The 139,292-nt window shown below is 49.4% G+C and overlaps 1 protein-coding gene across 11 annotated transcripts; it reads right to left on the reverse strand.

Moving 5' to 3' along the window:
* Positions 1-43,773: 43,773 nt before the first annotated feature.
* CPZ (carboxypeptidase Z) lies at positions 43,774-120,097 on the reverse strand. 11 transcript variants are annotated; one of them, XM_077300462.1, is made up of 11 exons: positions 119,865-120,097; positions 110,549-110,578; positions 90,925-91,299; positions 80,978-81,187; positions 79,420-79,616; positions 71,790-71,951; positions 71,181-71,339; positions 59,503-59,638; positions 49,848-49,987; positions 46,507-46,606; positions 43,774-44,298 (listed from the first exon to the last, which is right to left on the reverse strand). In XM_077300462.1, the coding sequence occupies exons 1-11, from the start codon at positions 119,947-119,949 to the stop codon at positions 43,955-43,957; spliced, it is 1,938 nt and encodes a 645-aa protein (XP_077156577.1). In that variant the 5' UTR covers positions 119,950-120,097; the 3' UTR covers positions 43,774-43,954. The 11 variants fall into 11 exon arrangements, 10 of the variants coding, with proteins under 10 accessions (XP_077156577.1, XP_077156574.1, XP_077156579.1 ...); XM_077300459.1 differs by lacking the exon at positions 119,865-120,097 and adding an exon at positions 118,455-118,794; XM_077300461.1 differs by lacking the exons at positions 43,774-44,298; positions 119,865-120,097 and adding exons at positions 44,329-44,925; positions 118,455-118,802.
* Positions 120,098-139,292: the final 19,195 nt, after the last annotated feature.

Raw genomic sequence — 139,292 nt, forward strand, 5'->3', positions numbered from 1 at the left:
ACATGGGTTTAATGTCCCCGGGAGATTTCCTCCGAAAATCGGGGGGCCAGGAGCAGCTGTCCGGGACCCCGAGACCCTCGGCAGCGGCGGCCAAGGGAAGGCGCCGGGCCATGGGGTTCCCAAGCACGGCGGGGAGCGCGCCGAGGTCTGGGGGGTTGGCCCCAACCTGGGACACCCAGCTGAGGCAGGCGCTTCGCCCGATAAGACCTGAGGAATCCCTAGAGGACCTGCGGCGGGCCATGGCGGACTTGGCCAGGCGCTTGCAGGCAGCTGAAGCCCGCGAGCAAGCTCGGGCCGGGCCCGGAGGGACTGGTAATACAACGGCGGAGGGGATCGCGTCGAGTGAGGACGCCTCCAGCGACGAGGACGAGCCCGGCACTGGTGAGCGGGCCCCGGACCCCGACCCGGAGCAGTTTTCAGTCCCGAGTAGGCGAGACGGCCAGCGGAGAGGCGAGACAGCAGAGGATCTCGGGGGAGCGGGCGAGCCGACGGGGCGGCGAGAGCCGGACCAACGCAGGAGCGACGTGCAAGGCAGGGAACGGCACGGCGTCGTTGGGCAAGTTGGTAGCCGGTGGAGCGGAGCAGGACGAGACGGCGGACGCCGAGAATCCCGGATCCGGAGGGGGTCGGACTACTCTCCAAAACGTTCCCCCCCAGAGCTTAAGGCGCGTTTCGACGGGACGCCGGACGATCTCCCGCAGTTCCTCCTCCACGCGCTGACGCATGCCCGGAGATATGGAGACCGGTATGAGGACTCCGAGGACTTGGTCTGGGGGGTGGCCTCGTGTCTCCAGGGCAAGGCGGGTCAGTGGTACCTGGGGTTGGCCGAGCGCGGCGACCCGGCAACTCAGGACCTGCAGGACTTCGTGGTCGCGCTCCGCCGACGATTCCAGGACCCCCAGGCTGAGGACAAGGCAAAGAGTCGGATCAAGGGACTTCGACAGGGTACTAGGGGGGTTATGGACTATATAGACATTTTCCGGAGGGAAGCAGGCAAGGTGTTCTCCTGGAACGAGGAGACCCAAATCGAGTACTTCCGGGAGGGCCTTAACCCGAAGCTCAGGGAATGGGCCGTGATCAAGGGGACGGAAGAAGATCTGTCTACACTGGAGGGGTGGTGTTTTGTGGTCGCCAAGCTGGAAGCCAGCCTGGGTTGGGCCGCCGCACCCCCCCGGGAGGCCAAAGGCGGGTCAGCCGAGGCGCCAAGACCGGGCCCCGACAACTCTCGCCCCAAACGACCCCCGAACCCCGAGCAGGAAAGGAGACGCCGGGAAGGACTGTGCCTGAAATGCGGGGGGTCAGGACATTTCGCAGCAGCGTGCCAACGGCAAGGGGGGGAGGACCGCGGGCTCTCCCAGGGGGGAGGTGCGACACGCCCCCAGCAGGCACGCCGGGCGGAGGACCTCCGCAACGAACCGGGAAGCGTCCAGGCGACGGGAAACGGCCAGGACCTGCTGTAGACGGCGCCGGGCAGCAGGTCCCGCGGTGCGAGGGAAAACCCCTACAGCATGAGGCGCGACCTCCGAACGTGGTAATTTTAGAGCTCCGGAACCCGGAGAACGGACTAAGTTGGGTGGGGGAGGCTCTTTTGGACTCTGGATGCGACCACAGCATGGTCCACCCCCAGATAGCCCGGGCTTTGGGGCTACCGAAGCGCATTCGGAAGGTTCCCCTGGTTTTCGTCCAGATGGACGGCAGCCCGATTCAGGGGGGACCTTTCGGGGAGGAGGTGGGTCCTATCGCCATCCACATAGGGGACCACCAAGAGCTGCGGTGGCTGATCCAGGTCCCCGTAGCGGGATATCGGGCGGTGTTGGGCCTGGATTGGCTGAAGGAACACAACCCCGTGGTGGACTGGCGGGCGGGGACCCTGAAGTTCGACTTGACGGTGGGTGCACGGCATCGGGTCCCCCGCGAGAATTCCAGCCACAAGAGGACGGCGGCGCGTCCCAGGGGAGCGGCGGCGGCGCAGCAGGAGAAACCAGAGCCCGAGGTCCCGCCAGAGTACCGAGACCTCGCAGCCGTTTTCAGCGAGCGGGAAGCGGACGAGCTACCCCCACACCGCCGCACGGACTGCGCTATCAACATCCCAGAGGGGGCGGTACTGCCCAAAGGGCGCATCTACAAAATGAGTGAGGGTGAGCTCAAGGACCTCCGGGAGTTTTTGGAAAAAAATCTGGCCCGAGGTTTCATCCGGCCCGCTTCCAGTCCCATGGGAGCTCCAGTCTTGTTCGTCCGGAAAAAGGATGGGTCCAGACGGCTGTGCCAGGACTACCGGGGCCTCAACGCCATCGCAGCGGGGAACGCTTACCCCCTCCCGCTGATCCCGGATTTGCTGGCCCGGCTGGGCAAAGGGACTCTGTTCACTAAGCTGGACCTAAGGGAGGCGTACTACCGGGTACGCATCCGGGAGGGGGATGAGTGGAAAACGGCGTTTAACTGTCAATTGGGACAATTCGAATTTAAAGTGATGCCGTTCGGTTTAAGCGGGGCACCTGGGGTTTTCATGAGTCTAATTAATGAGGTGTTGCAGGACCTTCTGTTTCAGGGGGTGGTTGTTTATTTAGATGACGTCCTGATCTACAGCCAAGATCCCCAAGAGCACGTGACCCTGGTGAGGGAGGTGTTAAAGCGCCTGCTGGCAAACCACCTATACGTGAAGCTGGCTAAGTGCGAATTCCACCGTCCCTCCCTGGACTATTTGGGCTACCGCATCTCAGCCCAGGGCATAGCTATGGACCCCGAGAAGGTGCAGGCGGTGCTGGACTGGGAAAGGCCCCGCACCCGGAAACAGCTACAAAGCTTCCTGGGGTTTGCTAACTTTTTTAGAGGCTTCATCCCCAGATACTCCTCCGTAGTGGCTCCCCTCACGGACTTGCTAGGTACCAAGGGGAGAGGTCCTCGCGCCACGCGGCCCAGCGCAGCGCTCGGCTGGAATGAGAAATCGGAGGCAGCGTTCCTGGCCCTCAAGCAAGCTTTCGCGTCTGAGCCCACGCTACTGCACGTCGACCCAACCCAGCCGATGGTGGTACAAGTCGACGCCAGCGACGCAGCAGCCGGGGCGGTTCTCCTGCAGCGAGACCAGGCGGGGCAGCTGAGGCCGGCGGCCTACCTCTCACGAAAATTCGCCGAAACGGAGCGGAACTGGTCTACCTGGGAGAAGGAGGCGTTTGCGATTAAGTTCGCCCTCACCGAATGGCGGCATTGGCTGGAGGAAACAGAGGAGCCGTTCGAGGTCTGGACAGATCACAAGAATCTGGAGGCGCTCCGGCAACCGCGATCCCTGAACGCCAAGCAGATGAGGTGGGCGGAGTTCTTTTCGCGGTACAATTTCAAGCTGGGTCACATCCCCGGCAAAGAGAATTTCCTCGCGGACGCCCTCTCCCGGCTGCCGCATCATGGGGAGGGGTACGCTCCCTGCACCAGGTCTGTGTTCGGTGAGGAGCAGCTGGGACGGGGGGTCGTCACTAGGCGTCGGGCCAGGGGGGAATGGGAGCCCGACCCGGCGACCGCCCCGCTCCGAGACCGCCTAGTGGCAGCCTACGGGACAGACGAGGAGCTGGCTGAGCTCCGGGACTCTTTGATTTTAGACTCCGGTCTCTGGCGCAGGGGGGAGGCTGTCTACGTCCCGGAAGGGCTACGACGGGAAGCCCTCAGCCTCTGCCACGATGCTAAGACCGCCGGGCACTTCGGTTTCGTAAAATCCTGGAAGTTGGCCCGGCGGCGGTTTTGGTGGCCCAGTCTGCGGCGGGACACAAAAGCTTACGTCAGTGGTTGTCCTGTCTGCCTGACCTGCAAGCCGGGGGTTGGCAAGCCGAAAGGGCTGCTGCACCCGCTCGAGGTCCCGACCCGGCCGTGGTCAGTGATCTCCATGGACTTTATAACAGACTTGCCTCCCAGCAAGGGGAAAACGGTGATCTGGGTGGTGGTAGATCTATTTTCCAAACAGGCCCACTTCATTCCTTGCGCCAGTGTCCCCAGTGCTTCACAGCTGGCTCGGTTGTTCCTGGATCACGTGTTCCGACTGCACGGGCTGCCGGACAAGGTGATTTCCGATCGGGGCTCACAATTCGTGTCCCGGTTTTGGCAAGCTTTCCTGCGCCTGTTAGACATCGAGCAAGGGCTGAGCTCCGCTTACCACCCCCAGACGGACGGGCAGACCGAGCGGGTTAATCAAGTACTGGAGCAGTACTTGCGGTGTTTCGGTTCCTATCATCAAGACACCTGGGTGCCCCTGCTCCCCCTGGCCGAGTTCGCGTACAACAACGCAGACCACAGCAGCACGGAGATGTCGCCTTTTGCCGTCGTCTACGGGACAGACCTGAGACACTTCCCGGAGCTTGGAGAGGTCCCCGCCCGGGAATCGGCCGACCTTCGCGAGTGGGGGAAGCGTGCCGGGAGCTGCTGGAAGTCGCTGCAGGAGCAGCTCCACAAAGTCAAGGCAGCGCAGAAAGAGGACGCCGACCGGAAGAGACGACCAGCTGAGGAGATCCGACCGGGGGATCGAGTTTACCTTTCCACCCGGAACCTCCGGTTGAATTTGCCCAGCAAGAAGCTAGGCCCTCGGTTTTTGGGGCCTTTCGAGGTCTTGGCCCCGATCAACGAAGTTTCGGTCAAGCTCAAGCTCCCCAAGAACCTCCGGCACATCCATCCCGTCTTTCACGTGAGCCTTCTAAAAAAAACTCCGGACGGTGACGTTTGGCACCCCGTGTTTTCCCCGCCAGCGCCCGAGGTCCTGCCGGGGGGGGAGCACCACGAGGTGGCGGATATCCTGGACTCTAGACTCCACAGGGGGAAGTTGCAGTACCTCGTGGAATGGAAGGACTTCGCTTTGGGGGACCGGGAATGGGTCTGGGCAGCGGACGTCCTTGCGCCCCGACTCACTGAACGTTTCCACAAGCGGTATCCTGGCCGTCCCGGGGGGTTGGAGAATGGACCTTTGGGGGGGCAGAATGTCGTGGTTAGGTCCTTGGTGGCTTGGGAACCAGACCGAACCCCGCCATCAGAGGCGCCCGCGATCACGGAGGTAGGGCATGGTGATCACAGGCAAGCCGGCAGCTGGGCGCCCCACCCGATCGTTGAGGTGGCAATGGCCGCTAAAGAACCTCAATGTCCCCCTCCACCTTTTGACAAGGGCCCGGAGATGGCCCTTTGTTCCAGGAAAATGGGCCATCGGGAACCCCGGAAAACCTCGCATATGTGCATGAGTCATGATTGTATCAGCATGTTCCCTCCGGAAGTACTGGGTGGGGCAATACAGCCAAAGGAGGTGGGTTTTGTATAAAAGAGAGCTTCCACCTGGAGTTCGGTGGAAGCTCTTACTCCATACCAGCGGACTCCACGTTGCTGAAATAAAGCTTGTTCCTGTTGTATCGTTCACCAGGCCTGGCGTGACGTTTTCTTCAAGGGGCACCCTGTTTTTTCAGTTAGCAAGCGGGTTCCCGACAGCTTGGTCCCTTGGCCCCAGATCATCTTCGTCGCTCTCCTCTATACCCTTTCAATTTTATCTACGTCCTTCTTGAAGGTGGTCTATGGGGCTGATTTGACGGTGGTGCCCACTTGGATGATCTCCTCACCAGAAGTGGGCTAGTGGGATTCCGCGGGCCTGGCCGGCCATTGTAAAATGCCTAGGGGAGGCTAAACGCGTGTACAAGGTTCAGGCGGACAAAAAGCGGGCGGAAGCCCCGGCCTGGCCGGTTGGGGATCTGGCTTATCTGTCTACAAAGAACCTATGATGACAGCAGCCTTCATGAAAAATTTGGAGGAAAAGATTAGGGCACTAGAAAACAGAATTATTACTCTGACACAAAGTAAGAAAAGGGAGGAGTTCGTAGTCCAGAGCTCTGCAACATGGAATAAAGAGAATAAAGAGAATACAACCAGTCCTGAAGAGGACAAGGAGATTGACCACAATAGGGAGCCTCTGCAGGCAGTTCGGAAAAAAACTGAACGGCGAAGGGCGAGACAGTTCTCGGGGCCTTTGGAGCTCCAGAATAGATTTCAGGCCCTTGCAGAGGAGGTGCAAGGGTCAACAAGGGAAGAGGTCCCAAAACAACCTCTAAGACAAAGGGAAGAGGCCACGGGGACAGAAGGAAATGGAGTTGAGAAGAAAAAAAAAAGGAGAGTACTGGTAATTGGAGACTCCCTGCTAAGAGGAATGGATCGCCATGTGGCTGGGCCCGACCCCCTAACCCGAGAGCTGTGTTGCTTGCCAGGGGCGAAAATTAAAGATGTTTCAGAACGGCTGCCCAAACTCCTCAAATCTACGGATTGCTACCCATTTGTGATGGTCCATGTGGGAACGAATGACCTGTCCCTGAATACCATCGCTCCTATTAAAAAAGACTATCAAGATCTGGGGAGGAAGCTCAAGCAAATGGGGGCACAAGTGGTATTCTCTTCAATCTTGCCTGTCAAGGGAAGAGGAATGCGTCGGGAGAGGAAGATAATGGAGGTGAATCACTGGCTGTGTAGTTGGTGCCGGCAGGAGAGATTTGGTTTCTGGGACCATGGGATAGGCTTTCTTGAGGAAGGCCTACTAGCACCTGATGGACTGCACTTATCGAAACTGGGGAAGAATGTGTTTGGCAGGAACCTGGGGAGATTCATCAGGAGAGCTTTAAACTAAAGCCACTAGGGGAAGGAGACGATCAACATAGGGAGTGTAAGGAAGGAGACCGATCAGGGGCAGCCCAACCGGCAAGGCCAGCTCAAAGGGAACCAAAAGTAAAAGGATTCAGATGTCTTTATACTAACGCCCGAAGCATGGGCAATAAAAAGGAAGAGCTGGAACTTCTCATGCTAATGGAAAGGTATGATCTAGTAGGCATCACAGAAACTTGGTGGAATGATTCTCATGACTGGAATGTAATGGTGGATGGATATGAACTGTTCAGAAAAAACAGAATAGATCGAAGAGGTGGAGGAGTGGCACTGTATGTGAAGAAAGGGCTTACCTGTCAGGAAATTCTAGTGAAGGAGAGCATATCTACAGTGGAAAGCATCTGGGTGAAAATAAGCGAGGGGAAAACAAACAGTGTGGTGGTTAGTGTCTGCTACCGACCGCCTGAACAACGAGAGGATGTGGATGCTGCACTTTGTGAGCAGCTTGAGAAAATATCCAAATGGCAGGACCTTGTCATCATGGGTGACTTCAATTTCCCAGATGTGTGCTGGGAAACAAACTCTGCGAAGCGTCCTCAGTCATGCAAGTTTTTGACTTGCCTGGCTGACAATTTCATTTATCAAATGGTAGATGAACCCACAAGAGGTTCAGCCATACTGGACTTAATACTGACCAACAGGCAAGAGTTGGTGGATGAGGTGAAGGAGGTGGGGACCCTAGGGGGAAGTGACCATGTCCTCATAGAATTCCTTTTGAGATGGGGAGCCAAGGAAGCTTGTAGCCAGACGCGGATGTTGGATTTTCGTAGGGCAAACTTTAATAAACTCAGAGACATGATGAGTGTCATACCATGGACGAGAATGCTGGAAGGGAAGGGAGCATGTGAAGGGTGGGCGCTACTCAAACAAGAGCTATTGCATGCTCAATCAATGACTATTCCAGAAATACGAAAACACTGCAGGAGCTCTAAGAAGCCTATTTGGATGAACAGAGAACTTCAAGAGGAACTAAGAAAGAAAAGGAAAATGTTCAGGAAATGGAGGGAAGGACAGAGCTCTAAAGAAGAGTACCTACAGGTTACTAGGCACTGTAGATCAATCATCAGAAAGGCCAAAGCTGAGAGTGAGCTAAGATTGGCCAGGGAAGCCCATTGTAACAAGAAAAGATTTTTCAGTTATGTGAGGAGCAAACTTCAGCCCCAGTTTTCATAGAATCATAGAATCATAGAATCATAGAATCATAGAATCATAGAATCATAGAATCATAGAATCATAGAATCATAGAATCATAGAATCATAGAGTTGGAAGGGGCCATACAGGCCATCTAGTCCAACCCCCTGCTCAACGCAGGATTAGCCCTAAGCATCCTAAAGCATCCAAGAATAGTGTGTATCCAACCTTTGCTTGAAGACTTCCAGTGAGGGGGCGCTCACCACCTCCTTAGGCAGCCTATTCCACTGCTGAACTACTCTGACTGTGAAAAACTTTTTCCTGATATCTAGCCTATATCGTTGTACTTGAAGTTTAAACCCATTACTGCGTGTCCTCTCCTCTGCAGCCAGCAGAAACAGCATCCTGCCCTCCTCCAAGTGACAACCTTTCATATACTTAAAGAGGGCTATCATGTCCCCTCTCAACCTCCTTTTCTCCAGGCTGAACATTCCCAAGTCCCTCAACCTATCTTCATAGGGCTTGGTCCCTTGGCCCCAGATCATCTTCGTCGCTCTCCTCTGTACCCTTTCAATTTTATCGATGTCCTTCTTGAAGTGAGGCCTCCAGAACTGCACACAGTACTCCAGGTGTGGTCTGACCAGCGCCGTATACAATGGGACTATGACATCTTGTGATTTTGATGTGATGCCTCTGTTGATACAGCCCAAAATGGCATTTGCCTTTTTTACCGCTGCATCACACTGCCTGCTCATGTTTAGTTTACAATCCACAAGTACCCCAAGGTCTCGTTCACACACAGTGCTACCTAGAAGCGTATCCCCCATCCAGTAGGCATGCTTTTCATTTTTCTGACCCAGATGCAGAACTTTACACTTATCTTTATTAAATTGCATCTTGTTCTCATTTGCCCATTTTTCCATTGTGTTCAGATCTCGTTGAACTCTGTCTCTATCTTCCGGAGTATTTGCCAGTCCTCCCAATTTGGTGTCATCTGCAAACTTGATGAGTAGTCCCTCCACCCCTGCATCTAGATCATTAATAAATATGTTAAAAAGTACCGGGCCGAGCACTGAACCCTGAGGTACCCCGCTACTCACCTCTCTCTAGTCTGATGAAACACCATTGACAACAACTCTTTGAGTGCGGTTCTCTAACCAATTCCCTATCCACCTAACGATCTGAAAATCCAGATTGCAGTCCTTCAATTTATCCATCAGAACATCATGGGGAACCTTGTCAAAAGCTTTACTAAAATCCAAGTAAATGACATCAACCAAATTTCCCCAATCTAGCAAACCTGTTACTTGGTCAAAAAAGGAAACTAGGTTGGTCTGGCAGGACCTGTTGGAGACAAATCCATGCTGACTTCCTTGGATCACCAAATTGTCCTCCAGATGTTTGCAGATCGCTCCCTTTAATATCTGCTCCATTATCTTCCCCACAACAGAGGTCAGACTCACTGGTCTGTAGTTTCCCGGGTCATCCTTCCTCCCTTTTTTGAAGATCGGAATAACGTTTGCTCTTTTCCAGTCCTCCGGGACATCTCCAGTCCTTAAAGAGGTTCCGAAGATGATGGACAAGGGCTGTGCAAGTTCTCTGGAAAGTTCTTTGAGTACTCTCGGGTGCATTTCATCTGGACCAGGGGATTTGAACTCATCCAGTGCAGCTAAATGCCTCTCGACAACCTCTCTATCCATGTTAACCTGCCACCCAGACACTATCCTTTGGCTACAGCCATCTCTAGATGTGCCTAAACACTTTGACCTGTGGGAAAAAACAGATGTAAAATAGGCACTAAGCCTTTCTGCTTTCTCTGCATCTTTCGTTAGAGTTTGTCCATCCGCACCCAACAGCGGGCCTATTGCCTCCTTTTCTTTACATTTGCTCCTCACGTAACTGAAAAATCTTTTCTTGTTACAATGGGCTTCCCTGGCCAATCTTAGCTCACTCTCAGCTTTGGCCTTTCTGATGATTGATCTACAGTGCCTAGTAACCTGTAGGTACTCTTCTTTAGAGCTCTGTCCTTCCCTCCATTTCCTGAACATTTTCCTTTTCTTTCTTAGTTCCTCTTGAAGTTCTCTGTTCATCCAAATAGGCTTCTTAGAGCTCCTGCAGTGTTTTCGTATTTCTGGAATAGTCATTGATTGAGCATGCAATAGCCCTTGTTTGAGTAGCGCCCACCCTTCACATGCTCCCTTCCCTTCCAGCATTCTCGTCCAGTAACTGGTAGTCCAGTAACTGGAAGTAACTGGTGGCGAAAAGACAGTCCGATGCTGTAAAGATTTTTATTCCATAGGAACCTGGAACGTCAGATCCATGAATCAAGGCAAGCTGGACGTGGTTAAACAAGAAATGAGAAGACTGAACATCGACATTTTAGGAATCAGTGAACTAAAATGGACAGGAATGGGTGAATTTAATTCAGATGACCATCAGGTATACTACTGTGGACAAGAATCTCGAAGAAGAAATGGAGTAGCCTTCATAATCAATAAGAGAGTAGGAAAAGCAGTCTTGGGATACAATCCCCAAAATGACAGAATGATCTCAGTTCGAATCCAAGGCAAACCATTCAACATCACAGTGATCCAGGTCTACGCCCCAACCACTGCTGCTGAAGAGGATGAAGTTGATCAGTTCTATGAAGCCCTACAACACCTTCTAGAAGCAACGCCAAAAAATGATGTGCTTATCATCATGGGGGATTGGAATGCTAAAGTAGGAAGCCAAAAGATAACCGGGATAACAGGCAAGTTTGGCCTTGGAGTACAAAATGAAGCAGGGCACAGGCTGGTAGAATTTTGTCAAGAGAATACAATGGTCATAGCAAACACTCTTTTCCAGCAACCCAAGAGACAACTCTACACATGGACATCACCAAACGGTCAACACAGAAATCAGATTGACTATGTGCTCTGCAGCCAAAGATGGAAAAGTTCTATCCAGTCAATAAAAACAAGACCAGGAGCTGATTGTGGTTCAGATCATGAGCTTCTTGTTGCAAAATTTAGGCTTAAATTGAAGAAAGTAGGGAAAAGCACTAGGCCACTCAGGTATGAACTAAATCATATCCCCGACGAATACACAGTGGAGGTGACAAATAGATTTAAGGAATTAGATCTGATAGACAGAGTGCCTGAAGAACTATGGACGGAGGTTCGCAACATTGTACAAGAAGTAGCAACTAAAACCATCCCAAAGAAAAAGAAATGCAAGAAATCAAAATGGCTGTCTGAGGAAGCTTTACAAGTAGCTAAGGAGAGAAGGGAAGTGAAAGGCAAGGGAGAAAGAGAAAGATACACCCAATTGAATGCAGAATTCCAGAGAAAAGCTAGAAGAGATAAGAATGCCTTCTTAAATGAACAGTGCAAACAAATAGAAGAAAACAATAGAATGGGGAGGACCAGAGATCTTTTCAAGAAAATTGGAGATATGAAGAGAACATTTCATGCAAAGATGGGTATGATAAGGGACCAAAATGGTAGGGACCTCACAGAAGCAGAAGAGATCAAACAAAGGTGGCAAAATTATACAGAAGAACTATACAAGAGCGAGCTTAACATCCCTGATGACCACAATGGGGTAGTTACTGACCTGGAACCAGACATCCTGGAATGTGAAGTCAAATGGGCCTTAGGAAGTCTGAGCAACAATAAAGCTAGTGGTAGTGACAGCATTCCAGTTGAACTATTCAAAATCTTAAAGGACGATGCAGTAAAAGTGCTACACTCAATATGCCAGCAAATTTGGAAAACTCAACAATGGCCACATGATTGGAAAAGGTCAGTTTACATTCCAATCCCAAAGAAGGGCAATGCCAAAGAATGTTCAAACTACCGCACCATCGCACTAATTTCTCATGCTAGCAAAGTTATGCTCAAAATCCTACAAGCTAGGCTCCAGCAATATGTGGACCGAGAACTTCCAGAAGTACAGGCAGGATTTCGAAGAGGCAGAGGAACTAGAGATCAAATTGCCAACATATGCTGGATCATGGAGAAAGCTAGGGAGTACCAGAAGAACGTCTACTTCTGCTTCATTGACTATGCTAAAGCCTTTGATTGTGTGGAGCACAACAAATTGTGGCAAGTTCTTAAAGAGATGGGAATACCAGAGCATCTTATTTGTCTCTTGAGAAATTTATATGCAGGTCAAGAAGCAACAGTGAGAACTGAACATGGAATCACTGACTGGTTCAAAATTGAGAAAGGAGTTCGGCAAGGCTGTATACTGTCGCCTTGCCTATTTAACTTGTATGCAGAGCACATCATGAGAAATGCGGGATTAGAGGAGTCACAAATTGGGATCAAGATTGCAGGGAGAAATATCAACAACCTCAGATATGCAGATGATACCACTCTAATGGCAGAAAGTGAAGAGGAACTAAAGAGCCTGTTGATGCGGGTGAAGGAGGAGAGTGCAAAAGTTGGCTTGAAACTCAACATCAAGAAAACAAAGATCATGGCATCCGGCCCTCTCAATTCCTGGCAAATAGAAGGGGAAGAAATGGAGATAGTGACAGATTTTATTTTCCTGGGCTCCAAGATCACTGCAGATGGGGACTGCAGCAAAGAAATTAAAAGACGCTTGCTCCTGGGGAGGAAAGCTATGGCAAATCTAGACAGCATCCTAAAAAGCAGAGACATCACCCTGCCAACAAAAGTGCGTTTAGTCAAGGCTATGGTCTTCCCAGTTGCAATGTATGGCTGCGAAAGTTGGACCATAAGGAATGCTGAGCGTCAAAGAATTGAGGCTTTTGAACTCTGGTGCTGGAGAAGACCCATGCGAGTCCCTTGGACTGCAAGGCGAACAAACCAGTCAGTCCTAGAGGAGATCAGCCCTGACTGCTCTTTAGAAGGCCAGATCCTGAAGATGAAACTCAAATATTTTGGCCACCTCATGAGAAGGAAGGACTCCCTGGAGAAGAGCCTAATGCTGGGAGATATCGAGGGCAAAAGAAGAAGGGGACGACAGAGAATGAGGTGGATGGATGGAGTCACTGAAGCAGTAGGTGCAAACTTAAATGGACTCCGGGGAATGGTAGAGGACAGGAAGGCCTGGAGGATCATTGTCCATGGGGTCGCGATGGGTCGGACACGACTTCGCACATAACAACAACAAAAAACACCGTGTCGACCAACCGGTCGCATTTGCAGTCATACTGGGGGAGGCGCGAGAGCACATAAGCCAATTAATTAATTTTGCCTGGCAGATGCTTTAGGGTGAAGATGAAACGGAGAGAAAAATTCTGCCCAGCGCATCTGTTTCGCCGAAAGTGACCGGGGCTGTTTTAGGGCTTGCAGGTATTTGTGGTCAGTCCAGGCAACGAACGGGTGGGCCGCCCCCACCAGCCAGTGCAGCCAGGTTGCCAGCACGAGCTTCATGGCAGCTGCCTCTTTTTCCCAAATCGCCCAATTCTTTTTGGGACCTGAAAACGTTTTAGAAATGTATGCAAGTGGGAGCAGTTTTCCCTCTCGCCCCTCTTCGAGGATCACTGCCCCCATTGCCACGTCAGATGAGTCTACCTGCACCGTAAAGGGCTTGTGGGGGTCCGCATGGGCCAACACTGGCTCGGTCGTAAACAGGGCTTTGAGACGGTCAAACGGCGACTGGCACTGGCCTGTCCATGCCAAAGGCGCGCTCGGTTTGGCCGCCTGCTTCCCACCTCCCTTGGTCTTCAACAAGTCAATTAAGGGAAGGGTCACATTGGCAAAATTGGGGATGAACGAACGGTAAAAATTGGCGAACCCCAAGAAACTTTGCAACTGTTTACACGTGAGCGGGGGTTCCCAAGCCAACAAGTCCTGGACCTTCCCAGGGTCCATCTCAATCCCTACACAGGAGACACGATAGCCCAAGAATTCCACCGAGTCTCGGTGGAACTCACACTTAGAAAGCTTGGCGTAGAGGTGGTGAGCCTTCAAGCCGCACAAAACTTTGCGCACCAAAGACACGTGTTCTGCAGGGTCCTTAGAATACAGCAAAATATCATCCAATTAATTCAGGGCTCCTTTGTATAATAGGTCATGCATGACTTCGATAATTACATTCTGTCAAGCGCTAAAAGAACTCACAACAAAAACTTTTATAATAAGAAAGCTTTAATGGAAGTACTCTAGTCACTATAACTCAAGAAGTCAAATCTACCCCTGATAGAAGTGCAAGCCCTTTTCAATACAATTCTCCCGCCCAAAACTTGAATGTTCCTAAGGGGAGCGTGCCCGTATCCCCAGGTGTCAGCTCAGGCATCCTGCCAGAGGTGCTACAATTCGCACGTCCTTGGACTGGCCGGCGCCTATTGACAAGATACAATGATGTTGTTACAAAAAGCAGTGCTAGCGAACAGGGATCAAAGGACAAACAGTTCAGAGCGGACACTACAAATCATGATAACATGAAAACAGAAAGTAAGCTTCAGTTACATAGAGAGCAGGCTTTGGTTACATAGAAAGCCTGGAAAAGAATAATGGAATACAGACAAAATGCGGTAACCCCTGTTCATGGACAAATCATGGTACAGAGCAGGCACTGATCCTGACATTCCTCCAACCCAAAAACAACTTTCCTCTCATCCATTATCCTGAGGCCTAGGGCACATGGGGAATTCCTGGTGGAACGCCCTAAGTAGTCTGAGAGCCTTGATATTATTATTATATTTATATTTATATTTATATTTATATTTATATTTATATTTATATTTATATTTATATTTATATTTATATCTATATTTATATTTATATTTATATTTATATTTATATTTATATTTATATTTTATATTTATATTTATATTTATATTTATATTTATATTTATATTTATATTTATATTTATATTTATATTTATATTTATATTTATATTTATATTTATATTTATATTTATACCCCGCCTCCCCCCGAAGGCTCGAGGTGCCTTACATAACCCCGTCCCCTAAAACCATAAAATAACAATAAGATCCGATAATTTACAGTAATGGCAACAGCGATGGCTTAATCTGCTCATTTGCGTCTCCGCATCCTCAACTACAGGAGGGGGGTGACACACTCTACCGCCAGTTTGTGAGGGAGGGGGCTGATCTTCTTTCCGCCCGGCCTCAGTTATAAGCCTGGCGGAAGAGCTCCGTCTTACAGGCCCTGCGGAATGCTGGTAATTCCCGCAGGGCCCTCAGCTCTTCCGGGAGCTCATTCCACCAGGTTGGGGCCAGGACCGAAAAGGCCCTGGCCCTGGTCGAGGCCAGGCGGGCTTCCTTGGGGCCGGGAACGACCAATAGGTTAGCCCCTGCAGAGCATAAAGCCGAGGCCCCCACCCACACCCTATCCCCCATGGGGAAGTCTTTCCATTCAATCAGATAGTGCAGTTTGCCTTTATGGCAGCGAGAGTCCAAAATCTTGTCGACCTCTTTGTCGATGAAAACAGGTACAGGTGTGGACAAGGGAGGGTGCCAATCATCCAGAGTCAGGGCACATTCCAGCAAGCTGGAATGAAAAATGGGGTGTGCATTTCTATGAGTTTTAGGTAAGGCAAGTTCCACTGTAACTGCATTTATCAGTCTGGTCACCCAGAACGGACCCACGAACTTAGCCCCCAATTTGCGTGAGGGTTGCTGGCACCTCAGGTTTTTCGTAGATAAATAAGCTAGGTCCCCCACCGCCCAGGACGGGTTCGCCACCCGTTTCTTATCGGCCTGAGCCTTATAGGCCAAATTGGCTTCCTCCAAGCACTTCACAATCTCTGGCCAGGCTTTGGAGATTTCACCAGCCCACTTCTGCACATCCGGGGCTTTGGGGGAAGAGATTTCCCAGGTGGGCACAGCTAAGAGGTCTGCCCCATAGACCGCCTTGAAAGGGGACACACCCATCGAAGCATGCACCCCGTTGTTATAGGCAAATTCAGCCAACGGTAGTAGAGACACCCAGTCCGTTTGTTGATGGTTGATAAAGCAACGGAGGTACTGTTCAAGTATCTGGTTCACCCTTTCAGTTTGACCATTTGTTTCGGGATGATAAACAGAAGTGAGGGCTTGCTCCACCCCCAGGAGTCTCAAAAGCTCCCACCAGAACTTGGCAACGAACTGTGGGTCCCGATCCATGAGCATTCTACTAGGGATTCCATGTAGTCAATATACGTGGTTGATAAACAGGGAGGCCAGCTTCACAGCCGAGGGCATCCTCACGCACGGAACAAAATGCACTTGCTTGGAAAAAGCGTCCACTACCACCCAGATTACACTTTTACCGTTGCTGAGGGGCAAGTCTGTGATAAAGTCCATGGTGACATCCGACCAGGGCCGAGATGGGGTGGGCAGTGGTTGCAACAAGCCCTTCTTTTTACCCCCATTGGCTTACAAGTCAAACAGATGGGGCACCCCTGAATGTAAGTTTCCACATCCCTCCTCAGGGAAGGCCACCAATAATGCCGCCAAGCTAGGTGGAGTGTTTTCACGAAACCAAAATGACCAGTGGGTTTCAAGTCATGGCACAATTTCAAAACCTCCTTTCTGGCGCTCAAGGGAACGTACAAATGGTTGTCTTTTAGAAACATGCCCCCCTTCTCCTCAAGAGAGGGGCGTAGCATCAGGAACTCAGTGTCAGTCAGAACATTCTTCTAGACCCAACCCCCTGGGAAGGATCCGCCCCCTTTTGCTTTGCTGCAAGTCATGACCATTAGCCCGAGTTGGGAGGGCATGAACACCGTGTCCACCAATGGATCCCTCTTACTGTCATATTGGGGGAGGCGCAACAGTGCGTCGGCCAGAAAATTCATTTTCCCCGGCAGATGCTTGAGAGTAAAGTTGAACCGGGAGAAAAACTCCACCCACTGCATTTGTTTGGTGGAAAGCGAGAGGGGCTGCTTGAGAACTTGCAAATTCTTATGGTCCATCCAGACAACAAAAGGAAGAGCTGCCCCTTCTAGCCAATGTCTCCAGGTGGCCAGTGCCAGCTTGACTGCAGCGGCCTCTTTTTCCCAAATCGCCCAGTTCCATTCCGGGCCAGAGAATTTTTTAGACAAATAGGCGATTGGGTGCAGCTTGCCATCCCCCCCTTCTGGTAGAATCACCACCCCCATTGCTACGTCCGAAGAGTCTACTTGCACCGTGAATTGCTTCAATGGGTCCGCATGCATGAGCACCGGTTCTGAAGTGAACAGAGCCTTCAGGTGGTCAAATGCTGTTTGGCATGCCGGTGTCCACCTTAGGGACGCACCCAGCCGCGCGGCAGCTTTACCACTCTCCTTGGTTTTTAAAAGGTCAGTGAGGGGCAGGGCGACCATGGCAAAATTGGGGATGAAGGTTCTGTAAAAATTGGCGAGGCCTAGGAAACTTTGGAGCTGTTTGCGCGTCTTGGGGGGGTTCCCACACCAACAAGTCTCTGAGCCAGTTTGGTGTAGTGGTTAGGAGCGCGGACTTCTAATCTGGCATGCCGGGTTCGATTCTGCACTCCCCCACATGCAACCAGCTGGGTGACCTTGGGCTCGCCACGGCACTGATAAAGCTGTTCTGACCGAGCAGTGATATCAGGGCTCTCTCAGCCTCACCCACCCCACAGGGTGTCTGTTGTGGGGAGAGGAATGGGAAGGCGACTGTAAGCCGCTTTGAGCCTCCTTCGGGTAGGGAAAAGCGGCATATAAGAACCAACTCTTCTTCTTCTTCTTCTTCTTGCCAGGGTCCATTTCGATCCCCCTGCCTGACACCTTGAACCCCAGGAACTCCACAGCGTCCCGGTGGAATTCACATTTAGACAGTTTGGCAAACAATTGGTGCTTTCGGAGTCTCCGAAGCACCTCCCGTACCAATGACATGTGTTCAGACGGTTTGTCTGAATACACCAAAATATCATCAATGTACACCAGGACCCCCCGGTACAATAAATCGAGCGTAATTTCATTAATCATATTCATGAACATGCCCGGAGCACCAGCGAGGCCGAACAGCATGCTAGTGTATTCAAACTGTCCAAGGGGCGTGTTAAAAGGAGTCAAATACTCGTGTCCTTTCTTTATGTGCACCCTATAATAGGCTTCTTGTAAGTCCAGCTTGGTAAACACCCTTGCCTTCCCCAAGTGCCCCAGCAGGTCTATGAATCAACGGCAACGGGTAGGCATTACAGGTGGAGAGTGCATTCAGCCCCCGATAGTCTGTGCAGAGACGTAACATGCCGTCCTTCTTTTTCACAAAAAGAACGGGTGCCGCCAAAGGGGAGGTAGCCGGACGGATAAATCCACGAGCCAAATTCTTGTCTAAAAAGGCTCACACCTCCTGCATCTCACTGGGGCTCATGGAGTAAAATTTGGCCCTAGGGAGCAGCTCCCCAGGCTTGAGTTCAATCGCATAATCTGTTTTGCGGTGGGGGGGCATTTGATCACATTCAGTTTCTGCGAAAACGTCCTGAAATTCCTGGTACTCAGGTGGCAAGCCATCCCCCCCCCCCGCCTCTGCTAACGCCGCTGTGATGGGTGCGCCGCAGTCCTCTGTCTCTGGAGGCTCGGCCCGTCGGTGTGACTCGCACTCAGGGTCTAAAAATTGGACCGAGCCCTCCTTCCAATTCATGGTGGGGTCGTGTTTGTGCAACCAGTCCAGACTCAGGACACATGGGAACGCAGATCTCGGGGCGACCACCGGCTGTATCTGTTCCCAGTGCTCCTTAATGTCCATCTCTAAGGGGAACATCTTGCTTGTCGCCTCCCCCCCCCCGGGGCGCACTTCCCATCCAGCTGCGCAATGCGGAGGGGCTTTGCTAAGGGCACTCTCACAACTCCCAAAGTCTTGGCTAGGGGGGGATTAATCAGAGTCTTAGTGCACCCAGAGTCTAAAATGCATTGCACCCCCAACTGCTTCCCTGATTTTGGTTTGGTAAAAGTCACGGGGAGGAACACCAAAGGGGGAGCACCTGCCCGGGACCTGCTGGCAGGGCGTTCTCACAGCAGGTCGCCTTCGTTTCCCAAACGCTCGCTGGAGCTTGGTTCCTCGCCCGTGCCGGTGCCACTGGTGCTTGGGATTGTGGCACCGCCACTCACTGGTGCCAGTAGAGAACGCACTCTTGGGCGCACTCTTCTTCTGTGCTGCTCCGCCGGATGCCGCTCGTGCAGGGGCGGCCACTCCACTGGCCGGGCGATTCTCCATAGCAGTTGCTTGCTTCTTGCTCGGGCATTGAGCGAGGAAATGCCCTGCTTGGCCACATCCAAGGCACAACCCTTTCTCTCAGCGACGGGCCCGCTCTGTGGCGTCTGCTCTTGCCGGCTGGGCTGGTTTCTTTGGGGTGGAGGTTTTTGGAGTTGGCTTGCCTTTTCCAACCCCCAGTCCGGCCGCTACCAAAATATGTTGCTTCACTTCCCCGGCCAATCGCACCCAACCCATTACGGTCTTCAGGTTGTCGAACAACTTGAATGTTCCCAAGGGGAGGGTGCCCGTATCCCCAGGTGTCAGCTCAGGCATCCTGCCAGGGGTGCTACAATACACACGTCCTTGGACTGGCCGGCGCCTATTGACAAGATACAATGTTGTTGTTACAAAAAGCAGAGCTAGCAAGCAGGGATCAAAGGACAAACAGTTCAGTGCGGGCACTACAAATCATGATAACATGAAAACAGAAAGTAAGCTTTGGTTACATAGAGAGCAGGTTTTGATTACATAGAAAGCCTGGAAAAGAATAATGGAATACAGACAAAATGGGGTAACCCCTGTTCATGGACAAATCATGGCAGGGATCAGGCACTGATCCTGACACATTCATGAACATACCCGGAGCGCCGGCGAGGCCGAACGGCATATCAGTGTACTCAAATTGCTGCAGCGCGGTATTAAAAACAGTCAAATACTCATGCCCTGCCTTTCTCAGCAAACACATCCTTAAAGTCCCAATACTCTTTGGACAGGCCCTCAGAACCTGATCTAGCCAGGGTGGTGGTCTCGCGTTTGGCAGCTTGGGGGCACCCAACTTTACTGATCGGCGGTGTTTCCCACACCCCGGGTCCAGGAACTTCATGGCCCCCATGCTCCATTTGACGCTGGGGTCATGCATTCGCAGCCAGTCCAACCCCAGGACACACGGGAAAGCTGAGCTGGGCACCACCATAGAATCATAGAATCATAGAGTTGGAAGGGGCCATACAGGCCATCTAGTCCAACCCCCTGCTCAACACAGGATCAGCCCTAACCATCCTAAAGCATCCAAGAAAAGTGTGTATCCAGCCTTTGCTTGAAGACTGCCAGTGTCCACCAATTGGTGGACATGGTGTTCACCCCCTCCCAGCTGGGGTTGGCTGTAATGACACGAGGTCTATCCCTGGGGGTTGGGTCGAGAAAGGCATCTTGGAGGACGTGGAGTTTGCCCGCCTGTGAATGGACCTCCTGGAAAAGGAGGGGCTGTTTTTCAAAGAGGACAGGTTGTTTGTGCCCACGGTGGTATGAAAGGACGTTTTAAAACTGTGCCACGATTCCAAAGTGGCTGGGCACTTTGGGTTCGTAAAAACTCTACACCTATTGAGGTGGCACTACTGGTAGCCCTCCTTGCGCAAAGATGTGGAACTGTATGTGAAAGGGTGCCCCGTGTGTCTGACATCAAAACCCGTGGGGGGAAAACACAAGGGGTTGCTGCAACTTCTACCCACGCCCTCGGCCCCATGGAAGGAGATCACAATGGACTTTATTATGGATCTACTGCCTAGTCATGGGAAGACTGTGATCTGGGTGGTGGTGGATGCTTTCTCGAAGCAAGCCCATTTCATCCCTTGCACAGAGTTGCCATCTGCCCCCAAACTGGCATCCTTGTTTGTGGAACACGTGTATCGTCTACACAGGATCCCGGGGAGGGTCCTGACAGATAGGGGCTTCCAGTTCATTGCCAAGTTCTAGCGGGAGCTCCTGAGACTGCTGGGGGTGGAACAGGCTCTCACCTCAGGCTACCACCCAGAGACTAATGGAGAGACTGAACATGTGAATCAAATTCTTGAGTAGTACCTGCGTTGTTTCATCAATCACCAACACTCAGGCTGGGTTGTTCTTTTGCCTCTAGCTGAGTTCGCCTACAACAACGGGGTTCATGCCTCTACAGGAGTATCCCCGTTCAAAGTGGTCTATGGGACTGACCTAACGGCGGTGCCCACATGGGAGCTCGCCTCAGCAAGCTCCTCGGACATACAAAAATGGGCTAGCGCGATTTCAGTGGCATGGCCAGAAATTGTGAAATGCCTAGAGGAGGCTACGCAAACGTACAAAGCCCAGGCTGACAAGAAGCGAGTGGCAGCCCCAACTTGGTCAGGCGGTCGGTAGCAGACACCATACTGTTTGTTTTCCCCTCGCTTATTTTCACCCAGATGCTTTCCACTGTAGATATGCCCTCCTTCACTAGAATTTCCTGACAGGTAAGCCCTTTCCTCATATACAGTGTCACTCTTCCACCTCTTCGGTGTATTCTGTTTTTTCTGAACAGTTCATATCCATCCACCATTACATTCCCATCATGAGAATCATTCCACCAAGTTTCTGTGATGCCCACTAGATCATACCTTTCCATCAGCATGAGAAGTTCCAGCTTTTTCTTCTTTCTGCCCATGCTTCGGGCGTTAGTATAAAGGCATCTGAATCCTTTTACTTTTGGTTCCCTATGACCATTTATGCACTAGGAACTTCAGTGCCCCAAATCCTGTGCACAAATTGGGGGCGGATGAGACACACAGGGCCAAATGCTCCCCCATGTGGGTGCAGGAAGAGGTGTGACAACCTGGCACGAGTAAAACTCCAGCCTGCAACCCAGCATGAAACCTCCAGTGCGTAAATGGTTTATGAGCTGGCCTCAAAGGAGGCTCAAAGTGGCTTACAGTCGCCTTCCCTTTCCTCTCCCCACAACAAAGACTCTGTTAGGTGGGTGAATCTGAGAGAGCCCTGATATTCCTGCTCGGTCAGAACAGATTTATCAGTGCTGTGACTAGCCCTAGGTCACCCAGCTGGCTGCATGTGTTGGAGTGCAGAATCGAACCCAGCATGCCAGATTAGAAGTCTGCGCACCTAACCTCTACACCAAACTGACTAATGGGGTTAAGAGCACCCTGGCTGACTTACAAGGAGCCTTTGATCCTCTGGGGCAGACTGGATTCTTAGTAGAAGTAGTGGTAACCACAACGGGTGATTTCACTCCCTTCTAGGAGTGGCAATTGGCCAGGCAGTGCTTAGTGCCTCTGGATCCCAAACACAGCCCCTTCTTCCCCCCATCAGGAACCCTGGTTTCCTCAGGGGTTGCAGCATGCTGGGGCTCAGTTTTCTGACTTGCAGCTGGACAGGGGAGGGGAGATGGGGAGTTAACTCCCATGAATTGACATCTTTTAATATATTGGGAGTTTTATGGGTTGGGTTTTTATTCTTTTATTGTAAATCGCCTTGAGAGCAGCAGTATATAAGTAGAATAAACTACAGCCTCATAGAGGGAGGTGACACCTTGATTGCTCATTGTTGTGAATAGAACCCCAATAACCTGGCAAAAGCGCTCTGACCATCTTGCCTACCTTCCGGCAGCTCCGTGCTAATTGGGAATGGCAGCTGTGACCAACTGCTGATAAGTTTCTTACCCTTTCCAACTAATTGGTGCCCTTTGACCCTCCTCCCCTCTTGGTCGCAGGGGTGAAGTACCCCTCCTGGCAAAGTCAGCAAGTCAGGCCAAAGTCCAATTGTCTGCAGCTTCTCCCTCCCCTTTTCTCCCCCCCACAACAACAGCAAGCCAGTCGGCCTCAGAGCGGCTCTTTGATCAGGGCTTGGAATGATTTGTTTGCCTAAGATATTAGTCCAGCCAAAGGCCTTATAATTTCCCTCCATCCAGACCTGTATATTTGCATCAAGAAATGCAAAGAAGTCTCTGAGTTATTTAACTCTGGGGGTTTTGTACATGCAAATCTGACAGCATTTCTGATGCAATGAACCGCCACAGAGGCCATTTAGCAGCATGCCCCAACCGTCTTCTATCCAGGGGACGGCTGCCAATTCTGGGAAATTCTTGGGTGGAAACTAGGAGGGTGGAGTTTGAAGCGGGGGGGGGGGGAGGGGACACCTCATCAGGGTCTATCACCATAGTGGCCACCCTCCAAAGCAGCCCTTTTCTCTGGGGGAACTGATCCTTGTCAGATAAGGATGTTTAAATGTTTATGTATTTCAGTCAGCGACCAGGACAAAATACAAAACAGTAAAACACAGTATTAGATTGGTTAAAAGTTCCAAAATATTTCATGTGTTCAGTAGATCCATCCTAACCCTTGTACATATTTAGCCAGTTGCTATTCTTGCATATTTGGCAATAATAGAGGATAAATTCTTTATTTTTATCCAAAAGGAGTTCCTTTAATTTGGCTTGTCTTGAAGTAGCCCTTAAGTCAGTAAAGACAGAATACAGCAATTTTTGACGCAATTGGTTGTCAATACAGCAATCAAAAATTGCACGTTTGGTGTTCTCAGTGTTACCATCCTGGCATATGCAAGTTCGTTCCCGGGGTTGGACGCTGATTATCTCAGGACAAGATAACTGGCCAGCCCAGCTTGTCACTTGCTGGGATGGCTTCCATTCTTGGGGGGCAATGGATGGGGCCAGCAACTAGTCTCTTTTAATTATTTCTTTTCACAAGGGGGGAAAGTGTCTGCCATTAATTACTAACATGGACAGTTTTATTTCTCCAATGTTTTTGTGAACTACAAGTGAACTCAAAAGGACCGATCAGCTGTTTTAGCAAAGAATTACCATACAGCATCCTATAGCTTAATTTGGATAGTATGACACAGTTTACTAATTTGCCACTGATATACTTTTTCTACATGTCTGTACTCTCGTTATTCTTGTTCCATTTTGTCTGAGGAAGAGTGCTTGCACACGAAAGCTCACACCTTGAATAAATCTTTGTTGGTCTTTAGGGTGGACCCAATTTTTGTAATAGTAAACATTGTTTTGGATATAACTAAATATTTCAATCCTGCCCCCAGAATTTTTTATTTTGCAATCTGAGGGAAAAATGGAAACATTTTCTTTAACCCTAAAAGTCCATCTTCCTCCTTCTGGGTTTAAAAGAAATTAAAAGAGTTTTGTGGGCCTAAAGGCTAAGTCAGTCCTGAGCGGGGACAAATGTGAGAACACCTTTCTGGTGCCCCCCCCACCCCCCTCCTTGATCCAATTCATTCCAATCTTTAGACAGCTAAACTGGAGCAGAGATCCTGACAGAATGTGCCCAAATCCTGCCAGTCTCTCTGGAAGGGGAAGAATTTGTCCTTTTTGCATAAATGCACATTCCCGAGCCCTTATCTGCAACAAGCCATGTTATCTTTCAATTTCAGCCATCATTTGTGTTGCAGTTCCCATCAATTATGTTGCACAAATCAATTTGTCTCCACTGATGGAAGATAATTGCAAAGCAAACAAATTATCTCCGCTCCACTGAAGTCCATTCCTTCTGGGCGCCTGAGCTTACAGCTTTAGAAGATTTCCCTTCCGATCTTGAAAATGATGATGGATGGAAAAGAGCTGCAAAGTTTCTTCAGGTCAGAGCTTCACCTTGCACATTTACGCCCTGACTAAGGATGCAGCACAGTTTGATTCCAGCAGCACTTTAAAACCAACAAAGCTGAATTCTGGGTATAAGCTTTTGGGTGTATGCACAGCAAAGCTTGTACCCAGAATTAAACTTGGTCTTAGCCATGTTCCTAGACTCAAAGTTTGTCCTGTTGCTTCCGACCAACACAGCAACCCACTGGAGAGTAAGGCTACTAAGCTTTATCTGTTTTCAGACGCAGTCCATGTGCTGGGTTTCAGGGACTGACATGCTTGGCTAGAAAGAGGAGAGCTGTAGTCTGAATTGCAAAGAGGCACCTCCCACTGGCCAGCTGTGAGCATGCCTGAGATTTCAGCAGAGCAGCAGTCTAGTCAAGTGCCTCTGGGATCTCGGCCTTTATGCTAACTTTGCACATGTCTTTTCATGAGGAAACCCCTTCTGAGGCGACTTCTGCCTTGGTGTGCTGTTGGCATTAATATGTTTGATGCCTCGTGATTTTACTCCTGCTCCTTTATCCATGTTTGCATCCAAGAAAAGTCTCCTCCTAATCTATTCAAGATGGGCCACTTGCTCTGCCTGGGAGTGCTGGAGGCAAACAGAGCGACCCCCTATTTCTCATGGCCTTTGGCTTTCCTGGGGTGCTTCCTTCTGGCACCTTTCAACCACATCTTGGGGCCACATGGACCTGCTATCGACCTTGCAGTTGACATCTCTGCTTCCAGGCCTGAGAAAACCCCATCCAGATGCGTTCTCTTCCGTGTGCTGAAATCTGAAGAGGCTCAAACGGTTTGTGTGAGTTTCTTACTGAAGGAGCTCCAGTGGGAGGCTATGACCTTCTACACAAGCTTGCAAAGTCCCCTGCTTTTTATATGCAGTTGGTTGGGTTCCTTTCCTAACTATTTGTACTTCAGAACTTTTGCATTTCAACAAGATTCAAACACTGATTCCCTCTCCCCCCTGCCCAGACCTTGTGGCGATTCTGGGTTCCGTTATGTATGTGGGCGTTCCATGTCACAAGGCATCATGCCAGGGCAGGCTTGAAGGAGAGACAAGGGCCAACCAATCAACTAACTGTTTAGAGACTCTGAAAATGGACCAATCAACTGCTCCTGTTAAGTAACAATCCAGTTCTTTGGTGGGCAAGTCAAAATGGAGCTGGGCCATGTTGTTTCTGTATTCCCTGTTTGGTGTTTGGAGCTGGCGTTGGATTCAATGAAGAGCTGTTTGTTTTCAAAGAAGTTTGCAGCCTGTGTCTACCGAACCTGCAGAGTTAACCCTGGTAACGAGGGTGGGATCGCTCTGCTAGGCAGCCTGCCCTGGCAAGCAACAGATCAGCTGAAGCCACAGGGAGCCTCCCTCTGTGCTTGGTGCACTGCCTGCCCAGGACTACCTCTCATGCCACCTCGCAATGAGGGGAGTCTTCCGGTGCCCCACAGCCACAGCGAACACTCGTGTTCTGCTGTCCAGGGAATGAACTGAGGGGCTGGGCACCAATCCGGGGAGACTGGGCACAGCCTCTGCTGAAATCAGCATAGTACCTTAAGCTGGAGAGCTTCCATTGCCAAAGTTCCACAGAGATGGTGTCCATGCCAAGACTGAGCCGTTCAAAGCCAATGACTCCAAAGACTGGGGCGTAAACTGCACGGAGATTTTATTCCAATCCCAGGTCGATGCAGTCCCTGCTGTCAACACAGAATGCAATTTCCATTTGGATTTTGGGCAATTTAAATTTTCCTTCTGCAGCAAGGATTGATCTGGAGTGACCCTACCTTTATTGTGCGATATCTCAGACTGCTTTTAACCCTCAATATTTTTCAAATCTGGATTGGGAAAGCAAACTCCGTGGTAGAGAACCTCTGATAGACCACACCTGGTCATGTGACAAGCTTGCCTTAAAGGAGAAGCCCATAATTTCTCTCAACTTCTGTCGGTCCTGGATTTTTTCTCCCTCCTCTGCCTTTTTCGATCCTCTCCCCCCCCCCCCTCCAAGAAAAGAAAGGGGTTCCCTGCTTGGCTCTTCTCCCCCCCTCCTTCAAGAAAAGAAAGAAAGAGGCTTGGCTCCCCCTCCCACCCACCCTAACCACATGCAGAACACTTTCCTGTTTCAATGGGGGGGGGGGAGAGGAAGACTAGAGTTCAAATCGATCTGGATTCAACAGGATTGACAATGGAATAAACAAAGTAAGTGCAGAATCTTCCTGGGAGTCGTACGTTGCCAGCTGGAGTGCCATTTTGAGGCAAACAACGTCAGGGACCTAGCTAAGAAGCTCAGCACCCTGCGGCGGCCATTTGACATTCACCCTCACCAGAAACCTGCTTGCAGATGTAATTTCTGAGCCTCTGTCCATTATTTTTGACAATTCTTGAAGAACAGGTGAAAGGCCAGAGGATTAAAGCTAAAGGTAAAGGTATCCCCTGTGCAAGCACCAGGTCATGTCTGACCCTTGGGGTGATGCCCTTCAGTGTTTCATGGCTGACTCAATACGGGGTGGTTTGCCAGTGCCTTCCCCAGTCATTACCGTTTACCCCTCAGCTGTCAGGATCATTCCCCTGCTCTCTGCCATTTTTGTTTCAACTGAACCTAAGGGACTCCATCTTTGTGTGTGTGTACTTTTTCTACCTTTCCCATGTAACCAAAATTCTTATGGCTTTTGTAGCGTTCCTTTGATCCCCCTTTCCTTTGATCCCCCCTCCACTTTCACACTGCATGTTCTCCCTGCTGTGATACTTTGTTACCAGTGTCCCTGTAAACATCTTATCTACAGCCTGAAGCACCAAGCTGACCAAGGCCGCACCAACAGAGACACTTTGGCAGGAAGCCCAGGATGGCACCTGGGTGGAGGATGACACCCTCCCCTTGGGAACAGGTCTAGTTTCGGCGGGAGAATTGTATTGATAACTGCTTGCTTCCCTGATATTGAACAGTCTAGACTTCAGATGTTAAAGTGTTCAGATCTACTTCCAATTAAAGCTTTCTTTCTATAGAAGCCTGGTTGTGAGTTTTGTCTGCCCTTGACAGTAAGTCAAGACTCACAACGCCCTTCCTCCGCACCAATGGCCGAGTTCGGAGGGGGCACCTCTCTTACCGACCTCCTGGATGAGGAGGCGGAAGCCACTGGCACCCAAGAAGGGGGAACCCAGCCAGTCGAGCCTGTCAATCTGATCGGTCCTCTGGACCGAGGAGAACTCATGCTCATCCCCCTTGGAGCACGAGCCCAGACTGCCACTCAGGCTCTGTGAATTGAGTGGGGGCCGGCCTTTCCGAGAGGGGTGCCCGACCAAGAGGCCGCCACCATGATAGAGGTTTTGGACCTCCACAATCGTGTGGGCCGGCTGGGAGAATGGCTCACGATAATCACTGGTGAATTGGATGAGGAATCGCAGCGAGCGGCCCATTTCTTCTTGGCCGAACTGCGTCAGCTGGCACTGATTCCCGAAGAAGGGGCTACCCTCGCCCTCCTGCCGCCCGGGTCCAGGGATGGCGAAGGTGTGGAAGGAGCCCCACGCCCCGATGGGTGCCCGCCACGAGGGCTGCCACCACCCGGAGATGGCGCAGGGCTCCAAGAGCCGCGTCTGCCACCGCCTCAGGGAGATGGAGTCAAACCCCAAGAGCCACGCCAGCTGCCACCATGAGATGGAGCCGGACCCAGGGAGCCACGGCCGCAGCTGCCCCCAGGGGACAGAGCCAGGCCCAGGGAGCCGAGAGGGCTCAACGCCCCGGTTACCCCCGTGCCGCCAGGCAGGGCGGTGGGGGTTGGATGGCCAGCCGATCAAGCCGCCAGACCCCAGCTGCCACCGCAGCTCAAAGGCGACGAGGTCCGCCGCTTGTACAGGTTCAAAACCCGTTTCACTGTGGACCCTGATACGTTACCCGGGTTCCTCGTCCACCTCCAAGCCTACATGATGGAGGTGGGGTTTACGTTCCAGGACGCCGCCAAGCGCATCCAATTCATCGCCGATTGCATGGACAGGGAGGCCGCCAAGTGTTTCATTGGCCTGTACCACTACGCACCGACGGAGGTTCACAACTATGATAATTTTATGCGCTGCATGCGAGAGCGGTTCAAGGACCCATTCGAAGTCGAAACGGCTGAAGCCGGCCTGCGAACCCTGAAGCAAGGAGCTATGATGGTGAGCCAGTACACCCGGGAGTTCCAAAAGTTGGCAGCGGGGGTACTGCAGTGGGGGGAAGCCCAGCGCGTCCACGCCTACCGAGAGGGACTGCGCAAGGATCTGACACAGAAATGTCTGCACTTGGACGACCCCGAGACAGTGATGGGCTGCATGCGCCTGGCCGGGGAAGTGGAAAGGCACCTGCGTGTGGAAGCCAAGCTGAGGGGCAAGAGACCCAAGATTCCACCCAAGACTTCCACTCCAAAGAAAGTGGCGGCCCCGAAGACCCCCAGAGTGGAAGCGGCCGAGCGCAACAGACGCCGGGAGAAGGGTCTGTGCCTGGGATGGGACGGGCAAGGCCATTTCCCCGCTCAGTGCCCCTCCAAGAAGCAGTCGCTCGCCTCTGGAGAGAAGTCGGACAGCAAATCCGTGGCCGCCAAGCCTGCCCCAGAAGCGGCCAAGCGAAAGGGGCCTGCCAAGAAAACAGCCCACACTTTGGTCACTCCTCTAGATGAACCAGCGCCGTTCAAAGCTGCCTCCAACAGCGGGACAGAGAAGGAAAGCGCCTCGGGCGAGCCGTCGGGAAACGAGGAAGACCTGCTGTGAAGAAGCCCCGTCAGCAGGTCCCGGGCAGGGGCAAGTGTTCAGTGAGTGCCCCCCCCCCCCAGCCTTCCTTCCAGTGATATTGACTGTGCCCAAAACGGGGAAGAAGGTAGGGGTCCAGAGTATCGTGGACTCGGGGTGTACAAAGACTTTGATAAATCCCCTGTTGGCTAAGACGTTGTGGGTGGGGAAAGTGCCCCTGGCCAGGCCACTCCGCTTCACCCAGATGGATGGCAAGAGTGTCCCTGGGGGGGGGGGAGCGGTGAGCAAGACACTCCCACTGGAGATGGATGTGGCTGAGCATTGGGAAAAGATTCAACTAGTGGTGGCACCAAGATCAGCTTTCCCATGTGTCCTGGGGTTGGACTGGCTGCGAAAGCACGACCCCAGTGTCAAATGGAGCATGGGGGCTATACGGTTCCTGGACTGGGGTGTGGGAAACACCGCCGACCAGTAAAAAAAGGCGCCTCAAAGCTGCCAAAGTGCGAGACCGCCGCCCTGGTTAGATTGGGTTCCGAGGGCTTGCCCAAAGAGTACTGGGACTTTCAGGATGTGTTTGCTGAGAAGGAATGCAATCAGCTGCCCCCCATCATAAGAGAGATTGCGCAATCAAGCTGAAGCCAGGGGAGCCCCTCCCATGGGCCAAACTGTACTCCATGAGCCCGAGGGAGATGCAAGAGCTGTGTGCATTTCTTGACAAGAATTTGGCTCGTGGTATCATTCGCCCGGCCACCTCCCCGATGGCCACCCCCGTCTTGTTCGTAAAAAAGAAAGACAGATCCCTGCGACTGTGCATGGACTACAGGGGCTTGAAGGCGGTTTCCACGTACAACACCTACCCCTTGTCTTTAATAAAAACTTGCTGAGTCACCTGGAGCAAGCCCGCATTTTTACAAAATTGGATTTGCGGGAAGCGTACTACCGTGTCCAGATTAAGGCAGGACATTGAGTATCTGATGGCTTTTAACACCCCGCTTTTAACACCTCACCAGCACTCCAGGCGTGTTCATGAATGTAATTAATGAGGTGTTGCATGACCTGTAGTACAAAGGAGCCCTGTTTCTTTTGGATGATATTTTGCTGTATTCTGAGGACACTGCTGCACACGTCTTTACTGCACGAGGTTTTGCGCCGCTTAAGGGCTCCCCACGTCTACGCCAAACTTTCTAAGTGTGAGTTCCACCGAGACGTGGTGGAATTCTTGGCCTATCGTGTCTCCTGTGCTGGGATTGAAATGGACCCTGGAAAGTTCCGGGATTTATTGGCATGGGAACCCCCGCGCACGTGGAAACAGCTGCAAAGTTTCTTGGGGTTTGACAATTTCTATCGTTCGTTCATCCCCAATTTTGCCAAGGTGGCCCTTCCCTTAACTGACTTCTTGAAAACCCAAGGGGGGTGGGAAGCAGGCAGCCAAGCCGAGTGGGCTTTTGACATGGACTGGCCAAAGCCAGGCGGCGTTTGACCATCTCAAAGCCCTGTTTATGACCGAGCCAGTGTTGGCCCATGCGGACCCCCACAAGCCCCTCACGGTATAAGTAGATTCCTCTGACGTAGCGATGGGGGCAGTGATCCTCCAAGAGGGGCGAGAGGGAAAGTTGCATACATTTCCAAAAAGGTTTCAGGTCCCAAAAAGAATTGGGCGATTTGGGAAAAAGAGGCGGCTGCAGGAAAACTCGTGCTGGCAACCTAGCGGCACTGGTTGGAGGGGGCGGCCCACCCGTTCGTTGTCTGCACAAGAACCTGCAAGCCCTAAAACAGCCCAGGTCGCTCTCAGCGAAACAGATGCGCTGGGCGGAGTTTTTCTCTCGCTTCAACTTCACCCTAAGGTATCTGCCCGGCAAAATGAACTTTGTGGCTGATGCGCTCTCACTCCTCCCCCAGTATGACTGTAAACACGACCAGTTGGTCAACACGGTGTTCACCCCCTCCCAACTGGGCCTGGCCATGATGATGCGTAGCAAGGCAAAGAAGGGAGGGCCCTTCCCTGTAGGTTGGGTCCAGAAGGACGTGTTGCTGGACCCTAAATTTGCCAGCCTCCGGCCCACCCTCATAGAGAAAGAGGGTTTGTTTTTTTAAGAAGAGTCTGCGGGGCACTTTGGCTTTGTGGAAACCCTGCACCTGGTTGTTGTTGTTATGTGCGAAGTCGTGTCCGACCCATCGTGACCCCATGGACAATGATCCTCCAGGCCTTCCTGTCCTCTACCATTCCCCGGAGTCCATTTAAGTTTGCACCTACTGCTTCAGTGACTCCATCCAGCCACCTCATTCTCTGTCGTCCCCTTCTTCTTTTGCCCTCGATCGCTCCCAGCATTAGGCTCTTCTCCAGGGAATCCTTCCTTCTCATGAGGTGGCCAAAGTATTTGAGTTTCAACTTCAGGATCTGGCCTTCTAAAGAGCAGTCAGGGTTGATCTCCTCTAGGACTGACCGGTTTGTTCACCTTGCAGTCCAAGGGACTCGCAAGAGTCTTCTCCAGCACCAGTGTTCAAAAGCCTCAATTCTTTGACGCTCGGCCTTCCTTATGGTCCAACTTTCGCAGCCATACATTGCAACTGGGAAGACCATAGCCTTGACTAGACACACTTTTGTTGGCAGGGTGATGTCTCTGCTTTTTAGGATGCTGTCTAGATTTGCCATAGCTTTCCTCCCCAGGAGCAAGCGTCTTTTAATTTCTTTGCTGCAGTCCCCATCTGCAGTGATCTTAGAGCCCAGGAAAATAAAATCTGTCACTATCTCCATTTCTTCCCCATCTATTTGCCAGGAATTGAGAGGGCCGGATGCCATGATCTTTGTTTTCTTGATGTTGAGTTTCAAGCCAACCTTTGCACTCTCCTCCTTCACCCGCATCAACAGGCTCTTTAGTTCCTCTTCACTTTCTGCCATTAGAGTGGTATCATCTGCATATCTGAGGTTGTTGATATTTCTCCCTGCAATCTTGATCCCAATTTGTGACTCCTCTAATCCCGCATTTCTCATGATGTGCTCTGCATACAAGTTAAATAGGCAAGGCGACAGTATACAGCCTTGCCGAACTCCTTTCTCAATTTTGAACCAATCAGTGATTCCATGTTCAGTTCTCACTGTTGCTTCTTGACCTGCATATAAATTTCTCAAGAGACAAATAAGATGCTCTGGTATTCCCATCTCTTTATGAATTTGCCACAATTTGTTGTGCTCCACACAATCAAAGGCTTTAGCATAGTCAATGAAGCAGAAGTAGATGTTCTTCTGGTACTCCCTAGCTTTCTCCATGATCCAGCGTATGTTGGCAATTTGATCTCTAGTTCCTCTGCCTCTTCGAAATCCTGCCTGTACTTCTGGAAGTTCTCGGTCCACATATTGCTGGAGCCTAGCTTGTAGGATTTTGAGCATAACTTTGCTAGCATGAGAAATTAGTGCAATGGTGCGGTAGTTTGAACATTCTTTGGCATTGCCCTTCTTTGGGATTGGAATGTAAACTGACCTTTTCCAATCCTGTGGCCATTGTTGAGTTTTCCAAATTTGCTGGCATATTGAGTGTAGCACTTTTACTGCATCGTCCTTTAAGATTTTGAATAGTTCAACTGGAATGCTGTCACCACCACTAGCTTTATTGTTGCTCAGACTTCCTAAGGCCCATTTGACTTCACATTCCAGGATCTGGCTCCAGGTCAGTAACTACCCCACTGTGGTCATCAGGGATGTTAAGCTCGCTCTTGTATAGTTGTTCTGTATAATTTTGCCACCTTTGTTTAATCTCTTCTGCTTCTGTGAGGTCCCTACCATTTTGGTCCTTTATCATACCCAACTTTGCATGAAATGTTCTCTTCATATCTCCAATTTTCTTGAAAAGATCTCTGGTCCTCCCCATTCTATTGTTTTGTTCTATTTGTTTGCACTGTTCATTTAAGAAGGCATTCTTATCTCTTCTAGCTTTTCTCTGGAATTCTGCATTCAATTGGGTGTATCTTTCTCTTTCTCCCTTGCCTTTCACTTCCCTTCTCTCCTTAGCTATTTGTAAAGCTTCCTCAGACCGCCATTTTGATTTCTTGCATTTCTTTTTCTTTGGGATGGTTTTAGTTGCTACCTCTTGTACAATGTTGCGAACCTCCATCCATAGTTCTTCAGGCACTCTGTCTATCAGATCTAATTCCTTAAATCTATTTGTCACCTCTACTGTGTATTCGTCGGGGATATGATTTAGTTCATACCTGAGTGGCCGAGTGATTTTCCCTACTTTCTTCAATTTAAGCCTAAATTTTGCAACTGGTACGCAGACACTATTGGTGGCCCACGTTAAAGAGAGATGTGGAACTTTATGTTCAGGGTTGCCCGGTGTGCCTCACCTCTAAGCCCATGGGGGGCAAACGAAGGGGCTGTTGCAACCATTGCCCACACCCTCAGGCCCCTGGAAGGAGATTACAATGGACTTTTTTACTGACCTCCCGCCCAGCCATGGGAAAACAGTCGTTTGGGTGCTGTTGGATGCTTTTTCCAAACAAGCCTGCTTCGTCCCGTGTCCGAGATTGCCGTCTGCACCAAAGTTGGCCTCCTTGTTCATTGAACACGTGTACCACCTGCATGGGATTCCGGGGAGGGTCCTGACGGATAGGGTCCCCCAGTTCGTTGCCAAGTTCTGGCGGGAGCTCTTTAGACTTTTGGGGGCGGAGCAAGCCCTTACTTCTGGCTATCATCCAGAGACAAATGGCCAGACTGAATGGGTAAACCAGATTTTGGAGCAGTACTTGCGATGCTTTATTAATCACCAGCAGACAGATTGGGTCTCCCTCCTCCCTCTAGAAGAGTTTGCCTACAATAATGGAGTTCATTCCTCCACGGGAGTGTCCCTGTTTAAGGTGGTCTACGGGGCCGATTTGACGGCGGTGCCTACCTGGGAGATCTCCTCCCCAGACGCCCCAGACATTCAGAAATGGGCTAGTGGGATTTCGAGGGCCTGGCCAGGCATTGTGAAATGCCTAGAAGAAGCCAAATGTGTGTAAAAGGTTCAGGCAGACAAAAAGCGGGCAGAAGCCCCGGCCTGGGTGGTTGGGGATCTGACTTATCTGTCTACAAAGAACCTACGGTGCCAGCAGCCTTCGCGGAAACTTGGGCTGAAATTTGTGGGGCCTTTCACTGTGAAAAGACTGATTAATGCTGTGACCGTTGAGCTGTCCCTGCCTAAGACTTATAGACATGTGCAACCCATTTTTCATTCCAGCTTGCTGAAGCGTGCCCCGCCCCCAGACAACTGGCACGCAGCTACCGCTGCCCCGATCCCTGTCTAAGTAGACAAAGACACGCACTATGAAGTTAACAAGATTCTGGACTCTCGGTGGCACAAAGGGAAACTTCAGTACTTGGCGGACTGGAATGAATTTCCCATGGGGGACAGGGAGTGGGTGGAGGCGTGTGATGTCCGGGCTCCAAAGTTGTTACGGGAATTCCATCAGGAGTTCCCCCACTGTCCACGACCCATTGATGGGGGGTGAGGGGGGGAAGGAACTCTTAGACCGGCGGGATGTCAGGATCAGTCCCCTGCTCTCTGCCATGTTTGATTCAACTGAACCTGAGGGACTCCATCTTTGTGTGCTGTGCTCTTGCTGTCTTTCCCATGTAACCAGAATGCTTATGGCTTTGTAGCATTCCTCTGATCACCCTTTCCTTTGATCCCCCCTCCACTTTCACACTGCATGTTCTCCCTGCTGTGATACTTTGTTACCAGTGTCCCTGTAAACATCTTATCTACAGCCTGGGGAGCCGGGCTGACCAAGGCCGTGCTAACTGAGACACTTTGGCAGGAAGGCTGGGACGGCACCTGGGTGAAGGATGACACCCCTCCCCTTGGGAACAGGACTGGTTTCGGTGGGAGAATTGTATTGATAACTGCTTGCCTCCCCGATATCCAACAGTCTTGACTTCAGATGTTTAAGTGTTCAGATCTACTTCCAATTAAAGCTTTCTTTCTATATAAGCCTGGTTGTGAGTTTTGTGTGCCCTTGACACCAGAAGCAAGCTGGGTACTCACTTTACCGACCTCGGAAGGATGGAAGGCTGAGTCAATCTTGAGCTGGCTGCTGGGATTGAACTCCCTGATTCATGGGCAGAGCTTTCAGCCTGCATGTCTGCTGCCTTACCACTCTGCACCACAAGAGGCTCTAGGCCAGAGGATTAGAGGTGGCCAAATATTGTCCCCATCTTCCAGAAGGGGGAAAAGGAGGATCTGGATGTTAGAACCAGTTTGTCAAATTACTGTGGTTCCAATGTGTATCTTTCCTCCGCCACCTTACTTTATCCTGTGTTTAGTTACCACTATTTGGCTCTGAGGAGTGACCAACTGATGTGTTAATTGCCTTGCCTTTCTGTAGAAAGCTGCTTTTGTGTTGCAAATCTTGTTGGGGTTCATTGATGCATTGGACTGCAAGAGCTTCAAAATCTCCAGTTCTCACCTGGAGATTCCTGAGACTGGACACTATCACAAATCCATCTGAATGTTTGTTCTTTTTTCATCAGCATGCCTATGTTATTTGATTTATTGTTGTTAGATGTATAGACCACTCTAGATGCATTTCAGTGTTTGATTTTGTGGATCAAAGAGACAAAAGAAGCTGCCTATTGGTGTAGGGGAGGCTGCCGTTCCCCTTAGTCTGAATCCCTGCTCAGCATATTCCTTCTCACAGCAGGTACATGGCTGCACGCCCCCACTCATATGCTGCTGACTGTGATTACATCTTATCTCTGAATGAATCTTCCATTATGCGCCAAATTAAACAAAGGCTCCTTGATCAGGAATTTCAGAAAATCCATCCTACTGTTCTGGCAATTTGCTCTCCCCGTGCTCTTGGTCTCCAAGTGAAGCATGGGATAATGCCGGCTTATTTCTATAACTTAGTAAATCCCCTCTATCGCAGAGCGTTTTCGCTTGCTCGGCTCAACGCCTTTCCATCCAAAGTATTACAAGAGAGATTTGCCAAGATTCCTTTCGAAAATAGACTATGTCCCTGTGAGTTAAACACTCCTGACACCATGCAACATATCTTATTGGACTGTCCCTTGTTCATTGTCCAGTGAAGCTATATTAGACCTTTTATACCGAAATGGAGAAACCATTCAAGATTTGCCAATTTTTATTGAGTGATAAGGATGTTGGTCACTTTTATTATGGCTGAATTTCTGTCTTCCGTCTTTAAATTTAAACTGTATGATGTATCTTGACTATCTTGCTAATCTATGCCAATGAAGGTATTGTGTGTGTGTGTGTGTGTTTCCCAGAGAACAATGCTAGGAAGTTCGTGAATGGCACGCACATAATGCAGGACAGAATTCTGGGGAGAAAACTGCAGGATCACTGAGTGGTTTCCTAACAAGCTTTGAAATACCAAGCCGACGGACAATGGAGAAGCAGCAGTGATTTGCACTTTTGACCGACTGTCTGAGGAGGCTGTAAGGGACATGGCCCTCCCACTCTGTAGTGGGCAGCAGGGACACTTGTGCAGGGGGTTCATCTTCGGAACCTCTTTAAGGACTGGAGATCTCCCGGAGGACTGGAGGAGAGCAAACATTATTCCGATCGTTATTCCGATCTTCAATAAAGGGAGGAAGGATGACCCGGGAAACTACAGACCAGTGAGTCTGACCTCTGTTGTGGGGAAGATAATGGAGCAGATATTAAAGGGAGTGATCTGCAAACATCTGGGGGACAATTTGGTGATCCAAGGAAGTCAGCATGGATTTGTCTCCAACAGGTCCTGTCAAACCAACCTGGTTTCCTTTTTTGAGCAAGTAACAGGTTTGCTGGATCGGGGAAATTCGGTTGATGTCGTTTACTTGGATTTTAGTAAAGCTATTGACAAGGTTCCCCATGATGTTCTGATGGATAAGTTGAAGGACTGCAATCTGGATTTTCAGATAGTTAAGTGGATAGGGAATTGGTTAGAGAACCGCACTCAAAGGGTTGTTGTCAATGGTGTTTCATCAGACTGGAGGGAGGTGAGTAGCGGGGTACCTCAGGGCTCGGTGCTCGGCCCGGTACTTTTTAACATATTTATTAATGATCTAGATGAAGGGGTGGAGGGACTACTCATCAAGTTTGCAGATGACACCAAATTGGGAGGACTGGCAAATACTCCGGAAGATAGAGACAGAGTTCAACGAGATCTGAACACAATGGAAAAATGGGCAAATGAGAACAAGATGCAATTTAATAAAGATAAGTGTAAAGTTCTGCATCTGGGTCAGAAAAATGAAAAGCATGTCTACTGGATGGGGGATACGCTTCTAGGTAGCACTGTGTGTGAACGAGACCTTGGGGTACTTGTGGATTGTAAACTAAACATGAGCAGGCAGTGTGATGCAGCGGTAAAAAAGGCAAATGCCATTTTGGGCTGTATCAACAGAGGCATCACATCAAAATCACAAGATGTCATAGTCCCATTGTATACGGCACGGGTCAGACCACACCTGGAGTACTGTGTGCAGTTCTGGAGGCCTCACTTCAAGAAGGACGTAGATAAAATTGAAAGGGTACAGAGGAGAGTGACGAAGATGATCTGGGGCCAAGGGACCAAGCCCTATGAAGATAGGTTGAGGGACTTGGGAATGTTCAGCCTGGAGAAAAGGAGGTTGAGAGGGGACATGATAGCCCTCTTTAATTATTTGAAAGGTTGTCACTTGGAGGAGGGCAGGATGCTGTTTCTGCTGGCTGCAGAAGAGAGGACATGCAGTAATGGGTTTAAACTTCAAGTACAACGATATAGGCTAGATATCAGGAAAAAGTTTTTCACAGTCAGAGTAGTTCAGCAGTGGAATAGGCTGCCTAAGGAGGTGGTGAGCTCCCCCTCACTGGAAGTCTTCAAGCAAAGGTTGGATGCACACTTTTCTTGGATGCTTTAGGATGCTTAGGGCTGATCCTGCGTTGAGCAGGGGGGTTGGACTAGATGGCCTGTATGGCCCCTTCCAACTCTATGATTCTATGGGGTGCCTCAAGGTCCCTTTAAAGGGCATCTGGAATGAAACGTCATCGGCCTGTGACTGGCACTCAGTTCTAGTACAAGTGAGCGTGCTTCTCATTTCCCACTGACAGAGTGTGTTCACACCTTGGAGGTGACATCAGATCTGGATTTACAGATGGTCATCCCAAAGGTATGAGCCAGGGCTGTAATAAGGGTGAGGCAAGCAAAGTACATAAAACTGAAGAGCACAGAAAAATATATAAAATACTAGCGAAATAGCCCATTGTAATTTAAAATACGAGTGTCCCTGTGGGCCTTGTCCCAAAGTCTGGCCAGTGTAGTTCACTGACGCCAGGCAGACTGATGTTGAGTCGGGTCATTTCTGATTTCACATATCCAATTTTCCTTGCTACATTCAACGTACATTCCATGTTGCAATCCTTCTGGTTTTCTTTTGGCTCAGGCCTCTGTTCTTTCATAAATGCCCAGGTTACTGGTAGAGAGCTGTCGCCCTTCCCCAGCGGCTTGTTCGGTACTTCGTGGTCTGGGGGGCCTACCACTCCATACCATAGTTGATGTACTTTTCATGGAATTTTCTTGGCAAAAAAGACCAGGTCCTTCCTCGTGCCTCCATAATTGGCCTGCGGGCTGTCACCTCCGCAGTTCACCGCCTTACCACATTGAGGTATACAGTAGGACCTTAAGAATAGTGACCAGATATCCTGCTTTTGGCAGGACTGTCCTTTGTGTCCCACGGCATTTCTAAAAAGTCCTGCCTGCCCTGGCTTCTTCTCCCCCGCTGGAGGTGATGGTCGGCTGGCCAGCTGAGTGAGGCGGGCGTGTGGGCCAGCAGCCGCCGCCACCACCTTGTGTGCGTGCCTCCGCCCAGACTCGCGGCCATCTCTCGGCTCTTCCCGGGGCCGGGAGAAGGCCGATCCCCCCCCCACCCGGCCGAGACTCGCGGCCTTCTCCCGGCCACGGAAAGAGCCTCTCATGGAGTGGGGGAGGCGGGGAGACGGGCCCACTGGTATTGCAGAGGGGACATAGCATGCATACAGGAGGAGGAGGAGGAGGAGGAGGAGGAACAGCTGTTTCTTGAATTCCTCCAGTGAAAGAAGTTTACAGCTAGGAGGGCCAGGACCCTCCAGGCTCCCAGGCACTGCCAAGCAACATCTTCCGACAGGGGACATCTCGCTAGGGACCTGCCACATGATGATATGGATTCTGTCCACACTGCCTTGGATTTCTCCAAGAAGGAGGATCCCAGGCTCACGCAGGTCCGGGAGGGGGGGGCTTCCACTCCTAGGGAAAGCTTCCCTCCCAGTCCCATTACTGCGTGTCCTTTCCTCTGCAGCCAGCAGAAACAGCATCCTGCCCTCCTCCAAGTGACAACCTTTCAAATACTTAAAGAGGGCTATCATGTCCCCTCTCAACCTCCTTTTCTCCAGGCTGAACATTCCCAAGTCCCTCAACTTATCTTCATAGGGCTTGGTCCCTTGGCCCCAGATCATCCTTGTCGCTCTCCTCTGTACCCTTTCAATTTTATCTACGTCTTTCTTGAAGTGAGGCCTCCAGAACTGCACATGGTATGCCAGGTGTGGTCTGACTAGTGCCATACACAATGGGATTATGACATATTGTGATTTTGATGTGATATACCTGTTGATACAGCACAAAATGTTATTTGCCTTTTTTACCGCTGCATCTAGAATGCCAGATCCTGAAGATGAAACTCAAATACTTTGGACACCTCATGAGAAGGAAAGACTCCCTGGAGAAGAGCTTAATGCTGGGAGCAATTGAGGGCAAAAGAAGAAAGGGACGACAGAGAATGAGGTGGCTGGATGGAGTCACTGAAGCAGTAGGTGCAAACTTAAATGGACTCCGGGGAATAGTAGAGGACAGGAAGGCCTGGAGGATCATTGTCCATGGGGACGTGATGGGATGGACACGACTTCGCACCTAACAACAACAACCACTGCATCACGCTGCCTGCTCATGTTTAGCTTACAATCCACAAGTACCCCAAGGTCTCGTTCACACACAGTGTTACCTAGAAGCGTATCCCCCATCCAGTAGGCATGCTTTTCATTTTTCTGACCCAGATGCAAAACTTTACACTTATCTTTATTAAATTGCATCTTGTTCTCATTTGCCCATTTTTCCATTGTGTTCAGATCTCGTTGAACTCTGTCTCTATCTTCTGGAGTATTTGCCAGTCCTCCCAATTTGGTGTCATCTGCAAACTTGATGAGTAGTCCCTCCACCCCCTCATCTAGATCATTAATAAATATGTTAAAAAGTACCGGGCCGAGCACCGAGCCCTGAGGTACCCCGCTACTCACCTCTCTCCAGTCTGATGAAACACCATTGACAACAACTCTTTGAGTGCGGTTCTCTAACCAATTCCCTATCCACCTAACTATCTGAAAATCCAGATTGCAGTCCTTCAACTTATCCATCAGAACATCAGGAGGAACCTTGTCAAAAGCTTTACTAAAATCCAAGTAAATGACATCAACCGAATTTCCCCGATCCAGCAAACCTGTTACTTGGTCAAAAAAAGAAACTAGGTTTGTCTGGCAGGACCTGTTGGAGACAAATCCATGCTGACTTCCTTGGATCACCAAATTGTCCTCCAGATGTTTGCAGATCGCTCCCTTTAATATCTGCTCCATTATCTTCCCCACAACAGAGGTCAGACTCACTGGTCTGTAGTTTCCCGGGTCATCCTTCCTCCCTTTTTTGAAGATCGAATAACATTTGCTCTCTTCCAGTCCTCCGGGACATCTCCAGTCCTTAAAGAGGTTCTGAAGAAGATGGACAAGGGCTGTGCAAGTTCTCTGGAAAGTTCTTTGAGTACTCTCGGGTGCATTTCATCTGGACCAGGGGATTTGAACTCATCCAGTGCAGCTAAATGCCTCTCGACAACCTCTCTATCCATGTTAACCTGCCACCCAGACACTATCCTTTGGCTACAGCCATCTCTAGATGTGCCTAAACACTTTGACCTGTGGGAAAAAACTGATGTAAAATAGGCACTAAGCCTTTCTGCTTTCTCTGCATCTTTCGTTAGAGTTTGTCCATCTGCACCCAACAGTGGGCCTATTGCCTCCTTGACTTTATGTTTGCTCTTTTCTTGTTTTCTTTTCTTGTTACAATGGGCTTCCCTGGCCAATCTTAGCTCACTCTCAGCTTTGGCCTTTCTGATAATTGATCTACTGTGCCTAGTAACCTGTAGTTACTCTTCTTTAGAGCTCTGTCGTTCCCTCCATTTCCTGAACATTTCCCTTTTCTTTCTTAGTTCTTACAATCCTGGTAACAATCCTATTAAAGTTTCCGTGGATAAGAGGAATGAATGTGCACTCAAGAAAAACTACAAGGCATCCTCCATGGCAATTCGGGCTTCATCGGCCCTGTCCAATTTTACCAGGGCTATGGTCACTTGGACTGATGACATGCCCAAATCCCCAGATTTCACTACCTCCTCAGCAAAGCAGTCTGTTCTGAAGATTAAACAGGTGGTGGAGTTTGCCGCAGATGCATCACAAGATGCTATACAATTCTGCACCAGAGCACAGGCTGACAACATTGCGATCTGCTGCAACATTTGACTAAGAACCCGGAAGGTCAACCATGCCGCCAAACACACTCTGTCCACTTCCAGATTCTCTGGCCACCTACTGTTTGGTGAATCAAACTTGGACATAGTTTTAGTGGAGATGAAAGAGAAAAAGATAGCTATGCCAGCTACTTCCTGTTCCAACCGTGACAGGGATGTGAAATATAGGCAGCAGTCCCTTCACCCCACCATCAGTCTGGAAGATCCAGGGACTTCAGGGACTTCCGGTCATCCAAATAGAGACCTAGGTTCACACCATGCCAATCACAACCCTTCAGACAAGACAAAGGACAGCAAGCCAGGAAACACACTGCCTGACTCCCTGATCGGGGGCAGGCGCCGTTTCTTTTGGGAGGCGTGGAGCTGCTCCACTACAAACAAGTGGGTACTGGACATTGTATCTACGGGGTAGCGCATAGAACTCACAACCAGACCCCCAAATCACTTTGTCCGATCCCCTATTTCCAAGACCTCACCCAGAAAGAGACTATTATCACAAGCCATAAAAACATCTGGCTGACATCGGGGCCATTGGGGCCATCCCACAGAACCAGTGCTTCTCCAGAGTCTACTCAGTCCTCTTTGTGGTTAAAAAAATCCGGAGACTGGCATGCAATTCTGAATCAATGAGGCCTCAACCAATAGTTAAAAAAGAGGGGCTTCCGGATGGAGTCCCTACAACATATCCTTCAGTTTTTACAGAAGGGGGGGGGTCCTACTGTAGAACTCTAGATCTCTGAGAGGCCTACCTTCATGTCCCAACACAGCCGGATTCATAGAATCATAGAAGCACAGAATCATAGAGTTGGAAGGGGCCATACAGGCCATCTAGTCCAACCCCCTGCTCAACGCAGGATCAGCCCTAAGCATCCTAAAGCATCCAAGAAAAGTGTGTATCCAGCCTTTGCTTGAAGACTGCCAGTGAGGGGGAGCTCACCACCTCCTTAGGCAGCCTATTCCTCTGCTGAACTACTCTGACTGTGAAAAATTTTTTCAGAAGATATCTCAGTTTCTGTCATCAGGGGAGACACTAGTAATACACGGTGCTGCCTTTTGGCCTCTCATCGACGCCCAGAGTTTTCACCAAGGTCATGGTGGCCTTGGCCACAAAACTACCCTAAGGCGGTACTCACTTCTAACTGTACTCAGACAACTTATTGCTGAGAGCCAAGGACCGGGGGACAGCGGAGGCACGCACACAACGTACAGGAACACGGTTTTCTGATAAACATGCCAAAAAGCCACCTGACACCCACCACAGATGTTATACATCTGGGTGCGAGACTGCGCAACTTGACACACGTTTTCCTCGCAGTGGACAAACAGAACAAACTCCGTTATTTAGTTACAGAAATTCTGGACAGCAGGACAGTCGGTCTCATGCGCCTTGCAGCACTCCATGGGCTCATGATCTCCACCACAGACATGGTGCCTTGGGCCCACTGTAGACTCCAGGCCATGACAGTGGATGCTTCTCCCTTTCCAAAGGCATCTTGCGTGGCAACGGAACAAGACTCTATTCATACCCGCCTCTGTGTGGAGGAAACTCCTCTGGTGGACTCATCAGACAAACCTCCAAAGGGGCACACTTTTCACCCTACCAAAGCAGATTGTCAAAGAGGAGAAAGTCAATTTCTTAGGAGTCCCATGCAAATTAAATAACAAGAAAGGAAGAGGAGGAGGAGATACCACCAGAAACTATGTTAAATGGAGATCCATTGGATCCTAGGGAGGAGGTGAGCCAACAACTATCCCCTGTCCCTTTCTTGCCCTGAAAATCTGGCTCCTCACTTGGTTCTTGGGACTTGGAGAACATTCTAGGAGATGGCAGACCACCAAGAAGGCATCCCTTCAAGTTCTAGCAGACGCATCTTGCATCTTGAAGGCCTTTGGACAATGTAAGGCATTGGCTTATATTTGATTTTTTCTTATTTTCTAGCTCTAGCAAAGCTACCTGAAAATCAGCACTGATATTAAGAAATGGTTTTTCAGATGGAGAAACTAATGAAGCAAGTTATACAGAAGTAAATTGGCATAGAGGGAGGCTTTCCCAGGTTTTCCTAAAGGGCGTTTCAGCTCACAGCAATGAACCCGCTTAGACATTTATGAAAACACATTACAGGATCAGGAAGATTTCATAAAATCTGGTGATGAAATGCACTAGCATGAGGAAAGCACAGAACAAGGAAACAATATCTGTATCTTTAAGAAAATGCTGGTTTTAATATGCATCCTTTATGAATGCAAATAAGTACAGAAAAATGAAGGAAACTGAGACGACATCATATTCACAGTGGAATCAGCTTCTATTAACATCCAGGGTATTGCAGGGTATTGCTGGACATGCAACTGACTGAGGGGTCTTTTTCCTTAGAGGAGTCTAGTGATATTTAAGCAGCCACAGAGGTTTATGGTTATCCAAAGAACTGAAGTAAGACCACCACCAGGGTCTTTCTCCATTTTCTCTTGGCTCTGGTTGGACATGCTGAGCATGAGGATCAAAGTGTTCTAAGGGATCAAATTGTTCTCGTGCTCTTCTCAGGAAATCATGGGCCGTTCTGGGGGGTTTCCCATTCAGGGGGCGTAAGACAAAGTCCACCCGTCCAGCCTTGGTCATCTTCTTAGGCAAAGTCACCCTCTTGAGGACTTTGCTATAGCCGCGAGCCTGAGCGCTGACCACATAGGTCCCAGGAGGCAGGAGTCGCCAGTAGTCCCCATCAGCAGCTGAAGGAAACAGAAGAAAAGGGGCTCCACACAGGCCCATCCGCAGGAAGTTGGGCAATCCTAAATTTCAGGAACCCAGGTCCCAAAAATGTCCCATTTCATAGAAACACAGAATAATAGAGTTGGACCTCATGGGTCATCTAGTCCAACCCCCTGCACTATGCAGGACACTCACATCCCAATTGCTCATCTACTGTCACCTGCCCCCCCTTGAGCCTTCACAGAATCAGCCTCTCCGTCAGATGGCCATCCAGCCTCTGTTTAAAAATCTCCAAAGATGGAGAACCCACCACCTCCCGAGGAAGCCTGTTCCACTGAGAAACCACTCTAACTGTCAGGAACTTCATCCGGATGTTTAGATGGAATTTCTTTTGAATTAATTTCATCCCATTCATTCAGGTCTGTCCCTCTCAGGCAAGAGAGAACAACTCTGCTCCATCCTCTATATGGCACCCTTTTAAATACTTGGGGGCTTTATGCACCGGGATCTTTGTAGCAAATTGGTCACTGAATGAAAAATTGCCATTTAAAATAGTGGAATTCGTCGTTATGCATACCTGCCTTTGTAGTGGAATCCAGTTGCGTTTTGTAGCGTTTCCCACAGGCTTCCGGTCTCGGCAGAAATCGCTAGAAAGGAAGCGCTATTGCCGAGCTCGTCCCGCCCCTGGCCGTCAAACAGCCAATGGGCAGCCGTTAGCATGCTCCCAAACAGCCCCTTTCCCTTTAAGAAAGGTTTAAAAAAAAAAAAAACAGACCCATTGCAACGAATCTGTGTTAATTGGTTGCGACCCATCCAGCTGCCTGGTGTGTTTGAGCTGTCGTTTGATCGTTGCCACGCTCCCTCCGAGTGAAAAAAAAAATCCCCCCCCCTCTCACGGGCCCGATTTTCGGCTGAATTAATGTGTAAAAAATAAAGGGAAAATACATCAGCAAACGGGCTTCTCTGTTCTTTGTGCTTAGTGACTGAAGGGGAGGGACTGAAGCCGGGGAAGCCTCTAAACTGAAAGAGGCTTGCTGGTGCGTTTATCCCCGCTCGCTCGGAGAAAAAAAAATGGCGATCGCTTCGCTGGAAGATCAGAGAAGAGAGCCAGGGGGAGGGACTTTGTAGAAACCGCAACAATGTTAACGCACAGGTCTTTTTCGCTAGTGTTGCAGATTGGTTGCAGGAGTGTATCGCTTTCCGGAGGGTGAATCCACTTTGGGGGATTTCCCTGAAAGCGCTACAAGGAAGCGCTTTTTGCAGATTGGTTTCAGGTGTGTGGCAGATTGTCGACGACGTTGTGCAAAACAGCAAATCAGTAGCGTTTTCAATTGGCAACCATTGTGCTATTTTGAAGGCGTGCAAAAAGCCCCTTGAAAATGCTTATCAGATCCCCTCTCAGTCATCTCCTCTCTAGGCTAAACAGACCAAGCTCCCCCAACCTTTCTTCATATGTATTGGTCTCCAAACCCCTCACCATCTTTGCTGCCCTCCTCTGGACATGCTCCAGTTTGCCTACCTCCCTCTTCAACTGGGGTGCCCAAAACTGAACACAGGACTCCAAGTGAGGCCGAACCAGAGCAGAGTAAAGCGGTACCATCACCTCCCGTGATCTGGACACGATACAGATTTGATGCAGCCCCAAATCCGATTGGCCCTCTTAGCCACTGAGTCATGCTGCTGACTCATGTTGAACAATTCTTCAACAATGCTGGCAATTTTTATGTTTTCTGTATTTTTAACTGTTTGAACTTTGTATAGGTTTTAGATGAGGTAAGGTATCTGTTCTGCTATATATTTCTGGTAAGGCCTTGGAGGAGGAATGTGTCTCATGACTTAAGTGCCACTCAGCGCTTAACACCCAGGGTGGCTGTCCCACCCCTGAATGCCTCCTCCTCCAACCAGCTTGCCTGGCAGTCCAGCAGTCAGCCAATCGCCTCCCACACCCCACCCCTGACCACCCCCTCCTCCTTCCACTTCCCTCTGAGGCTCAGAGGCTGTAGATCGCTGCCACATGAGAGCTGCCCCTGCTGGTGAGTTCCCTAACAGCTGCCTGCAGCCTTTCCAGGTCCTGGGGAGGGGGAGGCGGTGCACAGAGTTCTTCCACACACTCCACACACCCAATCTAGCTCCTGCTGTATTTCTGCATGAAATGGGCTTGGTCCCTAGTTTTTACATAAAATAAACTCCCACGTCCAGTATGCACTCTGCTCTTTCAATGCAATTACCTGTAAGAATGTCATGACGAATTCCTTTGACTGAAATACGGGCATTCTTGATTGGGTTTCCAAATTTGTCAGATACCCTTCCTTTTATTCCACTATGGACCTATCAAAAAGGAAAGCAATTTTAGCCACTGATGAAGGCACTGGACGCTCTTGCCTCCGGCCATCTCTTCCATTGCCCACAAGGAGATCTGCCCCTTCCGAGGACCGGGAGGGGACCAGTTCCTCACCTCTGCGTTCCCACGGTCCTCTCTGCTGCTCCTTCCTCCTCCCCACTATCACATTCCTACCATTTCATTTCTCAAAAGGGTTTTTTTTATTTCTAACTATTGTCCTCCATCATCCAGAACCTAACAAATTCTATGATTCTAAGTCCAACCAATACCATAAAACAGTGTCAAAACCACGATTTAATGTTTTTGCCATGTAACCTTTGCCAGTTATCTATGCATGCATCTTTTGTAGCCCTTGATTTGTAGCCTAATCACCTGGCCTTGGATTCTGGCTATTGCCCAGGGCGGGTGTGAATGTGGGAAGCCTGGAGCCTACCCATTCCACCTCTTGCTGTACTGCACCTGGGAACTATTGGCTCTCCCAGGGGCCTTGGGCACTGGCAGAGATGCCAGGAAAATTACTGCCCATTTTGTCCACAAGGAGTTCTTGTGCCCAAACCTTTTGGCCCTGGGAGAGCGGTAGATAAGGGCCAATTTCATTAAAATCTTTAGTCTTAGCAAGCGCCCCATTAATCGCTCAATAAAGGTATTTTCCCCCAAATGAAGCCTGCTCACCGGGAGTACAAAAGTACATCCAGCCACTGCTCACAAACATCTGGCAAATGTCTCTGGGGGAGCGGAGTGTCCAGACGGCTGTCGATCAGGAGATAGAGCTGGGTGACATCCGCCTATTGGTGACACCCCAGCCCATAACTCTGGACCAGCTGGGCCAGGGGGTGCGTATAGATGTTAAATAAAATAGGGGAGAGAACCGCCCCCTGCAGAAACCCACTGGGGAGAGGGGAGGAGTATGATAACTCATCCCCCCACTGACACCCTCTGTGTCCGGTTCCGGAGGAAGAAACACATCCACTGAACGGCTGTCTCACGTATTGTGGTCTGAAAACGTGTGATGGACCACATCAATGTGGCTGACAGATCTAACATCCCCAAGATAGCCGAACCACACCTACCCAGCTGGTGCCATCAGGGCGACCAGCACAACCTCCACCTTGTAGCCAGGGCAGAAGCCCAACTGGTATGGATCGAGTGCCGAAGTCTCCTCCGTGAATGCCAGGGGCTGATTCAACCACCTTTCCCAGGAACGTGAGATGCCAACCCAGGCGGGAGCTGGCTGGGTCCCACAGGTCCAGTGTTGGGGACAAACTACTGCCTCCTTCAGTGCCTCTGGGCAGACAGGGAGAGGTTAACAATATCCCTCAGAGGGCCTCCTATCTGCTGCCTGCTTGTCTTGGGCAGCCAAGGCGGACAGAGATCAAGGGGGCAAGCGGCCGCCCCCAGCAACTTGTCCACTTCAGCTTCCCAGGTCCGCCTGAAGCCATCCAACGTGTCCCCTGGAGATGGCCAAGGGGCCTCCCCTTCCCTTTCTGTATCAATTGTGGCTGGATCTTTAAGATCAATGATGTTTATTTCTGGTTATGAGCTATCGAAACTGCTCTGGAACAGCTGGAATGGAAGCTCAGCTTGTAAAACCCTTCTAGGCCAGAATGATCCTCCTCCCACCCCCTGCCTGTCCCTTAAGACGGGTTGCCACGTTCATCTGCAGCAGCGGAACAAAGCTTGAGTCCGTTGGCTCGCTTAAGCCCGCCCGGGCTAAGGAAGGTCCAGGGCCTCCGGCCCTCCCCCGCATGACCTCTTCCCGGGCACCACGCTGATGGTGCCGCTGGGGATGGTGCTTATAGGTCGGCTCTATGATTTTATCGACATTGTGTGGGGAGCTGCCGTGGGCCAGGTGGCCTGGGGGCAGCAGCCTATAAGAAGAAATGAAACGGAACAGAATAGTAAATTCCGACCTGGGAGGGTCCCACGAACTGAGCTTCCACGCAGGTGGGCCCAGAGGCCTAACAGGATGCTGCGTTCTCAGCTGAGTTCATTTTACCTCAGCGGGGCGGGTGTGATCCAGATTTCCGATTCATACCATACTTACCGGCACTGCTCAGTTCTGTGCAACACAAAGATGGCCAGAAAATAATATTATATCTGCAAAATGAACTCAATTATAATAGGCAGATAAAGAAGGGCCCCTATTTTGCTCATGGTACAAACTTATAAAAGTAATCTGGTCCTTGTCAGGAGGAGGGAAATAGCTGCATCTGCTCTGGCAGGCTGGCCTCTTATCAGCAGCCCCTGCATTAGGGGCTCCTTGACTTCGAGCGTGAGGCACGGGGATGTAATCCAGCCCCATTTGGCTTCACTAAAACAGATCAGCTTTAAAACAAAATTAACCGCATGGGTCTGGATTGCATTTTGTACGGAAGGATTGTATCACCAATAACAAGAGGTTGTCCGGTAAAGAATCACCCATGAATGCGATGCAGAGAAAGTGGCTTGCTCCTCGCCACATGAGGCCACGGTGCCCACTGGGCTCCGTGGGACGAGGCACAGACCTTGGCGAGGGCCTTAGATGCTTCCGCTGGGCCCACTCAGCAGCCGCTGCTTGGTCACGAGGGCAGAGAGGTGGTTGTGGTGGGGCTGTGCAGGGGCAGCATCAAGATCTCCGGACTGCTTATGAGGAACAGCCGACAGCATGGAAGCAAAAGCGTGCCAGAAAAGCGTGCCATATAAACCTGAAGCCAAGACCCCGCGAAACTTTGATTTTGCCTAGTTGGCCAATAGTTTTGGTGTTCTGAATCCAAACAGCACCATATTTGTAGGCACGTGGATACCTTGCCCAGGGCAAACTGCACAGCCTCCCAACCTCTGCTGGTTGCTTCTCCATGGCGAGGAAATACTGTGACAGCCTTGATCTGGGATGCCAACACAAGGAGCCATTGGGGCAGCAGCAGAGATTTGGGCCTTGCTTTCCCAAATCTCCCACCAGGAGCTTCAACAAGAGGGGATACTGCGAGATCAAAAACGACCCCTTTCCAGCACAGCGGGACTTGGGGCAGGGCCCTGGGGTGTGGGGAGGAGCAGGTTTGGGTCTTCCCCACGATGCTGTTTGCCAAATGAAACATGAAATTTTTTTTTGGGGGGGGGGGTTGGAGCACCTCACAACTCTGAAACTCCTGTGAGCTGCCCTGTAGGAGAAAGGCGAGCTGGGTCCCTTGTGCAGAACCAGCCCAGTGAGGGGATGAGGAGGAAGACAGGAGCTCAAGAGAGGCACTCTACCATTTCGATGAACTTCACCAGGGCTTCTTGGTTCTGATGCCAGAGTGAAGGGAGCTCATCTTCCATAGGAAACTTCTCACAACCAAGCTCAATCGTAATTTCAAAGCAGTTTGTGTGAAGGTAATTGAAATCCGCCATCCCTAGAAAGAAGAATTGTGGGGAATCATTAGACAGCTAACACAAAGCTAATAGTAATTAGGAAATTCTGATATAACCTTAAGCACCCATTTGAACCTTAGGTGGTTTGTTTGCGGGCTTGTGTGAAAATGGCACAGAAAGCAGCAGATGTGAGCAGAATGATTCCCGAATCAGCAGTGTGGAATGGGAAAGGTGGGATCAGTAGGGACATGTGGACAATTCAGCAAGGCCATTTTGCTCTGCCAGGACTCCTGAAGCGATGGGACTGCTCCTTTTGAGTGAGGCCAGGCTCCTAGGAAGGAGGCGACGGGGCCTCCTTACACCTGCTCCAGGGGCCTCCAGGCTCCAGCACAATAAATGCCTTCCCCACAAGGAAGGCCAGTGCAGTGTGGCCAGGGGTAGCCCAAGGGACACTGAACTCTTCTCATACAGTTCTGGTAGGAAAGTTGAATCAGCCACTCAGCAGTCCTTCCCACATCCACTCTGGGACTGCTCTGTAGCCAGGGCTGCAGCCATGTTTGGTTGAGAATAGGGCTGCCGGCTCTGGAGATTGAAGGGGAGGGACTTCCATGGGATCCAGTCCACACTCTGAAGCAGCCAGTTTGCAGTCTGGTGATCAGCTGCCATTCTGGGAGATCTCTGTTCTCACCCGGGGGCTGGCAGCCCTCGGCAGGAGCACCTGGGCAGCACAAGGTTGCTTGCATGCACCTGGATGTCACCTCCTGAGTGACACTTAGAGGAAAGCAGGGACAATTTGGAAGGTTGCCAAAAGTCAGAAGCTACTTTATGATTCCCCCTTCAAGGATGGCTATGAGCTATGAGCTATGAGCTATGCCGTGCAGGGCCACCCAAGACGGACAGATCATAGCTGAGAGCTCTGACAAAAGGTGATCCACTGGTGAAGGAAATGGCAAACCACTCCAGCATCTTTGCCATGAAAACCCAATGGACAAGTTCAAAAGACAAAATGATATGATGCCGGAAGATGGGCCCTTCAGGTCGGAAGGTGTCCACTATGCTAATGGGGATGAGCAGACGGCCAGTACGAGTAGCACCAGAATGAATGAAGCGACTGGGCCAAAGCCGAAAGGACGCTCAGTTGTGGAAGTAACTGGTGGCGAAAAGACAGTCCGATGCTGTAAAGATTTTTATTCCATAGGAACCTGGAACGTCAGATCCATGAATCAAGGCAAGCTGGACGTGGTTAAACAAGAAATGACAAGACTGAACATCGACATTTTAGGAATCAGTGAACTAAAATGGACAGGAATGGGTGAATTTAATTCAGATGACCATCAGGTATACTACTGTGGACAAGAATCTCTCAGAAGAAATGGAGTAGCCTTCATAATCAATGAGTAGGAAAAGCAGTCTTGGGATACAATCCCCAAAATGACACAATGATCTCAGTTCGAATCCAAGACAAACCATTCAACATCACAGTGATCCAGGTCTATGCCCCAACCACTGCTGCTGAAGAGGACGAAGTTGACCAGTTCTATGAAGCCCTACAACACCTTCTAGAAGCAATGCCAAAAAATGATGTGCTTATCATCATGGGGGATTGGAATGCTAAAGTAGGAAACCTAAAGATAACCAGGATAACAGGCAAGTTTGGCCTTGGAGTACAAAATGAAGCAGGGCACAGGCTGGTAGAATTTTGTCAAGAGAATACAATGGTCATAGCAAACACTCTTTTCCAACAACCCAAGAGACGACTCTACACATGGACATCACCAGACGGTCAACACAGAAATCAGATGATACCACTCTAATGGCAGAAAGTGAAGAGGAACTAAAGAGCTTGTTGATGCGGGTGAAGGAGGAGAGTGCAAAAGTTGGCTTGAAACTCAACATCAAGAAAACAAAGATCATGGCATCCGGCCCTCTCAATTCCTGGCAAATAGATGGGGAAGAAATGGAGATAGTGACAGATTTTATTTTCCTGGGCTCCAATATCACTGCAGATGGGGACTGCAGCAAAGAAATTAAAAGACGCTTGCTCCTGGGGAGGAAAGCCATGGCAAATCTAGACAGCATCCTAAAAAAGCAGAGACATCAGCCTGCCAACAAAAGTGCGTTTAGTCAAGGCTATGGTCTTCCCTGTTGCAACGTATGGCTGTGAAAGTTGGACCATAAGGAAGGCCGAGCGTCAAAGAATTGAGGCTTTTGAACTCTGGTGCTGGAGATGACTCTTGCGAGTCCCTTGGACTGCAAGGCAAACAAACCGGTCAGTCCTAGAGGAGATCAGCACTGACTGCACTTTAGTAGGCCAGATCCTGAAGATGAAATTCAAATACTTTGGCCACCTCATGAGAAGGAAGGACTCCCTGGAGAAGAGCCTAATGCTGGGAGTGATTGAGGGCAAAAGAAGAAGGGGACAACAGAGAATGAGGTGGCTGGATGGAGTCACTGAAGCAGTAGGTGCAAACTTAAATGGACTCCAGGGAATGGTAGAGGACAAGAAGGCCTGGAGGATCATTGTCCATGGGGTCGTGATGGGTCGGACACGACTTCGCACCTAACAATAACAACTTTATGACACGTAGTTCAGCTCCTTTTGTTTGCAGAAAATAATTCATCCAGGGTAACAGAACTATCAGATCCCAGAAGACTAGCCTGGGTCCATCTCCATCCTATGCCAGGAAGAACGGTTCAGTTAGCGTCCCAAACAGGGATGGACTTTTCCATCCACATTTCCAGAGAGATCTGTCACATTAGTCAAACCCAGATGAGTCCTGTGAGACAGATGTGCCATGACAGAGTGCATCCAGCAAGTGAGAAACTCACTGCCACATACAGATCTCCCATCTTAGAATCATAGAGTTGAAAGGGACCTCCTGGGTCATCTAGTCCAACCCCCTACACTATAGAATCATAGAATCATAGAGTTGGAAGGGGCCATACAGGCCATCTAGTCCAACCCCCTGCTCAACACAGGATCAGCCCTAAGCATCCTAAAGCATCCAAGAAAAGTGTGTATCCAACCTTTGCTTGAAGACTGCCAGTGCAGTCTATGCAGGACACTCACAACCCTATTGCTTATCCACTGTCACCTGTCACCCCCTTGAACCTTCACAGAATCAGCCTCTCCATCAGATGGCTATCTAGCCTCTATTTAAAAATTCCCAAAGATGGAAAATCCACTACCTCCTGAGGAAGCCTGTTCAACTGAGAAACCGCTCTAACTGTCAGGAACTTCTTCTGGATGTTTAGATGGAATTTCTTTTGAATTAATTTCATCCTACTGGTTCTGGTCCATCTCTGGGGCAAGAGAGAACAATTGTGCTCCATCCTCCATATGGCACCCTTTTAAATACTTGGTTATCAGATCCCCTCTCAGTCGTCTCCTCTCTAGGCTAAACAGACCAAGCTCCCCCAACCTTTCTTCATATGTCTTGGTCTCCAAACCCCTCACCATCTTTGTTGCCCTCCTCTGGACACGCTCCAATTTGTCAACATCCCTCTTCAACTGGGGTGCCCAAATCTGAACACAGGACTCCAAGTGAGGCCGAACCAGAGAAGAGGAAAGCGGTACCATCACCTCCCGTGATCTGGACATGATACTCCGTTTGATATAGCCCAAAATCCCCTTTGCCTTTCTAGCCACTACGCCACATTGCTGACTCATGTTCAATGTATGGTCTACTAAGACTCCCAGATCCTTTTCGCACATGCTGCCGCCAAGACAAGTCTCCCCCATCTTATATTGGTGTATTTGGGTTTTCCTACCTAAATGCAGAACTTTACATTTGTCCCTATTTGACAGTGTTGCTCATTTATGGCAGCCTTTCCAGGTGAGGTCCCAGAGAGTGGGGAGAGTCCCACCAGTCTGCAGACCAACACCCTCACTAGGGGTGCCCCTGCTTGAAACTGCCACTACTCCGTTTAAACACCATTGGACCGTTTCAACCAAAAAATGTCCAAAGCAGTGCTGCTTTGGACTCAGACTGGCCAAATACGGTACAAAGCACCAAATGCCATAGATATGTGTGGCCGAATTATAGCCATCCAAATCATGAAGCGATTCGGCCATTAACATCAATGGTGTCATTAAATTCAATGGGAATTTTCCCACTTCCATTTTCTCAGAGGCCTGGGAGGTTGGGGTTTCAGTTAGAGACTCCAAACTTTCAGTGTAGCTTGAAGGCCCTCTTCCCTAAAGAACCCCCAAATTTCAAGAAGATTGGCCCAGAGGATCCAATTCTAGGGCCCCCCAAAGTAGAGGTCCTTTTCCAGCTCCGTTGCATCCTATGGTGGGAATTTAGCCTCTCTAGTCTACTCTCACTCCACTGGATACAAGGAAGGCCAGGTGGGGCAAACACCTTGGGTGCCCCTAGAATTGGACCCCCTGGACCAATGTTCTTAACTTATACATAAACAACATTGTAGAAAGACTCTCTGGTCCACAATTTGTTTCTCCTACACTTGGAGGTCAAAAATTATCCATTTTATACTTTATGCGGATGACGTGGCCCTGATTTCCCTCACAAAGATCGGGATGCAAAGACTATTACAACAACTTGGTGCTTATTGTAAAGAAGACGGTCTTAAAATAAATTACGATAAGACAAAAGTAATGGTCTTTTTAAAAGGGGGCAAAATATTTTCTTGGAGCATATCTGGAAATTCCAATCCAATCAAACTTTATTAGAGTCATTCAGACCAAATTATATGAAGTTGATACATAAGAGACCAAAAGAACATGTTCATTTAATGTAATACAATTTAAAACAGATCATAGAATAGAATTTAAAACTATGCTACTTTGGAGCATCGGATTTTTATGGCGGCGGCACAAAACGTAGCCAGCTGAGTTGTCACCTGGGGGGACTCATCACTTAGCAGCCTCTTTGCTCGATCTACATCATGATGTTCTGGCAACTTTTTAAGGAGTGGTTCAATCAAGTTGCTACGAATGTCTACGTAAGCTAATGTCTCCAAGGAAGTCAGCATGGATTTGTCTGCAACAGGTCCTCGGTCTAAGTGACCATCTACACAAACCTGATTTCCTTTTTTGACCAAGTAACAGGTTTGATGGATCGTGGAAATTCAATTGATGTCGTTTACTTGGATTTTAGTAAAGCTTTTGGATAAAATTGAAAGGGTCCCGAGGAGAGTGACGAGGATGATCTGGGGCCAAGGGACCAAGCCCTATGAAGATAGGTTGAGGGACTTGGGAATGCTCAGCCTGGAGAAAAGGAGGTTGAGAGGGGACATGATAGCCCTCTTTAAGTATTTGAAAGTTTGTCACTTGGAGGAGGGCAGGATGCTGTTTCCGTTGGCTGCAGAGGAGAGGACACGCAGTAAAACTACAAGTACAACGATATAGGCTAGATATCAGGAAAAAAAATTTCACAGCCAGAGTAGTTCAGCAGTGGAATAGGCTGCCTAAGGAGGTGGTGAGCTCCCCCTCACTGGCAGTCTTCAAGCAAAGGTCGGATACACACTTTTCTTGGATGCTTTAGGATGCTTAGGGCTGATCCTGCGTTGAGCAGGGGGTTGGACTAGATGGCCTGTATAGCCCCTTCCAACTCTATGATTCTGTGATTCTCTGATAAGCAGGGCAGTGGAACAATATATGCTTTCTTGAATCAATTTTGCCGCTCCCACAAAAGCATTGTCTCAGTCTAAGGGGAATGTTCTTATAGTGACCATCTACAAGAGCTGAAGGCAGGACGGAGCATCTTGCAAGGGTAAATGCCCATCTTTGCTTACTTATTACCACCCGAGACAGATAAGTGGCAGGGGCCAGAACATATCTTGCTGGGGCCAAAAAAGTTGGAACTTTATTCAGGTCCAGTTGACATCTATTGTCTTGAATCCGCTGCTTAACTAATGATGCAGCTTGAACATGAGCTAATTTGGATAATAAGTGTATGGAGAAGCCCAGACTTTGGATTTCTCTGTGGACAGCTTTAGTCCAAGATGATTGGGAGTTGTCATTCAAGGTTAAAGAAACTATACCCTGTGGGTTATATATGAATTTCAGCCACATTCCTATTACTGACAGGCAGATTTTGTCTTGGACCATTAACATTCCTGTTTCCAGACGCACTATGGAGTTGGTTACACAGCATGGACGTTGGAGGAGAGCCCAAAGGAATTTAGACTGGACCCTTTCAAGCTTGATCGTATCTGATCGGAACACCCAAAAATGCACCATAGGTGAGTTAGAAATTCTGTTAGCCAGTGCAATTCATTCAAATATCTGAGTATCAAATGTAATGAGAACCTGAATTGGATACTTAATCTGGACATCATTAGAACCTCTGCAACAAGCTTAGTGGGCACTATTTTGAAGTTTTATTATACAAAAGGAGGCTTCCTCATTGATCCAGTCCTCAAAATATACAAGTGCAAGGTAATCCCCCACCTATTGTATGGAGTAGAGATTTGGGGATGGAAGGAAAACATCATACCTAGGCTAGAAACTGTTCAAAATACATTCTTAAGGCAAATTCTAGCCCTTCCTAGGGGAACTCCTGCTGTTTTGATGAGGGCAGAAACGGGTCTACCTTCTCTTAGTGCCCGAGTACATTCTAAAATTGTGGGAAAATCTCAGGTTAGCCAACTCAAACAAATTTAGTCATCAGTCCTTTATTATAATGTTATCTAAGGATCCAGTGCGCTATAGCCTTCGCGCATGCTACTCCATCCCCGATGACCTCCTAAATCCATTAGTTAATAAATCTCACCTTAGAGACAGGATCTTCAAAAGTGATGCCCAGTTAGAGCGCAAATTTTGAAAATTAAGTCAGCAACATGGTACAAGCAGTTTAAATATGACCACCGTAGATCCTCTTATCTAATTAAGATTACTAACCATAATCTCAGAGCAGTTTTTACATAACTTCGATTTGAAACGATGCCCACAGAGGGATTGCCTGGCCGTTTTGGCTGCACGCCAAAAAAACAGTGTTGTTGTATTTGTGGTGCACAAGCCCTGGAGAATTTACCCCATTACATATTTGACTGCTTACTTTACGCTCAACCCAGGGACAAATTCCTCAGTGAGATCTAACAGGGTTCTAACCTTCCCTCTGTTGCTGAAAAGACAATCTATCTTCTCTCTGACCGTGCTGATGATGTGACATAGAAAACCGCTCCGTTTGCTTTGGCTGCGAGGAAAACAAGGGCCAACACTGTTAAGGGAGGCTCTTAACACTCTTGCACTTCTGTAGTCATGGATGCTGCTTCAGTTCTTTGGTCTTACATTTTATATTTTTATACAGTTCCTTTTATTCTATTTTACTGTTTATAAATTTGTACTTTATATTTTGTAAAAGCCCATGGCTATATATAAATAAAGTTTATCTATCAAGGATCTTTCAGCCTCCCCTCCCTCACAGGGTGTCTGTTGTGAGGAAAGGGAAGGGAAGGCTATTGGAAGCTGCTTTGAGACTCTTTCGAGTAGAGAAAAGCATATAGGAACCATCTCTTCTTCTTCTTCTAGTTAAATGAAACCAAATCTTCCAGGCCAGATGAATTGCATCCAAGGGTACTAAAAGAACTTGCAGATGTAATTTCTGAGCCTCTGTCCATTATTGTTGGCAATTCTTGGACAACAGGTGAAGTGCCAGAAGGTTGGAGGCAAGCAAATGTTGCCCCCATCTTCAGGAAGGGGAAAGAGGAGGATCCAGGTAACTATCAACCCGTCAGCTTGAAAGCTATAGCTGGCAAAATTTTAGAACAAATCATCAGTCAGTCCTTGAGCAGCTAGAGCAGATGGCTGTAAATACTAAGAGTCAGCATGGCTTTCTCAAGAACAACTCATGACAGACTAATCTTATCTGCTGCCCCCCCCCACCTTGCCAATAGCAGGCATCCCCTCCTCTCTTCTCTCTGCTATGTTGTTTGGGGGACCTCCAGGTGCCCTCTGGAGGCTCCCATCCCTTGACTCATAGTGGTGCTGCGAGATTTTCCCGAACACACCTTGTCAGGCATCTCCTCTTCTCTAGGGGAACACAGGTGAGCTCCATGTGGACTGGGCTGTGATTTCAGTGGGTCTCCTGGAGGGAGGCACCCTAGCATTGCTAGGGTAGCCAGGCACAGCCCTTCCCTGCAGCTCTGGCATGCATCCTTTTTCTCCATGAAAGATGATGGGAATTGCTCTCTGTGTGAAGATGATCTGCAATTCCTGTTTATTCCCATCATCTCCTTTCTAGAAGGTAGCATCTGCCTGCTAGACCTAAGTGAGTGTCTCCCCTCCCTGCTTTGGCAATTTTCAGGTTTACATCCTCTCAGTGGTCTGGGAGATAAAGATTTGAGCTAGTGACTCCAAACTTTCAGTGTAGCTTCAGGGACCTCTTCTCTGAAGACCCCCCCAAGTTTCAAGAAGATTGGACCAAGTATCACCATTGGAATTAATGGCCCATTATGTCCTATGGTGAAGATCTCATCACAGGATGTAATAGAGGTAGGGTGGGGTGCCCCTAGAATTGGACACCATTGTTCAATCTTGGGGAGGGGGGGAGTCAGAGAAGAGAAGAGCTACCCTGAAAGTTTAGGGCCTCTAACTCAAACCCTAACCCCCCCCCCTCCTCCCAGGCCACGGAGATGACAGAAACCTGAACATTCCCATTAAAGTCAACAGTGTCATTGACTTTAATGGCCAAATTGCTTTGGAGACATCCAAATCGATTCGTCCAAAGCTGGATCCAATCAGCTAATTTAGACAGCCATTTAACAGTCCAAACTGGGTTCCTCCGACCCCAAAACAGGCCAATTTTTTTTGCGGGTGCACATGCCTAGCTGTGAAGGTATTTTTACTAGCAATTGTTGTGGTCTAAAAACAAACTCACATTCTCTGAATGAAATATGCCATGTCACAAATTAGAGGCCTGTTTTTATTTGTTTGTTGAGTCAGGTGCAACTTATGCCCCAGGTGGTGTGATGCTCCTCTCCGGCCCACCCCTTGTGCTGGTGAGCTGGACCATTTTGAAGAAGAGGAAGAAGAGTTGGTTCTTAGATGCCCCTTTTCTCTACCCGAAGGAGGCTCAAAGCGGCTTCCAGTCGCCTTCCCTTTCCTCTCCCCACAGCAGACACCCTGTGAGGGAGGGGAGGGGAGGATGGGAGAGCCCTGAGATTACTGAAGAAGAAAAGGAGTTAGTTCTCATATGCCGCTTTTCCCTACCCGAAGGAGGCTCAAAGCGGCTTCCAGTCGCCTTCCCTTTCCTCTCCCCACAGCAGACCCCCTGTGAGGTGGGTGAGGCTGAGAGAGCCCTGGGATTACTGCTCAGAACAGCTTTATCAGTGCTGTGGCGAGCCCAAGGTCTCCCAGCTGGCTGCATGTGGGGGAGCGGGGAATCAAACCCGGCTCGCCAGATGAGAAGTCCGCACTCCTAACCACAACACAGAAGCATCTTTTTCCTGTAAACAGTGCACAGTTGCAACAGCTTCAGCAGCTTCAGAAGAAGTCACCCTGAGTGAAAATCCAAAGTAAGTAAATAAAATACTGCCTTAGATCACACACTGCAACCTACTTACGAGACTCACAATTACTTAAGAGAGTTACCTCCAGGAAAGCTGTACCACTCAGCACCATTAATGATGCCTCCTCGTTTCACAAAATTTCCACCACAACGCATTTCTGATTTGTCTGAGATGACAGGGTGAGCCTCTGCATAGGCTTTGGACAGCAGCTTGAACATCTAAAAAAGATGTGGTAGAAACTCATCAACAGATCTCTCAGGGAGGGTGGGAGGGAGGGAGGGAGGCCTCAGACTATGGCCTGAGAAGTTTGTGGGCCCATGAACAGTCTCCCAGCTAGTCCCCCTGCACACTGGCTGGACTTTCTACTTGAAAGCACTCAAAAACAACCGAGTGTCACGCTGGTCTCACCTGATCGCCCTGACTGGGAGCCATCGAAGCACAAATTCCTGAGGATGGGCCTTTCTGACAATGTGCAACCAAATGCAATAGGGGCCATTCCCAGGGCACAGCTCTCCCAACCCCCAACCCAAATTCTTCCACTTAAAAAATTTAAGTCATGCCAAAGCTGTTCTGTCTGCTAGTACAAAAAAGAATATGAAAAGCAAAGTGAGTTGTCCTCCAGAAACCCTTGGAGGTCAGCCATCAAGTGAATAACAATAACAATAATAATAATTTGAAATCCAACCCTTCCCTAGTCAGCTCAGGGCAGATAACATAAGAATTTGAAAACAGTCAGATAGAAATACAGTGTAGAATAAAACAATCAATCAAATTCAGTTTAAATTATTAAAACTGTATTAGAAGCCACTGTCTCACCATAAATAAAAATCTCGGGGCGGGGGGAGGGCCTTAGGCAGTGTTTGGTCAGATTTGGGGGGGGGGGGGGTGGATAGGACCCCAGTAGGGAGACCAGCATCCTGTGGGTGGTAATTTCTCAGCTTCCACCATAGGCCTGGCAGAAGTCCCATTTTGCAGGCCCCCCATAACTGTTTGAAATCCCAGAGGGCCCCGATTATAGTTGCCAGCCTCCAGCTGGGGCCTGGGAATCCCCTGGGATTAAAGCCCATCCCCAGATTACATAGATCAGGTTCCTGGGAAAAAATGGATGCATTGGAGGGGAGACTCTTTGGCCTTGTACCCCCACTGAGGTCCCTGTCCCCCCAGGCTCCATTCCCAAAAAACCAGGAGGTTCCCAATCAGAATCTGGCAACCGTAGCCCTGATCTCCCCAGGCTCCTGACAGTGGTTGAAGAAGTAAGGGGGCTTGGTCAAGAGATGGGAGTTGCCCTGCCTTGCCCCTGACATGTCAGCCCAGCCAAAGGACTTCCACCTTAGCTGTACTTAATTTCAGCTGAGTCTGCCTGAGCCATCCACCATGGCCTGCAGACATTTGCCAGGGAGTCACGGGTGTATACAGATTGCCAAAGGTCAACAGAATTAGCTGGGTGTCATCGCTGTACTGGTGGAAAACCAGACCGAAACCCCGAACCAGCTGGGCAAGGGGGCACATAGGGATGTTAAAGGACCCCACAAAGCAGGGCCTGGCATTGGGAGATTCTTTCCTTTAGCGCCACCCTCAGTCACCAGTCCTGAAGGAAAGACTGCAGCCATTTTGAGGCTGTGCCTTGAATTCCCCTGTGGGATCCCCGACCACTGAGCTCTCCCACCAAGCATCCAGTTGAGTCCGGGTGGGGAAGCATCAGTCGGATCCCTCTGCTGGATCCCCCTCTGTGGGGGCGTGGAAGGCGTGGGCCAGGAAGGGATGGGGGGGGGGGGCTGGAGGTTGTGCAATTTTAATTCTATTTATCCAACTGATGTAAACCGCCTCAAACTAGCTAGACGGGAGAAATGAATGAAATTAATACATTAAAAATGTTCAAGAGTGGCCCCATGAACAGCCTTGAGGCTACGAAGGACGAGACCACAGCCACCAGGCCCTCAGTGGACCTCTCCGACCTGGCTGCAGCAGAGGTGTGAGAATGGCCCCTCCAGTGGCCTGACAAGGGCCCCAGCCATTTGGGCCCAGCCATTCCAGGAGCCTATCTAGGGCCCCCACAGTTCTGGAAGGCCTGCAAAACTGAGCGGTCCTCCCGGGCCTATGGCTGAGATGCCGGCCTCCCCACCACAGACCCCTCCAAGCTCTGATCAATCCCCACAGGGAGACAATAACAGGAGGCTTTTTTACAGGATCTATTGTTTTATTATTTTACTAGCATTAAAGCCCGTTGTAAGGGTAAATACAATGGGCACTAGCCTGGTGGGAGGTTGGAGCGCCCGCTATGGACGTGTGGATGTATGCGACTTGTGGGAAGAAAGGCAGAAAGAGGGATTAGATACAAAGAAAGGAGGACAGACGGAGAAATATGAAGGAGAGGGAGAGAAAGAGAGAATGACAAAGAAAGAGGGAGAGAGGGAGGGAGGGAGGGAAAGAGATAAAAAATAGAGAGAAAAAGGGAGAGAGAGAGAAAGAAAAAGAGTGAAAGAAATTGAGAGATAAAGAAAGGAAGAGAGAGAAAAAGGGAGAGAGTTAGAAAGAGAGAGAAAGGAAAGTGAGAGAGGAGAGAGGGGAAAAGTAACAGAGAGAGGGAAGGAAAAAGAGAGGGAGGAAGAGAGAAAGAAGGGGAGAGAAAAAGGAAGAGGCAAACAGAGACAGAGAGGTGGAAAGAAACAGAGAGAGTGAGAAAGATTTGAGAGAGAGAGAGAGAGAGAGAACAAGGAAGAGAGAAAAAGAGAAGGAAGCTCGTTCCGGGAAGGGGCCATTGCGTCTATGGCAAGGCTCGGCAGGGCTTTTTTTGATGGAGGAGGATAGGCACTCCTGGCCCCCTCCCCTTGGCCCAAAAAGGCACAGCGAGGCTTGTGGAGGGCACGTCAGGGCTTGGCGGGGCAGGCAAACTGCTCAACCCATCCTGTCCTCTACCCTTCCCCGGAGTCCATTTAAAATTGCACCGACTGCTTCAGTGACTCCATCCAGCCACCTCATTCTCTGTTGTCCCCTTCTTCTTTTGCCCTCGATTGCTCCCAGCATTAGGCTCTTCCCCAGGGAGTCCTTCCTTCTCATGAGGTGGCCAAAGTATCTGAGCTTCACCTTCAGGATCTGGCCTTCTAAGGAGCAGTCAGGGCTGATCTCCTCTAGGACTGACCGGTTTGTTCGCCTTGCAGTCCAAGGGACTCGCAAGAGTCTTCTCCAGCACCAGAGTTCAAAAGCCTCAATTCTTTGACGCTCGGCCTTCCTTATGGTCCAACTTTCGCAGCCATACATTGCAACTGGGAAGACCATAGCCTTGACTAGACGCACTTTTGTTGGCAGGGTGATGTCTCTGCTTTTTAGGATGCTGTCCAGATTTGCCATTGCTTTCCTCCCCAGGAGCAAGCGTCTTTTAATTTCTTTGTTGCAGTCCCCATCTGCAGTGATCTTGGAGCCCAGGAAAATAAAATCTGTCACTATCTCCATTCCTTCCCCATCGATTTGCCAGGAATTGAGAGGGTCGGATGCCATGATCTTTGTTTTCTTGATGTTGAGTTTCAAGCCAACTTTTGCACTCTCCTCCTTCACCCGCATCAACAGGCTCTTTAGCTTCACTTTCTGCCATTAGAGTGGTATCATCTGCATATCTGAGGTTGTTGATATTTCTCCCTGCAATCTTGATCCCAATTTGTGACTCCTCTAATCCCGCCTTTCTCATGATGTGCTCCGCATACAAGTTAAATAGGCAAGGCGACAGTATACAGCCTTGCCGAACTCCTTTCTCAATCTTGAACCAATCAGTGATTCCATGTTCAGTTCTCACTGTTGCTTCTTGTCCTGCATATAAGTTTCTCAGGAGACAGATAAGATGCTCTGGTATTCCCATCTCTTTAAGAACCTGCCACAATTTGTTGTGCTCCACACAATCAAAGGCTTTAGCATAGTCAGTGAAGCAGAAGTAGATGTTCTTCTGGAACTCCCTAGCTTTCTCCATGATCCAGCGTATGTTAGCAATTTGATCTCTAGTTCCTCTGCCTCTTCGAAATCCTGCCTGTACAATTATCATTGTATAACCACTAATTTCATATCTGTATTTATACTTCCCAAGATTTGTCCCTTGATAAAGCCAACAGGTGAAACGCGTTGGGACTTATATGAAGGATTGAAACTGAAATTGAGGAGAGATGACTTTTCCTTAATTTATTATTGCCATTGTTGTCCCAGTGCATCTGTACTGTTTCACGTCTCTAGAAGATGGCAGCTCGGCATGCTGTTAGCTGCCCAATGTTAACTGATGCTGTTAACTGACAGGGATGGGGAGTTATAAAATAAAATGTTTATTATTTAATTATTTTATCTTCTCATGATGTGATCAAAGTACATGTACCTGTCATCCAGATCATTGATAAAAATGTTGAAAAGTATTGGACCCAGTATCAAGCCCCATGGCACCCCACTGCTCACCTCCCTCCACTCTGATGAAACACCCCTGGCCACCACTCCTTGGGTGTGGTTTTCTACCCGGTTCCCTATCCACCTAATCCAGTCTACCTTGTATATATACCTTGTAATATATAAATGCCAGGATTCAAATCTACGGATTGCTACCCATTTGTGATGGTCCATGTGGGAACGAATGACATGTCCCTGAATACCATCGCTCCTATTAAAACAGACTATCAAGATCTGGGGAGGAAGCTCAAGCAAATGGGGGCACAAGTGGTATTCTCTTCAATCTTGCCTGTCAAGGGTAGAGGAATGCGTCGGGAGAGGAAGATAATGGAGGTGAATCAGTGGCTGCGTAGTTGGTGCCGGCAGGAGATATTTGGTTTCTGGGACCATGGGATAGGCTTTCTTGAGGAAGGCCTACTAGCACCTGATGGACTGCACTTATCGAAGCTGGAGAAGAATGTGTTTGGCAGGAATCTGGGGAGATTCATCAGGAGAGCTTTAAACTGAAGCCACAAGGGGAAGGAGACGATCAACGTAGGGAATGTAAGGAAGGAGAACGATTGGGGGCAGCCCAACCGGCAAGGCCAGCTCATAGGGAACCAAAAGTAAAAGGATTCAGATGTCTTTATACTAACGCCCGAAGCATGGGCAATAAAAAGGAAGAACTGGAACTTCTCATGCTGATGGAAAGGTATGATCTAGTAGGCATCACAGAAACTTGGTGGAATGATTCTCATGACTGGAATGTAATGGTGGATGGATATGGACTGTTCAGAAAAAACAGAATAGATCGAAGAGGTGGAGGAGTGGCACTGTATGTGAGGAAAGGGCTTACCTGTCAGGAAATTCTAGTGAAGGAGAGCAAATCTACACTGGAAAGCATCTGGGTGAAAATAAGCGAGGGGAAAACAAACAGTGTGGTGGTTGGTGTCTGCTACCAACCGCCTGACCAACGAGAGGATGTGAATGCTGCACTTTGTGAGCAGCTTGAGAAAATATCCAAGTGGCAGGACCTTGTCATCATGGGTGACTTCAATTTCCCAGATGTGTGCTGGGAAACAAACTCTGCAAAGCGTCCTCAGTCATGCAACTTTCTGACCTGCCTGGCTGACAATTTCATTTATCAAATGGTACATGAACCCACAAGAGGTTCAGCCATACTGGACTTAATACTGACCAAGAGGCAAGAGTTGGTGGATGGGGTGAAGGAGGTGGGGACCCTAGGGGGAAGTGACCATGTCCTCATAGAATTCCTTTTGAGATGGGGAGCCAAGGAAGCTTGTCGCCAGACGCGGATGCTGGATTTCCGTAGGGCAAACTTTAATAAACTCAGAGACATGATGAGTGTCATACCATGGACGAGAATGCTGGAAGGGAAGGGAGCATGTGAAGGGTGGGCGCTACTCAAACAAGAGCTATTGCAAGCTCAATCAATGACTATCCCAGAAAGACGAAAACACTGCAGGAGCTCTAAGAAGCCTATTTGGATGAACAGAGAACTTCAAGAGGAACTAAGAAAGAAAAGGAAAATGTTCAGGATATGGAGGGAAGGACAGAGCTCTAAAGAAGAGTATCTACAGGTTACTAGGCACTGTAGATCAATCATCAGAAAGGCCAAAGCTGAGAGTGAGCTAAGATTGGCCAGGGAAGCCCATTGTAACAAGAAAAGATTTTTCAGTTATATGAGGAGCAAACGTAAAGTCAAGGAGGCAATAGGCCCACTGTTGGGTGCGGATGGACAAACTCTAACGGAACATGCAGAGAAAGCAAAAAGGCTTAGTGCCTATTTTACATCTGTGTTTTCCCACAGGTCAAAGGTTTTAGACACATCTAGAGATGGCAGTAGCCAAAGGATAGTGTCTGGGTGGCAGGTTAACATGGATAGAAGCATGCCTACTGGATGGGGGATATGCTTCTAGGTAACACTGTGTGTGAACGAGACCTTGGGGTACTTGTGGATTGTAAACTAAACATGAGCAGGCAGTGTGATGCAGCGGTAAAAAAGGCAAATGCCATTTTGGGCTGTATCAACAGGGGCATCACATCAAAATCACAAGATGTGATAGTCCCATTGTATACGGCACTGGTCAGACCACACCTGGAGTACTGTGTGCAGTTCTGGAAGCCTCACTTCAAGAAGGATGTAGATAAAATTGAAAGGGTACAGAGGAGAGCGACGAAGATGATCTGGGGCCAAGGGACCAAGCCCTATGAAGATAGGTTGAGGGACTTGGGAATGTTCAGCCTGGAGAAAGGGAGGTTGAGAGGGGACATGATAGCCCTCTTTAAGTATTTGAAAGGTTGTCACTTGGAGGAGGGCAGGATGCTGTTTCTGTTGGCTGCAGAGGAGAGGACACGCAGTAATGGGTTTAAACTTCAAGTACAACGATATATCAGGAAAAACATTTTCACAGTCAGAGTAGTTCAGCAGTGGAATAGGCTGCCTAAGGAGGTGGTGAGCTCCCCCTCACTGGCAGTCTTCAAGCAAAGGTTGGATACACACTTTTCTTGGATGCTTTAGGATGCTTAGGGCTGATCTTGCGTTGAGCAGGGGGTTGGACTACATGGCCTGTATGGCCCCTTCCAACTCTATGATTCTATGATTCTATGATTTAAGCAGCCACCCAAGGATCCAGGTATATTTCTCTTTTATTCCTCAATTGAAAGATAGGAAAATGCACAACACAATTTTTCAGTTATGTGAGGAGCAAACGTAAAGTAAAGGAGGCAATAGGCCCACTGTTGGGTGCAGATGGACAAACTCTAACGGAAGATGCAGAGAAAGCAGAAAGGCTTAGTGCCTATTTTACATCTGTTTTTTCCCACAGGTCAAAGTGTTTAGGCACATCTAGAGATGGCAGTAGCCAAAGGACAGTGTCTGGGTGGCAGGTCGACATGGACAATAAGGTTGTTGAGAGGCATTTAGCTGCACTGGATGAGTTCAAATCCCCTGGGCCTGATGAAATGCACCAGAGAGTACTCAAAGAACTTTCCAGAGAACTTGCACAGCCCTTGTCCATCATCTTCGGGACCTCTTTAAGGACTGGAGAGGTCCCGGAGGACTGGAAGAGAGCAAACGTTATTCCGATCTTCAAAAAAGGGAGGAAGGATGACCCGGGAAACTACAGACCAGTGAGTCTGACCTATGTTGAGGGGAAGATAATGGAGCAGATATTAAAGGGAGCGATCTGCAAACATCTGGAGGACAATTTGGTGATCCAAGGAAGTCAGCATGGATTTGACTCCAACGGGTCCTGTCAGATCAACCTGGTTTCCTTTTTTGACCAAGTAACAGGTTTGCTGGATCGTGGAAATTCGGTTGATGTCGTGTACTTGGATTTTCCCACTTCAAGGATCGCTGCCTTGTTGTGGCAAGGGGGCTTGTGTAGCTCAGTGAAGCTATGAGCTATACCGTGCAGGGCCACCCAAGACGGACAGGTCATAGCTGAGAGCTCTGACAAAAGGTGATCCACTGGAGAAGGAAATGGCAAACCACTCCAGTATCTTTGCCATGAAAACCCAATGGACAAGTTCAAAAGGCAAAACGATATGACGCCGGAAGATGAGCCCCTCAGGTCGGAAGGTGTCCAATATGCTACTGGATTGTGCTTCAGATCATGGGCTTCTTGTTGCAAAATTTAGGCTTAAATTGAAGAAAGTAGGGAAAAGCACTAGGCCACTCAGGTATGAACGAAATAATATCCCCCACGAATATACAGTAGAGGTGACAAATAGATTTAAGGAATTAGATCTGATAGAGTGCCTGAAGAATTATGTACGGAGGTTTGCAACATTGTACAAGAGGTAGCAACTAAAACCATCCCAAAGAAAAAGAAATGCTAGAAAGCAAAATGGCTGTCTGAGGAAGCTTTACAAATAGCTAAGGAGAGAAGGTGGAAGTAACTGGTGGCGAAAAGACAGTCCGATGCTGTAAAGATTTTTATTCCATAGGAACCTGGAAAGGCAAGGGAGAAAGAGAAAGATACACCCAACTGAATGCAGAATTCCAGAGAAAAGCTAGAATGCCTTCTTAAATGAACAGTGCAAACAAATAGAAGAAAACAATAGGATGGGGAGGACCAGAGATCTTTTCAAGAAAATTGGAGATATGAAGAGAACATTTCATGCAAAGAAGGGTATGATAAGGGACCAAAATGGTAGGGACCTCACAGAAGCAGAAGAGATTTTAAAAAGGTGGCAAAATTATACAGAAGTACTATACAAGAGCGAGCTTAACATCCCTGATAACCACAAAAGGGTAGTTACTGACCTGGAGCCAGACCTCCGGGAATGTGAAGTCAAATGGGCCTCAGGAAGTCTGAGCAACAATAAAGCTAGTGGTGGTGACAGCATTCCAGTTGAACTATTCAAAATCTTAAAAGACAATGCAGTAAAAGTGCTACACTCAATATGCCAGCAAATTTGGAAAACTCAACAATGGCTCAACAATTGGAAAAGGTCAGTTTACATTCCAATCCCAAAGAAGGGCAATGCCAAAGACTGTTCAAACTACAGCACCATTGCACTCATTTCTCATGCTAGCAAAGTTATGCTCAAAATCCTACAAGCTAGGCTCCAGCAATATGTGGATCGAGAACTTCCAGAAGTACAGGCAAGATTTCAAAGAGGCAGAGGAACTAGAGAGCAAATTGCCAACATACGCTGGATCATGGAGAAAGCTCAGGAGTTCCAGAAGAACATCTACTTCTGCTTCACTGACTATGCTAAAGCCTTTGATTGTGTGGAGCACAACAAATTGTGGCAAGTTCTTAAAGAGATGGGAATACCAGAGCATCTTATTTGTCTCTTGAGAAATTTATATGCAGGTCAAGAAGCAACAGTGAGAACTGAACATGGAATCACTGACTGGTTCAAAATTGAGAAAGGAGTTCGGCAAGGCTGTATACTGTCGCCTTGCCTATTTAACTTGTATGCAGAGCACATCATGAGAAATGCGGGATTAGAGGAGTCACAAATTGGGATCAAGATTGCAGGGAGAAATATCAACAACCTCAGATATGCAGATGATACCACTCTAATGGCAGAAAGTGAAGAGGAACTAAAGAGCCTGTTGATGCGGGTGAAGGAGGAGAGTGCAAAGGTTGGCTTGAAACTCAACATCAAGAAAACAAAGATCATGGCATCCGGCCCTCTCAATGCCTGGCAAATAGATGGGGAAGAAATGGAGATAGTGACAGATTTTATTTTCCTGCAGATGGGGACTGCAGCAAAGAAATTAAAAGACGCTTGCTCCTGGGGAGGAAAGCTATGTCAAATCTAGACAGCAACCTAAAAAGCAGAGACATCACCCTGCCAACAAAAGTGCTTTTAGTCAAGGCTATGGTCTTCCCAGTTGCAATGTATGGCTGCGAAAGTTGGATCATAAGGAAGGCCAAGCATCAAAGAACTGAGGATTTTGAACTCTGGTGCTGGAGAAGTCTCTTGCGAGTCCCTTGGACTGCAAGGCGAACAAATCGGTCAGCCCTGACTGCTCCTTAGAAGGCCGGATCCTGAAGATGAAACTCAAATACTTTGGCCACCTCATGAGAAGGAAGGACTCCCTGGGAGCGATCAAGGGCAAAAGAAGAAGGGGACGACAGAGAATGAGGTGGCTGGATGGAGTCACTGAAGCAGTAGGTGCAAACTTAAATGGACTCTGGGGAATGGTAGAGGACAGGAAGGCCTGGAGGATCATTGTCCATGGGGTTGCGATGGGTCTGACACGACTTCGCACCTAACAACAACAACAACAACTTGGATTTTAGTAAAGCTTTTGAGAAGGTTCCCCATGATGTTCTGATGGATAAGTTGAAGGACTGCAATCTGGATTTCCAGATAGTTAGGTGGATAGGGAATTGGTTAGAGAACCACACTCAAAGAGTCGTTGTCAATGGTGCTTGATCAGACTGGAGGGAGGTGAGTAGTGGGGTACCTCAGGGCTCGGTGCTCGGCCCGGTACTTTTTAACATATTTATTAATGATCTAGATGAGGGGGTGGAGGGACTACTCATCAAGTTTGCAGATGACACCAAATTGGGAGGACTGGCAAATACTCCGGAAGATAGAGACAGAGTTCAACGAGATCTGAACACAATGGAAAAATGGGCAAATGAGAACAAGATGAAATTTAATAAAGATAATTGTAAAGTTCTGCATCTGGGTCAGAAAAATGAAAAGCGTGCCTACTGGATGGGGGATACACTTCTAGGTCACACTGTGTGTGAACGAGACCTTGGGGTACTTGTGGATTGTAAACTAAACATGAGCAGGCAGTGTGATGCAGCGGTAAAAAAGGCAAATGCCATTTTGGGCTGTATCAACAGAGGCATCACATCAAAATCACAAGATGTCATAGTCTCATTGTATACGGCACTGGTCAGACCACACCTGGAGTACTGTGTGCAGTTCTGGAGGCCTCACTTCAAGAAGGACGTGGATAAAATTGAAAGGGTACAGAGGAGAGCGTCAAAGATGATCTGGGGCCAAGGGACCAAGCCCTATGAAGATAGGTTGAGGGACTTGGGAATGTTCAGCCTGGAGAAAAGGAGGTTGAGAGGGGACATGATAGCCCTCTTTAAGTATTTGAAAGGTTGTAACTTGGAGGAGGGCAGGATGCTGTTTCCGTTGGCTGCAGAGGAGAGGACACGCAGTAATGGGTTTAAACTACAAGTACAACGATATAGGCTAGATATCAGGAAAAAAATTTTCATGGAGTAGTTCAGCAGGGGAATAGGCTGCCTAAGGAGGTGGTGAGCTCCCCCTCACTGGAAGTCTTCAAGCAAAGGTTGGATACACACTTTTCTTGGATGCTTTAGGATGCTTTGGGTTGATCCTGCATTGAGCAGGGGTTGGACTAGATGGCCTGTATGGCCCCTTCCAACTCTATGATTCTGTGATTCTGTGATAATGGAAGCACATTCCATGATACATATTAAGTCTTTTGTGGGGGGGGGGGAAACACTCAGCATCTAATTCTAGGCTTGTTTATTGGGAAATTCCATGGATTTCCAAGGAAAGGCCCTTAGTGCTGCAGACCCCAAAGAAAGCAACTGGAAGTGCTGCATCTAATAGATGCAGCATCACTGCCCCCTTCTGACAGCTCTTCGTTTTACTCAGAACTGGTCTTGTTTTTGCTACTTCTGTTGACAAGGATTTCCGTTTCCCAGGGCAATTTCAGAAGCAAGTAGGATTTGACCATTTTCCTCTTAAGCACAAAGGGCCTCATTCTAAAATACTTAGAAGTACACATGACCAGCATAAGTGGTCTTTGTTCCCTGTGATATTTCCCATCCCTTAAGAAAACATACAAGCCTACTTTCAAGTTACTTGTCAGTCAGGCATTACCTTCTCATCCGGGGTAGGAGAGAACATCTTCTCCTCCAGGGGATGCCTGGAATAGTCGTAAGGGTAAGAAACCACCAAATCGCCCCCATGGAGACTGGCAGATAGGGCAAAGGGGATGGACTTCAACCACTTCATCACAGCTTTGGTCTCTGGGGCTACCTGAAGAACATTTTCAAAAACAACTAACATTAAAAGACACATTGAATATGCTGCCATCAAGCTATGAGCATCACACACCACAGACTGGCTGCTCTGTCTGATCAGGAGAGGAAGCTACAAGGTGTCTCCTTAAACAGAGTGATGACATCAGAAAAGAGCAGGAGTCCAGTGGCACCTGAAAGACTAACAGCATTTGTCGCAGTGTAGGAGCAGGGACACATGAAAGCTCCTGCCCCGCCACAAATTGTGTTCGTCTTTAAGGTGCTATTAAACTCCAGCTCCTTCTAGAGTTACAAACAGACTAACATGACTACCCATCCTGACAAATATATGACTGTTATATATGCAATAATAAAACACACTTTACACTCAATCTGTAAAACATGGCCTCACTTTGGCTCCCAGCATCTAGTGCACAGCTGGTGAATGATGCTGCTCAGACATCCATACCTTACCCCACCAGTAAGACTCTGGGATGGGGAGGTGGTCAGTCCGTGCCCCTCTGATCTTCGCCAGTCTGTAAGCTTCAGCTGTCAAATCTGGAAAGTTCCTGTTAAGGTCCAGGTTCTGAGATGTTTGTCTTCCATTTATCCAGCCATTGTAGCCAGCTCCCTGGTTAGCAATGGACAAAATACAAGGATCACAGTTGAGGCAGATGCACACGTGTTTATTGCCAAGATCAGCCATCAGAGGCTGCAAGGAAAGCACAGCTTTCTTGAAACCAAGTAAAAGGCACTTAAAATCATAGACAGACCTTTAATACAGTCATAGACCAGCTTAAGATGATGTGATACATCTGTTAAAATTAAATTTAAGAAATCATAACATATAGATATACTATATAAAAAGCAGTAGAAACAAGACAGTGACATTGGAGCAGGTGATGAGGAGAGGGCTGAACTGCTCCATTCCTGCTTCTCCTCTGTCTTCTCTTGTGGGGGGAATCCTGCTCAACTGGCAAAATCATTTCACCTGATGAGGGAGGGGAGTTGCGGCCGAGGATCACGGTAGGGGTAGTCCATGAACACCTAGTTTCTTTAAATGGAACCAGATCCTCTGGGCCAGATGAATTGCATCCAAGGGTAGTAAATGAACCTGCAGATGTAATTTCGGAGCCCCTGTCCATTATTTTTGACAATTCCTGGAGAACAGGTAAAGTGGAGAACAGAGAATGGGAGGCAGGCAAATGTTGTCCCCGTCCTTAAGAAGGGGGAAAAGGAGGATCAGGGTAACTAAGGTCCCGTCAGTTTGACGTCTATAGGTGACAGAATTTTAGAACAAACAAAAAAAATTAATTAATTGGTGTGTAATACTTTGATATAATTTGTCACAGCTGGAGGTTTTGGGCCTTAGGAGGATACTTTGGGGGGAGTCTGTGTAGGCAAACTGGACTCTCCAGGATGGGGGCCTCCTTAAGAGACTGTGGAGATGCTAGGGCCCAGGGGTAGTCAAACATTTTTTGACTACACCAGGAGCTGACACCAACGGGCCGCTGCTGACAGGCCACCGGGGAGACACACGAGGCTGCATGAGTCTGTCACCGACGGAGCACCAGCCCACCAGGAACTGTGCTGAGGAGGCGCACCCCTCCGCCCAGCTCCCAGCTCGGCCCAGCTCCCCGGCTCCTCCTCGGCCTACCTCGTGCCCTCGCACCTTCCCAGCACACTACGCGCCCTCGCGCCTCCTCGGCCCGCCTCGCGCCCCCGGCCCCACGCCCAGCTCCCCGGCTCCTCCTCAGCCCACCTCGCACCGCCCGGCTCGGCTCACCCAAGGCTTCACCCCAGCCCGTCCAGGCTCGGCTCACCTCGGCTTTCTTGCGCACCACGGCCGAAGGAACTCCCAGCCCACCCAGCCCACCGGAGCCACCACCATTCCCAGCCCACCGGCTTCTCCGTTCCTCCCAAGCCCACCACTTCTTCGGAGATCGCTTGGCCGCGGATCCATCCAACTGGAAACCGCCCCACTCCGCGACCAGCGACCCACAGAGACCGTAGGATCCAGCCAACAGAGGCCCAGAGCTCCGGCACAGTTAAATTGGAAAAGACATCAAATAGGGTAGAAGGGAACTGAACTGTTCAAAAGTGATTGGGGGGGAGGGGTTGATTGATAAATTGATTGGAGAGGGAACTGATCTGATGACACTAATTGGAGGGAGGAAAAGTTTAATAATGTAATTGGGGGGGAGGAAAAGACTATCTTATAAAAAATGATTGGGGAAATTGGGATCTGTTGAAATTAACTGGGGGAAAAACTAATTATCAAAATTGACTGAGAGCAACTGGGGGGGGGTTAAACAGACTGCGGGACTGGAGGCTCTCCAAAAAAGAAAAAAAGCGGGAGCCCCTAACGGTTATAAATTAAAGCGGGAATATAGCAACATAGAAAGAGAAGGGGAGGGAAATAACCAAAGAGCAATAATAAGGCAGGTTCGAGAAAGGAATGAAAACGTGTGTGTGGGGGGGGGAGGATCTGCCCAAAAACAGAGAAAAGCTGCCTAACAACAAGGAAGAGGGAACAGAAAGACTGGAAAAGATAGAAAAGAGAGAGAAAGTGAGAACCAACCTAACAACAAAGCAAGGGAAGGGAATGGAAGGGAGTAAGCTGATAACTGATTTAACTATTTAATTATAAATGATTTAATTGATCTGTGCCCAGAGTGGGGGAGACTGCCCCACCCAAGAAGGGGGAAGGGACATTGAACAACTGTCAGAAATTGAGCGGGAACAAATTGAGCGGGAAGATAATCAAGCGGGGGGGGGAACTGCAAACAGAAAACAGAGGGGGGGAAGGAAGGGGAGAGGACAGAGAGAGCAAAAAAGAAGACACCGGCCAAACCACCAGCAACAGCGAAAGAATTAGGCGGGAACATTGTGTTATGCACAGAAAAGAGGGGAGGGGGGAAGACAGGGAAAAAAGTGGGGAGAGGGGAGGGGAAAGAAGGGGAAAGGAAGGGAAGAGGGGAAGAAGGACCAAAAAAGAGGGGAGGGGGAAGAAGGAGAAAACGAGGAAAGAGGGGGGAAAAGAAGAGAAAACCAAAGGGGGAGGGGGAAAAAGAAAAAAGAGGGAAGAGAGAGATAGGAGAGAAATAAGAATTCCTTTCACCAACTACCAACCCACACCGAACAGACTCCAAATCAAATTAACTTCTCCTTCCATCCCACCCAACCAAACCAAATTAATCAACACCCCACCCAGCCAAAACAACAAATTGCCACCAACAGATCTACCCAAACCAATACAATCAACTAATCCTGATTGATTTTGCACTAAATTAAGACCTGCCCATCCACCCACCATATACAATCAACTACTATCAATTAATCTACACCAACCCAATACCGAAACCCACCCCCCAAAAAAAAACCTAACCCCACCCAAGAATCTAAACTCTACCCCAACCCACCCAAAACAATTAAATTCCAAAAAATCAAGTTACTTGAACCCAGCCGAAGTAATTAATCCAACCAACCCATCAATTTACCCTCCACTCACCAAACAACCCAAACTGCCAACTAGCCACCACCCAATCCACAACTTCCAATCACAATCCAACATGAAATAACACTCAGGCCACTCATACATCACACACCCCTGGACTGGGCAACCCTGAGGTGCCACAACAGCCGATCGGGACCACCCCTCCAGGCACCCACAATGACACACACCCTACACCCAGCACTTAACTACACACAAGTGGAACTGGAAAGCCCTGAGAGGCTGTAATTAGCGATCAGGGCCAACCTCCCACAGATACGCAACTCACACACACAAAGACAGAACCGGGGTTCAACAATCAACCCCAGCCAAACCATAGAACTAAGAATTGAACCAACAGTGTCCATAGAGCTCATAATGCCTAACAAAACTGAGGAAGGAGAAAAAGCAGGGGCCTTGATAGGGTCAGGGATCCCAATAATAAGGGGCAAAGGCAGGGACAGCGGATGGCGGAGATACATCAAACCAAGGGGGCCTAAAACCAACCATACTCGAGCCCCCTCCAGACTCCGCCCCATCCCTCGTGACACTAGGGTGGAGGCAAAGGTAAACAACCCGCCTCTGACACTGGTGCTGTGCAACGCCAGGTCAATAAACAACAAAACCTCTACGCTGCAAAACTACTTTGCAGAGCAAAGAGCGGACCTGCCGTGCGTGACAGAAACCTGGACCAGGGAGGGGGAAACAGTTGCCCTCAAAGATCTAGCCCCGGCTGGGTTTTCTGTCCTCCACCAGTCCCGGACAGCGGGGCGGGGAGGAGGGGTGGCAATCCTAACCCGAGAGGCTTTCTCCTTTAGAACCCTTCCTGCGCCGTCAATACCAGGCATTGAATGTGTTGGCCTCAGATGGGGATCAACCGAGAGCGTGGCCATCTGGCTAGTGTACCGCGCGCCCACTGCACCGCCAGATGCCCTGCCTGCCCTGCTAGAGGCGGTGGCGGCCTGGACGCTACAATTCTCCAGTCTATTAGTCCTGGGGGACTTTAACGTCCATGCTGAGCTACCGTCCTCTAGAACTGGACAGGACCTAGTGTCATCCATGGCAACACTAGGGCTCTCGCAATTTGTTGTTGGCCCCACCCATCAAGCAGGTCACACCCTGGATCTTATTTTCGGCGCAGGTTTGGATGTGGATCTGGTCACAACAACAGCCGTGCCATGGTCAGACCACTATGCTCTAAAGGCTCGGCTAAGGCTCCCACCACCTCCTCAGTTGGGCGCTGAGCAAATTTTAGCTCGCCCGCGGAGACTTATGGATCCAATAGGATTCCTGAATGCTCTGCGGGAACCAATGCCTCCCGGCACTTCTCTCAATGGCCTGGTCAGTGACTGGCATAACAGACTGCTGACTGCCATTGATGAGATAGCTCCCCGCCCTCTCCGGCCCCGTCTCAAGCGAGCCCCCTGGTACACCGAGGAGCTTCGCGACAAGAAACGGGAACTGAGACGGCTAGAGCGAGTTTGGAGGAAGACTCGTGACGAAGCATCGAGAACATCTTATAGAATGCAGATGAAAGCCTATGAGATGGCGGTGAAGTCAGTAAAACGCAATTTTTACTCGGCTACCATCGCATCTGCAGACTCACGCCCAGCTCAATTGTTTAAGGTAGTTCGATCCCTCACTGCCCTGATTGAAGGGCAACAAAACAGTAGCCAATTGGACATCAGCTGTTTGCGAGGCATTTGCGAGTCATTTTGCGGACAAAATCTCGACACTCCACCACGACCTCCCTCCAACCTTAGGTACAAAAAGTGAACTAGAGGCCCCTTGGCCGTCTTTGGAGAAAACTATGAGTAACTTCAGACGACTCACGCTGACCGAAGTGGACAGGATTCTAGCGACAACAAGACCAACTACATGCCCACTAGATCCTTGCCCATCCTGGCTCCTAAAAACAGCTGGCATAAAGATAAAGGGCCCCCTCCGGGAGATAATCAACCTATCTCTCACAACAGGAGAATTCCCGGAGGGTTTGAAAGAGGCTGTGGTACGTCCACTGTTGAAAAAAACATCTCTAAACCCACAAGAGCCTAACAACTACAGGCCCGTTTCGCACTTAGCGTTTCTGGGCAAGATGATAGAAAGGGCAGTCGCAAACCAACTGACGGAATACCTGGAAGAAGCTTCTGTCCTAGACCCATCCCAGTCAGGCTTCCGGCCTGGCCATGGGGTAGAGACAGCGCTAGTCGCCCTGACGGACGACCTCCGTCACCAGTTGGATCGAGGCGGGTCGGCACTGCTGATATTATTAGACCTCTCAGTGTCAGGATTGTAGAATCTCTGTCATAAATTAGCCTGAGTTCCTCCATGTCAGTTATATTACTTTATTGGCCCTGGCGCCTGCTTGCCCCAGGCCTTGTAGTTTTTCTAGCTATAAAAATGAATAGTGATGTTATGTTAACCTTATCTTGTTGTGGGCTCACGGGGTTGTTGTCACCTCCTCAAGGTTGTGTGAACGAAATCCTGTTTATGTTACACATATGTCTTTTCTCTTCTGCCCCCTCCCTTGGGAACTGTCAAGTTTTGGGCGGGAGAAATGTATTGATAAGCTGGGGCAAATCTGGCCTCTGGTCAGATTTGACTTCTCAGTCTCTTGCGTATAGTACTAATCAATAAAACTCTTTATTATTAAGAAGTTTGTTGTGAGTTTCCTGTACGTTTGACACTCAGCAGCGTTCGACACAGTCGATCATGAGCTTTTAGCTCGCCGCCTCATCGATGCTGGAATACGAGAGACAGCCCTTCAATGGCTGATCTCCTTCCTCCAGGATCGTGGACAGAGGGTTGCAATAGGAGAGAAAACATCAGACCGCCAGCAACTTACTTGTGGAGTCCCACAAGGAGCGGTCCTCTCTCCTATCCTATTCAACATCTTCATGCGCCCTCTTGCACAACTGGTACGGAGGTTTGGGCTGGGTTGCCATCAATATGCAGATGACACCCAGTTCTTCCTCCTGATGGATGGCCACCCTGACTCTCCCCCAGAAGCATTAGCCAGCTGCCTAGAAGCAGTGACGAGATAGCTCAAGCAGAGTCGTCTGAAGCTCAATCCTTCAAAGACGGAGGTCCTGTGGCTAGGTAGGAAGGGCCCATGCAAGGAAGTGCGCCTGCCTACCCTGGATGGCGTGCAGCTCTCCACGGCTCACTCCGCCAGGAACCTAGGCGTGATTCTGGACGCCTCCCTCACAATGGAGGCCCAGATCACAAAGGTAGCGCGGCTGGCATTCTACCATCTCCGCCAAGCCAAACTACTAGCGCCCTACCTGGCCCCGGAACACCTAGCCACAGTGATCCATGCAATGGTCACCTCTAGACTGGACTTTTGTAACTCGCTCTACGCAGGCCTGCCCTTAGCCCTGACCCGGAAACTACAACTAGTTCAAAATGCAGCAGCCAGGATCCTCACAGCAACACCGTGGAGGTCTCATATCCGGCCTATTCTCCATCAGCTACAATGGTTACCAGTTGAATTCCGGATCAGACTAAAGTTTCTGGTAATTACCTTCAAGGCCATACGCGGTCAGGGCCCAGTGTACCTGAGGGACCGCCTGCCCGCCTATGCCCCCAAAAGAGCTCTGCGCTCTACTGCCTCCAATCAGCTAAGGATCCCTGGCCCTAAAGAGGTCCGCCTGGTCTCGACCAGGGCCAGAGCATTCTCTGTTCGGGCCCCCACCTGGTGGAATGAGCTCCCAGAGGAGATCAGGGCCCTGACGGAGCTTAAACAGTTCCGCAGGGCCTGCAAAAAGGAGCTCCTCCACCAGGCATTTGGCCGAGACCAGACATAATCAATCAGCGACCAAGGGCCCCTGCTCCCCCCCCCTCAGAATCCCATCAATAAGCCCTGGACCTGTTTGTATTACTATATTGTTTACTGTTATACTGTGTTGTTATTTGGTTACAATTATTAGTTATCAGTTATACATGTTCTACAGACTGTTTTATGTATGGTTCTCTGTTATAATGTAAACCGCCCTGAGCCTCCGGGGAGGGCGGTATAGAAGTATGATAGATAGATAGATAGATAGATAGATAGATAGATAGATAGATAGATAGATAGATAGATAGATAGATAGATAGATAGATAGATAGATAGATAGATAGATAGATAGATAGATAGATAGATAGATAGATAGATAGATAGATAGATAGATAGATAGATAGATAGATATAAATAAATAAATAAATAAATAAATAAATAAATAAATAAATAAATAAATTTGCTGGCAGGGGCTCCTGGGAATAGTAGTCCATGGACATAGGCCATGCTAGGGAGGCAGCCAGGCTCACATCATGGACAAAACAGTAGGAACCATTTTACATTTTACTTCTGGAGAGGAGGAGAAGAGGCACAGGGAAGGGCCTCCAAGGATGATCTGGCTGTGCTCATATGAGAAAAGGAGGCATTTTGGCCCCAGAGCTGCCTTCAGGACTACCCAAAGTCTTGGGATTTTCTTCTGTGAAAAGCAGAGCTCCCTTTTGCAAAGGCCATCTCCCAAAATAGTCATGAAAATAGCCTCTAGAATTTACATTTACCGTTGTTCCACACATAATCTTCTGCTTTATCTAGAGGCTGCTGCGTATGTACCTCTTCTGCTGCGCGTTCGTACCCGTCTGGATTCATGGAAGGGAGGAGGTGAATCCGCGTGTTGTTGACCAGCGTCTGGATCCTTGGATTCCCCAGAAGATATTCAGAGCACAGATGCTGAGCAAGACAGATTAATAGTTCTTTCCCCACCACTTCATTCCCATGCATGTTGCCAATGTATTTAAACTCCGGCTTAACTGTAAAGAAATAAAGCAGGGTAGATTTTCTTAGTCGGATGGTTTCCAAACTGGAGAAGGCAGAAGCAAATGATCATGCCTCGTAAAAAGTCAGAAATTTACTAATCAAGATCTAACGAAGCCTATTTGTAAACATCATATCCTCCTAACATGGTAGGAGACCTGGTTTTAGATAGGGTGGGCTGTCCTCCATTCTTGGTCGGACAGCCCTTCTCATTATTCACTCACTTTCTGACAGCAGAAAGACAGCCCACAATCAGGTGGCTCACAGAGCTGATTCCAACCCCATGAATCATAAAAGGGTTGGGAGGGACCTCCAGGGTCATCTAGTCCAACCCCCTGCAGAATGCAGGAAACTCACAACAGCCTGCCTATCCAGTGACCCAATGCCATGCCCAAATGATGACCCTCCTCCACCCGTCTGGCCTGGAAGAAATCCACTTCCCTATCCCAAAGTGGCAATTGGCACGCCAGGAAGGAAGCCGGCATCTGGGCATTGCTCGTATCCCGGGCCAAAGGGGAGGAGGCAGAGAGAGGAGTCACCGTACGCTCAGGCTCACCTTCCTTTGGGGCAAACTGGCATTGCAAATGCTCTGCATCTCTTCCCAGGGATTCCAAGACCCGGAGGCAGATGCAGCTCAGCATACAAGGATGGCGTGAGGTGAGGAGGGAGCCTCACCGTGCCCATCCCTGGAAGTGCCAGCCCACTCTCGGGCAGACCGGGGCTCTGCCATCGCCCTTCTGAGGAGCAGCCACAAGGCCCCCAGTCGCAGCACAAGCAGAACCCCCACTGGGGGCGGGGAGCTGCCAGCCTCCTTCTAGCACCAGCCTGGAGCCGGTCTCTATGTTCCCGAAGAGGCAGGTGTCCTGGCCTGTGCCCCCGGGGGAAGGGGCAAACAGGCCCATTTTGCCCAGGACCGAATGGGACAGCCCCGACCCCTTCAAGGAAGCGGCTTCCTCTGAGGCAGGAGAAAGTCTCCACGGGGCCTTCCAGATCGGCTGCTCCCGCTGTCTCTTGCCTCTCCGAGGAGAAATCTTTTGCATACCACGGGGTGGACTTCTGCCTACCAATTTTGTTACCTGTAGGCAACAGGATTTGGGTGGCTGTGGATACCTGAAGCTGCCGGATGCCAAGACAGACCACTAATGTGCTGGAAGCATCCTGGAAGGCCTCAGGTCGACTAAGGACATCCCCCCCGCCCCCGCCCCCCCCCCCCCCCCGCGGCTTGTGCTGGAGCTCTCCCCCCCTCACAAAGCCAACAGCAGCGCCGGGTCACAGGGGTCAAGAGGGATTTAGAAAACTGGACCCTGAGCCTGCCCCTCGGGGGGGGGGGGTGGCTGCGCCTTCCCTCCTTACGCACACAGCTCGTGCCTCCCAGGGCTGGTGGAGAACTCCAGAACCAAGAGGTCTTTGCCTTCGAAGCTTCGGCCAATGCTGTACAGCCGGGCTATGTGGGAACATCTGGAGGCCGTCTTCTTCAGTTCCCGCACCATTTGGGGATAAGAGTGGTGGGCAAACGGAAGGGATGCAGGGAACTCAGTGAGGAGGTCTTCCGAAAATTCGGTCTCACCTGTAAGGTAAACACGTCCCTTTCACTAAACGGACTGCTTTTCTTTATTGCACCTGCAGGAGATCATTGAAGAATCTGAGGGCATCCTTGCATCAAGGAGTCACTCAACTGAGAAGACCGTCCAAATCAAACGGGACATCCAAACTGTTCATTCTGTTCCACTTTCCACTAGATGACTTTCCGTTTGGTAATGAACGAAAGTCAAGCAAAGAACACTTCAGAGTCCCATCCCCCACCTTTCCATTTCCCCCAAGACAGTGAGGGAGATGGGAGAGCCAGCAGGAAGACAGGTTGCCAACCTCCAGGGGGACTAGAGAGCTTCCAGAAGACAGAGAACCGTCCCCATGGAGGAAAGGGCTGCTTGGAGGGATCCGTCCTCCTGAGGTCACTCACTGCCTTCTCCAAACTGTGTCCTGATCAGGCTCCCCCTCCAGATCCCTGGAATCTCCCCATCCAGAGACATCAGCCCAGAGGAGAGAGCAGTTCAGCAAGCCAGAATCCTCCAAACCCAACTGCATGTTACGTTTTCCCCAGCTGTCACCCAGTAGCTGTGAGGGACTGCTTTGGAAAGGCTTCCAGGGGACATGAACTGGGTCAGGAGCACCGCATGAGGAGAGCAGCAGTGCCCTGCTGTCCCTCCGCATCCCTTTGCCAAGCCAGGATGGACGGGAGGGAGGAGATCTGCCCCACTATAGGCCTGCACACGGGGAACTCTTAGCCCACGCTGGCACTTAATAGCACTCCCCCCCCCCCCCAGATTGGCCTTTCTGATTGGCATAGCATTTGGCCCAATCTCCCTCCTGGCTCACTGACTTGCGATTTATCTGACTCTCCTCTCACTTCATTGGGGCGGGGGGGGGGAGTGAAAAAGGCTTCACTTCTTCTTCTTTATTCCACACACATACAATGCGCAGCTTTGTCTGTTTGGCACAGGGGTGAAGAGATAAAGGCAGCCTCTGAAGTCCAAACCAAAAGTCTGTTTGCTGTAGTGGTTAGGAGTGCGGACTTCTAATCTGGCATGCCGGGTTTGATTCCCCATTCCCCCACATGCAGCCAGCTGGGTGATCTTGGGCTTGCCCCAGCACTGAGAAACCTGTTTTGACTGAGCAGTAATATCAGGGCTCTCTCAGCCTCACCTCCCTCTGTTGTGGGGAGAGGAAGGAAAGGTGAATGGAAGCCCCTTTGAGACTCCTTCGGGTAGAGAAAAGTGGCATATAAGAACCAACTCTTCTTCTTTAGTAATACCAGGGCTCTCTCAACCTCCCCCACCCCACAGGGTGTCTGTTGTGGGGAGAGGAAAGGGAAGGCAACTGTAAGCCGCTTTGAGCCTCCTTCGGGTAGGGAAAAGCGGCATATAAGAACCAACTCTTCTTCTTCAGTAATCTCAGGGCTCTCTCAGCCTCCCCACCTCACAGGGTGTCTGTTGTGGGGAGAGGAAAGGGAAGGTGAATGGAAGCCGCTTGGAGCCTCCTTCGGGTAGGGAAAAGCGGCATATAAGAACCAACTCTTCTTCTTCTTCAAAAGACTGACTGACCAACTAGATGGTGTTTCAAACAATAAATTGCTTATAATGAGTTTTCTTGCACTTTTTTCTCTTTGTGGTAAAGTTGTACCAGAATCAAGCCAAAACAGGATCTAGATGGCTTTTGCCGTTTTCAGGGATCCAGCCCTTCCTCAGAGGCTTTCCCTAAAAAGCTAAAATAATTAATACAACCAATTCCTGGGGAATCCTGCTCAGTGTAGAAAAGCCATTTCACATGGTGAGGGAGGGGACAAATCCCCTCCCCTCTAAAGAACAGGTCATATCAGACCAACCTCATCTCTTTTTTTGAGAAAGTGACTACTTTGCTGGATGAGGGGAATCATAGAATCATAGAATCATAGAATCATAGAGTTGGAAGGGGCCATACAGGCCATCTAGTCCAACCCCCTGCTCAACGCAGGATTAGCCCTAAGCATCCTAAAGCTTAGTGGACATAGTTTATCTGGATTTCAGTAAAGCTTTTGAAAAGGTTCCACATGATATTCTTGTTCACAAGTTGGTAAAATGCGGTATGGATCCTAATTCTGTTAAGTGGATCGATAATTGGTTGACAGATCGTTACCAAAGGGTACTTGTTAATGGTTCAGCATCCTCTTGGAGAAGAGTGACAAGTGGAGTACCCCAAGGATCTGTCCTGGGGCCTGTGTGGTTCAACTTATTTATAAATGATTTGGATGAAGGAATAGAGGGGGTCCTTATTAAATTTGCAGATGATACTAAAGGGTTGATGCAGACCAGATATCAACATTCTTGGAAGAAGCTTCAGCCCCTGACCAATTTCAGTTGGGCTTCCGGCCTGCCCATGGGGTAGAAACAGTGCTAGTTGCCCTGATGGATGAACTCCACCGCAGGCTGGACCGAGGCCGGTCAGTACTGCTTGTATTCATCGAATCGTAGCATAATAGAGTTGGAAGGGACCTCCTGGGTCATCTAGCTAAAAAGCTAAAAAGCCCATCTTGAAGGGCTGTCATAGAGAAGATGGAGCAGAGTTGCTTTCTCTTGCCCCAGAGGTTCGGACCAATGGGTTTAAATTCTAAAGAATCCTTGGCTAAGCATCCAGAAGTTCCTCAGCAGAACAGGCTTCCTTGGGAGGTGGTGGATTCTGCTTCTTTGGAAGTTTTTAAGCAGAGGCAAGATAGTCAACCTGCAGAAATGCTGAGGTTATTAGCTTAGGCAGATGGGGAGCGGGTGGGCAGGAGGGGATGTGCCAGTGCTCGTCTCTTGTGGCCCTTCCTTCCATGCCCAGGGAATTGCTAACTGCTGCTGTGGGATGGGAGGTGAATTTCCTCCAGGCAAGGCTGGATTCTGGTTATATTGGGGGGGGGGATCCCTTGGGGATGATATTGGGGTCACGGTGGGTAGGCATGTAGATGTGAGTTCCTGCATAGTGCAGGGGGTTGAACAAGATGACCTTGGAGGTCTATAATATTATAATCGCACCATAAGTATAAAAAATAAATAAGAAAGAACAATATAAATAAAACAGTAAGCCCAGTGACAGAGGGCTCAGTCAGGGATCGAAACCCCGGATTGGGCCCTTGCCCCTGGACTGACAAGTGGAGGGGCCAATCGGAAGGCATGATTGGCCCCTACGATTGTCAGTCCGGGGGCAAGGGGCCAACCGGGAGGCGCACCTTCTGATTGGCCCCGCAATGACGATAGAGGGGCCAATCTGAAGGCCTGACAACATCCACATTCGAGACGGTGGGGGGGAGCAAAGCGCCTCCTGCAGTGCCCCCCCCCCATCCAGCCACTCGCTTCAGTGGCCGCGCGCCTGGGAGAACGCCCCGCCAACTCTGTGCTCTCCTCTCCCCTCTCTCCTGCCTCTGATACTAATGTATCTGAAAATGATATTTCTCTTTCATTACTAGACACTGTAAATTTAATGTCAGGATGTTGACTATTAATCCACCCCTCAAAGTCATGCAAATTATCTTTATTTTTGTACACCATAAAGATATCAAGAAAAAGGACATGAAATGCTATGAAAGGCACAAAAGGGTTAATCTGGGGGCTACATAAGCACTGTCCCTCAACATTCAACATGAAGGGGTTTGCACCCCAGGTGAACCCAAGGAAATTCCAAGGATCTGCAAAAACAAATTTTCCTGAAACTCAAAACAGGTATTTTCAAGCACCAAGTCTAGTAAGTCTAATAAAAAATGTGTCGGTGGATTCTGAACCTCACGCTTCTCCCAACAGGCTTTGAACCGAAAGCCTAGCCCCATCCAATGGAATGCGTTCCGGTCCAGGGCTTCCAAACAAGCCCTTTCAGGTAACTAAAGTGGCTCAATCAAGTCAGCCAAACGGGCTGCGTCTTTAGTAAGTGCAACCGTTTTAGCAAGGTGCTTTTAGATGTGGAAACTGCATTGCAAAATAATGGGGAGTCCCACTGGTGGTCTAATATTTTTGTGAATTTTAGGTAAACTATATACAGGTAAGATACAAGGGTATTTGTTTTCCAAATATGCAGCCTCATTTTTTGAAATGTATCCCATAGCTAAACCCTCTTGAACCACTATTCTTCTAACTTTCATGAAGTCGTATTGTTGGTAACCAATAGGTTTGTAATACTTACCGTCCTCTAGCTGTCTTTTAATTTCATTCATATAATAAACAGTTTCCTTCAAAATCACAATGCCACTGCCCTGGTCTGCCAGTTTAATTACTATATTTGGGTCCTTTTGCAGTACACAAAGTGACTGGAAGTCATCACAACTCAAATTAAAGGGCAAGGCACAATTTTTTCCTTCCATATGTTTAATGTCCTTCAGGACTACTTTCTCAAATGTCGAGATCTCAGGGACCTCTCCTGATGGGTTAAAAGATGATTTTACCTTAAAACTGTTCATCTCAGTATACAAAGGGAATTTCTCAAAATAGCACTTGAGTTTAAGATGTCTAGTTAGTTTTAAAAGATCTAAGCGAGTTTGGAATGCATTATACTTGCTGAATGGAACAAAACTAAGACAAAAACCACAGGACTGAAACACCTGTAGGGGAACACATCAACCTTCCAGGACATTCAATAAAAAGGTAAAGGTAAAGGTATCCCCTGTGCAAGCACTGAGTCATGTCTGACCCTTGGGGTGACGCCCTCTAGCGTTTTCATGGCAGACTCAATACGGGGTGGTTTGCCAGTGCCTTCCCCAGTCATTACCGTTTACCCCCCAGCAAGCTGGGTACTCATTTTACCGACCTCGGAAGGATGGAAGGCTGAGTCAACCTTGAGCCGGCTGCTGGGATTGAACTCCCAGCCTCATGGGCAAAGCTATCAGGCGGCTGCCTTACCACTCTGCGCCACAAGAGGCTCTTAGGACATTCAATAAGGGACCTCAAAGTAGCTGTTTCATTGCTAAGGAACTTCAAGAACAGGCTAGAAAGGGAGATTGTGGAAATGCAAGTTATTACAAGACTCAAAGCAATGGAATCTCCAGGGCTCAACAGAGATATTGATTTCTTATCTCACTATGCATGCTAACTTCATTCAACTCTTATATCCACATGCCTTACAATCCTCTCTTCTCTTTAATTTATATGGGACAATGTGACTGTAATGTGATGTTAGTAATCCTTATCCATAGTCCCTCTATACATTTGTGAAACAGCCTGGGGGGTGGAACGTGTCCAGCTGTCCAGGTTGGCTGCACCCTGATTGGCCCTGCCCCTGCAGCTCCCACCTTCCATCCCTGGACTCTAGCCTCTTTGCTCTTAGGTGCGCCTCAATGCCTGGAGTCGGCAGCCGGTAAGGGGAGAGGGCCCTGGGTAAAGGGTCATGGTGGAGGGCCTCTTGGCTGCCTGCTAAGAAGTTCTGTCCCGGCCCTGCTAACGAGCTGGCCAGCCCCCGCCCGCCCCACTTGATCTGGCTGCAAGCCGCAGCCCAAAGCCACTTTAAGCTGCCTGGCCAGGGGCCAGGAGAGGGGAACCTTTCAAGGCCCGTTCTTAGGAACGGGCTTTGAAGCTAGTACATAATATAATTTTTAATTCAACTCTCTGGTGTCAGGACTATAGTTGCCAGGACAGCTTGTCGCTTGCAGGAAGGTTTCCACGCTTCAGTGGAGATGGATGGGGCCAGCAACAACTGGGAAAGTGTCTGCCATTAATTAGTGAGGTGGACAACAACTGAACTCAAAAGGACTGATTTGCTGTTTTAGCAAAGAATTATCATGTCATATGGCTTAATTTGGATATTATGACAGTTTATTAATTTGCCACAATTTATCTTGCCTTATATCTTTACACCTAGGATGGATGTTCATTTAGTCTGTGGAAGAGTGCTTGCACTCAAAAGCTCACACCTTGAGTAAATCTTTGTTGGTCTTATAGGTGCCTGATTGGACTCAATTCTTGTTGTGTTACAAATGTAATTATTGGTTGTATTTATTATTTCAGCTTTTTAAGGAAAGCCTTTGAGGAAAGGTTTGCTCCTTGAAAATGGCAAAAACCATCTACATCCCATTTTGACTTGACCCTGATACAAAAGTACTTTTCATTAAAAAGAAAAAAGTGCAAGAAGCAATTTATTATTTCAAATGCCATCTGGTCAGTCTCTCTTCAGGACAGGGGCAGCAGTCCTGAGCAGCCGGTCAAGCATCAAGTGGGTGGCTGGATTTGGTGCTGAATGAAGCTGCTGAGTTGTCTGTAGGATCAGTTTCAGGCAGATGTCTCTATCTTGGATTGAACCACAGAGTCCTCCAGGGTCATCTAGTCCAACCCCCTGCCAAATTAAGGAAATTCACAACTGCCTGCCCACCCACAGTGACCGAAATTCCATGCCCAGTGACCGAAATTCCATGCCCCCCCCCAAAAAAAACCCCCTCAGAATCCCTGGCAATTTTGCCCTAGAGGAAATTCATTTCCCAACCCCAAAGTCATGCTCCCTGGGAATGCATGAAAGGGCCAAAAGAGACCAACACAGTCCCTTCTGCCCACTCACCATCTCCTTAAGTTCCTAAAATCAGCCTTTCTGTCAGAGGACTATCTAACTTCTGCTTTAAAACTTCCATGAAGGAGAACCCACCACCTCCCGAGGCAGCCTGTTCCACTAAGGAACTGCTCTAACTGTCAGGAACTATTCCCGGATGTTAAGCCAAAGATTCTTTTTAATTAACTTAATCTCACTGATTCTATGATTCCACCCTTTCCTCATACGTTTTGGTCTCTAAGCCCCTCACCATTTTTATTGCCCTCCTCTGGACATGCTCCAGTTTGTCTACATCCACTGTGAGAAGGCAAATTAATTTCCTCAAGGACAGATTGAATTCTGGAGATTTTTGTTTGGGGGGGATCCCTTGGGAATGAAATTCGGGTCACTGTGGGTAGGCAAGTAGTTGTGAGTTCCTGCATTGTGGAGGGAGTTGGACTAGAGCTACAGGCCCTGTGGGAGCTTTCGGCATTCCGCAGGGCCTGTAAGACGGAGCTCTTCCACCACGTTTATGGTTGAGGCCAGCACACCAGGGAAGAACTGGACCCCTCCTGGGTCAATCTTGGGTGGGTTAATGGTCAACGACTCCTTGCCCCCTTGGTGGAGAGTGGGTGAGTTTTGTTACTTTTAGTCCGCCCTTCTTGATATCTTGGGAACTGTTGTAATTACGTAGAGTGTGAATTTATTGGGGTATTTCATTGGGGTTTTATATGTGTTGTAACCTGCCATGAACCTTTGGGAGTGGCGGGCTAGAAATCTGATGATGATGATGATAATAGATGACCCTGGAGGTCCCTTCCAACTCTATTATTCTATGAATCTATAATATTATAATTACACCATAAGGATAAAAATAAATAATGACCACTATAATAATATAATAGTGCCTTATGTTACGAGTGGTAGATTACCTAAATCAGTATTGTCTTCAGAAAGCTTCAATCACTGGTTCCTAATAAGTATTTTTAAATTGCTGCCACAGTTCCTGCATGGTGCAGGGAGTTGGACTAGATGACCTTAGAGGCCCAATTCTATGATTCTATGATTCTATATCCGTCTTCAACTGTGCCAAAAACTAAACACAGTACTCTAAGTGTGGTCTAACCAAAGCAGAGTAAAGTGGTACCATCCCCTCCCGTGATTTAGATACGATACTCCGTTTGATAGAGCCCAAAATCCCATTTGTCTTTTTAACCACAGAGTCACACTGCTGACTCATGTTCAATGTATGGTCTACTAAGACTCCTAGATCCTTTTCACACATGCTGCTGTCAAGACAAGTATCCGCCATACTATAATGATGCATATCATTATTCTACCTAAATGCAGAACTTTAAATTTACTACTACTGAAATTAATTTTTTCATTTCAGCCCATTTTTCCAGCCTGTCAAGATCATTCTGTATTCTGATTTTGTTTTCTGCTGGTTTTGCTAACCCTTCCAGTTCAGTATCATCTGCAAATTTAATAAGCATCCCCTCTATTCCTTTATTCAAATGTTAAACAATATAGGGCCCAGGACAAGGCCCTGGGGCACTAAACTTGTCACTCTTCTCCAAGAGGATGCTGAAACATTAACTAGTACCCTTTGGGTGCAATCTGTCAACCAGTTATCGATCCACCTAGCCGTAATATGATACATACCTCATTTTACAAACGTCAATAATAATATCAAGTTGAAGTTGATCAAATACTTTACTGCAATTGAAATAAACTATATCCACAGCATTCCCCTGATCCAGCAAGGCAGTAACTTTCTGATAAAAAGATAAGATTAGTCTGATATGTCCTGTTGAGAAAGCTGTGCTAACTCTTAGTACTCATAGCTGTCTGCTCTAGCTGCTCAAGGACCGACTGCTTGATGATTTGTTCAAAAATTTTGCCAGCTATAGACGTAAGGCTGATGGGTCTGTAGTTACCTGGATCCTCCTTTTTCCCCTTCTTGAAGATGGGGACAACATTTGCCAGCCTCCAACCTTCACCTGGTCTCCAAGGTTGTCTTGGTATGTAGATATTGGACTAAAGGATCTTGAGCTTTAAGCTGACAAGGAGGACTACATGGTCAGAGGACACTGTCCCCATGCACGGTTGTTTGCATGTCTGAATAAGCCTTCTCTGAACTATTCATCAGGCCACCCACTTGAAGGCCTGGGCCTGCCGTCTGCCCTGCAGTGTGCTGGCACAGGAGAGGAGAGGTTGGAGGCCTGCCACCTACAGAATACAAAGACTGAGCTTCAGTTCCTCTTCCGGCTTCTGGTGTTGAAGTCACAGCACACCCAGAGGAACAAGCCGGAGGTCCTTCAGCTCATAACTTGTGGGCCTGAGTAAGATGGTCCATGTGAAGCCAGCCTGGGAGTGCACTGAATGTTCACTGTTCTTTGTTTAACTCAGACTTTTTCAACCAGGGTTTCGTGAAACCTTGGGGTTTCTTGATGGCCCTGGAAGGGTTTCCTGAATGGGTGGGAGTTAATTAATATTTTATATATTTTTAAAATTTGTAACATTTATCAAGTGATATAAGAGAGCCTCTTGTGGCACAGAGTGGTAAGCGGCAGAAATGCTGTCTGAAGCTGTCTGCCCATGAGGCTGGGGGTTCGATCCCAGCAGCCGGCTCAAGGTCGACTCAGCCTTCCATCCTTCCGAGGTCGGTAAAATGAGTACCCAGCTTGCTGGGGGGTAAACGGTAATGACTGGGGAAGGCACTGGCAAACCACCCCGTATTGAGTCTGCCATGAAAACGCTGGAGGGCGTCACCCCAAGGGTCAGACATGACCTGGTGCTTGCACAGGGGATACCTTTACCTTATGAGTCTATACAGTCATGTCAACCCACTCCTTCCAAAAATAGCCTATGATGGGACTGGAGGGGGTGGGAAGGGGAGGGGACCTAGGTGGGTGTCTACACAGTTATGCTTCCCAATGGTTGTACCAATTCTGGGGGTTTTCAAAGCCTGAAGAATATTTCAGAGATTTCTCAATGGTAAAAAAGTTGAGAAAGTCTGGTTTAGTTGTATTTTTAAAAGCCACTTGAGAGCTTCAGTGAGGGGAAAATTGGGATATAAGTATAGAAAGGAAGGAAGGAAGGAAGGAAGGAAGGAGGGAGGGAGGGAGGGAGGGAGGGAGGGAGGGAGGGAGGGAAGGAAGGAAGGAAGGAAGGAAGGAAGGAAGGAAGGAAGGAAGGAAGGAAGGAAGGAAGGAAGGAAGGAAGGAAGGAAGGTATGTCTAGGTATCCTGGTCTGGCCTGACCAGACACAGCTGTTCTTGTTCTTACCTCTCAGCTTAGCGAGTGGATCAAAGCATCCTTCTATGTTGCTCACGAAAAAGCGATCGCAGTCCAGGAAGTAAGGCCAAGCCATGTCAATGGCGTCGAAGGCGGGAAGGCACTCCTTCCTCAGGGCTTCACAGGTGTGGCGACAAGGCTTGATGACTTTGCCCCCTTCGCACTTCGGGGCCACAACGGAGCAGCCCAGGAGCCTCAGGTCAGGATTGCACTCCCCCTGCAGCAAGTTGTGGAGGACGCCCATCAGGATGTATTCAGGGCTGTATTCCACCACCCCTCTAGAGCTCTGGCCCAGCAAGTTAGGGAACACCGTCTGTGAGTGAGACACATCGCTGCAGGAGCCCAAGCTGACGGCCACGCATTCGGCTGTGAGAAATGTTGAGATGATGTGAATGTTTCTTGCTCAAGATGGAATCACAGTGATTCAAAGTAAAAGAATCTGACAGTAAACAATAACATGGTGAATGTATTGAATGCATTCCTAAGATACTTGTCTAAAAAGTTATCACAATATACAGACTCATGTAGAGGGGCCCCTGCACTTTCCACCTGCCCCAGAGTGAGTGGGTCAATACCTGCTGCACAGCTAGTCTAGCAGAATGGCTCTGCCCCTGCCCCTGCCCCCATGGTCTGCGGTGGGGCCAGCTGGGATGAGTGAGGCTGGGCTGCTATTTACCCAGAAGTCCCAATATACAGAAGAACAAACTCTCCCCTCTCCGGCTCCTTTGTATTTTGGAGGAGCAGAAACAGCCCCGTCCCTGGCCGGCCCATGATGCTCAGAATGTGCAGGGAATATTCTTCGGCCTCCAAGGAGCTCGAGAGGAAGCCAGAAGTCTCCCACCAAAGACTCCTCAGCAAACTCAGCAGTCCCCAATAAGAGAAGAAGGCCTGCAAAGGGCAGGAATAAACCAGCAACTGCACACAGGAGGGAGGTGAGTAGCGACTCTTCAGGGGGGGGGATGTTGGAAATGACTGTGGGGCTCCCTGCCCTCCATATATCACGTCCCTTTGAATCCGCCATCCCATCCAAATAAGGAAGGGGTATGTTAAAGGAAGGAATGGGGACAACCTGCCATTTTACCCTTCTGGCAGCGCCACAGCCCTCCTGCCAGTTGCCAGGCATGGTCTCCCAACCCAAAGCCCTTGAGGGCCCAGGCCCCAAAACCCCCAGCAGCATTGCAGCACTGGAGCCACTGGATGGTGCAGCGCGGTTATTCCTCTCAAAAGGGGGGGGGCTGCTGAATTAGCCCTCTAGGGGGCAGTCTGCACCTCCCTGCGCTGATCCAGCCTAAAGGAAGGGGCAAAGAGGGGCCCCAGACCCCTAATGCAAAGGAGCTACAGATGATCCAAGAGCCCAGGAAATGCTGCACCCCAAGTTCCACCATGGAGGGGGGTGGGGGATTCACCCTAGGCACAAATACAGAACAATTACATTCCGGGTGGATTTAAAGGAGTGACAACGATTCAGGTGACGCAAGATGCCAGAGAGAAGCAACTGCAGTTCAGCATCTGAAGATGATACAAAGAAACAAAATCAGTGTGTTTTTGAGCAGAAAATGACAGAACCTTTCCGGGACAAGCTGTCTGAAGCAGGAGGGCCAGCACACTTCCTAAAATCACAAGGCCAGGTACGCCTCAGGCATCTGCCTGGCATCTGCACCAGTGCCAGGGGTACCACCCTGCAGGGGGAGCGTGAGGAGCTTCCATGAATACAGCTGACCTCCAGAATGTGGCTGCCTTGGAGGGGAGGGGGGAGCATCAATTGCACCCTGCTAAGTCTCCACCCCAAATCGCCAGGGATTTCCCAGCTTGGAGTTGGAACCCCAACTGGTGGAAGCCAACTCAAAGTTTACCAAAATCTGCTTCGGCGTTGTTGATACAGTGCTAGAATTCAACTGGTGAAGTGTCTGGTGCCTTTAGAAGGCGGTGTAACAGGCACAAATCCAAGAGACGCAGACACCCCGTGAGGCTGAACCTGTGGGATTTTTGCCTGCCACAAAGCCCCTGCTGCTACTGGGAGTGTTCCTTAATTCTAAATTTCTGCCCAGATGACAGGGTGTTTTCAAAGCTCTTCCAAACTCAATCTCACTTGCTAGGGAGCCACTCCCTTCCCTCCCATCAAAAACATCAGCAAGGGAAAGCTGCTTTATTCCAGTTGGTTCTCCCAGTGGGCACCGTTTATTCTCCCCTCCTGATGGCAAAGAAGCCTCTTCTGCTATGGGAAGGGGGGGGCTTGCTGTAATTATACCCATTTATAAGAAAAGGTATGGATCTGATCCATATCCAATGAGGGCAGGTGATACAGGCCAACTCTCAGAATTCCTGGTCCTGGACCTGGACCCATCCCAGTTGGGCTTCCAGCCTGGCCATGGGGCTGAAACAGTACTGGTCACCCAGATGGATGACCTCCACTGCCAGCTGATGACACCCAGCTCTTCCTCCGGATGGGTCCTGCCCCATTTCTCCCCCAGACTCATTAGCCGTATGTCTGGAAGCAGGGACGGGATGGCTTAGAATCATAGAATCATAGAATCACAGAGTTGGAAGGGGCCATACAGGCCATCTAGTCCAACCCCCTGCTCAACGCAGGATCAGCCCAAAGCATCCTAAAGCATCCAAGAGAAGTGTGTATCCAACCTTTGCTTGAAGACTGCCAGTGAGGGGGACCTCACCACCTCCTTAGGCAGCCTATTCCACTGCTGAACTACTCTGACTGTGAACATTTTTTTCCTGATATCTAGCCTATATCGTTGTACTTGAAGTTTAAACCCATTACTGCGTGTCCTCTCCTCTGCAGCCAGCAGAAACAGCATCCTGCCCTCCTCCAAGTGACAACCTTTCAAATACTTAAAGAGGGCTATCATGTCCCCTCTCAACCTCCTTTTCTCCAGGCTGAACATTCCCAAGTCCCTCAACCTATCTTCATAGGGCTTGGTCCCTTGGCCCCAGATCATCTTCGTTGCTCTCCTCTGTACCCTTTCAATTTTATCTACGTCCTTCTTGAAGTGAGGCCTCCAGAACTGCACACAGTACTCCAGGTGTGGTCTGACCAGTGCCGTATACAATGGGACTATGACATCTTGTGATTTTGATGTGATGCCTTTGTTGATACAGCCCAAAATGGCATTTGCCTTTTTTACCACTGCATCACACTGCCTGCTCATGTTTAGTTTACAATCCACAAGTACCCCAAGGTTTCGTTCACACACAGTGCTACCTAGAAGCGTATCCCCCATCCAGTAGGCATGCTTTTCATTTTTCTGACCCAGATGCAGAACTTTACACTTTTGTTGTTGTTGTTGTTGTTATGTGCGAAGTCGTGTCCGACCAATCGCGACCCCATGGACAATGATCCTCCAGGCCTTCCTGTCCTCTACCATTCCCTGGAGTCCATTTAAGTTTGCACCTACTGCTTCAGTGACTCCATCCAGCCACCTCATTCTCTGTCGTCCCCTTCTTCTTTTGCCCTCGATTGCTCCCAGCATTAGGCTCTTCTCCAGGGAGTCCTTCCTTCTCATGAGGTGGCCAAAATATTTGAGTTTCATCTTCAGGATCTGGCCTTCTAAAGAGCAGTCAGGGCTGATCTCCTCTAGGACTGACCGGTTTGTTCGCCTTGCAGTCCAAGGGACTCGCAAGAGTCTTCTCCAGCACCAGAGTTCAAAAGCCTCAATTCTTTGACGCTCGGCCTTCCTTATGGTCCAACTTTCGCAGCCATACATTGCAACTGGGAAGACCATAGCCTTGACTAAACGCACTTTTGTTGGCAGGGTGATGTCTCTGCTTTTTAGGATGCTGTCTAGATTTGCCATAGCTTTCCTCCCCAGGAGCAAGCGTCTTTTAATTTCTTTGCTGCAGTCCCCATCTGCAGTGATCTTGGAGCCCAGGAAAATAAAATCTGTCACTATCTCCATTTCTTCCCCTTCTATTTGCCAGGAATTGAGAGGGCCGGATGCCATGATCTTTGTTTTCTTGATGTTGAGTTTCAAGCCAACTTTTGCACTCTCTTCCTTCACCTGCATCAACAGGCTCTTTAGTTCCTCTTCACTTTCTGCCATTAGAGTGGTATCATCTGCATATCTGAGGTTGTTGATATTTCTCCCTGCAACCTTGATCCCAATTTGTGACTCCTCTAATCCCGCATTTCTCATGATGTGCTCTGCATACAAGTTAAATAGGCAAGGCGACAGTATACAGCCTTGCCGAACTCCTTTCTCAATTTTGAACCAGTCAGTGATTCCATGTTCAGTTCTCACTGTTGCTTCTTGACCTGCATATAAATTTCTCAAGAGACAAATAAGATGCTCTGGTATTCCCATCTCTTTAAGAACTTGCCACAATTTGTTGTGTTCCACACAATCAAAGGCTTTAGCATAGTCAATGAAGCAGAAGTAGACGTTCTTCTGGTACTCCCTAGCTTTCTCCATGATCCAGCGTATGTTGGCAATTTGATCTCTAGTTCCTCTGCCTCTTCGAAATCCTGCCTGTACTTCTGGAAGTTCTCGGTCCACATATTGCTGGAGCCTAGCTTGTAAGATTTTGAGCATAACTTTGCTAGCATGAGAAATTAGTGCGATGGTGCGGTAGTTTGAACATTCTTTGGCATTGCCCTTCTTTGGAATTTGAATGTAAACTGACCTTTTCCAATCCTGTGGCCATTGTTGAGTTTTCCAAATTTGCTGGCATATTGAGTGTAGCACTTTTACTGCATCGTCCTTTAAGATTTTGAATAGTTCAACTGGAATGCTGTCACCACCACTAGCTTTATTGTTACTCAGACTTCCTAAGGCCCATTTGACTTCACATTCCAGGATGTCTGGCTCCAGGTCAGTCACTACCCCATTGTGGTCATCAGGGATGTTAAGCTCGCTCTTGTATAGTTCTTCTGTATAATTTTGCCACCTTTGTTTAATCTCTTCTGCTTCTGTGAGGTCCCTACCATTTTGGTCCCTTATCATACCCATCTTTGCACGAAACGTTCTCTTCATATCTCCAATTTTCTTGAAAAGATCTCTGGTCCTCCCGATTCTATTGTTTTCTTCTATTTGTTTGCACTGTTCATTTAAGAAGGCATTCTTATCTCTTCTAGCTTTTCTCTGGAATTCTGCATTCAGTTGGGTGTATCTTTCTCTTTCTCCCTTGCCTTTCACTTCCCTTCTCTCCTTAGCTATTTGTAAAGCTTCCTCAGACAGCCATTTTGATTTCTTGCATTTCTTTTTCTTTGGGATGGTTTTAGTTGCTACCTCTTGTACAATGTTGCGAACCTCCATCCATAGTTCTTCAGGCACTCTGTCTATCAGATCTAATTCCTTAAATCTATTTGTCACCTCCACTGTGTATTCGTCGGGGATATGATTTAGTTCATACCTGAGTGGCCTAGTGCTTTTCCCTACTTTCTTCAATTTAAGCCTAAATTTTGCAACAAGAAGCTCATGATCTGAACCACAATCAGCTCCTGGTCTTGTTTTTATTGACTGGATAGAACTTTTCCATCTTTGGCTGCAGAGCACATAGTCAATCTGATTTCTGTGTTGACCGTCTGGTGATGTCCATGTGTAGAGTCGTCTCTTGGGTTGCTGGAAAAGAGTGTTTGCTATGACCATTTTATTCTCTTGACAAAATTCTACCAGCCTGTGCCCTGCTTCATTTTGTACTCCAAGGCCAAACTTGCCTGTTATCCCGGTTATCTTTTGGCTTCCTACTTTAGCATTCCAATCCCCCATGATGATAAGCACATCATTTTTGGGCGTTGCTTCTAGAAGGTGTTGTAGGGCTTCATAGAACTGATCAACTTCATCCTCTTCAGCAGCAGTGGTTGGGGCATAGACCTGGATCACTGTGATGTTGAATGGTTTGCCTTGGATTCGAACTGAGATCATTCTGTCATTTTGGGGATTGTATCCCAAGACTGCTTTTCCTACTCGCTTATTGATTATGAAGGCTACTCCATTTCTTCTGCGAGATTCTTGTCCACAGTAGTATACCTGATGGTCATCTGAATTAAATTCACCCATTCCTGTCCATTTTAGTTCACTGATTCCTAAAATGTCGATGTTCAGTCTTCTCATTTCTTGTTTAACCACGTTCAGCTTGCCTTGATTCATGGATCTGACGTTCCAGGTTCCTATGGAATAAAAATCTTTACAGCATCGGACTGTCTTTTCGCCACCAGTTACTTCCACAACTGAGCGTCCTTTCGGCTTTGGCCCAGCCGCTTCATTCATTCTGGCGCTACTCGTACTAGCCGTCTGCTCATCCCCAGTAGCATATTGGACACCTTCCGACCTGAGGGGCTCATCTTCCAGCGTCATATCGTTATGCCTATTGGAACTGTCCATAGAGTTTTCATGGCAAAGATACTGGAGTGGTTTGCCATTTCCTTCTCCAGTGGATCACCTTTTGTCAGAACTCTCAGCTATGACCTGTCCGTCTTGGGTGGCCCTGCACGGCATAGCTCATAGCTTCACTGAACTACGCAAGCCCCCTTGCCACAACAAGGCAGCGATCCTTGAAGGGGGACTTTACACTTATCTTTATTAAATTGCATCTTGTTCTCATTTGCCCATTTTTCCATTGTGTTCAGATCTCGTTGAACTCTGTCTCTATCTTCTGGAGTATTTGCCAGTCCTCCCAATTTGGTGTCATCTGCAAACTTGATGAGTAGTCCCTCCACCCCCTCATCTAGATCATTAATAAATATGTTAAAAAGTACCGGGCCGAGCACCGAGCCCTGAGGTACCCCGCTACTCACCTCTCTCCAGTCTGATGAAACACCATTGACAACAACTCTTTGAGTGCGGTTCTCTAACCAATTCCCTATCCACCTAACTATCTGAAAATCCAGACTGCAGTCCTTCAACTTATCCATCAGAACATCAGGAGGAACCTTGTCAAAAGCTTTACTAAAATCCAAGTAAATGACATCAACCGAATTTCCCCGATCCAGCAAACCTGTTACTTGGTCAAAAAAAGAAACTAGGTTGGTCTGGCAAGACCTGTTGGAGACAAATCCATGCTGACTTCCTTGGATCACCAAATTGTCCTCCAGATGTTTGCAGATCGCTCCCTTTAATATCTGCTCCACAACATCTCCCCACAACAGAGGTCAGACTCACTGGTCTGTAGTTTCCTGGGTCATCCTTCCTCCCTTTTTTGAAGATCGGAATAACGTTTGCTCTTTTCCAGTCCTCTGGGACATCTCCAGTCCTTAAAGAGGTTCCGAAGATGATGGACAAGGGCTGTGCAAGTTCTCTGGAAAGTTCTTTGAGTACTCTCGGGTGCATTTCATCCGGACCAGGGGATTTGAACTCTTCCAGTGCAGCTAAATGCCTCTCGACAACCTCTCTATCCATGTTAACCTGCCTCCCAGACACTATCCTTTGGCTACTGCCATCTCTAGATGTGCCTAAACACTTTGACCTGTGGGAAAAAACTGATGTAAAATAGGCACTAAGCCTTTCTGCTTTCTCTGCATCTTCCATTAGAGTTTGTCCATCCGCACCCAACAGTGGGCCTATTGCCTCCTTGACTTTACGTTTGCTCCTCACATAACTGAAAAATCTTTTCTTGTTACAATGGGCTTCCCTGGCCAATCTTAGCTCACTCTCAGCTTTGGCCTTTCTGATGATTGATCTACAGTGCCTAGTACCCTGTAGGTACTCTTCTTTAGAGCTCTGTCCTTCCCTCCATTTCCTGAACATTTTCCTTTTCTTTATTAGTTCCTCTTGAAGTTCTCTGTTCATCCAAATAGGCTTCTTAGAGCTCCTGCAGTGTTTTCGTCTTTCTGGGATAGTCATTGATTGAGCATGCAATAGCTCCTGTTTGAGTAGCGCCCCCCCTTCACATGCTCCCTTCCCTTCCAGCATTCTCGTCCATGGTATGACACTCATCATGTCTCTGAGTTTATTAAAGTTTGCCCTACGAAAATCCAACATCCGCGTCTGGCTACAAGCTTCCTTGGCTCCCCATCTCAAAAGGAATTCTATGAGGACATGGTCACTTCCCCCTAGGGTCCCCACCTCCTTCACCTCATCCACCAACTCTTGCCTGTTGGTCAGTATTAAGTCCAGTATGGCTGAACCTCTTGTGGGTTCATCTACCATTTGATAAATGAAATTGTCAGCCAGGCAGGTCAGAAACTTGCATGACTGAGGACGCTTCGCAGAGTTAGTTTCCCAGCACACATCTGGGAAATTGAAGTCACCCATGATGACAAGGTCCTGCCGCGTGGATATTTTCTCAAGCTGCTCACAAAGTGCAGCATCCACATCCTCTCGTTGGTCAGGCGGTCGGTAGCAGACACCAACCACCACACTGTTTGTTTTCCCCTCGCTTATTTTCACCCAGATGCTTTCCACTGCAGATATGCTCTCCTTCCTTCTGCTTAAGCAGAGCCGGCTGAATCCTTCAAAGACGAAGGTCCTGTGGCTCCGTAGGAACGGCCCCAGCGAGACAGCCCAATTGCCCTGCCAGGATGGGGTGCAACTATCAGCAGCACACTCAGCCAGAAACCTGGCCGTGACCTTCGATGACTCCCTTTCCACGGAAGGGCAGATCAGGAGAGTAGCACAGCTGGCATTCTTCCACCTACCCAGCGATTGGCCTACCTGGCCCAAGAACACCTGGCCACAGTTATCCATGGAACGGTCACCTCTTGAATAGACCTCTGCAACCCACCCTATGCAGTCCTCCCCTTGTCCCTGCTCCAGGAACTCCGAAATAGCCCTGGAGGGCTCACCTTGGGCCCGTGCTCCAACCACTGCACTGGCTAGCAGCTGAATTCCAGGTTACGCTTAAAGTTTTGGTCGTCCCCTTCAAGACCGTATGTGATCTGGGCCCTGTGTACCTGGGGGACTGTCTCTCTCTGCCTGCCCCACAGAGGGGGGCTCTTCACAAACTCCATCAAGCTGGTGATCCCTGATCCCGGGGAGGCTGGTCTGGCCTCAACCGGGGCCCGATCCTTCTCCGTCCTGGCCCCCACTGGGTGGAATGAGCTCCCAGAAGAGGCCAGGCCCTCCAGAGCTAACACAGAGCTCTTCCACCAAGCTTTCAGTTTTCAGAGAGTTTTCAGAGAGCCAGTTTGGTCTAGTGGTTAGGAGTGCGGACTTCTAATCTGGCATGCCGGGTTCGATTCTGCACTCCCCCACATGCAGCCAGCTGGGTGACCTTGGGCTCGCCACGGCTCTGATAAAACTGTTCTGACCGAGCAGGAATATCAGAGCTCTCTCAGCCTCACCTACCCCACAGGGTGTCTGTTGGGGGGAGAGGAAAGGGAAGGCGAATGTAAGCCGCTTTGAGCCTCCTTCGGGTAGGGAAAAGCGGCATATAAGAACCAACTCTTCTTCTTCTTCTTCCTTCAGTCAGGGCCAAAGAAACAACAACAACTAGGGCCCCGCGAGGCCCTCCTACCACCAACTACACCCAGCCAGCTGCAACACTGGGTGATCCATCCAAACACCCTGTAAAGTTTACACTTACAGTTACACAGTCATAAGACTTGAGGTTATAAAGTTTAGGATGTTACAAGTTTATAATTGTTAATGCTGCTGGCATAGTAGTAGCGTCACTACAGTGAATTAGAAGCTGGGAAGCTCACTGTAAACTGCCCTGAGGCGCAAGGGAAGAGGGGATGAAAATGTCATAAAACAGAAATAACTATCGACCCATCAGTCTCATAAATACAAACTTTATATCAATCGTTTGTGTGTGATGACCCGGGAAACTACAGACCAGTGAGTCTGACCTCTGTTGTGGGGAAGATAATGGAGCAGATATTAAAGGGAGCGATCTGCAAACATCTGGAGGACAATTTGGTGATCCAAGGAAGTCAGCATGGATTTGTCTCCAACAGGCCCTGCCAGACCAACCTGGTTTCCTTTTTTGACCAAGTAACAGGTTTGCTGGATCGGGGAAATTCGGTTGATGTCGTTTACTTGGATTTTAGTAAAGCTTTTGACAAGGTTCCCCATGATGTTCTGATGGATAAGTTGAAGGACTGCAATCTGGATTTCCAGAAAGTTAGGTGGATAGGGAATTGGTTAGAGAACCGCACTCAAAGAGTTGTTGTCAATGATGTTTCATCAGATTGGAGGGAGTTGAGTAGCGGGGTACCTCAAGGCTCGGTGCTCGGCCCGGTACTTTTTAACATATTTATTAATGATCTAGATGAGGGGGTGGAGGGACTACTCATCAAGTTTGCAGATGACACCAAATTGGGAGGACTGGCAAATACTCCGGAAGATAGAGACAGAGTTCAACGAGATCTGAACACAATGGAAAAATGGGCAAATGAGAACAAGATGCAATTTAAGTGTAATTTAAGTGTAAAGTTCTGCATCTGGTCAGAAAAATGAAAAGCATACCTAGTAGATGGGGGATACGCTTCTAGGTAACACAGTGTGTGAACGAGACCTTGGGGTACTTGTGGATTGTAAACTAAACATGAGCAGGCAGTGTGATGCAGCGGTAAAAAAGGCAAATGCCATTTTGGGCTGTATCAACAGGGGCATCACATCAAAAGCACAAGATGTCATAGTCCCATTGTATGGCACTGGTCAGACCACACTTGGAGTACTGTGTGCAGTTCTGGAGGCCTCACTTCAAGAAGGACGTAGATAAAATTGAAAGGGTACAGAGGAGAGCGACGAAGATGATCTGGGGCCAAGGGACCAAGCCCTATGAAGATAGGTTGGAGGATTTGGGAATGTTCAGCCTGGAGAAAAGGAGGTTGAGAGGGGACATGATAGCCCTCTTTAAGTATTTGAAAGGTTGTCACTTGGAGGAGGGCAGGATGCTGTTCCCATTGGCTGCAGGGGAAAGGACACACAGTAATGGGTTTGAACTACAAGTACAACGATATAGGCTAGATATCAGGAAAAAAAATTCACAGTCAGAGGAGTTCAGCAGTGGAATAGGCTGCCTAAGGAGGTGATGAGCTCCCCCTCACTGGCAGTCTTCAAGCAAAGGTTGGATACATACTTTTCTTGGATGTGTCAGACGTTGCAAGGACTCACAACCAACTTCTTAGAAATAGAAAGTTTTATTGAGAAGCACTTCATACATCTAGACTAGCGAAGTCAAATCTGCCTGAGGACAGATTTGCTTCTCCTTATCAATACAATTCTCCCGCCCAAAACTTGAAAGTTCCCAAGGGAGGGGAGGCAGAGATAGGAGACAAATGCAATTAAAAACAGTGTTACTTTCACATGTCCTTGGCTGTCTTCAGGCTTAGATAAGATGTTATGTTTAGCAGAACCAGACCCAGCCGAGAGGCCTCACGAAAAAGCACATTCAGAGATAATGGCTACAATAACATAGTTTCACTTTTAACTAGTTAGCATGATATAGGACCTGGAGCTCCCAGGCACCAAGCAATCAAACTGTCATGGAGGAACTCAGGCTAATTTATGACAGGGTTTTCTAACAATCCTGACATCCCTCCGCACTAAAATAGACTCCCTCACTAGCCCGCATCCACCGGCCGTGGACACAATGCGAAGGCACGATGGAACGCTCTGAGAAGGCAGGGGGCTTTCACATTCCCCGCATCAACCCACTCCCTTTCCCCCGAAGGGAAATCTTTCCAATCCACCAAGTACTGGAGTCGGCCCTTGTGCAAACGAGAGCCCAGGATCTGGTTGACTTCGTAGTGGGTGTCCTTGTCAATAAAGACAGGCACAGGCATTGAGAACGGAGGGTGCCACACATCCGGCAAGGGGGCTCGCCGCAGCAGGCTGGAATGAAAAACCGGATGCACATTCCTGTAAGTCTTTGGCAAACCCAATTCGACAGTCACATCATTGATCACTTTTACGATGGGAAAGGGTCCCACAAATTTAGGACCCAATTTCTTTGACTGTTGTTGACAGCGTAGGTTTTTCGTGGAAAGGTAGGCGAGGTCCCCCAATTTCCAGGCGGGTGCAGGCGCACGTTTTTTGTCTGCCTGGGACTTATACGCTTGTTTAGCCTCCTCGAGGCTAGAGACAATGTCTGGCCAAGCTGCACTAATATTCTTAGCCCATTTAATAACCTCAGGAGCTTCAGTAGAAACCAAATCCCAGGTGGGTGCAGCAATCAGGTCAGTTCCGTACACCACCTTAAAGGGAGATACTCCGGTGGAAGCATGTACCCCATTGTTGTATGCAAACTCAGCAAGGGTCAGGAGGGCGACCCAATCATTCTGTTGGTGGTTAATGAAACAACGTAGATATTGTTCAAGAATTTGGTTCACCCTTTCCGTTTGCCCATTGGACTCAGGGTGGTAGCCAGAGGTCAAGGCTTGTTCCACCCCTAGCAACTTCAAAAGCTCCCGCCAGAACTTGGCAACGAACTGAGAGCCACGATCCGTGAGCAATCTCCTAGGAATTCCATGTAGCCGGACTATGTGAGTCACAAACATCGAGGCCAGTTTGGCCGCCGAGGGCAAACCCACGCAGGGGATGAAGTGAGCTTGCTTTGAAAATGCATCCACTACCACCCAAACCACAGTTTTACCCTGGCTGGGGGGCAGGTCCGTGATAAAATCCATAGTCACGTCGGACCAGGGACGGGAGGGGGTGGGCAGGGGCTGCAGCAACCCTCGTTTCTTCCCTCCTGGGGGTTTGGAAACAAGGCAGGTGGGGCAGCCTTGCACATATTTCTCCAAATCCCCCCTCAACGTTGGCCACCAGTAGTGTCTTCTGACCAGGTGCAGAGTTTTCACAAAGCCAAAATGCCCTGCTGTCTTTGCATCGTGGCACAATTTCAAAACGTCTCCGCGCGCCGCTGCCGGGAGGTAGAGGCGCTCGCCTTTGAAAAACAGGCCCCCCTTGTCAACGAAGGCGGGGCGAAGGGAAACGAATTCAGAGTCTTGTAGGACCTCCTTCTGAACCCACCCACCGGGGACCGGGCTTCCCCTTTTTGTTTGACTGTGCGTCACGGCCACCAACCCCAACTGGGCGGGTGTGAACACCGTGTCCACCAATGGGTCTCGTTTGCTGTTGTACTGGGGCAAGCGAGAAAGGGCGTCCGCCAAAAAGTTCATTTTGCCTGGCAGATGCTTAAGAGAAAAGTTGAACCGGGAGAAAAACTCCGCCCACCGCATTTGCTTGGCTGACAAGGAGCGAGGCTGCTTAAGCGCTTGGAGATTTTTATGGTCCGTCCAAACTACAAACAGGACGGAAGACCCTTCCAGCCAATGCCTCCATGTAGCAAGAGCTAACTTTACTGCAGCTGCCTCTTTTTCCCAAATTGCCCAGTTGCGTTCTGCCCCCGAAAACTTTTTTGACAGATAGGCTAGGGGGTGCAGCTTCCCATCTTCCCCCTCTTGCAGGATCACGGCCCCCATTGCCACATCCGAAGAATCTACTTGCACCGTGAATTCTTTGGATGGGACAGCATGTGCTAACACCGGTTCAGACGTAAAGAGGAGTTTCTAACTCTCAAAAGCCTCCTGGCAAAGGGGGGACCACTGGAGCGGGGCGCCCGGCCGATTTGCCACTTTCCCCCCCTCTTTCGTTTTTAACAAGTCAGTCAGAGGCAATGCCACCTTGGCAAAACTGGGGATAAACGTTCTATAAAAGTTCGCGAAGCCTAAGAAACTTTGAAGTTGCTCCTAGTCCTGGGAGGTTCCCAGGCCAACAAGTCCCGCACTTTGCCCGGGTCCATTTCAATCCCAGCCTTGGACACCCGGAATCCAAGAAACTCCACCGCCTCCCGGTGGAACTCGCATTTTGAAAGTTTGGCAAACAGTTGGTGCTTCCGCAGCCGGCTGAGCACCTCCCGGACTAATTTTGTGTGTTTGTCCAGGTTGTCAGAATACACCAAAATATCATCTATGTAGACCAGCACCCCCTGATACAACAAATCATGCATAATTTCATTTATCATGTTCATGAACATGCCCGGAGCGCCGGCAAGGCCGAACGGCATGATGGTGTATTCAAATTGGCCCAAGGGGGTGTTGAATGCCGTCAGGTACTCGTGCCCCTTTTTTATGCGGACCCTGTAGTAAGCTTCCCTCAAGTCCAATTTTGTAAAAATCCGAGCCCTCCCCAAATGTCCCAACAAATCCTTAATCAATGGCAATGGGTAGGCATTGCAGGTGGAAACAGCATTCAGCCCCCGGTAATCCGTGCAGAGGCGCAGGGACCCATCCTTCTTTTTCACGAAGAGGACTGGGGCAGCCAGGGGGGAAGTGGCCGGTCTGATGAAACCCCTGGCTAAATTTTTGTCCAGGAACTCCCTGAGCTCCTTCATTTCCCTAGGACTCATAGAGTACAATTTGGCTTTAGGAAACGGCTCTCCCTTTTTCAGCTCAATTGCACAGTCTGTCTTGCGATGGGGGGGCAACTGATTGCATTCAGTCTCCGCAAACACATCCTCAAACTCTCGATACTCCCGTGGGAGGGTGAGTGCCCCCGCCTCCGCCACCGCGGCCGTTGCTTGGCAGCCCGGAGCGGGTAGGGGTCGTACGTGCTGCTTGCAACCCAGGAACGAAAACTTTACTGTCCCCTTCTTCCACTTCACCGTGGGGTCATGTTCGCGCAACCAGTCCAGCCCCAACACACACGGGAACGCGGAGTGAGGTGCCACCAGGGGTTGGATTTGCTCCCAATGTTTATCAATGTCCAAGTCCATCGGGAGCGTTTTCACTGTGGCCTCCCCCCCTGGGGCACATTTCCCATCCAACTGAGTGATGGGTAGGGGCTCCCTCAGAGGCACCTTCCCCACCCCCAAAGTCTCGGCCAGTGCTGGGCTTACCAGGGTTTTGGTACAGCCCAAATCCACTATGCAACGTACCCCCAATTTTTTCCCGGAGCTGGGTTCTGTGAGAGTGGCGGGTAAGAGAACCAGGGGAGAGTCACTCACCGCGCGTTTGCCCCTGCCGGAGACCTGCTGGCGGGGCGCCTTTATAGCAGGTCGTCGTCGTTTCCTGACTGCTCTCCAGACTGCATTTCCTCCTCTTGGCTACTGCCATCAGATTCCTCCACCACAGTCGCTGCTCCAGCCGGGGCGAGCAGGAACTTGGCGGTCTTCTTCAGGGCCATTTTCTTGGTTGTCGTGGCTTTGGCTGGTGCTCCACCCGTCGGTTTGGTGCTCGCTGAACTTCCCGCCCCGGTTTTGGCCGGGCACTGGGCAAGGAAATGGCCAGCCTGGCCGCAGCCCAAACATAATCCTTTTTCCATGCGCCGCGTGCGCTCGCCGGGATCCAGTTTAGCTTTGGGCTTGGGTTTCTTCGGGGTGGAGGTCTTCCCCCCCATTTTTTCCGCGATTCCTTTGTATTCAGCAGCCCGTTCCAGACGGCTTTCCATCTCTCCCGCCAGCTTTACCCATCCCAACACAGTCAACGGGTCGTCTAGGAGAAGGCACTTGCTGGACAGGTTTCCGGAGAGGCCCCCCACGAAAGCATGCACTCTCTGGGGTTCCGTCCAATCCGGAACAGCCGATGATAATTTCTTGAATTCTCGGGCATACTCGGCCACAGTCATTGTCCCTTGTTTAAGGACCTTGAGTTTCTTCTCCGCTGTCTCTTTCTCAAAGGGCTCCACGTACATCAAGTGCATGGTTCTCAGGAAGTGATTGTAGTTGCGAACTGCTCTCGGGTTGTAACGGTAGAGATCCATGAACCACTTCGCCGCCTCTCCCTCTAGGCACTCTCCCACGAAACGAATGCGCTCGGCATCATCATGGAAAGTGAAACCCATGTAAATCATGTAAGCTTGGAGGTGGACCAGGAAAGAAGGAAAAGCTGACGAGTCACCCGAGAAACGGGCCTTAAACTTGTAGGTGCTCCGCATTTCAACTCCCCTCAGATGACGGGGCAGGCGACCCGGACCCCAATCCATCGGAGCCCGTGCTCCACGGGGTCGTGGGCGCACTCCGCGACCGACTCCTGCCGCCGCTCCCCCCGCCGCCGCTCCAGCCGCCGCCGCTGCGCCATCGGCTGCCGCTGCTGCTGCTGCAACCTGCATTCCAGCGGCTCTGGCTCCATCCGCCGGTACCTGGACCACAGCCCGACCCAGCACCAAGGGCTCCGCTCTTCTCCTGGCCGCAGCCGCCCCGAGGTCGTCCTTCTTCTTCGCCCCCTGACTGTGCTGCTGCCCTTGCCGCCGCCAGGGCCGCGGCTTTGGCCTCGGCCGCGGCCGCGGCGTCCATCGCCGCCACCTTGCGCTCCCTTAGGGTTGGAAGGTCACCCAAACGCTGGCCGCCGGTTTCGCGGAAGTCCGCTTGCAATTCCCGCAGCAGGTGCCTTGCCTCACGCTGCGACTCCGGAGCCAACTCTCCCGATACCGTCTGCAGCCAGTTGGTCACCCTGCCGATTCTCTGCTACAACTCCTGCACCTCGAGGGTGGTCGCCATTCCTCGACTTGAAACCCCTGCAGGCAGTTGCTCAGGCCACAGCTCATCACCTGTCAGGTGGTCGTACTTTGACAGACGCCTGCGTTCGGTGATGTGCCTTTCCAGGAACTCGGAGTGGCCGGGGTTGCTTCCCCCAGGACCTTGGCCATTCCAGAGCTAAACGAGCCCACTCCAGCCTCTTCGTCCTGAGAGTAGTCCCAATCCAGACTCTCTTCTTGTTCAGTATAGATATTACCTTCGTCCTGCATATTGGCAGGCGAAAGGTGTTGTGAGATTTGACTTAATGTCAGACGTTGCAAGGACTCACAACCAACTTCTTAGAAATAGAAAGTTTTATTGAGAAGCACTTCATACATCTAGACTAGCGAAGTCAAATCTGCCTGAGGACAGATTTGCTTCTCCTTATCAATACAATTCTCCCGCCCAAAACTTGAAAGTTCCCAAGGGAGGGGAGGCAGAGATAGGAGACAAATGCAATTAAAAACAGTGTTACTTTCACATGTCCTTGGCTGTCTTCAGGCTTAGATAAGATGTTATGTTTAGCAGAACCAGACCCAGCCGAGAGGCCTCACGAAAAAGCACATTCAGAGATAATGGCTACAATAACATAGTTTCACTTTTAACTAGTTAGCATGATATAGGACCTGGAGCTCCCAGGCACCAAGCAATCAAACTGTCATGGTGGAACTCAGGCTAATTTATGACAGGGTTTTCTAACAATCCTGACAGGATGCTTTAGGATGCTTAGGGCTAATCCTGCGTTGAGCAGGGGGTTGGACTAGATGGCCTGTATGGCCCCTTCCAACTCTATGATTCTATGATTCTATGATTCTAAGGTCAAGAGGAAGGACTATCAGTTGACAAAGTTGAGTGCTTTCATAAGAGATTAAAGAAATTCCCCTGGAGAAGGCGCGGCCATGGCATCAGGCAAACAAAAAGCTTTAAGCATTCAGGAGTGACCTTTAGTCACATGGCCCTTCTGTTAATCACTTTCAAGCCGTGGGTGGCCTGTCTTGCAGCAAGAAGTGCCTTTTCTACCCTGGGCTTTACCTATTGTGTTTATTTTGTGAATTAAAGCTGTATTAAAACTTTATAGAGCAAAAGTCCTGGCCCCGATGTCTTATGGAATGCAAGCCCTCCAGTCTGGCAACTGGAGAGCATTAGAACTTGTTCAGTCTTAATGATTGGTGCCCCAAGAGGGATTCAGAACATGATCCTGAGACAGGAAGCCGCCTTGCTTACAACATGTTTTAAGAAAACTCTTGCCCAATAATATCGCGTATGCTTACTTAAAACCCACTGCTTTAGTTCCTGCCTTGCTAGCATCTGCCCCATACCCGCAATGGACTCTCAGAGCCTTGGACAACATTAGATCCATGGGCCTAGGCCAGGGGCAATCAAACTGCGGCCCTCCAGATGTCCATGGACTACAATTCCCATGAGCCCCTGCCAGCGAACGCCTGGCCTAGACCCTGAACAGCTTTTAGAGAGCAGGCCCATTAAAGCAGAAGCTTGATAAGGCAGTTAAGCCCCAAATGAGTCATGCCCCTCCTTACGCATCTTAAGCCTCTTGAGAAACTTTTCAGACATGCTGAGGGCTTAATACTGAGATGCATTTTGGAGGATGGGCCTTCAAGAATCTCACTAATGGTGGCAATTTTGCCACACAGTGATTTGCAAATGCAGAGTGCTTTTAATATTGATGTACTTTTTATACCTTTATTATCATCATCACATTTCTTATTGGAGGCTTTTTACTGTTTTATTACTGACATATATTATTAATCTTATGTATCTACTAGTAAGAAAGCCCACTGCAACCAGGAATGCAATGGGCGCTAGGACTCAGGGGACACTGGCAGGCGCAGATCTCTCTTTCTTGCAGCAGGAGCCATAGCAGGTAATCAGGGCTCCATAGCAGGTAGCAGAGAAGTTTGGGGCACCTTTGCAGTTTGTCTCTGACTGTCTCTCTCTCTCTCCTTTGCAGCAGGAGATTTGGCAGGTAATCAGGGGTCGTTTAATGAGCCTCTTGTGGCGCAGAGTGGTAAGGCAGTGATATGCTGTCTGAAGCTGTCTGCCCATGAGGCTGGGAGTTCAATCCCAGCAGCCGGCTCAAGGTTGACTCAGCCTTCCATCCTTCCGAGGTCGGTAAAATGAGTACCCAGCTTGCTGGGCGGTAAACGGTAATGACTGGGGAAGGCACTGGCAAACCACCCCGTATTGAGTCTGCCATGAAAACGCTAGAGGGCGTCACCCCAAGGGTCAGACATGACTCGGTGCTTGCACAGGGGATACCTTTACCTTTACCTTTTACAGGGGTCGTTTACGGTTTGGAAGGGCTCTCTGTGTCTCTCTTAGGCATCTGAGAGCAAAGTGGCTAGCGTCCAGGGAAGGAGAGCAGCAGCTGTAGGGGCAGGGCCAATCAGGGTCCAGAATGCTCTCCACCCCCAGGGCTGTTTCACAAATATTAAGAGGAACATTGGATGGATAAGGATGCCTCATTGACTTAATCCCTAACCATCTGAAATTGTTACTGTTTATTTGTAACCCGCCTTGAGACGCTGTACGATAGCAGCAGGTAATAAATCCAAATGATAATTGTTAATGTTGATGGTGTAATTTTATCCATTTGTTGGAAATTGCTGGCCAAAGAACCATAAATAAATAAATGATTTTTTTTTAATGCTATGGAGCCAGGGATGGGTGGTCACCTCTGGCATTGCTCTGCCAGAAGATGGGAACTTAGCCTGCACCATCTAAGTTAGGACAGTCCGCTGGTAGGACTGGTTTTGTATTTCTTCCATTTTCTTCCCGTTTTATGGCGAAAACTCTTGATCTGGAAAGATGTTCCTGGATTTGGTCATCCTGCTGTAGAGGCCCCACATAACTACCCATATGAGCTAACCTGGTTCTTTGGGTGGAGGAGCCCTGCCGTGCACACACCCAGCCAAGCTTTAACAGGAGATATTGACCTCCCTAATATAATTCTGTAGGGTGGTGGAGGTAGTCCTTCTGACTGAAGTGGGGAGGCAGCTTTCTCTGCAATCCGAGGAGACTGGGGTCCTGGTTTTAGGCATGGCAAGCCCTTAACGTCAGCAGAGCCGGAGGCATGCATATGTGTGGAGCACAAGAGAAGCAGGACAAAGGGACCCCCCCCCCCACACACACACACACACAAACACACTTCTTTCTAGTCCACAGATGGGCAAGGGAATCCAGAGACGTCTAAAGGTACAGCCAGACACTCACTTGCAGCAACGGAAAAGGACATGAACGTTACCTTCATTTCCCGTTGTGGGCGGGCATTGGCCTGGAAACAAAAGGAAACAAGACACCAAAATCAAACAAGTAGGAAAGTGTCTAAACCAAACTTTGCAGGATGTTATATGGGAGTTTAAAACACCTAAAACAACCCAATCAAATGCTTTTCCACAGCAGCTGGCCTCAGCCATCCTCCTCTCATTCCTACTCCTGTGCTGGCACCACCTCACCGAGAAAACCCGCCTGTGCCTCAAAACAAGAAAAGCCTTCGGCATGCTTGGCTGACGGTCCCTTCCATGGCTAGACAGAAAGATCCTCACAAGGAAAAGGGCCAACTCCCCCCTCCTCTGAAAGGCCCTTGACTCCCCTTCCTGTTCCTCCAGGGATTCCCCCAGAAACAGAATCTCAGAGGCCCTGGGGGGGGGCACCTCAGGAGGAGGGGGGGCTTCCGTGCTTGCGACTTAGACTTAGGCAGGGACTCAACCCATTCATCACCCAAACCCATACTGAGAAATGGGGGGAGGGGATTTTCCTGGAAGTGCTACAACAAAGCGCTTTTTGCGGCTCGGTTTCAGGAGTGTGGCAGATTGTGTACGACGTAGTGTATAACTGCATTTTAGTAGCGATTACAATTTGCCATACTGCTCCAATGAATCTGTACGGAATGGCCCCCAAAAAGTGGATTCACCATCTAGAAAGCGCTATACTCTTGCAACCAATCTGCAACACTAGCAGAAAAGTTCTGTGCATTACCATTGTTGCGGTTTCAGCAAAGTCCCTCCCCCTGGCTCTCTCCTCTGATCTTCCGGCGAAGCGATCGCCATTTTTTTTTCTCTGAGTGAGCGGAGAGCAACGAACCGGCAAGCCTTCATTCACCAAGCGAGGCTTCCCCAGCTGCAGTCCCTCCACAGAGCTGTTTTAAGTCACCAAGCACCACACAGCCCCGGTTGCTGGTTCCCTTTATTTTCGGCCGAAAATCCCACCCGTGCAAGGGGGGGATATTTTTTTTCACTCGGGGGAGCGTGGCAACGATAAATCGCCAGCTCACACGCCACCTGCTTGCTAGATGGTTCTCTCCGGTGCAACGAATCAAGGCATATTCGTTGCAACATGTGTTTTTTTTTAAACCTGCCTTAAAGGGAAACCTGCCTTAAATTTATCAAATGGTACATGAACCCACAAGAGGTTCAGCCATACTGGACTTAATACTGACCAACAGGTAACAGTTGGTGGATGAGATGAAGGAGGTGGAGACCCTAGGGGGAAGTGACCATGTCCTCATAGAATTCCTTTTGAGATGGGGAGCCAAGGATGCTTGTAGCCAGACGCGGATGTTGGATTTCCGTAGGGCAAAATTTAATAAACTCAGAGACATGATGAGTGTCATACCATGGACGAGAATGCTGGAAGGGAAGGGAGCATGTGAAGGGTGGGTGCTACTCAAACAAGAGCTATTGCATGCTCAATCAATGACTATCCCAGAAAGACGAAAACACTGCAGGAGCTCTAAGAAGCCGATTTGGATGAACAGAGAACTTCAAGAGGAACTAAGAAAGAAAAGGAAAATGTTCAGGAAATGGAGGGAAGGACAGAGCTCTAAAGAAGAGTACCTACAGGTTACTAGGCACTGTAGATCAATCATCAGAAAGGCCAAAGCTGAGAGTGAGCTAAGATTGGCCAGGGAAGCCCATTGTAACAAGAAAAGATTTTTCAGTTATGTGAGGAGCAAACGTAAAGTCAAGGAGGCAATAGGCCCACTGTTGGGTGCGGATGGACAAACTCTAATGGAAGATGCAGAGAAAGCAGAAAGGCTTAGTGCCTATTTTACATCTGTTTTTTCCCACAGGTCAAAGGGTTTAGGCACATCTAGATATGGCAGTAGCCAAAGGATAGTGTCTGGGTGGCAGGTTGACATGGATAGAGAGGTTGTCGAGAGGCATTTAGCTGCACTGGATGAGTTCAAATCCCCTGGGCCGGATGAAATGCACCCAAGAGTGCTCAAAGAACTTTCCAGAGAACTTGCACAGCCCTTGTCCATCATCTTCGGGACCTCTTTAAGGACTGGAGATGTCCCGGAGGACTGGAAGAGAGCAAACAATATTCCGATCTTCAAAAAAGGGAGGAAAGATGACCCGGGAAACTAAAGACCAGTGAGTCTGACCTCTGTTGTGGGGAAGATAATGGAGCAGATATTAAAGGGAGTGATCTGCAAACATCTGGAGGACAATTTGGTGATCCAAGGAAGTCAGCATGGATTTGTCTCCAACAGGTCCTGCCAGACCAAACTGGTTTCCTTTTTTGACCAAGTAACAGGTTTGCTGGATCGTGGAAATTGGGTTAATGACATTTACTTGGAATTTAGTAAAGCTTTTGACAAGGTTCCCCATGATGTTCTGAAGGATAGGTTGAAGGACTGCAATCTGAATTTTCAGATAGTTAAGTGGATAGGGAATTGTTTAGAGAACCGCACTCAAAGAGTTGTTGTCAATGGTGTTTCATCAGACTGGAGAGAGGTGAGTAGCGGGGTACCTCAGGGCTCAATGCTCGGCCCGGTACTTTTTAACGTATTTATTAATGATCTAGTTGAGGGGGTGGAGGGACTACTCATCAAGTTTGCAGATGACACCAAATTGGGAGGACTGGCAAATACTCCAGAAGATAGAGACAGAGTTCAACGAGATCTGAACACAATGGAAAAATGGGCAAATGAGAACAAGATGCAATTTAAGTGTAATTTAAGATAAGTGTAAAGTTCTGCATCTGGGTCAGAAAAATGAAAAGCATGCCTACTGGATGGGGGATACGCTTCTAGGTAACACTCTATGTGAACGAGACCTTAGAGTACTTGTGGATTGTAAACTAAACATGAGCAGGCAGTGTGATCCAGTGGTAAAAAAGGCGAATGCCATTTTGGGCTGTATCAGCAAGGGCATTATATCAAAATCACAAGATGTCATAGTCCCATTGTATACGGTACTCATCAGACCACACCTGGAATACTGTGTGCAGTTCTGGAGGCCTCACTTCAAGAAGGACGTTGATAAAATTGAAAGGGTACAGAAGAGAGCAACGAAGATGATCTGGGGCCAAGGGACCAAGCCCTATGAAGATAGGTTGAGGGACTTGGGAATGTTCAGCCTGGAGAAAAGAAGGTTGAGAGGGGACATGATAGCCCTCTTTAAGTATTTGAAAGGTTGTCACTTGGAGAAGGGCAGGATGCTGTTTCTGTTGGCTGCAGAGGAGAGGACACGCAGTAATGGGTTTAAACTTCAAGTACAACGATATAGGCTAGATATCAGGAAAAAGTTTTTCACAGTCAGAGTAGTTCAGCAGTGGAATAGGCTGCCTAAGGAGGTGGTGAGCTCCCCCTCACTGGCAGTCTTCAAGGAAAGGTTGGATACCCACTTTTCTTGGATGCTTTAGGATGCTTAGGGCTGATCCTGCACTGGGCAGGGGGTTGGACTAGATGGCCTGTATGGCCCCTTCCAACTCTATGATTCTGATTCTATGATTCTATGAAAGGGGCTTTTCCGGAGCATGATATCGGCTGCCCATTGGCTGCTTTTTTGATTGACAGCCAGGGGCGGGACAAAGCTCAGCAAATATCGCTTCCTGGATAGCAATTTTTGCCGACCCCGGAAACCTGTGGGAAACGATTGAAACGCAACTGGATTCCACTACAAAGGCAGGTATGCATAACGATGAATTCCACTATTTAAAATGGCGTTTTTTCATTCCGAAACCAATTTGCAACATTGATCCTGGTGCGGAATGGGCCCCATATGGCTCTCAAGCGGGAATACACAGCAGAAGGACGAGCGATGGATTCATCCACCTACAGTAAACAAGCTATGTTTTTAAATGGCTGAATTTTCTGTCCATTTCCACATTAAATTGGGAGGACTGGAAAATACTCGATGCTCGGCCCGGTACTTTTTAACGTATTTATTAATGATCTAGTTGAGGGGGTGGAGGGACTACTCATCAAGTTTGCAGATGACACCAAATTGGGAGGACTGACAAATACTCTGGAAGATAGAGACAGAGTTCAACGAGATCTGAACACAATGGAAAAATGGGCAAATGAGAACAAGATGCAATTTAATAAAGATAAGTGTAAAATTCTGCATCTGGGTCAGAAAAATGAAAAGCATGCTTACTGAATGGGGGATATACTTCTAGGTAACACTGTGTGTGAACGAGACCTTGGGGTACTTGTGGATTGTAAACTAAACATGAGCAGGCAGTGTGATGCAGCGGTAAAAAAGGCGAATGCCATTTTGGGCTGTATCAACAGGGGCATCACATCAAAATCACAAGATGTCATAGTCCCATTGTATACGGCACTGGTCAGACCACGCCTGGAGTGCTGTGTGCAGTTCTGGAGGCCTCACTTCAAGAAGGACGTAGATAAAATTGAAAGGGTACAGAGGAGAGCGACGAAGATGATCTGGGGCCAAGGGACCAAGCCCTATGAAGATAGGTTGAGGGACTTGGGAATGTTCAGCCTGGAGAAAAGGAGGTTGAGAGGGAACATGATAGCCCTCTTTAAGTATTTGAAAGGTTGTCACTTGGAGGAGGGCAGGATGCTGTTTCCGTTGGCTGCAAAGGACGCGCAGTAAACTACAAGTACAACGATATAGAGCCTCTTGTGGCGCTGAGTGATAAGGCAGCCGTCTGAAAGCTTTGCCCATGAGGCTGGGAGTTCAATCCCAGTAGCCTGGTCAGGGTTGACTCAGCCTTCCAACTTTCCGAGGTCGGTAAAATGAGTCCCCAGCTTGCTGGGGTTAAACGGTAATGACTGGGGAAGGCACTGGCAAGCCACCCCGTACTGAGTCTGCCATGAAAACGCTGGAGGGCGTCACCCCGAGGGTCAGACATGACTCGGTGCTTGTACAGGGGATACCTTTACAACGATATAGGCTAGATATCAGGAAAAAATTTTCACAGTCTGAGTAGCTCAGCAGTGGAATAGGCTGCCTAAGGAGGTGGTGAGCTCCCCCTCACTGGCAGTCTTCAAGCAAAGGTTGGATACACACTTTTCTTGGATGCTTTAGGATGCTTAGGGCTGATCCTGCGTTGAGCAGGGGGTTGGACTAGATGGCCTGTATGGCCCCTTCAAACTCTATGATTCTATGATTCTTCTATGATTCTATGATTCCAAATTGCCCTCTGACTTGCCCTGTATTTTGGAAATTCCTGGGTACAGCTATTTCACCTGTCAAGGTGAAATCTAATTCGGGGCTGCCCAATGGAGAAATGCCTGCTTGCAGGTTTTTCCCTACACCCGCCATTTTGAGCCATTTGTACGTGTCCCTTTTCTTATCACCATCCTCCCTCCCACTTCCCTCTCCATCCCAAAACTTCAGCCTTAAAAAAAAAACAACCTGTGGGTTATTGCGTTACAACGGTGTTTCTAGCAACACAAATTCAGCAGCAGTCTTCCACGTTGCTCTGCCGCAGTCTTGTAATGCAATAACCCATGTTTATGTTTTAAAAACCGCTTCCAGGATACTTGGGGGGAAGGGGAGAGGCAATTGAGGCACAGAATCGTGGAATTCAGGGGTGCGGTGAAATGAAAGGTCCAAGCAGCACCACTTTGCAAAAAATAAAAAAAATGGGGGGGAGGGGAAAGGAGCAAAGCATTCCAAGGGGCTGCCTTCGTCCCACTCAGATACGGGAAGCACTGAGTGAATTCCAGCCTGGGAAATGAGGGGAGGGAAGCCCGAATCAGGAAGCCAAAGAAGGGCTGAAACAAGGCATGTCTCCCAGTGCAGAAACGGTCCCAGCGAGACACAAGAGGGAAGAGAACAGGTCGGAGTTTTCTACATTCATCGTTTTATATTAAAGGGCTAAGCTGCCCCTTCCTTCCCAGGTGGGAGATCTCCCAGACCAGAGACCTCCCCTACTGGAATGCAAAATAGAGTGGGGGTGGGGGGGTTCTATTTTTAAACTTGAGCGCATGGGGGTGGGGGAGATCAAGGAGAGCATTCTTTGCTCCATCCCATCCCCTCCTCCAAGGCTGGAAGCATTTTTGTTCCAGGCCTTGTGAGGTAAGGCACTTCTGCCTTGTGTGGGAAGGGGCTGGCTCCATCCTGTCTCCCTGCCTCTTTAGCCCCACCAGGGGACCACCATGAGAGCCTGCAGCCCACAGGAGGTACTTCGAGAGGGTTCCAGCAGGAACACATCCTGGCCATCATCACCTGGCTCATTGGCAAAGATGCTCTGCTTGGGCCGAGAGCCTGAAGAAGACGGCGAGATGGCAAATGCAAAAGAAGCACGGGGAAGTTCAGGGCCCCACGTGTGGCATCCGTGGGCAGGTCCTATTGGCGATTTCCCCTGCTTCCCAAGGCCAAACGAGGAAGGGCCCTCTTGTCTCCTCCCACTGCTCCTGCCTTCCACTCAGGCGTCTGTCTGCCAGAGCTTCCTTTAAGATAAAGGCAAACAATAATTTGCCTCCCCAAAAACAGCACCTCTTTCAGCCGCCAGGGTCTCAGTGAATGCACGGACCAGAGGCCAACGTCTGGGTGTTTATATATTTTTACTGAATTATTTTCTATCCACTTTATTTTAAATGCTACTCAATAATGTTGAAATGCTTTAATGTTTGGGGCAAAGAAGTGTTTTGAATGAATGCATGAATGCATGAATGAAACTTGAGTAGCCAGCTTTAAGCCCGTTCCAGTGGTGCCTCCAGCCACCACAGAGCATGGCAGGGGGGTATTTATAGGCCTGCTCTGCAGCGTATCCCCTACGGGGCTGTAATTTGCAGGGTGATGGCCGAGGGACCAGGGTTGGGAGCAGGGCAAACCAATTCTGCCCGCAGCAGCAGCAGCAACCAGGCGGCCTCCTGCTGGCGTCAGGCACACAGCGTCTCAGGAAAAGCCCCCCCCTCCCCCCAGCACTTCACCTCCGGCCACAGGGCCCGGGGCTCAGGGGGCTCCAGGCAGGCGGCCTCAAATGGCCACATGGACACTGACCGGGAGGAGACGCAGGGCGTGAGCACAGAGGAGGAAGGCAAAACCCTCCCTCTAAACAAAAGGGACCAGGGGCTTCTTCCGGACATGGTGCCACCGCAGGCAGTCTGGACCACATGAAGCTTTGGGGGGGGGGGGGAGAAGCCAAAGCTCCACGCCCTCCTTGTCTGACTCTGCTGCCTGGAGTCTAACTTCTTCCCCCCAGAATCTGCTTTGAGAAGGCAGCTGAGCTGGGAAAGACCCCCCCCCCCTGAACCTTTCCCGTAGTTTCAGGATCCAAGAATAAGGAACTCTCCCTCCCTGGTCCCCAACTGAAACTGCCTCCCTGGGTGGCTCTGGCAACCAGGACGGAGGAAAGGCAGCCACAAAAGAGAGACATGCTGCCCCGACCCCTCCCCAGGGCCTAGAAGAGGGAAACGGGGAGAGGAGGAGAAGAAGAAGAAGAAGAAGAAGAAGAAGAAGAAGAAGAAGAAGAAGAAGAAGAAGAAGAAGAAGAAGAAGAAGAAGAAGAAGAAGGAGAAGGAGAAGGAGAAGGAGAAGGAGAAGGAGGAGAAGGAGAAGGAGAAGGAGAAGGAGAAGGAGAAGGAGAAGGAGAAGGAGAAGGAGAAGAAGAAGAAGAAGAAGAAGAAGAAGAAGAAGAAGAAGAAGAAGAAGAAGAAGAAGAAGAAGAAGAAGAAGAAGAGCTGGTTCTTAGATGCTGCTTTTCTCTGCTTCAAAGGGGCTTCCATACACCTTCCCTTTCCTCTCCCCACAACAGACACCCTGTGGGGTGGGTGAGGCTGAGAGAGCCCTGATATCACTGCTCGGTCAGAACAGCTTTATCAGTGCCGTGGCGAGCCCAAGGTCACCCAGCTGGCTGCATGTGGGGGAACGGGGAATCAAACCCTGGCTTGCCAGGTCAGAAGTCTCCACTCCTAACCATGACACCAAGCTGGCTCCTGTTGTTACCTGTTCTCGCCATGCGGTTTCCATGATCAGTGTTGCCTTTGTTTGTATTGGTGGTGCGTTTGTCCTGTGGATTCTTGTGCTGTCTATTGAGCTGTGCTTGGCCTGAGCAGGGGCAGCTGGGATCCTCTTGGGCATTCACCCCCAGGGAGGCTTGGGGTGAATTTGCACGGAGCCTCCTTGATGCCTCTTCCATTTTCTCCTGACCGTGGGCAACAGGGACCGCGCTCCTGTATGGCTTGATTGTGTTTGCTTTTGCAGGCTTGTAGTGTGGAAACTTGGAATCCCAGCGCCTGGGGTTTGGGCCCCAAAGGGGGCCTAGAGCAGCCATATAGGTAGGTGGACTTGTGCTAACTTTAATTTCTGCAAAGAGCATCCGACACCTGATTTGTGAAGAAGAAGAAGAAGAAGAAGAAGAAGAAGAAGAAGAAGAAGAAGAAGAAGAAGAAGAAGAAGAAGAATAGTTGCCACTTTTCTCTACCTGAAGGAGTCTCAAAGCAGCTTACAGTTGCCTTCCCTTTCTTCTCCCCACAACAGACACCCTGTGGGGTGGGTGAGGCTGAGAGAGCTCTGATATTCCTGCTCGATCAGAACAGTTTCTCAGTGCCGTGGCGAGCCCAAGGTCACCCAGCTGGCTGCATGTTCCGAACTGAACCCGGCTTGCCAGATTAGAAGTCCGTCCTCCTAACCACTACACGAAACCCTTCAACAAAGAGATTTCTTCAACCAAGCGTCTGCTTGCAGGGAAAATCAACTGGAACCTGACAGACTGTCTCAATGCCAAACTTCCATGTGGCGTGTGCCTCCGACTGGGCCAACCCCATGGGCACGGAGGATGGGCACACCCTGGGCCCCCAGAGCCCCCACGGCCAGCCGGCCTGACGGAGGAGCAAGGGTGCGCCACGGAGTCGATGGCTCAAGGGTGACAGGAGCTGAGGGTGATGCCGCACTGGGAGCCACCCTCCCGGCTGGAGACCTCTGAGATGTCAGCACCTCCCTCTCTGGCCAGCTGGGGGTGGGGGGTGGGGGGTGGGGGGGGCAGCCAGCAGGCTCTTTTGACAGCAGGGACAGCGTCTGCCATGAATTCCTGGAGGGACAGTTTTATTTCTCCAATGTTTTTGTGAACCACAACGGAACTCAGAGGGACCGACGGGCCATCTTCGCCACGGATCAACATGCGGCATTCTTTGGACAGGAAGGCTGCACCGTCCCCCTGGATCGGCCGCTTCCCTTCGGGCCGGGAGAGGCCACGCTTGTGGCTCGGCTCCAGGGACCCCCCCCCCTCCAGGGCCCCGGGCGGGAGGCCTCCATTCCCAGGCGGGAGTCGGGCTCCTGGGCGCCTGCCCTGCCGGACCCCCCCCCGCCCCGCCCTGCCCGCGCGTCCCCCGGCGGATGGAGGGGGGGGGGTCTTACCTGGCGCGCAGAGGGCGCGGGCCGAGGCCAGGCTGCAGAGACACCCGAGCAGCGCCCACAGCCGCCGCCGCCGCGACGGACCCATCGTGCCCGGGGGACCAGCGGCTCGCAGGGAGGGACGGAGCGGAGCGGAGCGGAGGGGGAGGGCCGGGAACGCCCCGCGCAGATCCCCGCCAGCCGCGTGGCGCCCCCCCCCCTCGAGGGCCCCCGCCCCCCGCCTCCGCCCCCCCCCCCGTCACTGGTGCCCGCGGGCCCGGGAAGGGGAGGGGAGGGGGAGGGGAGGGGAGGGGCGCGGGTGGGAAACCCCGCAAAAGCGCCCCGGGCTCTGGCTCGGCAACCGCGGAAGCCTCGGCTGGCTCCCCCGGGAGGGGGAGGGGCGTCCGGGCAGGGGGGGGGAGACCCTCGGACCTGGGCGGCCTCGGGGGGGGGGAGGGGCTGAAGTCGGTGCAGCAAGACCCGTCGTGGGGAATGGAGATGGGGAGGGGCGAGAGAAGACAGAAGCTGCCGAAGCCGGAGGGGAGGGAGGGAGGGGAGGACGGCCCGTCACGGGGAAAGGGGAATCCTGCTTGTCTCTTTGAAATAATGACTTTGGCTAAAACTGAGCCTACTTAAATCTGGTGACAGGAGTCATCATAGGAAAAGTCAGAACTTTTTGCAAACCTGAAAAATGCCCGAGGCTTGCGGAAAAATCTGAACTCTAAAACCCATTAATGGTTAATTTTCAGAAGACTCTGCTGCAACCATCTAGCAGACGTCCCGGGCAGAGTGCAGACAGGCATCCCTGAGGAGACCGAGCCGGGTGTCGTCTGCTTATTGCTGGCAGCCCAGCCCATCGCTCTGGAGGGCGCATAGAGATGTTGAATAGCCGCATGGAGGACAGTATCGCCTCCTCGGGCAGCCCACAAGGGAGCGTCTCTGGGCGTGACAGGCTCCCCCAGGGCCACCCTCTGTGGCCGGCAGGTTGTTGAATGGCTGAGGTGACCAGTGGCACTTTGAAGACAAAGAAAGTTTAATTCTGGGTATAAATTTTCATTTGAATGAAGACTTCTTCAGAATCTCCAAGAATCATAAAATCATAGAATTGGAAGGGTCCTCCTGGGTCATCTAGTCCAACCCCCTGCACTATGCAGGACACTCACAACCCTCTCGATCCACTCTAACCTGCCACCCCTTTGAACCTTCCCAGAATCAGCCTCTCTGTCAGATGGCTCTCCAGCCTCTGTTTTAAGATCTCCAAAGCTGGAGACCCCACCACCTCCCGAGGAAGCCTGTTCCACTGAAAAACCGCTCTGACTGTCAGGAATTTCTTCCGGATGTTTAGACGGAATTTCTTTTGAATTAATTTCATCCCATTGGTTCTGGTCTGTCCCTCTGGGGCAAGAGAGAACAACTCTGCTCGATCTTCTGCTTGGCAGCCTTTTAAATACTTGAAGATGGTTATCAGATCCCCTCTCAGTCGTCTCCTCTCCAGGCTAAACAGACCAAGCTCCCCCAACCTCTCCTCATAAGTCTTGGTCTCCAAACCCCTCCCCATCTTTGTTGCCCTCCTCTGGACACGCTCCAGTTTGTCAACATCCCTCTTCAACTGGAATGCCCAAAACTGAACACAGGACTCCAAGTGAGGCCGAACCAGAGCAGAGTAAAGCGGTACCATCACCTCCCATAATCTGGACACGATACTCCGTTTGATACAGCCCAAAATCCCATTTGCCTTTTTAACCACTGAGTCACACTGCTGACTCATGTTCAATGTATGGTCTACTAAGACTCCTAGATCCTTTTCGCACATGCTGCTGCCAAGACAAGTGTCCCCCATCTTATATTGGTGTCTTTGATTTTTCCTACCTAAATGCAGAACTTTACATTTGTCCCTGTTTAACAGCATTGCTCATTTTGTGGCAGCATTTCCAGGTGAGGTCCCAGAGAGTGTCCCTATTGGACATTTTATTCAGTTTAGCCCACTTCTCGAGCCTATCAAGATCATCCTGTATTCTGTTGCTGTCTTCGGTTGTGTTTGCTTCCCCTCCCAGTTTAGTATCATCTGCAGATGTAATAAGTATCCCTCTAATCCCTCATCCAAATCATTTATAAATAAGTTGACCCGCACAGGCCCCAGGACAGATCCTTGGGGTGCTCCACTTGTCACTCTTTTCCAAGAAGCTGCTGACCCATTGACAAGTGCCCTCCTCAACATTACATTCAGGTGTCAAGACCCCGTTCACTTGTCACCTCTTCCAAAGGTGAGTCACACCATATTTACGTGTTACCTGTTTATTTATTTATTTTATTTATTTATTTTGTGATTTATTTCCAACCAATCCCCAAAGGCTTGTGACGGGTTACAAATTTTAGATAAAATCTAAAAAATTAGGAATGCTTTGTGGGGCCAGCGCACTTTGCCTGGGAAACCTTGCTTGGGAAACGTTTGTGCCTTGTCCTTGTTCAGCATGTCTGTTTCAGACTGGGCGGGGGAGGGGTCCCAGAGGAAAAAAATTAAAGTTATGCTTGTCTGCTTGCTCTTCAGCTCTAGCAAGGAAGCGCCATGTGCTCTGTTCACCCATCCCGTCAATAAAGCGGTTTCCTTCAACAGCTGGTCTGTTATGGAGAGTTTGAGAGAGGCCTGACGAGGGGGGTGGGAAGGGCTAGTCAGAGTCAAAATGCACAAGAGAACCAGACTCCAGCAGCGCCTTTATGACCAACAAAGATTTATTCAGGGCGGGAGCTTTCGAGGGCAAGCCCTCTTCCTCAGACACTGGCACTCGGAAGCTCCCGCCCTGAATAAATCTTGGTTGGTCTTAAAGTTCCTACTGGACTCTGGTTTTATTGTGCTACTTCAGACCAACAAGGCTGCCCATTTGAATCAAAACGCGTAAGTAATTGGTTAAATATAGCTGAGATTGGATTAAGGTTTTAGGTACGATCTCAGAGTAGCAGTAAAAGAGCAAAAACAAGAGTTAAGAGATGTGAGAACTGAGTTTGAGTCCAATGGCAGTTCAATTCTGGGTATAGCCAAGAAATGGGAGATTTAGCATGTGCAGATGCATACTCCTTCAGATACCTTGGAACAGATTCCCCTAGATGTTACAGAGAGATCGGGGGAGTTAGTGTTGGAATACGCAAGATCTGTAGCATGCATGATTGAACAGAGTATGGGGAATGACCTGCAGGGGCATCAGAGGAAATGTGTCGTTAGCATATTTAGAATCTGGAACTCCCTTATGTTTTTCAAATCACCTCCTCTGGGTCCTGGTTGAAGCTTCCTGCTCCTTTGAGCATATTTCCTCCCAGCTTGCCTCCAGAGAGGCAGCTTGTTTAAGAGTGTTTAAGAGCAGTGGCCTCTAACCTGGACTTGGATTCCCCTCTCCTCCACATGGAGCCATCTGGGTGACTGTGAAGACATCTGACATCCATACAAGCACATCAAGGGTCATGGGAAGATGACAACCCTTGACAATAGATCTCTTTAAAGAGTTTGCCTAGTGATTGGCCCTGAGATCAAGATTGCTTTAACTTTCCCCACCTGGGTGATTGCCAGCATTTGGCTCTTGTTAGCTCATTAGATCATCTTCATTGCCTGTGGTTTGTTACAGCAGAAGAACTGGTGACCGTATCTGCCTGGCTCTTTCCTTGTTCAAAAGCCTATCTGCCAAACTCCATAGCAGCCACGACGACTCTGCCGGAAAGGAACCTGAATTTGTTCACAAGGGGTAAAGTATTTCTAGAGATAATGGGATTCTGATTGAACCCAGCCTCAGGGGAAGGTGGGAAATAGGACTCTTAACTCCTTTTGAACTCTGTCACCGTATTTTAATCTGACTTGCCGCTTTGATGTAATGTGACCTTAAAACATCTTTTAATATTCTCATTCTACAAAAGCTTGGCTCCAGTGTGATTCTGTGGCTCTCAATATCACAGAGGAGATGATTAAGCTGCGGTTCTTCTCCCGATGTAAGAGAAAGAGGGGAACCCCACAGGGGGAACCTCATAGTGACCTTGGGCGGCTCTCATACAGCAGTTCTGTCAGAGCTCTCTCAGCTTCACCTATCTCAGAGGGTGTCTATAGTGGGAAGAAGAAGGGAAAGGTATTGTAATCCACTTTGAGATTCCTTAGAATAGTGAAAAGTAGAGTATAAAAGCCAGCTCTTCATCTTCAGAAAGCAAAAGTATAGACAAAATTATCATACTCGAGCCCCCTCCAGACTCCGCCCCATCCCTCGTGACACTAGGGTGGAGGCAAAGGTAAACAACCCGCCTCTGACACTGGTGCTGTGCAACGCCAGGTCAATAAACAACAAAACCTCTACGCTGCAAAACCACTTTGTAGAGCAAAGAGCGGACCTGGCATGCGTGACAGAAACCTGGACCAGGGAGGGGGAAACGGTTGCCCTCAAAGATCTAGCCCCTGCTGGGTTTTCTGTCCTCCACCAGTCCCGGACAGCGGGGCGGGAAGGAGGGGTGGCAATCCTAACCCGAGAGGCTTTCTCCTTTAGAACCCTTCCTGCGCCGTCAATACCAGGCATTGAATGTGTTGGCCTCGGATGGGGATCAACCGAGAGCATGGCCATCTGGCTAGTGTGGCCCAATGCTGTTTTTGTTGGCTGCAGAGGAGAGGACACGCAGTAATGGGTTTAAACTTCAAGTACAACGATATAGGCTAGATATCAGGAAAAAAATTTTCACAGTCAGAGTACTTCAGCAGTGGAATAGGCTGCCTAAGGAGGTGGTGAGCTCCCCCTCGCTGGCAGTCTTCAAGCTAAGGTTGGATACACACTTTTCTTGGATGCTTTAGGGCTAATCCTGCGTTGAGCAGGGGGTTGGACTAGATGGCCTGTATGGCCCCTTCCAACTCTATGATTCTATGATTCTAATGCACCGCCAGATGCCCTGCCTGCCCTGCTAGAGGCGGTGGCGGCCTGGACGCTACAGTTCTCCAGTCTACTAGTCCTGGGGGACTTTAACGTCCATGCTGAGCTACTGTCCTCTAGAACTGGACAGGACCTAGTGTCATCCATGGCAACACTAGGGCTCTCGCAATTTGTTGTTGGCCCCACCTATCAAGCAGGTCCCACCCTGGATCTTATTTTCGGCGCAGGTTTGGATGTGGATCTGGTCACAACAACAGCCATGCCATGGTCAGACCACTATGCTCTAAAGGCTCGGCTAAGGCTCCCACCACCTCCTCAGTTGGGCGCCGAGCAAATTTTAGCTCACCCACGGAGACTTATGGATGCAATAGGATTCCGGAATGCTCTGCGGGAACCAATGCCTCCCGGCACTTCTCTCAATGACCTGGTCAGTGACTGGCATAACAGACTGCTGACTGCCATTGATGAGATAGCTCCCCGACGCCCTCTACAGCCCCGTCTCAAGCGAACTCCCTGGTACACCGAGGAGCTTCGCGACAAGAAACGGGAACTGAGACGGCTAGAGCGAGTTTGGAGGAAGACTCGTGACGAAGCATCGAGAACATCTTATAGAATGCAGATGAAAGCCTATGATGGCTATGATGGCAGTGAAGTCAGTAAAACGCAATTTTTACTCGGCTACCATCGCATCTGCAGACTCACGCCCAGCTCAATTGTTTAAGGTATTCGATCCCTCACTGCCCTGATTGAAGGGCAACAAAACAGTAGCCAATTGGACATCAGCTGTTAGGCATTCGCGAGTCATTTTGTGGACAAAATCTCGACACTCCGCCACGACCTCCCTCCAACCTTAGATACAAAAAGTGAACTAGAGGCCCCTTGGCCATCTTTGGAGAAAACTATGAGTAACTTCAGACAACTCACGCTGACCGAAGTGGACAGGATTCTAGCGACAACAAGACCAACTACATGCCCACTAGATCCTTGCCCATCCTGGCTCTTGAAAACAGCTGGCATAAAGATAATGGGCCCCCTCTGGGAGATAATCAACCTATCTCTAACAACAGGAGAATTCCCGGAGGGTTTGAAAGAGGCTGTGGTACGTCCACTGTTGAAAAAAACATCTCTAAACCCACAAGAGCCTAACGACTACAGGCCCGTCTCGCACTTAGCGTTTCTGGGCAAGATGATAGAAAGGGCAGTCGCAAACCAACTGACAGAATACCTGGGAGAAGCTTCGGTCCTAGACCCATCCCAGTCAGGCTTCCGGCCTGGCCATGGGGTAGAGACAGCGCTAGTCGCCCTGACGGACGACCTCCGTCACCAGTTGGATCGAGGCGGGTCGGCACTGCTGATATTATTAGACCTCTCAGCAGCGTTCGACACAGTCGATCACGAGCTTCTAGCTCGCCGCCTCATCGATGCTGGAATACAAGGGACAGCTCTTCAATGGCTGATCTCCTTCCTCCAGGATCGTGGACAGAGGGTTGCAATAGGAGAGAAAACATCAGGCCGCCCGCAACTTACTTGTGGAGTCCCACAAGGAGCGGTCCTCTCTCCTATCCTATTCAACATCTTCATCCGCCCTCTCGCACAGCTGGTATGGAAGTTTGGGCTGGGTTGCCATCAATATGCAGATGACACCCAGCTCTTCCTCCTGATGGATGACTGACTCTCCCCCAGAAGCATTAGCCAGCTGCCTGGAAGCAGTGACGAGATGGCTCAAGCAGAGTCGTCTGAAGCTCAATCCTTCAAAGACGGAGGTCCTGTGGCTAGGTAAGAAGGGCCCATGCGAGGAAGCGCACCTGCCTACCCTGGATGGCGTGCAGCTCTCTACGGCTCACTCCGCCAGGAACCTAGGCGTGATTCTGGATGCCTCCCTCACAATGGAGGCCCAGATCACAAAGGTAGCGCGGCTGGCATTCTACCATCTCCGCCAAGCCAAACTACTAGCGCCCTACCTGGCCCCGGAACACCTAGCCACAGTGATCCATGCGACGGTCACCTCTAGACTGGACTTTTGTAACTCGCTCTACGCAGGCCTGCCCTTAGCCCTGACCCGAAAATTACAACTAGTTCAAAATGCAGCAGCCAGGATCCTCATGGCAACACTGTGGAGGTCCCATATCCGGCCTATTCTCCATCAGCTGCAATGGTTACCAGTTGAATTCCAGATCAGACTAAAGGTTCTGGTAATTACCTTCAAGGCCATACGCGGTCAGGGCCCAGTGTACCTGAGGGACCGCCTCCCCGCCTATGCCCCCAAAAGAGCTCTATGCTCTACTGCCTCCAATCAGCTAAGGATCCCTGGCCCTAAAGAAGTCCGTCTGGTCTCGACCAGGGCCAGAGCATTCTCTGTTCTGGCCCCACCTGGTGGAACGAGCTCCCAGAGGAGATCAGGGCCCTGACGGAGCTTAAACAGTTCCGCAGGGCCTGCAAAAAGGAGCTCCTCCACCAGGCATTTGTCCGAGACCAGACGTAATCAACAGCGACCAAAGGGCCCCTGCTCCCCCCCACCCCCCCCTCAGAATTCAATGAATAAGCCACCACCCTCAGAATCCCATCAACAAGCCCTGGACCTGTTTGTATTACGATCGTTTACTGTTATACTGTGTTGTGTTTGGTTATCGATGTACATGTTCTACAGACTGTTTTATGTATGGTTCTCTGTTATAATGTAAACCGCCCTGAGCCTCCGGGGAGGGCGGTATAGAAGTATGATAGATAGATAAATAAATAAATAAATCAAAACAGACTTTTGCACTCTTCCTTTCTTGACAATGCTGTTTTTCTTTTTTATTATTATACTAGTAAAAAAGCCCATTGTATAAAGAATACAATGGGCTCTAGCAGGCAGGGGCGAGAGCGAGGGACAGAAGGCTACCAGAAAGAGGGCGGCAGCTCCTCGGTGGCTCCTCAGCGGGTTGGGCTGCGGGTTGGGCGGGTTGAGCTCCTCGGCGCACTGGGCTGCGGCGTCTCCTTGGTGGCACCTCCGCGGCTCCTGCTGGCTGCTCCTCGTCGGCTCCTGAAGTGGCTCCTCGGAGGCTTCTCGGCGTGCTGCGGCTCCTCGGCGGCCTGTGGCGCTGGCGGGCGAGTTGCTGCTGCTGCTGAGCGCGGGCTTGGCGGCGCGGCGAAGCATGGCCCCTCCGCCTATCGCGGCCCAGGCACCGCCGTTTGCTGGGCGGGCGCCGCCTGCGATCGCGGTGCCGCTTCCTCCAGTGATGTCGCCACCGTCGACCTCCAATCATGGCGCCACCGTCGATCGCGCCGCCGCTGCCGCCGCCGCCGCCCGTATCTCAGGCGGGTTCTCGTTGGTGGGACTTGCCAGCGGTCCTTCAGCGGCAGCGGCGGCCTGACGCGGCGAGAGGCGCTTTGCGCCTCTCGCCGCTTCAGGCCCGGGAGGAACTGCGAGCCGCGCTGTGCGCGGCTCGCAGTTGCTGGGGCTGGGAATCAGCGCTTCACGCCTGCCGATTGGTCCCTCCAATTGTCTGTCATGAGGAAGGGTCCAATCCGGACCCTTCCTCATCCCGGACACATCCCGCCCCAGAACGGCTTACTGATTTATTTAGACCGTGGCGCCCGCGGCGCCACGGGCGGTGTACAGATAGCCTTATTATACAATACATTGGTTACATTAAAGATAAAGGTATCCCCTGTGCAAGCACCAAGTCATGTCTGACCCTTGGGGTAACGCCCTCTAGCACTTTCTTGGCAGACTGAATACCATTTTACCATTCCCTTCCCCAGTCATTACCATTTTACCCCCCAGCTGGGTACTCATTTTACAGACCTTGGAAGGATGGAAGGCAACCTTGAGCCGGCTGCTGGGATCTAACTCCCAGCCTCATGGTCAGAGCCTCAGACAGCATGTTGGCTGCCTTACCATCCTGCGCCACAACAGGCTCATTTTGGTTACATTACACCAATTTTAAAGGATCTATTGATCCTATACATTAATTTAATAACAAAAACAAAGACTTCCAACTCCATTCTAAGTCATATTAGAAAAAAGCAAAGACAGTATGTCTTCTGATAAAAGGCTATTCAAATAATAATTCTTTCTGAACTGAATTAATTACCCCTCATTTATAATTTAAAGACTGTGGTTGTAAAATCAGAGATGTTTGATTCTAGAAAGGATATCAATAGCTTCCAATAACATCTAAGCTTTGTTCTTTTATTAAAGTTAATAATTTAACTATTTTAATAAATGGAATTAGTTTGAACAGCCAATCTTTGGTTGATGGTATATTTGGGTCTTTCCATCATTGAGCATAGATTAGTCTAGCAGCTGTAACCATATATAATAACAATTTATCTAATTTCTGATTGTTTTAACCATATTTAATAAGCACATTTTGGGAGTTAAGCAAATTTCCACTTTGATTATGGATTTTATCATTTTGCACATATCAGGCCAGAACCTTTTAGCATGTTTGCATGTCCACCAAGAGTCAAAAAAGAGCCAACATTAGACTTACAGTTCCATCAATTCAGAGACAATGATTTACACATAAGTGATAGCTTTTTTGGAGCCAAATACAATATATAAAATGTTTTGTAAACATTTTCTTCCAACCTAACACGGGAGGAGAATCTAATTCCTACATCCCAAGTTTTTTCCCATCCGTCAAGATTATTATGTTCTACATTTTAGCCCAGATGATCATCACTTCTTCAATTCATTCAGGTTGAGTGTCATAATCTAATAACCATTTAAACATATACTAGGAGCAAAGTCCGTTGTCTCCAAGAATACAATGGGAGCTAGAGCTTGGCAGTGGGAAGAGGAAGGGGAGGAGTTGTCCAGTCTGTAAGAATCATAGAATCATAAAATCATAGAGTTGGAAGGGGCCATACAGGCCATCTAGTCCAACCCCCTGCTCAACGCAGGATTAGCCCTAAGCATCCTAAAGCATCCAAGAAAAGTGTGTATCCAACCTTTTCTTGAAAACTGCCAGTGAGGGGGAGCTCACCAACTCCTTATGCAGCCTATTCCACTGCTGAACTACTCTGACTGTGAAAATCTTTTTCCTGATATCTAGCCTATATCGTTGTACTTGAAGTTTAAACCCATTACTGCGTATCCTCTCCTCTGCAGCCAACAGAAACAGCATCCTGCCCTCCTCCAAGTGACAACCTTTCAAATACTTAAAGAGGGCTATCATGTCCCCTCTCAACCTCCTTTTCTCCAGGCTGAACATTCCCAAGTCCCTCAACCTATCTTCATAGGGCTTGGTCCCTTGGCCCCAGATCATCCTCGTCGCTCTCCTCTGTACCCTTACTGTTACCTAGAAGCGTATCCCCCATCCAGTAGGCATGCTTTTCATTTTTCTGACCCAGATGCAGAACTTTACATTTATCTTTATTAAATTGCATCTTGTTCTCATTTGCCCATTTTTCCATTGTGTTCAGATCTCGTTGAACTCTGTCTCTATCTTCCGGAGTATTTGCCAGTCCTCCCAATTTGGTGTCATCTGCAAACTTGATGAGTAGTCCCTCCACCCCCTCATCTAGATCATTAATAAATATGTTAAAAAGTACCGGGCCAAGCACCGAGCCCTGAGGTACCCCACTACTCACCTCTCTCCAGTCTGATGAAACACCATAGACAGCAACTCTTTGAGTGCGGTTCTCTAACCAATTCCCTATCCACCTGACTATCTGAAAATGAGATTGCAGTCCTTCAATTTATCCATCAGAACATCATGGGGAACCTTGTCAAAAGCTTTACTAAAATCCAAGTAAATGACATCAACCGAATTTCCCTGATCCAGCAAACCTGTTACTTGGTCAAAAAAGGAAACCAGGTTGGTCTGGCAGGACCTGTTGGAAACAAATCCATGCTGACTTCCTTGGATCACCAAATTGTCCTCCAGATATTTGCAGATCGCTCCCTTTAATATCTGCTCCATTATCTTCCCCACAACAGAGGTCAGACTCACTGGTCTGTAGTTTCCCGGGTCATCCTTCCTCCCTTTTTTGAAGATCGGAATAACATTTGCTCTCTTCCAGTCCTCCGGGACATCTCCAGTCCTTAAAGAGGTTCTGAAGATGATGGACAAGGGCTGTGCAAGTTCTCTGGAAAGTTCTTTGAGTACTCTCGGGTGCATTTCATCTGGACCAGGGGATTTGAACTCATCCAGTGCAGCTAAATGCCTCTCGACAACCTCTCTATCCATGTTAACCTGCCACCCAGACACTGTCCTTTGGCTATGGCCATCTCTAGATGTGCCTAAACACTTTGACCAGTGGGGAAAAACCGATGTAAAATAGGCACTAAGCCTTTCTGCTTTCTCTGCATCTTCCGTTAGAGTTTGTCCATCTGCACCCAACAGTGGGCCTTTTGCCTCCTTTACTTTACGTTTGCTCCTCACATAACTGAAAAATCTTTTCTTGTTACAATGGGCTTCCCTGGCCAATCTTAGCTCACTCTCAGCTTTGGCCTTTCTGATGATTGATCTACAGTGCCTAGTAACCTGTAGGTACTCTTCTTTAGAGCTCTGTCCTTCCCTCCATTTCCTGAACATTTCCCTTTTCTTTCTTAGTTCCTCTTGAAGTTCTCTGTTCATCCAAATAGGCTTCTTAGAGCTCCTACAGTGTTTTCGTCTTTCTGGGATAGTCATTGATTGAGCATGCAATAGCTCCTATTTGAGTAGCGCCCACCCTTCACATGCTCCCTTCCCTTCCAGCATTCTTGTCCATGGTATGACACTCATCATGTCTCTGAGTTTATTAAAGTTTGCCCTACAAAAATCCAAGATCCGCATCTGGCTACAAGCTTCCTTGGCTCCCCATCTCAAAAGGAATTCTATGAGGACATGGTCACTTCCCCCTAGGGTCCCCACCTCATTCACCTCATCCACCAACTCTTGCCCGTTGGTCAGTATTAAGTCCAGTATGGCTGAACCTCTTGTGGGTTCATCTACCATTTGATAAATGAAATTGTCAGCCAGGCAGGTCAGAAACTTGCATGACTGAGGACGCTTCACAGAGTTTGTTTCCCAGCACACATCTGGGAAATTGAAGTCACCCATGATGACAAGGTCCTGCCGCTTGGATATTTTCTCAAGCTGCTCACAAAGTGCAGCATCCACATCCTCTCGTTGGTCAGGCGGTTGGTAGCAGACACCAACCACCACACTGTTTGTTTTCCCCTCGCTTATTTTCACCCAGATGCTTTCCACTGTAGATATGCTCTCCTTCACTAGAATTTCCTGACAGGTAAGCCCTTTCCTCACATACAGTGCCACTCCTCCACCTCTTCGATCTATTCTGTTTTTTCTGAACAGTTCATATCCATCCACCATTACATTCCAGTCATGAGAATCATTCCACCAAGTTTCTGTGATGCCTACTAGATCATACCTTTCCATCAGCATGAGAAGTTCCAGCTCTTCCTTTTTATTGCCCATGCTTCGGGCGTTAGTATAAAGACATCTGAATCCTTTTACTTTTGGTTCCCTATGAGCTGGCCTTGCCGGTTGGGCTGCCTCTGATCGTTTTCCTTCCATACACTCCCTATGTTGATCGTCTCCTTCCCCTAGTGGCTTTAGTTTAAAGCTCTCCTCATGAATCTCCCCAGGTTCCTGCCAAACACATTCTTCCCCAGTTTCGATAAGTGCAGTCCATCAGGTGCTAGTAGGCCTTCCTGAAGAAAGCCTATCCCATGGTCCCAGAAACCAAATCTCTCCTGCTGGCACCAACTACGCAGCCACTGATTCACCTCCATTATCTTCCTCTCCCGACGCATTCCTCTTCCCTTGACAGGCAAGATTGAAGAGAATACCACTTGTGCCCACATTTGCTTGAGCTTCCTCCCCAGATCTTGATAGTCTTTTTTAATAGGAGCGATGGTATTCAGGGACATGTCATTCGTTCCCACACAGACGATCACAAATGGGTAGCGATCCGTAGATTTGAGGAGTTTGGGCAGCCGTTCTGAAACGTCTTTAATTTTCGCCCCTGGCAAGCAACACACCTCTCGGGTTAGGGGGTCGGGCCCAGCCACATGGCGATCCATTCCTCTTAGCAGGGAGTCTCCAATTACCAGCACTGTCCTTTTTTTTTCTTCTCAACTCCATTTCCTTCTGTCCCCGTGGCCTCTTCCCTTTGTCTTGGACTTTGTTTTGGGACCTCTTCCCTTGTTGACCCTTGCACCTCTGCAAGGGCCTGAAATCTATTCTGGAGCTCCAAAGGCCCCGAGAACTGTCTCGCTCTTCGCCGTTGAGTCTTTTTCCGAACTGTCTGCAGAGGCTCCCTATTGTGGTCAATCTCCTTATCCTCTTCAGGACTAGTTGTATTGTCTTTATTCCGAGTTGCAGGGCTCTGGTCTATGAACTCCTCCCCTTCCTTACTTTGGGTCAGAGTAATAATTCTGCTTTCTAATCCCCTAATCTTTTCCTCCAAAAGTCTTACCAGCTTACACTTGGGGCAGCTGTAGTCCATCTTGTCTTCTGGGAGGAAGGCAATCATGTCACACTCACTGCAGATGATGGGATGAGTGTCCTGGAGGTCCATTGTAATGTCTAGGCAGTGCAAGTATTAGGGAAATATAATCTACTGATTCTAATTGCTCGGCCAAGAACCCCAGGCTAAGAGCCACAGGCCAAGAGCCCAAGAGCTCTGGCGAGGAGCAGCCCTTTTTAAGCCTCCCAACAATTACCCAGCAATCACCTCACCCAGGCAGCACAATAGCCTCACCTGGTCAGCAGCAACTCTCCCCAGTAGCTCTCTCCACGTGCTCTCAGTTGTCTAAGGGCATGGCGTTGAATGTGTGTGTTGTGTGGGAGGTTGTGGTGGCATGGAAGAGGAAGGGGAGGAGTTGTCCAGTTTGTACGAGGAAGCAGTTGAATGTGTGTGTTGTGTGGGAGGTTGTGGTGGTGTAGTGGCAAATGAGGGCATGGGTGTGGAGATATGGGTGTCAAGAACCTGTGGTTTGGAACGTTCAATGAATGTGGGAGAGGACTGACCTTTGGGAATTGTGGCATAGTGGTTACAGATGAGCTTTCCAGAGCCATGTCTTCAGATAAGGGAAAATCAGACTGGAGACTCTTCTTAGGGGGAGATTACATGGCAACCAATTCCTCCCAGTTCTGCGTCATTTCCCTTCTTGTGTGAATTAGGCCACAGACACTGAAATATCCCCCAGCCCTAATACACATGAGGTAGTCACAGTACACAGGTGTCCACCCTGTTCCTTCTGTCTCCCATTTTTTCACTGTTGATAAAATGTTATGTGCCCACATGCTTCTTTCATGGTTGGTTCTTAGAAGAAGAACGGATTTTTGTACCCTGTTGTTTAATACGCAAAGGAGTCTCAAAGCGGTTTACAAACACCTTTTCTAGTCGTCTCTCCACAATAGTCAACCTGTGAGGGATGTTGGGCTGTGAGAGATCTGAGAGAACTGGGAATGGGCCGCAGTGACCCAGCAGGCCTCAGGTGTCTCAAAGCATTTTCCAATCGTCTTCCCTTCCTCTCCCCATAGCAGACTCCCCATGAGGGAGTGGGGTAGAAAGCCTCACAGGGAAGCTGGCAACCCTAAGAGGAAGTCTCTCTGTGCACAGCAGTCTTGACTTTAGTAAGGTTTTTTATACTGTTTTTTTATTTGCCAGGCCAAGGTTGGAAAAAGTCATTCCCATGTGTTTCCAGCCATTTACTTATTCACTATTTACAGTTTCAGGCTGTAAATATTTATTTAGATCTTCCTGCACTTTCCAGACTCACAGGACTGATGCTGGTCTGCCGGTCTGCACCCCAGAATACGAACAGTTGCTGGTAAGGGCTGGCAACCCATAGCCCAGGAGGGACACCCCTGCACCACTCCCTCCCAACTGCAGGCAAAAATGGCTCCTTTGAAGGCTGGACTCTGAGGAATTGTACAATTTTGAAGTCCCACCTTCAAACCTCCAGGAATATTTCCAATCCAGGGGTAGGTGGGGACTGGAGAGCTCCTGGAGTTACAGCTCATCTGCAGAGTATAAAGATCAGCTTTGGGGCAAAAAGGGCTGGCACAGCCTGTCCAAGCCTTTGTTCTCTTCCCCTTTGGCAGCCCCACTGACCACCTCTCCCTGCGGTGGTCAGAATCAGACTGGCAGAAATGTCTCCAGATTGCCCCTGGCTGGGCTGGGTGGGTGGGCCCTGTCAGAACTTTGGTTTTGGGTCTCCCAACTGGCTGGAACTCTGGTCTGTCCTGGTGAGGGCCCAATCGGAAGGTGCAAAGCTTTCTGATGCCTCATCCAAGACCCCAGGACAGATCCCTGAGGTTTGTTCTATTATTAATAGCATCAGATCCATGGAACATTTAGTGAGTATCACTGCCCACTTATCCTTGAGTGGCTCATTTTCAATTAACAGCCTTGGATATTTCTGGATTCCTATGGGTATTCTGTTTTTTTTAAAATATTCATTTAAATAAGCAGCATGAAGATGCATTTTGTATTTGCATCTAGACACAAAGTTTAGTTGCTCCCAATCACCAGTGGGTGTGATATTGACAATATCTGTCCACCTTCATAATCCGCTAAGGGGTAAGTGGGCGGAGAGTGGGCGGGGCCAGTCTGGATGAGGAGCCAATCACCCGGATGGATTGGCCCCTCACCCGGATGGACAGCAGCTCTGGCCCCTCCCCACCACAAGCCAGCGCTCAGGGCCAGCAGCCGGACCAACCACCATCAGTAGGTCTGGCCACGGGCCTTGCCACAGTGGAGGGGGCCGGGGATGGCTTCCCCAGGGCTCTCCAAGCCAGGCTCACTGCGTCAGAGGCTCACCGGGAACCCGGGGCCTCGCCAGGGAGGTGAGTCCTCGGGAGGGAGCGGGGCAGCTGGGGAGCGCATCTCTACGGCACTCCGAGCACGCACACTGCATCGGAGACGCTAAGGGTCTGCTCGGACATCCCGCAGGGAAGCCGGGGCCTCAGCGGGGAGGGGGGGCGGGAGGGGGTGGGTTCCCGTGGCTGGTGGGGAGGGGGGGCGGCAGGGGTCCCAGCGCCGGCGGCCACAGGGTGCAGGGGGTCCTTCAAAGCCTGTTCTTAGGGATGGGCTTTGATCTAGTCATTTATAAATATGTTGAACAAGCTGCTCACGGGAATGGCAGGCTAGAAATAGCCCAAGGCCCATAGCTCTCCAGGGCATTTTGCATCCTGGCATCTGGCTGAGGTGGGAACTAGGCTGCAGAAGGCCCCTTTCTCCACCCACCCCACCAAAGTTCATGGAAGGCCAGTCGGCCACCTTCCTTGATTTAACACAGAGCCCCCCCCTCAAAAGACAACCCTACCGCCATTGAAGGCCGCACCTTCCTCGAATCCCGCCACCACCGGGGACTCAAGAGGCTCAGCTGGTAAAGGTTTGAATGGCCTGGGCTACTCAAGTGACCACACAAGGCAAGGCGATGGGGAAGGGGAGACACACACAAAGGTCCAGTTTTTACTGTAACTGGCTACTCCTCTGGAATTTGCTGACAGTCTTGTTAAGAGTTTTCACATCTGGAAATTATGTTTGTGAACTCTGCTGAAAAGAAAATGCACGTAATTCCTTCTGCAGAAGCATGGCTAGGCCATTCCCCTGCTAAGGCAATTACTATAAAAGTATCAGGAAATATATTACATGAAAAATCTCAACACACTTTATATATAAAGTTTTTATTAAAATATTCCACATTATTGCTTAGAAACACATCATGAGACGTAGACACCCAACTGGAAAATAAAAGAAGCCTGGCCCCCAGAAATATTTAACAATATGAAATCTACCATCTCCCGTCCGACAGAATGGCAGTAATGCAAAGTGACTTCCCCCAAACTGTATATGAGACCCTGAAAATGGCGGGTGGGATTTATAATGTGGATCAGGCCAGTGTGCCAAGGTAAACACATGTACCCTTGCACTCAAGGAGAGGTGGCCTAGATGCCATCAAGCTTTGTAATGAATCTCAAAAGACAAAGAAATCTAGTTTTCAAAAGGGAAAAGTGCTGGTGTTTTCACAAGATGCCACCAAATCCTGGAATGGATTCCAAACATACATCTAATGCTCTCTGTGTCACGGAAGCCATCTTGCAGTCTTCCCCCCGCATGTAGGTGTGAATCAGGGATCATTGCCTAGATGAGATCAGGGTTCTTCATTGACTGTGTTGGAACTTGGATCCCTCTAGAGCAGGGGTGGCCAAACTCTGATTACAGCGGAGGCTTGGCTCACTAGAGGAGCCCCGCTGGCATTCTTCCATCTATGCCAGGCAAGGCATATCCCCCCAATGGGCTGCTATTGGATCCTGAAACTTCTGGCCACAGTGATCCAGGCAACGGTCCTCTCCGGTTTGGATTTCTGGACTCTCCATGGGCTTTCCCTTGTCCTGCTCAGAAACGACAGTCAGCGCCGGGGCAGCTGCACTGGTTCTCAGTTGAATACCGGATCAGGTTCAAGGTTTTGATGTCAACCTTCAAGGCCATTCATGGTCTGGGTCCAGTATACCTGAGGGGCCCTCTTTTTCTCTAGGCCCCCCGCAGGGCTCTTTGTGGGTCTGAATAAGCTGGTGACCCTGAGCCCATGGGAAGTTCATCTGGCCTCGACCAGGGCCGCGGTGTTTTCGGCCCTGGCTCCTGCCTGGTGGAATAATCTTCTGGAAAAGCTGAGAGCCCTGTTGGAGCGGACACAGTTCCATAGGGCCTGCAAGACGGAGCTCTTCCGCCAGTTTTTGGGTTGAGGCTAGGCTGGTAGAAGGCCTCGCCCCTCCTCTGAGGCTCCCCGATGACGTCGCCCCTTGAGGCTGAGCAGATTGGGGGGGGGGGGCGGACTGGCCGTGTTTGTGAGCAATGGGATTGTGGGGTTTTATGCTTCTATTGTTGTTAGCTGCAGCGAGCCAGCAGGCGAGGAGCAGCGGCCTAAAAGTGTAATTATAAACAAAATAAATGTCCATGGACTGGCAGGGGCTCAGAGGACTTGTAGCCTGTGGACAGCTGGAGAGCCACAGCCTGGGCACCCTGCTTGAGATGCCTTAGCCTTGACATACTCCCGTGACTAGGCCACTCTGTGGCCGAGGAACTTCATGTTGGCCCTGGGCATTCCCCAAAATGATTTTATTGCAGTGATACTCGGCAGCACAAAACCCTTACTTATCATGTCTGACCAGAATTCGTTTTGTTATCATGCCACATAAAAAGATGGCTGTCCTTTCAACCACTTCCTGAGCCTCTGATTCGCCCCCATGGGGGCAAATTCCCCCCAATAAGGTAACAGCAGACCCCCCCATGGAAGGCCAATCAGAGGCCCTTCCCCACCCCCTGCTCCTCCTCCTCAGTCAGCGGTGGAGAATGAATTCTTTTCTTCAACAGTCATTTTTAATACTGGTTCCAATATTCAGTTAAATGCAACTTTTAAAGGCAATATTGAAATTATGAGAAATAGATGGGAAGTTATTCTAGGCCAGGCTGTCTCCACCAGGGCTTCATTAAACCCTGGGCTTGATGGGCCTAGAAGGGTTCCCCAAATGAGTGGGAATGAATCTTTTACATAATTTTAAAATTTGTGAAACATTTATTGGGTGATATGACCCTATGTGGTCACCCTGACCCCCTCCCCAAAGGACAATTGCTGGGCCTGGAGGGAGACACAGCTCTGCTTCCCAGCCATATTCTGCACAACTGCGTGGCTCCTCGGGGCCTGGAGAACGTTTCAGGGGTTTCTCAACAGTAGAAGGGCTGAGAAAGGCTGGCCTAGAGGAAGGCAGGATGTCTGAAGCTGGCAGCTTGCAGGATTACCACTTGGCGGCCTGGGTGGGACAGCGCCCTCGCCAGTTGGAGCTGTAGGCAGACCATAAAAACCCGCAGGCTTCCTGGCAGCCAAGGAAGCTCATCCCCAAACTGATCCGAAGGACAGGTTTTTTTTCTCCACGTTTACACTCAAGCGTTTACTCAGGAAGCAGAACTCATTTATTCATCATTTGAGGATTTTTAGTCTGCCTCTTTCAAAAGACTCAAGGTGGGTTACATCACACACAAAACCCAGTAAAACCCCTTACTCCAAAAAACATAAAACTCTAGCTACAAGATGGCTAAAAACTGTCCCTCTACTCACAGCCACTCGCCAAGGGAGGTCACAAGCGCAGCCTGGGGGGGGGGGGGGGGCTAGATCTTAGTCTTAGCTCCAACCAAAGACCTCGTAGAAGAGCTCCGTTTTACAGGCCCTGTGGAACTGTGACAGCTGTCAGGGCCCTCAGCTCTCCCAGGAGCTCATTCCACCAGGTCAGGGCCAGGAACAAAAAGGCCCTCACCTGGGTTGAGGCCAGGCATATTTCTCTGGGGCCAGGGACCTCTAGCAGATTAGCTCCTGCAAAGCAAAGTGCCTGGGGGGGGGGGGCATAAACAAACAAGCGGTCCCTCAGGCAGGGCCCAAACCAGGATATCCTGCCCTGCCCTTCCCCAACACAAAAGCCCAGCTGAGATGGTTTCAGTGCTTTCGCCTGCCGACTTGGGACTGGTACCCGTGACTCACAACCCAGCCACAAAAGGCAGGGCACTCCCTGCCCTCTTGGTTACAAAAGGAATTGGGAAATGAGGAGGATCTCCAGGG

This window comes from Paroedura picta, chromosome 10 (genome assembly GCF_049243985.1).
Source record: "Paroedura picta isolate Pp20150507F chromosome 10, Ppicta_v3.0, whole genome shotgun sequence".
NCBI lineage: Eukaryota > Metazoa > Chordata > Lepidosauria > Squamata > Gekkonidae > Paroedura > Paroedura picta.

Excerpts from the sequence above, each read along its gene's own strand:
- CPZ (XM_077300459.1), bottom strand. The coding sequence starts at position 118,782 with ATGGCTGCTCTAGGCCCCCTTTGGGGCCCAAACCCCAGGCGCTGGGAT. Across the intron at positions 59,639-71,180 it reads CTCCTACCCCGGATGAGAAG|ATGTTCAAGCTGCTGTCCAA; the intron begins GTAATGCCTGAC and ends CATCTTTTTTAG. Across the intron at positions 49,988-59,502 it reads GTGGTACAGCTTTCCTGGAG|GGATGGCGGATTTCAATTAC; the intron begins GTAACTCTCTTA and ends TCTTCTTTCTAG.